Source organism: Protopterus annectens, chromosome 5.part1 (assembly GCF_019279795.1).
Source record: "Protopterus annectens isolate FY-2018-M chromosome 5.part1, PAN1.0, whole genome shotgun sequence".
Lineage (NCBI taxonomy): Eukaryota > Metazoa > Chordata > Ceratodontiformes > Protopteridae > Protopterus > Protopterus annectens.
Window position 1 is genome coordinate 263,302,694 of NC_056736.1, and position 144,179 is coordinate 263,446,872.

Consider the following 144,179-nt stretch of genomic DNA (forward strand, 5'->3'; position numbering starts at 1 on the left):
GCTATAACAAGGTCTCAAAGTTTGCCACCAATCTCCCACACAAGACCCATCATTGTACTGCTCTTCAACAACTCAAATGGCTAGAACTCCCCAACCTATTAACACTCAACCAACTTACCCTCACCCACAATATCATCCACAACCCCAAAAACTGCCCAGCCATATCAACACTAGTCTAACTACTGGTTAACAGCAGGTCCCTTAGGTCTTCAGATAAGCCACTGCTCAAAACAACTACCATGGTGACTTCCTTCTTTTTCTTTCGGCTTTTCCCGGTTAGGGGTCACCTATACTCTAATAAAATAGCTAAGTTCTGGAATGCTCTCTCTCTAAACATTCAAATCCCTCCCTGCCATTCTTCCTTAAAAAAAAAAAAAGGCTAAAGGAATACCTCATAGATAATTGGCTCTGCACGTGCTGGTTAAACCCAGCTCTTCTATTACCTCCTCTTCCCATGCTCTGTTCATGGTTTTACTGCTCAACTATTTTTTGTTGTCACAACAATGTCTTATTTTTCTCAATGGCAAATTTTTACACTGCAATTCAAGCCACATACTACATGTGCAATATGTGCCGATGATCTATGCTCTATATTCACGTTTCTAGAACCTATAGTCTAATGTTTCTAATTTTTGTTACTTTATTTCCTATGTATCAATATTGTCTCCTGTATTATTTGTAATAAGTGATTTCAATTATTGTATGCTTGCAAATATTGTATGATTTGTGATTATTTTTGTTCAATATTTTAGATCTTAATTATATGTATCTATGTATCTTAGTACTGGAGCTTTTCTACCCAGGTCTCCGCTGAAAACGGACTACTTGCCCAGTTGGATACTACCTGGTAATCAAATGTAATAAATAAATAAATAAAATAAATGTTTCTGAATCAACAATGGCAATATTTTAATATTATCTTGCAGCTACCTTCCCAGTACAAAACAACACCAGTCCTAATGTACCAGGCCCATCACCACCTGAGGCAGATATTTTGCAAAGATAAATATGAAGAACCATCCTTTGGATGCGATGTTAAAATGAGGATCCACCTTTCTGAGATAGTGATCACTCATGTGCATGTAAAAGATCACATAGCACTTACTGAAAAGAGAAGCATAAGTTCCCTGGTGCTCTAACCAAATTTTCACTCATCAGTATGAATACCATCTTTGGTCCCCCTAAAAAGATGCCATTGGCTTAGTGGGACTAACCCAGTCAGCAAAGTGTAAATAAAATAAAAATAAAGAGATCGTAGAATTATGGCTGAGGGGCCATGTGAGACAATAAGATGTTTTCCATTTGGGATCTTTCACCTCTTTCTAAATAGAAACTATCAGATCTCTCCCCCAGCCCATGAAGATGCTGGAGGGGAACCCTTCTTTATCCACTTTCATCATGTTTAGGAAGCAAAGCATGAGGACCTCAAGATTCTTGGCATACAACTTCAAAGGGAGTCTATTTGTCCCCATGATTTTCTCTTGAGCTGTGCTTTCTATAATTGCTTGGAGACCATTTCAGTAATTAGGGCCATTAGTGTTTAACTTTGTTCCTCATTAAGTGATGAGAGCCTTATACCTTCTAAAAATTAGATCTTTACACCATCTTCCAAGTTCCCTCATGTGATGCTTCATACAGAAGTATGCAATACATACGAAAGTCATCTAATATGCACTCCAGATTATTACTTCATTTGCATCTCCTTCCTGGGCTTCAGTCCTGATTTCTAATCACTGTGTGTGTGTGATTTACATGATCTCCTGTAGTCCTTGTGGGTACCTTTTGGACAATCTGATTTCCACTAAAAGACTGATTGACTGGTGCACTGTACTGAGAAAGAACACATGATGATGTCATCATGTCTACACGAAAAGTGCATTTTATTATCTGAACACCGTATTCTGGCCAGACACGGTTGTACTGCAGCCTCTCTGACTTTTATGGATACTCTGTACTGCCATTATAATGAATAACAAAGCACAATGTGCCATGTTACCCATCCTTCCCACTTCAAAGACGTACTTGCACTTTATTAGTGTAAAATATCATTTCTGAATCACTTGATCCGTGATGGGTAAATATCTATTGAATGATTCCAGAGTCTATAAACTTAAAACTCCACTTCAAAAAGTTCAGTGACTGTGGTAGTTTTCTGATCTGTGAATGCTTTAAATCTGGCAAAGACTTAAGTGTCTTTGAATCTTAAGATTAATGCATTAACACTATGGAATCTAATGAAGTGCTTAGTTCACTTTCATTATTACGTAAAGGTTCAGAATCACAGTTCATGCTTTCTATACATAAGCTTATTTCTTCAGGACAGTGAGTATCTCCAGTCACTCTGATTTTTAGTTGATCACTATGTCTTCTGTAAGTATCTTTTCCTTCAGAAAAAATTAGAAGCAATCTCTGTGTTGGGTAATTATACATAGAATCCCCTTGGGGCCTCACCAGTCATGTCTCGAATGTACATTGAATCTAATTCATGAAATGACCATTCCTTTGCATGCTTACGATGCTGTGCATTTTGTTCGTTTGCTTTATTTATCACAGCAAGGCCTACATCTGTTTTTTGTCAGGTTAGTCCTTATTTTGACATGCCAGTTAAGGAAACACTGCAGAGTACTGAGATGCAGTACAGACAAATGTATCTTTGTATTGCAATAGAAATAAGTGTTAGCTTCACCATACAAAATTGTATTTGATTTTTTTTAATATCATCCTTAAATATCAAGCATACCTTTTTGCTAAACCTTTGGTTTCAAGATGCCATGGTGCATGGACTGAATGGATTATTTGATTTTGTTTAATCAAATAACAGCATTCTTGCAATGTGAATTGAGTACCATTATGCATACTGGTGCGCTCTGGTAATCCATCAGCAGACAGTGAACATCTAGGTCTACTTATTATAGCTTTCAGCATTGCCTTGTTCGCACAACACACTTCTAACAATTTTTATTACGCATCTAATGCAGTCATGAAAACTTTGTTCATAAATGGAACTTACAAATTAGTATGCATTATTTCCAACATCCTCATGGAGATTTCCAGAGATGTAGTGGTGCTTAGCTATACATTATATCTTTTATTTGATGTGGTACATATTCTTTACACATAATCTTATCACCTGAATTTGACTGTCATGTGAACTTTCATGAAGGAGTCTTCATTTTCATGACACCAGAATGCTCAGCATTCAACTTTCAGTCCTGCTTTTCTCCATTGCCATAAAAAAAGTCTTGCTCCTTAGAGAATATAACCTTTCTCTAATGATAATTTAAATATTCTCTTAAAATATACCTTTAAGTTTTCATCCGCACTCTGAGGCCAACATTCCACCAGATAGTTTAATATTCTCAACAGTTCTTTGTCTTTTGCACTTCCTCTAATTGTCATATTAGACTTCACTGGAATGTCTTGGAAATTATGTTTTATAAGAACCATGCTTCTCTTACATTATCAGTACTTTTTAGTAATGGAAGTTTTTAGAGACCATCAGCATTGTCATCTGTAATCAGTAAGATTATCTTTGGATACATGCTGCTGTTATGACAGCCAGACTATTATGCTGTCCAAACAGTATTAACAATGGCATGCGGCCTGTAACCAATGTGAGAGTTCTACCCCACAGGTATATGGAATTTCTTTACTGCAAACTAAGATAAAAAATTGAAGCCTCTTTTCCAGTTTATGAAGGTTCTAGAAGCATATACAATTAAGCAATAACCCACGTCTGGGTGTGGGTAATGCTAGATTTACCCACGGTTGATGTGGTTTGGTCACGAGGGCGAAGCCCGAGTGGCCAAACAAAGATAACCGTGGGTAAATCTAGTATTACCCACACTCAGACGTGGGTTATTGCTATTATACAATGACATTATTTAAGAAAAAATACTTACTTTTCTTAAATAATGCCTTTGTATAATACCTGCATGGTGCCCTACTGCGGTTTTCTGCTATCCTTGGACTTTTTCTGATGTATTGCATATGCGTATACTTACGCAGTACATCAGAACTGTGTTGAGGAAGAAACGGAGAAAGGAAGATCACCGTTGCTTTTTTAAAGCTGTCTCTCTATGTTAAATGGGTATAACATAGTGAGATATCTTTAAAAAAAAAGCAACGGAGAAAGGAAGATCTCAGTTCCCTTTTTTAAAGCTATCTCGCTATGTTAAATGAGTTTAACATAGCGAGTTATCTTTAAAAAAATCAATGGAGAAAGGAAGATCTCCATTGCTTTTTTTTAAGATATCTCACTATGTTAAACGTATAACATAGCGAGATTACAGCAACGGAGATCTTCCGTTCTCCGTTGCTACCTAACAGCAACAAAAAAAAAATCAAGACTTATACTAATGGAAAATGTCCGGGCGACCAGACCTTTTTCCATTAGTATAAGTCGGATTTACATTGGGCACGCTGGTTGGGCTGGCCAATCAGCGTGCACATTTTGGAATACTAATTGGCAGTCATTGTATAATAGGGCTTTCCTCACTTTATGGCATATGTTGAATCATGGTTCCAATACCATATGCAAAAGCATCATAGGGCAGTCTAAGGGACTTCCATCACACATTCATAATTTGTTAAATTAATAATTTGTCACATTAATAATTTGTTACATTTCTTAAATATGTTCCCTGAAAAAAAAAACAGTGCAAAGGTATCAGTATTACACACTGATTACAAAAAACTTCCCTTACTAGTTTATCAACCCAAGGAATCACTGCAAGTTGAAACTGTTTCACATTAGCAGTGTGTGTTCTGTGTGTTTGTTTTCACTATTCAGTTGATGGAAGAGTCCTATATTAAACTAATATGCAGGTTCTTATTAAGTTTATGGCTAAGGAGACCACTGAGAGAAGTAGCCACATCACCCAGTACTGGTGGGAAAAAAATGTCCCCCTTTAAGTATATTTTCCCAGCGTATCTCATCTGAAAATTTGCAGTCACCCATCCAGTCATCAAGACTGGTTTTAAAGGATGGTAGGTGAAGTACTTTGCTTACCTGTTCTGCATTTGGGGATACACCCAGTTAGGTATTGTTATACTATCTGGCATTGTTAATGTGGTAGTATATATTTAGGTCTCTAGAGCAGGTGTTTAATCTACCACTGGTTCTCTTTGGATGAATGAGTTCAAAGAGTGTGAGGTCCTTCGTAGCATGGAAGGCTAGGTAGATGTGACTCCTTGAGCTTATATGACAGAGTAAAAGAGAGTAGAGAGATAAGGCTTTTAATCTGTCAGTTTAACTATAGGTACTAAGACCTTTGATCTTTTTGGTGAAGAACTGTGAAGTCTCATGAGTTGCTATTTAATGAGGTACATGCCAAATGGGGCATTATGTTCAATGATGATCCAAACTGGGGAGGAATAAATTGTGGGCCGGATTCACAAAGGCTTGCATGGAGTCTAAGAGTAGAGTAAGACTCCATGCAGCCAACATGTCTGCCAAGCAATCCAGGAACAGCCGGTAGGGGCGTGCAACAGAGCTCTCAAAACTAGTCCTACACGGACAGGGCTTGGACATGCAAATTACCTCAATTGCAGGTGAAAGCTATGCAAATGAGGTAAATTTGCGATCCAGGAAACCTGAACCTGTCTGAGTAGGAGTAGTGTTATTTGCACAAATGTACTCAGTTGACAACTGAGTACGGTTCTGCAAATAGCAAAACGGAGCTGTGACAGCTCCAAAAAAAGGATGCATTTACAGGAGGAAGCATGCCAATGACCAAAAATATGGCCATTGGCAATGTTAAGTGATAAAAAATAAAAATAAAATAACTTTTTTTTTGTCATCCCGATCTCTGGGGTTTAAGCATAGCGCAGCGCCTAAAAAGCAGAAAATCAATATTTGCAGAAATGTACTCAGTTGACAACTGAGTACGGGTCTGCAAATAGCAAAACGGAGCTGTGACAGCTCCACAAAAGGATGCATTTACAGGAGGAAGCATGCCAATGGCCAAAAATACGGCCATTGGCAATGTTAAGTGATACAAAATAAAAATAAAATAACTTTTTTTTGTCATCCCGATCTCTGGGGTTTAAGCGTAGCGCAGCGCCGCCAAATGCGCTGCACCCTAAAAAGCAGAAAATCAATAATTAAGATCCGCAAATGTGGATTTTATTGCTAATATGAATTTACAATGCAAGTGAATGGCAGGCTGAAGACAACATGGCCACCGAGTAGAGGTTGCTAAGGGGGGAAGCTCAGTCTAAGAGATGTAACCAAGCATTAGTAGGCAATCCTATGCAAATGAGGGTTAGGATAGTGAATTGCAAGTTTACATAGCAAATGAGCACAGTCAGTGGAGTGTAGGAGTAGGATAACGGGAGTAACAGAGTAGAAGATAGGTGACATCACGAGGGGAGTATGTATGAAAGAAGTGAAGCTCATTGGAGCAGAGTGGCATGTGTCAGCTGTCATTTACATATCATTGAAAGAGGTGTGTCAACAGGTAGGCTAGGTAAAGTCAAGAAATTGAAGATGTATGCCATGGATAACACCAAAGTTTCTTGCTGAGCTTGTATGCGCGCGTGTGCGTGCCAGTAAACCCAAGTAAGACTGTGTGCGCGCGTGTAAACGTGTGTGCATGCGTGTAAGCCGGAGTAAGCATATATATGGCTGTGTAAAGAGTTGTAAGCGCGTTTGCGCTGGTGTGTGCGCATTTTAACAAGAATAAGCAAGTTTTAGTCTATGTAAGCATGTGTGCGCGTGTGTGAGCTGCTGTGCACGTGTTTGCGCTTGTGTGCGCGGCGCAGCCCCCTGAGGAAACAGAAAGGAAAAAGGAAGCACAACAAATAGTAGGAAGTTACCAGGGACTACTAGCAGAGCTAGCAGGTGAAAACAATCAAAATCAGGCAATTACACAGGCAGTACACTAGCCCAGCACTTAAAACTCAGCAAACAACAGTCCATTATGTTTCTCTCAAGAGACACTGCAACACTGCAGTAAGCTAATAGAAGTGAAAACTGAAAAAGCTTTACTGAGACAAAAAATGTTAGGGGCTGCCATTGCTGTTATAAGGCTACATATGCAACATGCTGAGGGTGGTGATAATGCAAATGCTGCTGGACAACCCACAGTGAGGAGACGGAGAAGAGTGTATAGGCCTAGGGTAACCTACCAGGGGCTACATGAGCTAGAGATAGTGGAACGCTATAGAATGGTCAGAGACCTCTTGCAGCAAATTGTTGAGCTGTGCAGGCCATGCCTCACACACAGAACCAACAGAGGGGAACCCATCCCAGTGGAAACAAGGTATGTGCTGGCCTAAGAATATTAGCAACAGGTACCTTCCAGAGACCAACTGGTGATATGATGGGGATATCACAGGCATCAGCATCCAGGGTACTGCACCAGTTCCTGGATGCCATGTCAGCACATGTTGGTGATCATGTATATTTCCCCAATTCCCGTGAGGTATTGGCCAGCAATATGCATCTCTTCCAGCAAATAGCGGAGTACCCTGAGGTAGTGGGTGCAATAGACTGCACGAACATATGCATCAAAGCACCAGCTGGTGAGCAGGGTAGGGTCTACTTCAACTGCAATGGCTTCCCCTCCATCAACTGCCAGGTCGTGTGTGATGCCCAGGGCATAATACTGATTGTGTGTTCTGGCTGCCCTGGAAGCTACCATGATTTCCATATCTGGCATCTGACGCAGCTGTACCAGACATTTGCCAATGGGGACATCCCACATGGTCACCTAGTGGGGATGCTGGCTATGCACTGGAGCTGTGGCTGATGACACCCATCAGAACACACACACACCTGAACAGGAACGCCATAATGAGGCACACGCACAAACACGAAATGTAATCGAGCGTGTGTTTGAGCTGCTCAAGTCATGGTTCCTGTGCCTGGACACATCTGGTGGAGCCTTGCAGTACTCATCAACTACATGTACCCAAATTGTCATGGTATGTGCTATGCTACATAATATGATCCTGCGAAAACAGCTGCAGCAGGACCAGCATAGGCCTGGGCCAAACAGCCCCCCACCATTGCCAAGGCCATCACAGGCAGAGCGTGACTCGGAGGAGGAACAACCTGAGCCTGCCCCAGTAGGCAGTAGGAGGTGTGCCCAGTATGCTTTGGCTTTGGCAAAGAGGCAACGCATAGCACATACATTGGCTAAGTAGGAACTCTGAAAATGATACCTCTCTCTGACTCGCACATATAGTAAAAGGGATGCCTAAGTTGACACTACCTGCTTTCAAACATGTATAGGGAGTGTAGTATGTGCATCCGACATAGACAGCCCTGCAGCACCACCTGAAGCATGATTGCCATGTGTTAAGCAATATAAAACAGTGCTAAACAGCATTTACCACCATGTAGTATATGTAAATAAAATTGTACAACTGTGGTCAATGTTGAGCAATATTGGCCAATGTCCAGCAATGTTGGTTAATATTGAGCAATGTTGGACAAGCTGGGTCTAAGTAGGGCATAGCTGAACTAAAGCCAACATGCTCAAATTTGCTCTACTGGCTCTTAAAATATAAAGCAGTGATGGGCCTCAAACCCAGGATACTGTGCACTATAGTCATAGTACTGAAACACTAAACCATGACAGTATTGCAGTGGTCAGCCTGTATGAAGAAATGTTGATAAGTCTATGCAAAGTATCTCATGGAAACCCTGCAGGCACAGCATAATCCCTGTCGAGTTATGACACAAAGGTGAGTCCTGCAGTAAGAATAGAACCTGACTTTCAACACACACAGTATAAATGTTAATACTGGACATGTACACACACATCAACAAATGTAGTGGACTTCAGACAGCAACATACTGAAAGGTCACACTGGGCATGCTCACACACGAATAAATGAGACAAATGTCAGGCAACAAAACACTGATAGTCTGAACTGGGCATGCTCACACATGTCGGAGTACAGCAGTGGGCCACACATATCTGGCAGTTGCATGTGTTAACCCAGGAACCTCTCACTATCCAGTAATCTGCCCTGTGCACACAGTTATATGACAACAGACACATATATAATATAGTGGAACCCTGTCATAATCAAATATGTTCTGCAGATACCTAAGTTATTCATAGAAAGTGGGAAAGCAAAGATGATAAAAACCTGCAAACAGTATCATCAATAAACATTGTGCATCCTGAACATTATCATAGGTTCAGAGGTTGATACTAGGCTATCTGCCCTAGGGCATGTACAAGCCTAGCCAGAGTGTGTTTGGCTTTCGCAACCCTGTCAGATTACTACACTGTGCCTGTGAATAGTAGGTCACACAAGATAGCCCATTTACATTTAGTCTATTGTGCCTCTGTCTAGCAGGGACCCAGAAGATATCCCAGGGGTAAACATACGATCACCCATCCACTTGTCAAGATGTCTCCTGTAGGTGGTCAGTGGGTGGCTCTGCCTATGCGAAACCGGGATTACAATCCGGAGTGAGTGGAGCCTCTGGGATAAGAATCTGTCCCTCCAGCATGTCCTATTAACATCTGTGCTGAGGTCTATGTCCCTGGAGTGTGTAGCTCCAAGGGAGTCGGATATCCAGAGGTGGAGCATGTCCATTAATTCTGGGTTGGATATTTCCTTAAACAACAGGCACACATCACATCCGAGTAGGTGGTAAGTGACTGAGTAGAGCTGGAATTACTGTATCTGAACTGTGCAGGGTATCTGTGTGAGTCCCTACATCTGCTTGTTGAGGAACATTTGTGGCCATTACAGTTGCTGCAGGTGTCGGGTAAGGTACATCCCAAATGTGGCATTGTAACCAAGCATGGTTGTGATGAGTATAGGGGCACAATGACCTCACTTGATCTACATGTGAAACCATATGGGATAAGGTGGGCTATATAGAAGGTCTGTCTAACCACTTTGGCAATGTGATTGTCAAAGGCGAGAGTACAAACAAGTCGTGTCCCCAAACCCCTAACAACTACTACCGTATGCAATGGATTACTACCTATGTGGTAATGTGTGGGCATGCTTTTATTCCCAAAGGGGATGACTATGCAACTAATGGCATTTAGCTTTAGGCCATGGCTCAGGCACCAGTCATCCATCTCTGTGAGACCCTGTTTGAGTATGCATGTGCCAGCTGGAGAGTTGATTATGGCACCCAGTTTGCAGTCATTTGCGAACATGGTCAGCCATATTCCTCCTGTGTTAGCCTGTACGTCACACAAATATATACTGAACAAGAGAGGTCCCAGGACTGTGCCTTGTGGGATGCCATGTGTAACTGGTGTATAGTCAGACATGGCACCTGCAATACTGACCATGTGGGTGCTATCCCTGATTCAGGTAGCAATCCATCGTGTGAGATATGTGTCGATATTGATGCCGGTGAGTCTATGCATAATGGCCGAGTGGGGTATTGTGTTGAAGGGTTGTGCAAGGTCCAGGTAGGCTGTGTGGACAACCGTCCCTATGGACCTGGTAACTGTTTAAAGAATACGAACAGGTCCAAGAGGCAAGATCTGCCCACATATAGGACCCAGTGTCTGTAGGTTCCCAATGTCTATGTGTATGAGTCCCATTACAATATGCTCCATAGCTTTGCAGAACAGGATAGTTAGCCTTATAGGCCGATATTGTCTGTGGTCCGTCGTGGCACCAACTCTGTGGAGTGGGACCACTGTCACTGTATGCCATTCCTTGGGTACATATCCTGCAGTAACTCTGATATTGAACAGTGACTTAATGTGAGGGTTACGTCTGTCATGAAGTCCGTGTAAGACACAGGCCGGGACACCGTCTGGTCCCATTGATACTGTGTTGTCCACTGTGGGGAGGGCAGCACTCACCTGTTTATTTGTGATGTCAGGGAGGTTACACTTTGTTGGGATGGACATTTGCTCCTTATGGGGGATGGGGGGGAGACATCTGCACTGAACCTGTTTGCCAGGATGTTGGCAATGTCTGTGGGATCAGGGTATGTTTAGTCAGTATGCAGTAACTCACAGCATATCAGTGAGTGTCCACCCAGGTACCTGAATTAACTGAAGAAGGTCTTGTGATTGTCCTACGTGTCTGGTGCAATTGTCCATTAGAAGCGGGCCTTAGATAAATACATGAGTGATTGCAGCTGTCTGCTAGTACAGACCACAGATGCCTTCCCTGTCTGGGATTGTACTCTATCATGTAATAGCTTCCTCCTTTTGTTGTATAGCTTATTAATGGCCGGGGTCTACCAGACAGGTCCCCTGCCATTAGAGGAGTGAGTCCAGTTGTTATTTGGGATAGCACGATCCATGCAGTCCACTAGGTGTCCATAGAATGTGTATGTAAAGGATTCAGCAGTCTGAGCCATATTTACCACTGTCCCAGGGTCTCTGAAGGATACCACCTTGGTTTGGAGAAGTGTGACGTTTGCTTTTGAGAAGCTCACCAAGATTACCCAGGATGGGTGTGGGGACGAGATATGTATGTCCAGTGAGATAAATGTATGTTCTGATCTTACCAATGAGGGGTATTTCTCAGGTGTGGAACATAGAGTCCCCATGTTGGTGATGATCAGGTCCAATATGTTGTCCCCTCTTGTGGGTGTGGTGACCGGTTGTGCCATAGCGTATGAGTTTACAAATAGTAGCAACTGTTGTGCGAGGGTATTGGGGCCTGAGTAGTATCCCCAGTCAATGTGTGGGTATTTGAAATCACTCAATATAATGGTGTTTGGAGAGACCTTCATATTGTCTAGTGTTCCCAGGAAAGCCAAGTGTGGTCCCTGAGTTTGTGAGGGTGGTCTGTAACAGGCAACAAACTGAAAGGCAGATTTGCACAGTGTTAGTTGCATATGTATGGTCTGTGATGCTTTGTGCAGTGCTACTAACCCAGAGGTATGTGTATGGATACTCCCCCTATTTGTGTTGGCCATTCCGAGTTTTGTGGTCAGAAAGCATGTTATGAAATATAACCTGGTAGTGCTGGTGTGCATTTGGAAGCCTGAACCAGGTGTCTGTTAGTGCACAGATATCGCTATTCTCCATACCGAGGAGAGTCCTGAGTGGGTGCAATTTGAGGGTAACACATCTGGTGTTGAGCAGCATTACCCTTAGTTTCATGTACTCTGTAATGTCGATGGAGGTGGGTTTGTCTTTTGGGACCCACTTAAAAAAGGCACTATGGTGGTATCAAGTGCCTTAGCCAGTATTCGAAAGTCCAAGGGTGACAGGTGCAAGCTGTCCATAGGGAAGCTACGTGGCATGTCACCCCAGGCTGACAGACACTGGATCCCCTTTGAATGACACCAATATGTTAGCCAACTGTTAAACGTGATCAGTTTGTTGGTATACTGCGACATCATACTTGGTGAGTGTAAGATGCTAGACAAGGTCAGGGTCATACTGGCCTGGGCTACATCATCAGAGAGTTCCTCTATGTATCATGTCATGTGGTCCAGGGAGGAACGTCTGAGGTTATATGCACCAGCATGGACAATGATGGAGCCAGTCCTGTACATGCTTTGGAGTGACCTGAGTGCATGTGTTGTGTGGCAGATCCTGGCACCCGACAGACAGCCCAAAGTGACTATTCCCTTGTTTGGCCTGGTGAGTGGGACGTCAGTGTGTCTGACAATAAGTGTCACCTACTACAAGTGTATTAGGTGTGCTGTTTAGCCCGAAGGGCAGTGACTGTGTGGCACACTGACATTGTGAACTATGTGATATGTGGGTATTGTAGTGGGGTAGCAGTTGGTTGTGTGTCTGCTTTGGAGGTCTCTGCTGCTTAGGCAGAGTTTATTTAGAGCCTCCGAGTATGTTTATGTGTGATAATGTGGTTTGATTGCTGTCGCTATAGGTTTATGTGAGACTGATATGTGGTGTGTGTGGTTACCTTCACCACATGATAGACTGTGCCAGTCATGGGTTGAGAGAGCTCAGCCTCCTGTATGTCTATATAGTTGCATCTCTCACATATATCTGAGTTTGTTGGGAGGAGGAGAGGGTTGTCTGTGTACATGAGGCAGATGTGAATTGTGTCAAAATCACAATATTCACCAGCTGGACTGGAGAGTACACACAAAACCGACCCCTGGACATGCCAGGATATCACAAAGGATCAGTAGGGTGTTAAGTGTGTAAAAGAGTATAACAGGGATTAGTGCTCAGGTTTGTTGGTGTTTTGTAAAGAGTAGCTGAGAAGGAGTCCAGATTGAATCATGACACCTCCTTCAGCTATGTCATAAATAGCAATGTACACTCATATATGTCCTGAGTCAGGGCCAACTGTACCTGACTGACAATGCTGACATCCTGTCAGACAGGCCTATATGTATATATACCCACCTCCCACTGACGATAGTCCCTAACGTCATACCAGGAGATATCACATGTAGAATGGCTGAACAGCTCCCCCAAAAGCCAAAAGCATGGCAGCAACTGGATTACATTGTTTCCCAATATGTGTCATGCATGAACTACAGAACAAACAGACCCTGCACCTGAACAGTCTGTTGAGCCTCACCCTCTCAACAGGATCTGGAACCATTGAATGTGTAACAGCAACATATGGCACTCCCCACAAGTGTTGGTGCACAACACGCCATGGGAAGTATAGTCCAGTAAGCCTATGAAGTCTGATCTGCAAGGCCATGGAGTCTATCATGGTTGAAGTCATAAACAGAGCTATTGGAAGCTGACAAACACACAACCCTACCATCTGTGGTATGTTCATGTGCAGATCATGGTTCCCAAACATGCTAGACTGTTTGCAAGGCAGCCACCCAGGACATACATCACTGAACAGAGCTACACATGTCCCACATAGACTTTGAATAGCCCTTTATCAACATCCCAGACACATGTCGTATCCACAAAACCAACAATCTGTGCATAAGTATGTGTTGACATATGAAGGAATGTCAATGTGTCTGCAGATAGATTACACAAGGTAAGAATTAAGGGGTCCTGTTCAAGCTGTTGACACCTGCCGACCCACATGGCTCATTCCTGGAATTGCATAAAACAAAGTGTACACACATTACCATGTCCAGTCTGATGATGTCAGCATCCCACAAATATAGCAGGAGAAAAGAAACCACCCAGTAAAGCATATAGTGCGCCGTGTTAATGCGTATCTCTCTAGTATCATAACATATTTAGGTAGGGGTTTGAATCCTGCAAACACTGACAGTGTGTGTGTGTGTGTGTGTGTGTGGGGGGGTGTATATGTGTGTGATTTCCTTTGAGAGGAGTTCCCTTTTTGGAGACTGGGAAAACACATTAAAAGAGGTACATTCCTCTTTGGAAAGTCTGATGATGTCAGCATCCTACAAATATAGCAGGAGAAGAGAAACCACCCAGTAAAGCATATAGCACGCCATGTTAATGCGCATCTCTCTAGTACAGGAGTGTCCAACCCGCGGCCCGCGGGCCGCATGCGGCCCGCGACCCTTAAATTTAAATTTAATTTTAATTTAACTTTTTTTCCGTGTGTTTACACGCTCACACTTTTGCTGTTCTCTGATGCGCCAGTTGCTTTTTCATACCAGCGTCATTCCGCTGGTATGCGATGCGAAACCCCGTTCGGTCGTTTTTTAATAGTTCTGGTAAAGCTGAAGGAAGGAGCGAGATCGTGGAGAGAGGATTTATTTTATTTCGGAGTACACTGACTACAGTTACACTACAAAAGGTAAGGTAAGTAATTTTGTGAGTTTAAAGTGGACAGATTATTTTTTTTTTTAACTACTAGTTATATACTGTCATTCCTGTGATTTCCTTTCTGCAACATGTTGAAATAAGCATGCCTTGCACATATGCATTCTATTATTACTTGGATGTTCCAAATTAAATCTGGATTTTCTTCAGAAACTTTTTTAACAAAAAATATTTATAGAGAGCGAATAATGGCAGTAGATCTGCCCATTTAATTTATGTTACAGTGAAGGATCCTTCAAGTTTCTCTTGCATCCAAAATTAAATTAAAATAGGCTTACAAGCAAACTAGGCAGCCGTGTGAAAGAAGAAGTGAAACAAAAAATAAGGGAGTGAAGAAACACTGTGAGGGAAGTGTGTGTGTGTGTGTGTGTGTGTGTGTGTGTGTGTGTGTGTGTGTGTGTGTGTGTGTGTGTGTGTGTGTGTGTGTGTGTGTGTGTGTGTGTGAGTCTGTTTGTTTGCATATGTGTAAGTATCTCAGTGTGATACAGTGAGAGTAAGAGAAAAAATGTCTACTTTCCTTGGTTATTTAAAAATTAGTGACAACGCATGGCATTTGCTTGTATTCAAAGTCTACTACTCTATATTAATATAAACATAAGGAATTCTTTTAGTCATTGAAAAAACTATATAATTGTTCTTAGTGAAGCAGAAGTGCTATTCACTTGTTTACCAATTATGTTGGGAGAGGAAACCTAACAACATATGTTCTGTATTATTTTAAGTTATTCACAGTATCATCATAATTATTTCAACTATTTCACTGGCTTGAAGGTCAAACTTTGCTAACTGCTGTATTTGTAAAAACATTTTATGGTGGCAATTCCAGCATACTCTGCCTTTGGTTTCACAGTACCAAACATCTTGAATATTCTACTTAATATTCTAATTATGAGACTGGGTGGGGTCATGATAATTAATATTATGTGCAGGAGTTTTATCACTCATTTTGTACTTAAGCATAAAATAGTTCACTGATGTTTTCAAACTTAATAGAATAATAATTCTTTGGCACAATAATCAAAACTCTTATATGCATCATTTTAGGAAATTTCATTTTAACATGCAATGCTCTGTTGGTATTTATGGTGAGGAGCTATATCACGTAATTAAAGGTGTTTCTCAGGGAAAGAAATGTGCACACACACACACACACACACACACACACACACACACACACACACACACACACACACACTCTGCATCTCACTACAATATATTTACTACCTCCCTCCACAATCCCAAAACTAAATAACCTTCAGTATGTAATGAGCCAATACAACATGAAGAAAAAAACTATTTTAATTTGATGCATTGTAAGTGTACACCAGTCAGTAAAATAAAGATAGCACCACTGCGAGGGGCAGAACAAACCTGATGTCAGTATCATGCAATTTTCTATGTAACTGTTACATCTTGGATTATGTTGATACACTAGTAAGCCATTTTATCAGACCAACACTGCAAAAGAATCTGAGATCTTTTCTATTTAGCCAAATGCAATAAGCTTACTTTTTACTATGTATATGACAAAAGCATAAGGATGGAACAGCAGCTGAAAGGAGGGTGGAGCTGCATGAATTTTCTCTTTTCTAAACAAACTGCATTCATTTATTTATTCATTTATGCACAGTTTTCCTTACCATCGGAAAAGCAACCAAGGTTGATAGCAGGACTTACTGCAAACGGTCCCCCATACCATGCTACATATCACACACCACACACCACACACTCAGATATATACATATCACCCTTATAGCATTATCTTTGGGGTGAGTTTAAGCATTCATTCATTCATTCATTTAATTTGTTAGCCAGGATAATTCAACTATGTGCCTAGAAATGGTGTGTTTTGTGTTGTTGCCTCCGTGACTCAAATTTTAATTCCAGAATTTCAGGTTATTAGTTAAGTTACATATTTCAATCCGCACTCCTCAGTATTTCAAAAATGAAGGCTAAATTAGTTTTTGCATCTGAGCAAAGTTTTGCATGAAGGTATTTGAGAATATACCTCCGATGACTCATAATTCACAATATAATAAAGCTCAAGCATAACTAGTTTTTGATATTATGTATCCTTAGCAATGGTCAAGGTTTTTGTCCTTTATTATGATTCTGGTTGATGGTGTTTTGGAATGCTACTAGGGCAGATTCAGTGCAATGGGTTGGTGTAAAGCTGTGTTGTATTAAGAATAACATATTCTTTTCTGTTAAAAAGTGATGATCTGTTTACATATGCATCTTTCTGCAACCTTTGCAAGTAATGATAATGTAGCAATGGGGAAATTTGATAATTTGAGTCATGTTCCTTCTTGTGAATGGGGATAACATGAATGTTTATATATCGTTTATGGATGTATGAGTCAGTTATAAAGTGATTCATAAGAATCTCATAAGATTTGCTATATAAACAGCTTTTTAATAGAGAACTCGCACTAAGAAATTATCTGGAGCTAGTGAGCTTAATTTTAATGTTGGAATAGTTTCTTAACTGTTGATGGAGATACTGGCTGAAGTGAGAAAAGTTCTGCATTTTTTTTGTTTGTAAGAGGACTTCAGAAAATGCATCCTAACTCAAACCCTGTTATTGCAACTTTCTAAGTTTATAAGAGCAGTTTTAAAATTTGTCCTTTTGTGGCTTTTTCCACTAACCTGGACTGGGATTTTATTCCAGAGTGAAGGGAGCCTCTGGGTTATGAATTTGTCCCTCCAGCATGTCCTATTTATTTCAGTGCTGAGGTTCAAGTCTCTCGAAAAGGTGGCTCGATGGGATTTGGATTTTCTGAGGTGCAGCATGTCCATTAATTCCGGGTTGGACATGGCTTTATACGTCAGGCACAGATTGCCTCTGAACAGGCGGTATGCCACTGAGTAGAGCTGGAGTTTCTTTAACCGGGCAGCATATGGCATCTGTTTGAGCCCTTTGATCCTCTTGGTGAGGTACTTTTGGGGTCTTTCCAATTGCTGCAGGTGTCTGGTAAGGTCCATCCCAAAAGGGGCATTGTACTCAATTATGGGCCTGGTGAGGGTAAGATGCTACTCAAGGGCAGGGTCATACGCCTGGTCTACATGCTCAGAGAGCTCCTTTATGTCTCTTTTCATGTAGTCCAGGGAGGTACGTCTCAGGTCATTCACACCAGCATGGACAATGACTGAGTCATATTTGTACTTGCCTTGCAGTGACCTGAGTGCTTGTGTTATGTGGCGGATCCTAGCGCCCGACAGGCTGCTCACCGTGACCCTCTCCTTGTTCAGCCTGGTGAGCGGGACGTCAGTGTGCCTGACGATAATCACCTATTACAAGTGTATCAGGTGTGTTGTTTAGTCTTAAGGGCTGTGACTGCTCGGTACACTGGCTTTGTGAGATATGTGTTGCACGTGTTTTGTTTTGGGGTAGCGGTTGCTTGGGTGTCTGCTTTGGAGGTGTCTGCTGCTTAGGAAGATAAAATCTCAGGACATTTGCCATTTTTTTAATTTTTTGTCAGGACACAACTGCCCAAAGAGGGACTGTCCCTCGCAAAGTGGGACAGGTGGTAACCCTAATTGAACTATGCTGACTCATTTGTAAAATTACTTGGTAATTATACAGTCTGAATAATTCATTACAATGTTTCAGTTTGTTATACTGTTCCATTGGTTATTCCTCAGTGCTGTCTATACTAGGCAAAATGACTCAAAAGAAAGGGGTGTTAAAATCTGTAGTCTAGTGAACGTCCATCAAACTAATATGAAACGGAGGTCAATATGTATATAATATATATTGATTGTGGCCTTTTCCAGTAGGTATCTGTCTGAATGTCTGTCTGTAAACTGACTATGTAAGCTAGTCTGTGAACATGTCAATGCATTCGTGCTTGAAGTGTTTGAAACTTCACTAAGATGTTAGACTTAACTGTTTTTTTAATAATTAGAATGAGATATTGAATTTTAGGGCAAATATTATGCATTTATTAATTTATTTATATTTATTAATTTATTGTTCAGATTAACCAAAAATACAGCTCCGCATAAACCTGTGGTGTTTTTTTTTTTTTTTTTTTTTTTTTTGCTCTTCAGTCAATGTGAGACCTTTTTTTTTTTTTTTTTTTTGGTCCTCACTTGCCGTTTGCCCCCAGACCATTTCTGTTGACTCAATGCGGCCCTTGCAACTGAAAAGGTTGGACACCCCTGCTCTAGTATCATAACATAGTTAGGTAGGGGTTTGAATACTGCAAATGCTGACAGTGTGTGTTTGGGTGTGTGTGTGTGGGGGGTGTGTATGTGTGTGATTTCCTTTGAGAGGAGTGCCCTTTTTGGAGACTGGGAAAACACATTAAAAGAGGTACATTCTTCTTTGGAAAGTCTGATGATGTCAGCATCCTACAAATATAGCAGGAGAAGAGAAACCACCCAGTAAAGCATATAGTGTGCCGTGTTAATGCTTATCTCTCTAGTATCATAACATAGTTAGGTAGGGGTTTGAATCCTGCAAACGCTGACAGTGTGTGTTTGTGTGTGTGTGTGTGTGTGTGTGTGTGTGTGTGTGTGTGTGTGTGTGTGTGTGTGTGTGTGTGTGTGTGTGTGATTTCCTTTGAGAGGAGTGCCCTTTTTGGAGACTGGGAAAACACATTAAAAGGGGTGCATTCCTCTTTGGAAAGTCTGATGATGACTAATAAACAAATTCCTGAAGTTCATCACCAAGTATAGACTCAACCTAATACTTGGTGGTGATATTCACCCCAACCCTGGCCCACTCACTTCAGATACACATACCCCCTCTACTTGCAATCTAAGCTACAGACCTACAATTAATAGGCCAACTAACTCTCTCCTAGATACCCCCTCTACTTGCAATCTAAGCTACAGACCTACAATTAATAGGCCAACTAACTCTCTCCTAGTCTGTCATCTCAATATTAGAAGCATTAATAACAAGGTACATGAATTGCATGCACTTCTGGATGTCCACTCCCCTGAGATTCTCTGTTTATCTGAAACCTGGTTAAAACCTAACACTAAAGACAATGAAGTGTTACCACCTGGGTACAACATACACAGGCTGAATCGTGCTTCGAGGAAGGGGAGGTGGGGTAGCTGTACTCTATAAATCTGAGTTGAATGTCACCATAGATGTAATACAACCTCCTCAGATTAATAACTCAGAGATTCTTGCCACCAAATTGCAACTCAATAAAAATAAATTCATTAATATCATCTGTATGTACATTCCCCCAGGGAACAATATATCTACATTTGAAGATATCCTGCACTGGCTATTATGTCACTACCCCCAAGAAACCCTACTACTTGGAGACTTTAACATAGACTGGGGCACCTGTTCCTCAAAATCCCCAACCACCCATATTAACCTGCATGCATTTACACAAATCGTATCCACCCCTACCAGGATAGGTAAACCCAACCAAAAAGAAAGTATACTTGACTGGGTACTCATAAACAGTCACCCCCAACTGTACACCTCTGGCAAAAACTGCACCATGGCTTTCTATAGAGTCTAAACTGAAAATTACCCTTAGAAACAAAGCATGGGCTTTATGGCGTACTTCTAAAGACCCTCAAGATCACATTAAATACAGGCAATCCAGGAATGAAACCAAAAAATCAATTTTACAAGACAAAAAACAATACTACTGTAATTTACAGACAGTAAATCAAAATAACCCTCAGAAGTTTTGGGGAGGTTTAAATAATGTACTACATCCTGGACAAACTTCAACCCCAATCCCTGCTGCTACTATTGATAAAACCCCTGAAGATGTTTCTGATAGTTTTAACCAATTCTTTACTGAGACAATTCAAGCCCTAGCTAGCCATCTACCTCCTAGCTCCCCTGGTCCTGAAAGTAGCACCCCTAGAAACCTACTTGCGTTCAGCTTCCAACCAGTTGCCACTTCACTTATCCGTACCTTGATCAAAAAATTAAAACCCACTACACTTTCTGCTGATCAACTCCCTGCCGAGTACCTACAAAAATCAGCTGATGCTATTGCTTACCCCGTCTCCATACTAATCAATTGAACCATAGTAGAAGCTAAAATTCCCACCATCTGGAAAATATCCTATGTAATCCCACTTCACAAAGGAGGCAGCTCTACTGAATTCTCCAGTTATAGGCCAATAGCTGTACTCTCAACACTTGCAAAGATTATGGAAAAATGTATTCATAGACAAATCATGCACCACCTAATCCAAAATCGCCTTATGGAAGACACTCAGCATGGCTTCCATCCTCATCACAGCACTACTTCAGCCCTCCTAGCCTTTACTAACACCATAAACCATAATCGCAACAATAATTATATATCCTCAGCCCTCTTTTTGGATCTTTCCAAGGCATTCGATATGGTTGATCACCAACTTTTAATCCACACCCTGCAAATATTCTGACTAGATACTGGAGCCCTCCAGTGGTTTCAATCCTACCTGAATGGTCGACAGCAGGCTGTCCTCTGGCAGAACAAACTCTCTAACCTTCTACCTAACACCCTTGGAGTACCACAAGACTCTATACTAGGGCCCTTGCTGTTCTCCTTCTTCATTAACAACCTTTATACTGTCATCCCAAAAGTCAGTTGTATGCAATATGCTGATGACTCTACTCTGATTTGCTCAGCCACATCTCCAGTAAAGTTATGGTCAGCTACCAAGACCACCTTTAATACAATAGAAAACTGGCTTTCTGAACATCATCTGATCCTAAATCCCCAAAAAACTAAAATGCTGTTATTTTCACCAACACTTAGGTCTACCGCTTTCACCTTTACCATAAAATCAAATGATGGCACAATAATCTCCCCTGACCCATCTACAAAACTATTAGGTGTCATCATAGACAATAATCTAAAATTTGGCCTACATGTTAACCAAACTATCAAAACCATCAATAAAAAACTAGGGTCACTTTACAGAATAAAAGCCTTCCTAACCCCTCCAGCTAAAATTGCCATAGCTTGCTCTCACCTTCTTTCAACCCTTCTGTATGCATCCCCTCTACTCTCGAATTTAAACAAGACTGTCCTTAACAAACGCTTAATTTGCTGCAACCACATTGCCAGGTTTGCCACTGGGCTGCCTTTTAGGACACATCATTGCATCAATCTAAATCAGCTTGGGTGGCTTGAACTACCCAGCCTAATCCAGTATAACCAACTGATTATGGCCAATAAAATCCTCTATAATCCGGACAATACTCCTGCACTTAAAAATATTATCACCCCCTATAACAATCCTAGACCGCTTTGATCCTCTAACAAACTAATAATTCAGACTAGCAAAATTAATAACACAGCCAGTGATTCTCTCTCTGCAAACTCTGTAAGTAGATCCTGGAACTCTCTTCCAGCTGATATTACCTTACTTTCCACCTTAGGTCAATTTAAAACTAGACTCAAACAACATTTGTCACTTAACTGGCTATGTCAATGTATCAAGCCTGGCTAACTCTCTCTAGAATGTGTAAAAATCTGTTAACCAGTTTACTGTGTAATTTAATTTAATCCTGACTTGTGCTCAGGATTAACTGTAACCTGTGGAACTTTGTTTAACTTGCTTACTTATGTAATCTCTGTAAATAGTCTGTTTGTAATATGTAATGCTGGTATTATGTAATGCTGTATCTGCTTCCCTTGGAGCTTTTTTCCCCGGGCCTCCGCTGAAAATGGACATGCATTCAGTCGGACTATCCCGGTCAACAAATGTAAAATAAAAATAAAAAAAAATTAAAATGTCAGCATCCTACAAATATAGCAGGAGAAGAGAAACCACCCAGTAAAGCATATAGTGCGCCGTGTTAATGCGTATCTCACTAGTATCATAACATAGTTAGATAGGGGTTTGAATCCTGCAATTGCTGAGTGTGTGTGTGTGTGTGTGTGTGTGTGTGTGTGTGTGTGTGTGTGTGTGTGTGTGTGTGTGACAGTTGGTCAATGCGGTGTGGATTTTGCTTTTACTATGGTATGACATATCATGATTAAAACAGTATGTGCATTGCACACATCAGGTATCTGCATGGCAAATAAATATGTGTACATGTGACCTCAATCAGTACATAGGTGTGAAACCTGCATACTACATGAATACATTTGTTTCCTTTGACAGATTGTGCCGCTGCTTCTCAGATCGTAGGTCACATATGTATGTATGTGACAAGGCCGGCCACTGTAGTGATCTGTGGCCAAGGTCATCTGTGCCACCCACACCCATGACAGTTACTATAGAGTAGTGTGAGTGAGGGTGCATGCCTGGGGTATATGTCAGACATGTTCATACACAACAACGACTGGCAATAATGGACAGTCATTATAGGTGTACAACAGCCTTGTGGATATGCATTCAGGCCCCTAATGTCTTATGTGATACACTGAGGGACTCCACAATGCCTATGGATATGTGGATACCAAGGGACAGATGACATAACACATGGATGTATGTTCACATTGGTACCCAACATACATGTTGAGGGTTACCACCTATGTGGTACTGTCAGGATAGTATGTATAGTAAATGTGGATGACTATGCCATAGTCAGCTTACTGCTATACAGCATATATCGGACAACAGGTATCTGTCTGTATGATACCCTTGTGTAGGATATGCGTCCCATCCAGGGAATGCATTGTAGGCCAATGCATGCATTTCCAGATGTGGATGGACATATCCCTAGTGTGTTTGCATGTACCTAAGAGGGATATATGCCAAACAGGTGTGGTCCCAGGAATGGGTGGCGGTCAATACCACTGGTTACTGTTATAGTATAGTACCGGAAGGATCCAACTGTTACTGAGTTCCCTACAACTGTGTGTCATTTGTCAGGACATCTTCTAATGATTGGTTATAGTCATGCTGTTGAGGTTGTATATACTACCAGACTGCAAATCATTGACAGATATCAACAGTATCACCCACAGCATAGTGTCAACCCATGTCATACACACATGTGTACCCATGTTAGTACATATCTATAGTAGAATGCATACTGGCCATCGAAAGATACTATGAGATGTTAACAATGTGTACAACAGGGTATGTCACACATCCCATGTGTCCACTATGCAAATACATGTAGACAGTGCACACCCACCATGTTCACAGATGTACACCTGCTAATCTGTACTGCACACATCACACACGTACTGTCCACTCACTAACACATACTGGCAACACTTTACACTTCAGCCAAATGGCACATGGGTGGACAATACATACTCAGACCTAACACTGGTGTAAACAATGCTACATTGACAATCAGAGCTTTGATGCCTAATGCCTGCTCAGATATATCTACAAGGATATCATTACACTTTCCTGTTGACAACTTGCTAATATTGCTACACTGCTATAATGTCACCCTGTGCATCAGCACCATGTTAGCCTGTTCCTGCATCAATGTTACAGATGACAGGAGGTGGCACAGGTGTCATCATATGCACAGGGTGTGTTATTGGTTTGCCAGAGCCCGACACTGACCCATCCAATCGACATGTCTGTGTGTGTGTGTGTGTGTGTGTGTGTGTGTGTGTGTGTGTGTGTGTGTGTGTGTGTGTGTGTGTGTGTGTGAGGGACAACAGTACAGCATGGGCCAATGTTGATGTAATGTGTGTGTGTGTATGTGTGAGTCCTAGTTGTTTGGTTAATGTGTGTGTGTCTGCATGCACACAGCTTCACCATGTGGCTGCCATATATGGGAGGTTGTGGGACAGCCACAGACTGTACCTGCTAGGCTGTACAGATCACTGTCTCTGGCCATGGACATGGTACCTGGGGTACTATCATCAGAGGCAGAGGTATGATGACTGGACCCATGTCCCTGCTGGGACTGGCCAGAGCCATGTGCACGTGGTCTACTAGGACGGTCAATGGACTGGCCAGCCCCAGAATTGCGGGGGCTGATACTGCCACTACAGGAGCGGCTGTGATCTGTGGGCCATGTGTGACTGCCAGCTGTTGCTGGCATGTGTCCATGTCCACGTCTCAACCATCCCGCACGGTCCTGACTCATGGAAAACACATTGTGGAGGGCATCTAATGTCTTCCCCCAATATCTATCAATGACCTCAGTGTAATTCCGGATGGCACCGGCAAGGTCACGGATGCTGTCATTGATAGCGGTGTAACGGGCCCTCTGTGCCCTTAGTCCCTGTCTGGTGTACCGTTCCATACGTGTCTGTGCCTGCATTACAGCCCGGAACATACTGAAGGTTTTAAGACCTGTGAGGGCACGTCTGCCAGGGGCAATACAACCAGCGGTGCTCCCCCGAGAACCCCTGGACATCCGCCTATGTGGTACCATTCCAGGAATCTGGCTATGGCTGCTGTGAGGGGATGCAAGTGCCATGGTTACCACACTCTCCTGCTCAATGCCAACTGTATGCTGTCCCTCGGCTAAGGCCATTGGTGATGAGGGATGTATTGGCAGTATGAGTGTGCACATAGATGGGGTTGAATGCTGTGCACTGTCGATTGGCGGACCAACGACAGACCCTGTCAAACCTTCCTGTGCCAGAATACGTCTCATCATCTCCACTATTTGTGGCAGTGACTTCAGGTTCCCTGCTGCTTTCAGCCACCCCAAACTCAGCATCTGTGAGAGGAAGACAGGAAACACACTTTACAATCTGTACATGATGTTAGCACACATGCACACATGCACGCATGAAAACATGAACACATGCACACATGCACACATGAACACATGCACACATGCACACAAATACACTCCTCACTACAGCACATACACACACACCAGCAATTCAACACATACTCAATAGTGGGTGAAGGTGGGTGGCAGCATCACAAGGCAGTCACCTCACATGTGTCAGCATGCAGAATATGTGTTGCTCAAGACCATGCAGTGCAAGTGTAGGCGGCCCTATTTGACAGTATACATGGCTTTGATGCATGTGTGTAGTTGTTCAGTGATTGGCTACACCCTGGAACACAATGTGTACATGGACACAATATTGCTGTGCAAGTATTATCAGCTCTGCAATGTCCTGTGCACCATCACTCACAGGTATACATACCATAGCTGCATGTGTTATCTGTGTGACACATAGATTTCCATGTCTGATTACAGTGTCTTTGTCCATAGCAGATAATAGTGGGCACAGGTGTAGCACATGCATGCTATGTACACACACGGGATGAGTGGTGCATGTAGATGTGAAGGAATCCCAATGCTCGACATGGCCATTGTACAGTGGATATGGTGAGTGTGGGACATATTGCAGATATGTCAGTGCCAGCCATGACATGGCATGCTACACGACTGCAACATTAAACACCACACATACCCAATGTGTGTCATGTGACCTATACACCCAATAGCATTCCAGGACATATATGTGACACTTTGTACAGATGGCGACTGCTGTGCATATTGTGTATACTGGCATATGTAAGCACACACACAACATGCTATGCATATTGTGTATAGGTACATATGTTTGCACACACACAACAGTGAGGTGCAAAGCAATGACTGCTATGTGTAGTACTGTGGTCACTGTAACTGGATGGAGTGTAGTACCATGTGCCATCATCATCATGCATCTTGTGGTCACTCATGGCTACTAATATGTGACAGACCACCATCTAGCATGCTGTACCTGAACTGCAGTGCCGTGGCTACGTTCACAATTACACAGCCACTTTGTACATGGGTGTGTGAGGTGCCCAATAAGGAGCATTGCCTAACATGACTGTGTTATGTGTTGAAGAGTGTTGTACAGCCCCATGATAGGCCTCTACCCCTGAGGTACATCATGTGTGTATGTGGATGACATGTGGGATACTGAAGTGTGACTTTACAGCGGGTGTGTGGTAATGCCATATGTAGCATGTTTTTGTGTACTGCGTATGATAAACGTGTTATGTTGTGTACAGCTGTAGCAACTATGCCTATCCAATGTGCAGTACAGTGTTGCCACAACTGTGTCTGATGCTCTGTGTATTGCATGTCATTGAGGCAGCTACTGACATTACTGAGCTGTGCAATGTCTTACAGCAAACATGCATGGCATGCATTATGCGTAGGTGTGTTACATGTACATGGCCTACACCTCACCTATGACATGCACATTTCATTACCAACATTGCAGTTATACCACACTCACCAGCATGGATCGTCTGCCCTGCTGTCACACCAGAGGGACCTACGAGAATATGAGAGAGTTCGTCAGTGACCACAACTGTGGCATTGCTACTGTGGGTATGCCAAACTACAGTAGAATAACAGTCAACAGTCACAGGTGTACAGATAATATTCCAAATATCAGTATTGCACAACACTAGGCAGCACAACTGCTAAACACACAGTACACATCTCATGTAGACATAATCTAACATAACAGTTAATTGTAGTCTACAGATAGGGCATGTTACCTGCTCGCTCCATGTGAACATGCTGGGTGGCTCCGGCCTCCATGACAACACATGTCAGTGGGAGTTGCTGCTGTTGTCCAGGAGCCACCACGCTTAGGAGCAGATCCTCCACTCTGGTGAGGGGGGATGAATGGCCACCCCACCAACTGTGGCAAGCTGTTGTCTTTGGATATCAGACGCACACTGCCGGACATGTCTAATTAAATCACTTCAGTGATGGCGTACCTGCTCATACGTCCGGTTATGCATGCCTATGTCATTTACCCAATGAACAAGATCCTGCCACAGTGCAGTCCACTCCTGCTGGTGCTGGCTGCTTCTGGAAAACAGCATTGTGTAGTGCTGCACCAGGCTTTGCTGAATCTCCTCTTCTGCTATGTAAGACGGGTTACGTTGGTGGGCCATCTGGCTGAAAGAGATATGAACTATATGTGTGAGCGAGTCCTGTGGCACACTTTATACCTTTAACCACAAATATCACTTTACTGACATATATACCATGCATTTGTCTGTCAGAGGATACACACGTTCAATACCACTTATTGGTTCTCAGGCCACAACTGACTAACAGTGCCTGGCACACTCTATATATCAAACCACTATACAACAGTACCCGGGACAATGTTTGTGACACAATGCACAACCTCGCCACAGGGGTATATATCACGCCAATGCATGAACAGAGATGTCATCCATTGCAATGAATGTAAAGTACAGTTACAGTTGTACCAGACAACCACCCTAGTCATTGATGCCATAGCCCTGCCTAACATATGTGCACAGTTGTTACTATAGGTGGCATACTGCTGTAACAGAGTATATATGTTGCTAGATACACACGTATACCCTGTAACACACATATGATTGTGGCCATGGTACAGGCATAATTACACACACATCAGACAAACATACAACACACCACTGTATGCCAACACAGATGAGCTTTACCTGTGTACCATACAGTACTGTGTGCTACTACTTACAAACCCTTATGCCTGAGTTATGTCCTCTGTGCAGACTACAGGAAACACACAAGACAGTGTTTCCAAGCAATGTGAACACACACCATACTGTGCTGTTTAGGCCTACAGCTTCAGGTAGTACTACAGTTCATATGGGAGTTGGATTCACCAGCAGTACCACTCAGTAAGCGTACATGTATTGCTTTAGCCTACAATGAGACACCATGGTCGTCAACAAGGAACTATGTCACATCGTATGCCATACTACTATGTCTGCCTAACAGTACAATACACATCTTTTGCTGGCCTCACAACTAGGATAGACACTACCATGTCAGATACAAATTCACACTAACCTATCACACCTTTACAGACCTTGCACACATTCAGCATTACACTTATTCAACCTCACATAGCAGGTATTGCATTGAGTACATGTGTGAGTGCATAATGTCATAGGTAGGTAATATGCTATTGGCCCTAGGACCTACAGCAGCCTAGCCATATGCTACCCTGGCCTTTGACACACATGTACTTTGATTTCACTTGCCCCTGTCAACTGGAACCACAGAGGGGATTCCTGGGGTGTATTACCAATCTCCCAAACAATCATGGTTATTTATGACAACTGCTAATGAGGAGCCTTGTTTGCTATTGCTAGGTGGTCTATTCCAGTGTATGGCATATCTCTGAGATAGGAAACCTATCCCTCCAGCATGTGCTGTTTAGTGAGCTGATGAGGTATAGGGTCCTAGAGCGTGTATCCCGGAGGGACTGTGATATGTTGCCATGGTGGTTGTCACCCAGCTATGGGTCTGACATACCTCTGTATGTCCGGCAGAGGTCACCTCTGTGTTGTCGGTATGCAATACAGTCTAGATGTGGTTTTGTGAGTCAGTCTGCATAGGGCATCTGTTTGCGGCCAGTATTACCCTTTGTGAGGTATGTCTGTGGCCTTTCCACCTGCTGTAGTTGTCATGTGAGGTACATACCACACAGGGCATTGTGATGAGTAGAGGGGAACACTGACCTATATTTCCCTAGATGACACACCTGTTGTCATGACACATACCACACAGACAGATTACAGGTCTAGTGTGGCACTGCCTTTATCAAAGAGGAGGCTACTGTCCACCTGTGTTCCATGTTCCCTTATCACACCTTCAGTGTTAGGTAGATCTCTACCTATGTGGTAGTTAATGGGTACAGTGTTTTGGAAAGGTGGAATGGCACTGCAGTATCGACACTTATCAACAGTCCATGCCTTGGTCACCACACACCTGTTGCAGTACATATGACCCCATATGTCTCTCTCTCTATACATATGTATATATATATATATATATATATATATATATATATATCTTTCTCTCTCTATATATATACATATCTATACACATACATGTACACATCCATTGCTGTACACATAGAATGTACATATAGGCACATGTACAGTCCACCTTTCATGGTGGGGATATCACTTATGCAACAGTTGTGGGATGTACAGTTATGCGATTATATTGCACAGTGTTGTGCAGAATGCATTTTGGTGTCCTCAGCCCATGTAGCTTTAGCAGGCCTCACTGGCTGTAACACAGCAGATCTGACAAATCAGTCCCACAGAGTTTAACCACCACATGACATATATCAGCACGTAACCTTCAACGACAGATATCTGTCCACCCTTCACTAACAGTTGCAGTATGTCCCTTGCCCTATGCACATGTGCAGATACAGATAGATATGTACTGCTGCCACACATGGATGATTTGCAGTGTGTAGAGTACTCTTCAGGAACATCTACTACATGCAAGCACATACATATGAGTTACATACCTTACCTTTGTATTTCCCTGCTCCATCTGTTGTTACAGTTTTGTTGTTTTTTTTTTGTTTTTTTTTTAGTTGTTTGTTTTGGGATTTCCCCCTCTGTTTCTGTGTCTCTGTCTTGCTTTCACTCTCTATCTCCCTGTACCTGCAATGATATTATTGCATGTGTGGACATCAGGTACAGGCTGCTTTTCTAGGTATCTGCACATGTGCATGTGCCAGCCTTTGCACCAATTGCTGCCCACCATTCAGTAATTGCATGCAGCCTGCTGTGTGGTGATTGCAGTACTCACTGTGATTGCAGCCCACTGCTATAAAATGCTAGGTTAAGTAGGCATAGCCCTTTCAGCTTTCCAAGGTGGGGCCCATGCTTGTTTGCCCTGGACACCGTTGTGTCAGTAAGAAGGTTGGTATATGTCTCTTATCTGAAGCTAGGGTTGTAGCCAGTGATATGCATGCTGTACTCAAACCTGAATGTTGCTGCTTCCAGTACAGTCTTCTCAGTGTAGACATGTACTCACCCCTCCAAATGCTAACAAAGGATACATGGGAGTATGTACTTTCTTTCTGAATTAGACAATTAACTGCCATACAAATGTGGTTATTGCATTGTATTCCTGTGGCACATGCAGTGTTTGAGAACTGCTGTACTGTAATTATTACGTTATTCACTTCTGAACGGTTTGTGGGTTGTTTGTGTTGACATTAGCACAGGCTTCTCAACACAACTGGACATATTTCAGTACTGAGTATGCCTACCTACACACTTGTTTTTGCCTGAATACACAGGTGTGTTGTACCTTTGGGTAGGGGTGCAGAACTGCAAAGAGCATTTTTTATTATCATGTGAGGTTTATCTTGCTGAACATACAGGGTTGCTGTGTACCTGTTAGTCTGTCAAGGCAAGTAGTCTGTCTGCATAGCTCCCAACTGTGGACATATCCAGATGGTAGCTAGAGGTTATACTTTGTCTGTGCACCACACCAGTCTTTTCAGCACTGGCACATTGGCATTGTCACAGTTGGTTGCTAGCAGTACATGGCTACATCCTGTGATATTTCTGTGTTGTACTCCTACATAAGGGCATGCTTGTGGAACTCCTTCCAAAGCTATTTGCAGAGTGTGTAACAACAGTAATGCTGATATGCCTGTGTGTTTCTGCCTCTGCCAGGCCTCAGATACTCTCAGGTATATATTTGAACGGCCTCAGTGAAAGGTACATATAAGTGAGATACACCTGCAATATATTACAGACATATTGCAGTTGAGACTTTCTTGGGAATCAGAGCATATGTATAATTACACCTTTTCTGACATGCAAGCAGTGTCTACTCTCACCTATTGACATTATTCATTACATGTGATTCCACACTTCTCTGCCTAAAGTTAGTACTTTTCAGAGTGATTCAGTGGGGCACAGCTAACATTTGTTTACAAATCAGGGACATCCCTGTAGAGCAGTCACAGTTGGGGAGTCTGGTCTCTGCCCTATTCAGCTTTGCCAGTGGTTATCCTGGTCTGATACTGTGTGGTGTTTGTAAGGTGCTACTGTAACATTATTCCCTGCTAGGATGGCTGGTTCTCTTTTCACAGTCATGTCATGCAATTCCACAAATACTGCTGGTAAAGACCCACAGAACAGGATTTGTGTTATGCCATTCCTAATTTCCATTTCCATTCCCTCATTGTAATGCATGATATATTTATTTCAGCACCAAGTTATTTGTATATCTGCTATGGCTTAGTGGTAATTCATGCAGTCTATTGCATCAATCGTCTGGGGTTCGAGACTGGCAGAGGTTTTTTCTTTTGCTGCTGAGCAGAACAAGGGCCCTGACATAGAGTGACTAAGGCACTTTTAAGCAGTTGTAAGCGGGTTTGTGTGGGTTTGCACGATGCTTAGTGATGCTTAGCTAAGCGCACACATGCTCACACTCGCTAAAACACACTTACTACCGCTTAAAAGTGCTTACGCCTGCTAACCCCCACGCTAATTTCTTTTAAAGAAAAGAAAATGGGGAGATAGGAAAGTGGTGAAAAAGGGGACACTAAGAGGAACCGACAGTAGGTAAACAAGCTTGGGATGTGCAGGACAGGTGTAGGGAAGGTCCATAGCTGTCCATTTCTTTACCAGCAACAGCTGTGCATATGCAATAAATTTGGAGTGAAATTTGAAACCTTCCACCCCTGGGAGAGGGGTGAGGACAACAAAGAATGTTGTACTGCCAATTATAATTATCAGTTTACATGTCCAATGGACATGTGTGCGAAATGAGCAGCTATGTATGGGGCGTAATTTTTTTGTGGGCACAGATTGCCCTTTTTTTTTTTTTTTCAGGTGAGAGTGGAAAGTGAGGTAGAGGAAGTAGGTATGTTTGGGGAGATAGGTTGGGGAGGTAAACAGACAAGACAGACAAGATGCATACAGGGGTGATGTATGACACATGGGGTGGGTGAACACAATTGACGGGGATGGATGTTTGGAAACCGCAAGCCCATGAGCCCAGAGATGGTAACAGTGGAACTGAGATCCCCACCCATGGGCAGTCACCACTGCACCCTCACAGCCCCGAGGGTGGCTGTGCTGGGGGCTGCATAGGACGGGCAGGGCCACCCGTGAGATGCGCCACTCTTGCCTCGAGCTGGCGTAGGGGATCAGCGACTGAACGCTGGATCTCCCTACGCACCACTGCCTGGACCCTTCGAAGGGTGACAGGTGGCCCTTCTCTGCCCACGCTTGCACGGGAGGGTCGAGCCCCATCCCCTGCAGCACTTCCACCTGAAGGTGGCACAGGACCAATGGAGGAGGGGAGCCTGGACTGGGGACCGGACCTGCTGGTGCCAGGTGCACTTGCCAGCTGAAGAGGGACAGGTGGGTCTGCTGGGACCGGCCTTCCCATACGTTCTGTGATTAGGTGTGTTTAATTACAACATAAACAACAGCATTCCAGATTAGTTGTAACAGCATGCAGTAATATTCCCATTAAGCCAACACACCAAGGTTCCAGCAGTTGAACAGCAAGCATAACACATGCATATATTGAACGACAGTGGATATTCCAACAGCATGCAGGGATGTTTGGTAGCAACAGGCCTCCATGATTGTGGTGTTTGAACAGGGCACATGCATCAACGTGAATGTAAATATTTATAGAACAATAGGACATATGTCCCAACAAATATTTAAGATTACACATACCCACTGAGGTGTGGAATTGCATGGTTTGTGCACTTACAGTAGGGTGTAGAAAAAAACCTCAATTAACATCTTATAATTACTTTTAGTCTACACTACATTCCTAGTGACTGCAGGTGTATATCCCCTACATGTATTTTTACACTTGCCACCATGCATTAGGATGTGTAATGGGTTTGGCTAGTTCAATATATACCTGACCTATATCTGACATACTAACTGTCCAAAATGCAAATGTTACTGCTACATATTTCTTGATTGCATTTATATTTCTTTATCTACATATCTGGATGTTTTCACATGACATTTACACTTCAGTTTGTACAGAACCCTGCATTTCTTGAAGCACACTCACATTTCTGGGGAACAAATTAACATGCTACTCGTGTGCAAGGGAGCCCGCAGGATTTTTTGCAGGGGGGTGCAAACCCAGAGCCCCACCCACATAGCTCTCCCCGCCCCCTACCAACATAGCCACGCCCAAGTCCACCCACCCCAAGCCCCGCCCACACAGCCATTCCAGTGTCCCATTACTTGGCTATTTCTCCCCATTTGCTGTAGACACTGTTCAAATCTGTGTGCATACTGTTTTATGCTTTAATTCTACAATGATTACAGGCAGTTGGATTTAATTTACAACTTTTATTTCAAACATTATAGCCCAAACACAGACATTTAATAAACCTAAACAAAGCAATAGTCTTACAATGAAAACAGACTTGGCATTAAAGCTTCTCTACTTTTGAAACTCACATTCAATGAAACAGCATTGAAACCCACATTCAAAGAAAATGCATCTGGCCAGTGGCAGGTTATTTACCTTTGAACTGTTTTCAAGCAATAGTCTCCTTGCACACTGTTAGGGCCATGCAAAAGTTATTTGATTTACCTGATTGAATTATATCCCTTGTATTATACAGCAACACTTGTCTGAGTGTCTCTGCCAAAGTAAAAGTAATCTGAATAATTCCACATTAAAGATATCTGAAACTAATGAAGATGTTGTTGCTAGAAAACAACTGTATATTTCAGTGTTTCATCTACAAATTCAGTGCCTGCTGCTGTCAAAAAATAAATTGCCTATGTTAAATTAAAAAAATGGTAAGCTGGTATATTGCAATAGAAAATGGATGGCAAGCTGAAAAACAGGTTCATAGTTATTAGGCATCTCATCCAAAGAAGGACATCTTCAGGACTGCAGCATACAAATGTACATGCTGTAGGAATCTAACCTCAAGCCTCTACATTAAGATGCAAATATTCTACTTGTGGTGCTACTAACATAGCTTTAAAACTTTATACCACAATAGAGATACCATTTGCTAAACAAAACAGTTGCACATTGTAAATAGACTTGGCATGAGCAGCAGTAAACTTCACTTCCTTAAAACTCACAGTTCCTTGAAAATGCACTTGAAAATAAATTCCACCTGCTAACTTAACTTGGGCATTTCACTTTCTCTCTCACAAACATACCACACCCTCAAGGCCTCAACCTTAGTGCAAGAAATCTGGACAAAGCCTAAAATAAATAGGGACGGATTATAAATATGGCTCTCATAAACTTAGAAAATTACAAGAGTAACAGGATTTGTGTTAGTATGCATTTTCCGAAATGATATGACGTCTAAAACTGAAATGTCTCATTATTTAGCAACTTCAATCCTTTTTAGAAGGAATATGGGGCAAAAATCTGGACATTCTGCAACAACCTGGACAGCTGAGGGTATGCTACCACACACACACACCAACTTCTTAGTGCAAGAAATACATAAAACAGATTTTTTTCAAAGTTACAACTGTAAACTCTGTGTGACCATGGTGTTGGTTTTTGACAGAAAGGTATAAAGGAACTCATGGCTATGTATATAGTTGAATCTCTCTGTACTGAACTACTCCCTACCGTAATGCTGCTTTAATAAATAGTGTTTGCATTCAGAAACTTTTACAGTTTTATACTGAATTTTATAGCTACATGAATTAGAAAATAACCAGTTTCCTTTTCAGAGGCTAACCTAAAAGTCCACTCTTTACAAGCACTGCTTCCCTGGAAAACATCAGAGACCTGGTTCAAGACCGATGACAGCACCCTTTAATGCAGGATTTCAATACCTGCTCATCACAGAGACCTGGTTCAAGACCGATGACAGCACTCCTTTAATGCAGGATTTCAATACCTGCCACAAGTTCAGGTCTACCAGCTTAGATGAAAGGGTGATGGTATCTGCATATTCTTAAAGAACAATTCATCTCCAGACTTGCTAGGTGAGATAATGACGTGGAATTCCTCTACATCCAACTTAGCATTAACAAAACTCCTTACTGTGTCATACCTAACTATAGGTCCCCTCTATGTACCCCATCAGTCCATATCTCCTACCTAACTAATATGGTGTCCCTATGCATTAAGCCAATACCATTATTCTAGGAGACTTCAATCATGTTTTCTTCCAAAATTGCCATTTTGAGGAGGGATTATTAGGGGAGAGCAACATTTTGAGCCAAAATTGGGGGCAATGGAGAGGTTTTACTATTCCTACATCTACAAAGCGATTTGCACATACCTCTCAACCTCTTAATGCAGGAAATCTGGACAGGGTCAAATATTGGGGAACACAAACACTACTAAAAATTGCTCTTGTATAAACTTAAGACAAGTGATAGAACAGGTTTTGCATTAGCATACATTTTTCTGAAGGTTATGACATCTGAAACTCAATGTCTCTCATTTAGTGACTTCATTCCTAAATTACTTGCTAGAAAATCACACATTGTATGAGGAACAAACCAAAAATAAGAAGCAAATATCAATTCATTCTGCAAAAATATGGACAACTGAGAGGTATAGTTCAACCGGGGCTGTCTAAGTTTGCTACCCTGGCGCACCTCACAAAATCATGGTCGAATGGAGCCTCCCCCCCTGCAGCCATTCCAATATCCCATTCCTTGGTTATTTTGCCCCACTTACCATAAACACTGTAATGTGCATACTGCTTTACTTCTGCAAGGATTTAGATTTCATTTGAAAGTTTTATTTTGCATTTTACAGCACAAACCCTAATATCTGTTAAGCAAAGCAATGCAGTCTCACAATGAAAATAGACTTAGCATTAAAACTTCTCTGCCCTTGAAACTCACATGCATTGAAACAGCATTGAATTGAAACCCACATTCAAAGAAAATACATTTTGCCAGTGGCAGATAAAGATTAAGTTTGGGCTATTTTCAAAATCATAGGCACCTTGAACGTGAAACATACACATGCTCTTTGATACACCTTCCTGACTGCATTACATTATATTCCTTGTACAATATAGTACACTTGTTAGAGGGCATTTTAAATGTATTGTTTTGAGCATTTTTCCAGTAAACAATGAAACAAAATGCATACACCAAATGACAAAACTGCCCAATTCGAACATTTACATCATAAATAAGTCTACTCAACCTTCTATAGTCCACCAGTATATATGCACAATCTCTGAAGTAGTAAAATCCACATTAAAGAAATCTGTAACTAATAAAGAGATTGCTGCTAACAAACAAGTTTATATGTCATGACTTGCCCTTGAAGAATAAATTGCCTATGTTGCATGTATTAAAAAATGATAAGCTAGTAATACCACAATAGGGAATGGATAGCAAACTGATAACAGGTTCATAGTTACTAGGTATCTTTGCCAAAAGGACTGCAGCATCCACCCCTTGTATAACACAGTACAGCATCAGCAATGCATCTAACTACTGTGGAGTAGAACCCACAACCTTGAGCATCAAAAGCAACCTGTTGTGCTATTAACAATGCAAGCAGACTAAGCATAAACAGCATTAAACTTTTGTTCCCCTGCAGCTCTCATCTCCTTGTAAAATCTACTTGACACTCAGCTGTATCTCTGAACTTTGCAGCACAAGAAATCTAGAAAAGCCAAAATTTATTGGGGTGGACAAAAGGCCAAAACCAGGGACACATTTTAAACATTGCTTGTATAATGTTGGAAAGTTGCTAGAATAAAATGCTGCGTTACCACCATACATTTCACTGCCACATCTTGAACCCAGGGACCTTGTGCAAAACAGAGCAACATACCACTATGCCAAATAAGCTGTTTTGTGAAAGAGGAAGATGGAAACTTAAATGGCTACCATCTAGTGAATCCAGTTCTCACCATAGCACAGCTGTCAACCTCTTAGCACAAAACACCTGAACAAAGCCAATAATGGGTGAATACAGCCCCAAACATTCAGTGAATTCAGTTCTCAACATACCTCTTATCAACCTCTTAGCAAAAAAACAACCGGACAAAGCTAGTAATGGGGAATATAGCCCCCAAACATATTCAGTTCTTACCATAGCTCTCAACCTTAGCACAAAACCTGGATGAAGACAATAATGGGGGAATACAGTCCCAAAAATGGGGACAAATTTCAAATAACCATCTTATACACTTAGAAAATTGCTATAATAAAAGCTTTTGTGTTACCATACACTTTCTGAAGAATATGAAGTCTGATATTCAAATGTAACATGGTAGGAAACAGGAGCACCCAGAGGAAACTCGCACAAATGCAGGGAGGACATGCAGACTGTGCACAAGAAGGCACCACAGCCAAGAATCAAGCTGTAGAACCTCTTGCTATCAGGCAATGATGCAAAACATTGCACTGCTATGCCGTTCAATATCAAAACAGAATATTAACCTTAGCAAACATACTAGATTCTGGGAATTGGAGCTAAATTCGCTAGAAAGTATCCAAAAATTTTTACTTCAGATATGGAAGAAAACATAATAATGACAGGAAACTTTAATGGTATACTTAAAGAAAATGATACCAGTGCAGTTATCAAACCTAGAATGTCTGCAATAGTGAAGAATTTAGTAAACTTTAATGACTTTCTTAATCTTAGAAACAGCATGTGTAGTGCAGTTATCAAACCTAGAATGTCTGCAATAGTGAAGAAATTAGTAAACTTTAATGACTTTCTATCTTAGAAACAGCATGTGTACCAGGGTACACATGCTGTTTCTAAGATTAAGAAAGACATTAAAGTTTACTAAATTCTTCACTATTGCAGACATTCTAGGTTTGATAACTGCACTGGGGCCCTGGTAGTAACAGGAAATGTACAGATGAGGAAGAAAAAAAACACTATTAGAAAATTAAAGAGCAGAACAGTTGCTTAGAAATGAAAAAGTAATTGATGCCTTTTAAACAAGGAAACAGAAAAAAGTAAATAACATTTGTTAATAGAAATAAAGGCACAAAATAAAAGGTTGAAGGAAAATGAAGCTCCAAGTAATGACAGCATCACTTTTTTTTAATTATATAAAATATTACCTCACAGTGTTTTACCTCTCTTACAGAAAACATTTACAGAGACTAAACTGCATTTAACATAAATCCATCATGGAAACATACACAATTTATCCTTTACTAAAACAGGATAAAGATCCATCTTTGGGTTCTTCTTCTAGATGTATGACACACACACACCTTACTCACACTGACAAGCGCCCCTGTTATCTCGTGAAGTCCTCAGCTAAAGTAAACCCACAGCTCTGTTTCACTGCTCGCTGATCTGACTCCATCTTCAGTCCTCCTCCAGTCGCAGCTAAGGTAAACCCATCGCAAAACTGAAACCGTCTGTTTCAGTTCCGGCTCACAAACCTGAAACTGTCCGTTTCATTCCCGCTCGCAAAACCGAAAGTATGCGCACTGAGTGATGATGTCAGCACGCATCTGTGCCTGGACTTGAAGGGCGTTCTTAAAGAAGAACTCCCTAAAAATAAAAAATATATTTTTTTTAAATTTTAAACTAAGAGAAGATTAACTAATCAGCCGATTCCAGGGGGGTGCAAGTGCACCCCCTTGCACCTGCCTGCGGGCGCCCTTGCTCGTGTGCCAGATTTACTTATGCATGCCAACCAGTAACTGACTGTTGAAGACTGTATATATGCTTCAAAGCTACTAGCACTTCCATCACCCACTTTAGATGGGACTGCACAACTCTGGGTTGCCAGCACTTTTTAAAACAGTACTATTTGTATAATGCAAGGGTACAACAACATTTCAAACTAAGTGACACAGACACACTCCGGGTTTTAGACCTTTATTAATGACATTACACACTTTTCCACAGGCTCACTCCTTTATTTGTTATAACAGTGCATATGGAAGACATATTCAAGACATATTATACTTTTATTAATAGGTTAGAACACTCTTTTTCAGGCTCACTCACTTATTTTATATGACAGTACCTGCAGAGTTATTATTCCGGACATATTTTACCTTTCTTAATGGGTTACTACACACTTTTTCTGGCTCTCTGACTTTTTTATCTGACAGTACATGCAGAGGACTTATTCAGGCCATTTTATGGCTGTATTATTGGACTACAACACTTTATTTCATGCTCTCTCCCCTATTTTATATAGCAATACATGCAGAATAATCACTAACCTGCCTGGTGGTGCAGCTTATCTGCATCGGCTTGCTGATTCACAGCACGGTCACCTGCAGCTGTAAAGTAAATGAAGGGACATTGAGACATACCTATCCGTTATACAGAATCAGTTATCAATTCTTACATACTGCATTCCATGGCTACCTACTCAGTTGTGAGGCATCTTGCATCCCACGGGCCTCCTGTATCCATTGGTTCAGGCGGTCCTGCTTCCGTCTCTTCAGGTCTGCATGGTGGTGACGGACCTGCTCACCAATCTGAGGAACGCCTGTAACACTGGTGAGGTCATGAGCTAACCGGTTCCAAGCCTCTGCCTTGTACTCTGTCCCTTGGAACTGGCCCTGCAGGAGTCTTGACTCATGACGGTGGACAAGGAGCCAAACTATGTATTTCGACTCCTCGATGCCCCAACGTTGCGCTGAGAGGCATGTACCCTGTCCAGCACCAGCCATTCTAACTGCAGATGTGAGCTACAATCAGTTATGGCAAGTATTCCCACCTATGGGGCTTAAATATGCCGCATTTCCCGCACTTTTTGTGATTGGCCATTTTTGAAAATTCTCGGCTGACTGCAGACCTGCTTAGTAATGGTTAATCTACCATTTCTAAGTATATGTATGTTAACAGTGGCTGTTTCTCCTGAGCTGTCATGGCTTAGTGGTTCTGTACTTTGATTATGATGCACAGAGTACTGGGTTTGAACCCTTGTCATTCATTTTATTTTAATACTGTCCAGACAGGCTAGGGGGTGTGGCTGCATTTAAGCAACTTTGCTCTACGGTGCCCTACGGTGCCCTGGTTGGTGCAGCGCGCACGTCCGCGCAAACACATTGCGCTGGTTAAAGCACTATTTCGCTATGGGCACCTCTATTGTGCTGGGTAAAGCACTCTTAAACTTTGGGCAACTCTATTGCGCTGGGTAAAGTGCTATTAAACTATGGGCAACTCTATTGTGCTGGGTAAAGCGCTGCTTAACTGCAGGCAATTATATATCAGGATCCTTTAAAAATATATATTTTGTTTACTGATACATTGGCCATTTCACTGCTTTTTACTAATATTTTAATCATATATGTCAGGTATTATTTCATATACTGATTTAAAACATAAATAAGAAGGGGAGTGGTGGGACTGGAACCGTGAATGCCTCCTCTTTGTGCGAATGCTCTACCATTACGCTATTGCTATTTGGTGTGATTTGCATAAACATTCTTTCTTATGCTCTTCCATGTCGGAATTGCTAACTACAGCTAAGCAATGGGCACTCCCGTGCACACACGCGCAAATATGAACAGCTATTTCGGGAATTAAAAAAAATAAAATTAATGTTTTACTTTTTATAACTGTGATGGGGGTTTACAATGTCAGGGAGTGTGGTATTGGGTGCAAGGACATTTGAGCGGACTCTCTCTTGTGTGTTTTCATTTTACTTTTCCAACCCTTGCAGGGGCGTGGACATTTAGACTGCTTGGCAGTCGGACAAGCCCCCTGCTTTCCTACACGGTCCGTGTAAGACTTACGGTTGAGTCAGCATGCCCTCATGAATATTCATGGCACGCTGATGTCATACCGTTCAACTGCAGCCTCTGAGTAAGAGTTATTAAGTCTTACACAGAGGATTCGTGAATCCGGGTGTGTGTATAATTTCTCTGGATCCTGAGGAGATACCTCAGAGGATAATTTGTGCAAGATGAAATTAATTTCTAAACACAGCAGTGAATTGGCAGTAAAAGGAAAGCTTATTAACCATATGTACGTACCAAATTCCCTGAAAACTGGGTCAGATTTAAGGGAGTGTTATTTTTATGGTGTGCTAGGGTAATGCTAAATTTTCCAGTGCAAAGTATGCTGCATTTGTTGACACTGGGCATAAGCACATGATTAACATAACAATCATTTGTTTAATCTAGACATTGCTGGAGATGATTATCAGAATAGAATTTGATGACTAACCCCAGGTTGTGAACATCAGCAAGCCTGGTTAGCCATAGTCTCTTCATTTTAGCTTTCTTGTTAGAGAAATGTATGCCAAAGAGGAGACTGGAGCCATGTGTGACACTGATGCTTAATTTATTTGTCTAGAGCGATGATCTTAATTTTATGAATTCTCAGATAGACAGTTCACTATCTGGTGAGCTATGTATGGGTTAGTAATGAGTTAGAAGAGTTTGTCAGTAATCCTAGCATGATTGATAGTGCTGAAGGCCTTGGCAAGTCCATGTAAGCACTGAAGACTATATCTTCTTTATCCTCTAGCCTTGGTTGAGTAGGCATGATATACCTTTTATGAAGTCAAACCTCTAGTCACTATGTGACTTGCCAATCTCATATATATTTTAACTTGTTTCACATTTCATCTCTCATTTCATCCTGTTGCAATTTCTGCAGTGCTTTATGTTACTGTTATTCCCAGTGATAATAAATCATGTAGATAAAACACTACATTCAAACCTTTCAGCATATTTTTCCTTTATTCTTTGGGAAATGCAAGGTGCACAACTAATACCAATGACAATCTGCTATACTTCAATAAGTTGCTGTGTATATTAATAGTTAACTGTTTTTGAATTGTCAAATAAAACTAATTTAAAAGGGGGGGCTCCTAATATTTTGAGAAAAAAATTCAGCCACTCAGCTTGGTCATTTGGGATCACAAAAACATTGGCTTTTGTATTGCTCATTTTCCTAATTCCTCTCAACACTCTAACACATGCATTTGCAGCACTTCTTCATTAATGTTAAACTAATTCAGCACTGATGACTCAGACTTCATCTATTTCAGTTTAATGCAGACGTATATATAAGCCTTTCCTCCCATACAAAGCTGGATCATCTCCTTATTTTTTTTCCAAGATCTGTTTGTTTTGCTTGTTTGAATTGTCTTTGTATTTTAATTGTATAGCTGGGAGGATTGATAATGACAACATCTCACATCCTACAGATTTTCTCTGCTCTCCAGTCAGGTTTTACTTCTTATTCGATAATTGCACTTTATTTAGAGCTTTATATTAAAATCTGACTATGTGCTGTGTAATATGCTGCATTTTATGCATACGTTTCCTTTGGAATGTTAATACTTTGTTGTGATATTTCTGAACCACATTCTTTCCAATTGGCTGTTGACCATCTTCACTCTCATACCTCACAGGACCCATTCTTTCCTTGTGAGTGAGTGGCAACAGCAGGAGCCATTATACAGGCAGGTCTTTTATGGATAAGCTCCTACCCTTCCCCCACCCCTGGGCAGAGGGATGTGTGGTTTGTGTCATTGCAGGGGCTACAATGCCTTCCCTTTTGAATATATGCTCTTCTGTACCCACTATAAAGACTACCACCATAAATTAGATTTGTGAGACAAACCCATATCCCAGGGCCATATTTGAAACTGCCACGTCTCCTCTAAGAGTATTGTGGCACTTTATAGCCTGTTGTGTCTTCTTCCCAGCATAGGCACATCCAGCCCCCCCCCCCCCCCCATGACAGCTCCAGCAGTTGCCCAGACCACTAATCGAACCTTGGTTACCTAGGTTGTACTCAGGGCTTTTATCCTATATGTCAGTGGAGCATGCCATATTCCATTGTGACTTCGAGATATTGACATTTTCTGATATTCTTAACTTTGTGAATTTATATTTTGTTTTGTTTTACTTTATTTTTTTATTTCTGTACTTAAATTAGTGACTTTTCATCACTATGTTACAGTGTATTTTATTTAGTATATCTTTAGCTATTTTTCCCCAACTTTTGTTTTACGTTTCCTTTTTTTCAATTATATTTGTTTTGTAAAGTACTTTCTGATAAAACACTGTAATGAAAATTGATCTGAGATGACTTCACCACAACTAATGGCAATCATTTATTTTGCTTATCATAGCACATTGCAGCAACACTCTGCCCCAGTACAGACAATCATACTCCAGTATTCACTTTTGTACTGACCTAGTTAAATTAATGAAGACTTAACAATGACTACAGTAAACTCTCAGTTAACCGGAACTCAAGCAACCATTTACCAGAACTCTCAAGCAACCAGAAAATAAAAATTGAAGAAATACAGTACAATTTGTATGTGTTGCACTTTCTGTCCCCCCCGAAACATACCCTACATTTTTAGTTTTAGAGTTTTAAAAAGGAAGATAGGAATACATTCCCTCTCTCCCCAACCTAAGAACAAATCAAACCAAAGAAGATAGGAATAAATTCCCTCTCTCCCCAACCTAAGAACAAATCAAACCAAACAAATAGTATAGGGTACATTATTAGTCAGGCCTATTTTTAATAGTAACTCTCAAGCAACAGAAACTACAGTTATCCAGCATCTACCAATCCCCATTGGTGCCGGTTAACTGAGAGTTTTCTGTATAACCTACTTTCTCTCCTTAAACTTACTCCTCTCAGCCATCCCTCCTTAATAATATGCTATTCATTGTACCCTAAGCCTTCGCACTCTCATATCATGCCTTAACCAACTTCTTCACTTTCGGATCATAGGATCACAGGATATTACTAGGCTATTGACCCAGAGGTCATTTTAAGTCTAACCATTTCAACCCAATGTAATACTGTAGAGGTACTAGTCAATACCCAAGATTGCATTTAGTGTCTAATGCTTCCTTCAAAGCATTGTGTAGAAATGCTAAATGTATGTTAAACTTTATCAATAAAATTTTATCTTATTGCATAAATGTCCTCACAATATGTCCATTAGTGTAAAAGTTGTCTGCACATATTCTGATTTGTTTTTACTTGAATAATTCTGTAAAAAAGTACCTCTCTTGTATTTCTTGGATATTTTCTTCCCAAGACTCTGTTGAAAAGGGACAGTTCTAGCTCAGGCAGACATTTCTTAAAAAACAAACAAACAAATGAATGAATAAATGAAATAAAGTAAAATAAACAATTATTGTGTCTTGCAGTGATTGCTTTGCTAACATTGACTGAAACATCATCTCATATAGAATTGAAAGTACTGCCTCATCACAAAAATAGACATAAATGACTTTTTCTTTATAATTTAACAGTGGGACCTGGCAGTTGTAGTTTCTTTTTACCAAAATACTTCATACTATTTTCATGAAAATGTTTACTTTCACTTTTTACATGGGCTTGCATTTTATGACATGCTTGTTTATGTCTCCTAATTTCCTACTGTTAATGGCATTTTATTTCTTTAACAATGATATGGACTGTTATGTGTCAATACCTACAACAGCAAATATTTTATTTTCTGGTTATTTGACTGGGTTTGACTATGTATTGTATGAACACTTGTATCATACTTCTCCAACTGTGTGCATGTCTCTTTAATGTTTCCATGCTCGTAGCTAATTTGAATGTTCTCCCAGGGCAGGCATAGCATATGCCAAGACTTGGGGGACACCAAGTAAACTAATCCTGAATAGGACAGACACGCACACACACACACACACACACTCACACAAAGATGTGTATACACACACACACACACACACACACACACACACTCACAAATGCAAAGACTTGTATACACACGCACACACACGCACGCACACACAAAGATGTGTGCACACACACACACACACACACACATGCACTCACTCACAAATGCAAAGACTTGTATACACACACACACTCACAAATTTAAAGACTTGTACACACACACACACACTCACACACGTCTAAAGGTAACTTCGAAGAATCACCAGTTCACTTACAAAACATCTCTGATATGTGGGAGGAAACTGGATTACCTAGCAAAAACCCATACAGGTACAGAGCTGACATGCAGACTCCGCACAGGTGATACCCTTGTTGAGAACCAAACTGCTATATTAACTTTTTCACCACTGTGCCACTTCTAATGCATACCTCTCAGATGCAGAATGCCCCAGTTTTTGCCTCATATTTTTGGTCTGCTCCTCATAAAATGTTTTGTTTCCTGACAAATTATTGAGCATTTAAACCACTAAATAATGAAAAACAGTTGAATTTCAAACTTCATATCCTTCAGAAAAATGCATGCTAGTGCAACATCAATGATCTTTGCAACTTTCTAAGTTTATCAGAGGAATATTTAAAATCTGTTCCTGATTTTAGGCCTTTGTCCTCTCATTATTTTTGGCTTTATCCAGAATTACTGTACTGAGAGATTGAGGTATGCCTGACACAAGAATAGGGTCCAATACTTCCAAAAAGCCAACATGGAGAATTAAACCAGAGAGACAGTGAGAAAAATCTAAGAAATTAAACTCAGTTAGGGAAGATCTACCTGACAAACCATAGTCTCAGGCATGCATTTAGTGCAGAGGATTTAGGCAATTAGCTGTTAGTGAGATTCTTCCTGTACTCTAGGCTATGAATTCGTCAGCCAATATTTGCCTACTGTGTGACTTTGAGCAAGTCACTTAACTATGGTGACAACTATTAAATTGGAACCAGTGGAATAACCGTATAAACAGTACCAAATAAATTCCAACAGAAACGGTCCAGGCGACACAATAAGATGGTAATAAAACGGTCTTTTTTATTCAAAATTCACCACAAGCGCTTTCACCTTGACTCAATTGCAGGGCTTTTTCAAGTACAAAGGAAACACAAAATACTTCTCCTTTTTAATTTCCCCCTAGATAAAAAGTGGGCCAAAATTTTTAAAGTCGTATTACACTAATTACATTTACATCATAACATGTTCACAAAATGCATAGTAAAATCCCTTCCTAACAATCAACGTAAATACACATAAAAAACGTATAAAAAACAGTTTTATACAAATTAAAATATACACATATTACTAAACATTGTCCCCCAATATCAAGATCAAAAGACATGCTGGGAAAAACCCACTAGTTGGAAATACATCAAAAATTCTCAGACCTCCTAACCAGATATGGTTTAATGGAAATATGGTAATTTAATCCTGGAGGTTGGGTTGTGTTTAATTTTAATTGCCAGTACGTCTCCCTACAACAAAGCCAATTCTCCCAATCCCCACCCCTTGGGTCTATTTGAACTTGTTCCAAGATGTCAAAATGAAACCCAGGGTGAGTTGGTTCCGTATGTAAGTGTCTCTACAATGCACTATTTAAATTCTTTTTCCTAATGTTATAAGTATGCTCATAAATACGTTTGTTAAGTGCCCTTTCTAATTTTCCTACATAAAAACTGGGGCAACCCTTACACAAAGCCAGGTAAACTATGCCTTTAGTAGTACAGTTACACTTTCTAAACCACACACTATTCTTCGCTACATTACCTAAGGTGACCTTTGCTTTTTCACAAATATGTTTGCAATACCCGCATCTTCCACATTTTCTTGTACCTTGATTCTCAAAAGAACTAGTCATGCTGTTATTCTTTTCAAAAATCCTTTTTAAGTTGGTCCCTGTTTTAAAAACAAACGTAGGGCTCACCCCTATCCTTGCTTACAATATCTTTGTTAAATTTCAACATTTTCCAAGCCCTGCAATTGAGTCAGGGTGAAAGCGCTTGTGATGAATTTTGAATAAAAAAGACCATTTTATTACCATCTTCCTGTGTTGCCTGGACCGTTTCTGTTGGAATTTATATGGTGACAACTATGGCTAGGGTACTGGAATGTGTGGAGGTTTACCTTGTGGGCTTTTGAATTGAATCAGTATGTCTCTTAGATGTAAGTTTCATGGTGAGTACTGCCTTTGTTGAGTGTTTGTGAGGCTTCTGAGTGTACTTGTTTGTTACGTTACATTTAGGATATCTTTCTGCTTTAGGTGGGTTACTTTTAGGAGCCTTGGAATATGTAGGTCTTTGTGTTTGGTCTGAGCTGCTTGTGAATTGTTTATTGTGGTGGTGTGTGGTACTGACAACCTGCATGCTTTTTGTTGTGAGAGCTTTGACTCACTGTTTCAGTCTGTTTAAGCAGTAGGTAGTTGTCAGTAAACATGAGATAATTGCTTCATTGTCTCAGAATGCCTATTTTAAACAAGCCAGCTAAAGAGATGGTTGAAAAGTGCAAATCCATGGATCTTGGTGTTTACTAATGTGGGAAGAAGTGGGGAGTAATGCGTATGAGTTTTGGAGTTGATTAGTGCCTATGAGGTTTGGAGTTGTAGTGGAATTGCTGTCTGTCTGTCTGTCTGTAGTGGAGATAGTGCTGATCTCAATACAGCCAGGAAACAATCATCCTTTGCTTCATCTGTCACCAGAAAAAACAAAAGTAGCACTAATCTCTAGCTGCATCCCGAGAAGCAGTATTATTAACCCAGATGTGGCTGAGTTCAGTACACTTGTTATAGTCTTCTCTAGGCAGATACTTTGGATAGAACCTACAGCAACTGGGCACAACAGAAAGCCAAGATGCAGAAAAGCCTTGAAAAGGTTCGCACTAAAGCTGTAACTGGATCATTTAGTGAAGTTCAATATGCACTGCCCAATCAGAGACCATCAGGAATCAATGACCCTCTGCTCCTTCTCTCATCTGGAGCAAAGTAGAAGCATTCATCCCAAGATGACATCTAAGAAGCAATTTTCAGGCTGTCCAGTGATTAGTAAAGGATAGGAAAGCAAGGAAATAATGTCCCTCTGCTCCTTCTCGCACCAGGAAGACATTAGAAGCACTAATCCTAAACTAATCCCTGTGAAACATTTCCTAAACTCTCCAGTGACCGGTAGTCTAGTCCCAGATGTTACAGATTTTAAATGTAAGATGGAAACACAAAAGGGATTAAGACTCTGAATATTACAGTGGGATGATATGACACAAGGGCTAACTTTAAGAGTTTAAGGAGAGGGCCTTCCCAGTTTGATCTTTCAGTGCCCAGTAGAGTGAACAGATGAGATAAGACTGGGTGGAGCTTCCAAAGTCAGATTTGCTGTAGAGAAGGGCAGTTCAAATCCACCAGTGCAGTTGTCTTATAGCACTTGCAGTTAAATAGCCCACATAAGAAACCCTGCTTTTAAGATTGTCCCACTAATTAGCTAGATTTAATTACTTTTCAGTCAGTGAATAGAAAAGTTAGATTTTTTTCTAACTGATCCTAGACAACAGTGAAAAACTTCTCTAAAGCAAATTTCACACTCCTCAAAACCGAGGTGGAATCCTTCAAAGCCCCCGGGCCTGTGGAAAATACGGCCCAGACCGCAGAATCCTTTATAAATGCATTCTATGAACACCTTCAGGAATGCATGGATCATGCAATCCCAAATAAAACCAAGACCCAATCCTCCAAAGGCAGGCATCCTGTCTGGTGGACCCCAGCCATAAACAAACTATACAATAGAAGGAGGAAGCTACTACATGATAGAGCAAAATCCCAAAAAGGGAAGGCATCTCTGATCAGTGTTAGCAAAAAACTATGGGCACTCATAAAATCATCTAAGGCCAGCTTCGAGAGAAAAATTGCACAGGACACTAAGGATAATCACAAGGCTTTCTTTAGTTATGTTAGTAACCTGGGTGGGAATTCCCAGATATGCTCAGAATTAGTCCAAAATGACAAAAAAATACACCGAACCCACAGACATTGCCAACATCCTAGCTGACATGTTCAGCACAAACTCCCCCCACCACCAAAAGGGCAAATATCTATCCCAGCAGAGTGCTGCCCCCCTGACATCTCAGATGTTCAGTTAAGAGCCGCCCTCTCCAAAGCAAAAAACACAGCATCAATGGGACCAGACGGTGTCCCGGGCTGCGTCCTACATGAACTCCAAGAAGAGCTAAACCCAAACATAAAACTACTTTTCAATCTCAGCCTTACCAGAGGATATGTACCCAAAGAGTGGCGTACAGCAACAGTGGTCCCTCTCCACAAAGGTGGTACCTCAACGGATCCTGGAAACTATCGCCCCATAAGCCTGACTAGCTTGGTCTGCAAAGCTATGGAAAGGATCATCATGGACCTCATAAAAAAAGATATTGGGGACCTACAGACACTGGATCCTACTCAGTTCGGCTTTGTTAAGTGCAGATCCTGCCTCTTAAACCTGGTCGATTTCTTTGAAACAGTCACCAAGGCCATTGACGAGGGGAAGGTGGTCCACACAGCCTACCTGGACCTCGCAAAAGCCTTCGATACAATACCCCACTCGGGCATTATAGATAAGCTCACCAGCTTAAATATAAACCCCTATGTCACTAGATGGGTTGCAAACTGGCTCAAGGACAGAACCCACATGGTTAGAATTGCTGGAGCCACGTCAGACTCCAAACCAGTTACAAGTGGCATCCCACAAGGCTCAGTCCTGGGACCTCTCCTGTTCAGTATATATTTCTCGAAGGTACAGGCCAATACGGAAGGACTGTGGCTGACCAAGTTCGCAGATGACTGCAAACTGGGCGCTATAATCGACTCTCCAGCCGACACAAGCATCCTCCAAAAGGGCCTCATAGAAACAGACAACTTGCGCCAGAGCCTTGGCCTCAAGCTAAATGCCAAAAAGTGTATAGTCATCCCCTTTGGCAAAAACAAAGCACCCACAAATTGCTACATAGGTGGTAATCCATTAAGTACAGAAGAAGTAATTAGGGACCTAAGTTGATAGCAATCTCTCATTTGACAACCACGTGGCCAAAGTGGTTAGAAAAACATTTTATATAGCCCACCTAATCATGAAGGGATTCACATCTAGATCAGCGGAGGTCATCGTGCCTCTTTACTCATCCCTCATCAGGCCCATAATTGAGTACAATGCCCCTTTTGGGATGTACCTTACCAGACACCTGCAGCAACTGGAAAGACCCCAAAAGTACCTCACCAAGAGGATCAAACGGCTCAAACAGATGCCATATGCTGCCCGGTTAAAGAAACTCCAGCTCTACTCAGTGGCATACTGCCTGCTCAGAGGCAATCTGTGCCTGACGTATAAAGCCATGTCCAACCCGGAATTAATGGACATGCTGCACCTCAGAAAATCCAAATCCCATCGAGCTACACGCTCGAGAGACTTGAACCTCAGCACTGAAATAAATAGGACATGCTGGAGGGACAGATTCATAACCCATAGGCTCCCTTCACTCTGGAATAAAATCCCAGTCCAGGTTAGGCAGAGTCCCTCATTGACTCTCTTCAAGAGGAATCGTGATGAGTCGATGGGGGATCATAGGTTTACCCCGGGTATCACTTCTGTGTCACTGTTAGACAGAGGCACAGTAGACTAACCTCGAAAAAGGGCATAGCAAAATTAATTTAAAATGGGTGGCGAAAGCCAAACACACTCTGGCTAGGCTTATAAATGCCCTAGGGCAGATAGCCTAGTATGAACCTATAACTTAAAAACTCCAGTAAAAAAGAACTATAAGGTAAAACAAAAATTTAAATAAAACTGACTGTGTTATAATAAGAGCAAAAAGCAAAAAATAATGGAAGTATCCAAACGTTAAATGAAAAACAATCCAAAATCCATTGCAGTCATATACTGCAGTAGTCTGACAGCACTTGCATTTTTAGCATATTTTAGTACACCTGAACATTATTTTTTATTAGCCCTGTTGTCCCTACATTGAAACTATCCGGGTGTCTTTATTTCATATCACTCTAATTTGTGCTTACATATCCCGGTATTTTATAACTATGTCTATCAGTATGCAGGACACTATAATCGCTAGGTGTGTAGCTATTCTATTTCCTTTACCCATTTTTTCTTTGACTACTGCATCTGGGTTTCTTGATTCTACTTTCTTAACTGTTGGTATTGGATAATCCCATGTGATCAGAATATTTTCATTTTCAGTAATTCTTTACGATTCATCTTTCCAATGCTTCTTTGCTACCTGTATGTTGTAGTGTTTGCAAATTCCACAATACAGTCATCATGTCACACTGTTTTGTCTTTCAGTATACAGTCCTTCAACCACAGCCATATATCAGAACCAGAAACAAGATATGCAACTGTTTCTGTTCTGTACTATAGAACTTACATTTGTTTGTATCTCCCACTATTTGTATTGAGTTTGTAAACCAATGGGTTTGTAGTATGCTGTCTTGAGCTTTCATTATTAATCTGTCATCTTTTGGTTTAAGTTCACTTCTTTGTCATTTATGGATCACATTTTGTTTAGCATGTGATTAGTTCAATGTTCTCTGTAGTTTCCATTATTATTGTGTAATTTCTAGTTTTCCTTCCTTTAATTCTGGTCATGTTCTTATGTTCTTACTTTTGTTTTTTGTTTTTTTTTTTGTTTTTTCGACTTACTCTTGGCACCTGATTGTTTTGTTTGCCTTTGGTTTGATTTACATTTGTTCTCCTTTCCAAAATGCTTCTTTCAATTTGAGCAGAACTATCTTCTCTGACTTGGTTTAGAACTTTCACTATATTTGGATCTGATGATGTTAACAAAAACATGACTACAGACCTGTACAAATAATTTGTAAGAGGGCCAATACCACCTTCAGACTGAGGTATATATAGGCTTGCCATGCACTGCTTTTTATATATCATCTGATAAGCATGCAGCAGTATTGTTGTTTTCTTGTCCAGCTGGTCCAGTGCTTTTTGGGGTCAGCCACTCACATCATAGCTGTAAATTAGAACAGGAAGAGCAGGCTGCTTTATAGCTTATTTATAGATATTAAAGCAGTTTTCAATATTAGCTTTAATGTTCATAAATATTCCTTACTAAGCTTTGTTCTCATTCGCTCTTGTTTAATTTCTGACCTCTCATCTATTCCAAGTATTTACACTTCCTCTTATTCAGTTTATTTTATATCACATTCTTCTTCCAGGTTGATCGTTCTTGATGCTTCAGTTTTCCTGCTATAAATGTTTCTTTTGCATGTTTTTCAGTTCCAAGTGTCATTGTCAGAGAATGTTTTGACTATGTGCATTTGGGATTTTAGGTGCTTGCCTAATGAACTATTCAGATTTTAACCATTCAGAAAAGTGGATTAAATGTCATTGGGTAAGGTTGTTTTCTGGAAATTAAGCTGCAACTATAGACTTGTCTATTAAGCAAACAGCTTAATATGTTAAGTGCAAGGCAAAACAGCAAAGGTGACAGAGAATTGCCTTTGAAACACCCCCTTTAGATTTTTATCCTTAGGATAATAATTTACCCTTTAGCATGACTCAGATATAAAGTGGTTCACCACTGTTTCATAGGGGCTGCTACGTAATTTATCAGTGTATGGTGTATTTTAAGTTTACCTATGAGCTATCAAAGCATTGTCATTTGACTCACCTGTTTCCAAAAAAATTAATATTGAAACCAGTGAATCAAAAACACCAAAAATACAAAAAAATATTTTGCAGGGAGGAAAGCCCCCCCCCCCCGCACTCCCTAAACTATATATAGCAACTCTATAGTCACAGTGCAGTGTTGAAAAAGGGAAAATTCTTGAAAAGTGCTCTGCTGGCTTGCACAATACAATACTTTGTGGTGATAGAGCAGTATTACATTTTTGAACTAAAGCCACTTGTACACCAAGTGCTTCAAAACCCTAGAACTATGCCATATTTTATACATCTCTTAGCATTCCATAATCCATGAGTATGGAATGCTATCACTATAGCCATGCCATAACTAGGTTCTGCCCTTTTGTACAGCTTTCCATTCCTTTATTCCATGCCATTTTCTCTTACTACCTTTCTGTACTACTGGTATGAGCGAATGTTTACTAGTTGACTAGAAACTGTTTGCACCATTTATGGTGTACAGTTTATAAACTGTCAGAAGGCAAGTTATTACTCTAAATTTCTAAGGGTGTCTTGCAAGTGCACTTTTAAGGAGGAGTATATTTTTTCATTTTGTTAACCAGGTTGGCAAGTGTCTGGGATGTGCTACAAATTGTTTTTAGTAAGTGTTAACTCATTGTGTATAGATATTAAAACCTTATACCAGAAGTTGAGTACTGCATTTGGACCTAAGGATCTCCTTTTATGAGCCTTTCTTAATTTTGCATCAATTTCTGTAACTATTTCATTCCATTTCATATCTTCTGTATTAGCACTTCTTACTGTTTCTTTTAACTTTTCTATCAACTCAGCATCTTTTCTATAACAAATAGGCTCTTCATAAATACTTTTCCATAATGCCTTTACAAGCCTAGCCAAGAGTTCATCCCAAAAAGAAACCTGTCAGCACCTGTCACCCCTGTTAATGAGGGACACAGGTGGAACCCCTGGGACAAATTTGTGGTTTTCTATCCAATCATCAAGGTTGTGCTTGAAGAGAGTCAGCAAGGCACTCTGTTTGACATATATGGGAAGTCTATTTCAGAGATGGGGCAGCCTCTGGGAGACAAACCTTTCTCTCCAGCAGATTTTGTTGATGTCGCATATTAGATTCAGGCCTTTCAAGTGGGTAATGCACCAGGAGTTAGACGTACGGATGTGGAGCACCTCAGAACCTCTAGTAGGGCAGGGTCCGAGATTGCCTTGTAGGCGAGACACAATCTGTACAATACTGAGTAGAGTGATAGTGATTTGAGCCTATCCATATAGAACAGGTTTGGAGGCCATGGATTCTCTTTGTGAGGTAATTCTGTGGCCTTTTCAATTGGTGCAGATGTTTGGAGAGATACAGACCAAATGGGGCATTATACTCAATTATTGGTCTAATGAGGGAGGAGTATAGAGAGGTAATAACCTCCTTTTTCTGGATGAACTCCCTTTACTTATCAGATGAACCAAGTAAAAATATTTTCTGACCACTGCCACTACATGATGGTCGAATGTGAGATTATCAACCTGAGTACGCAGGTCTCTCACCACAGGTTGTGTGTTTAGGGGGTTGCCGTTGATGTGGTAATCGGTAGGGGATGTGTTTTTTCCGAATGGTACGATGATACATTTTTTTTGCCTTTAGTCTGAGGCCATGACTTTGGCACCAGTCATTAGTTGCTTTGAAACTCTCTTACAGTATGTTAACATCATTTGGGGAGTCAGTGACAGCACCCAACTTACAGTCATCTGCAAACGTGGTCAGGCACAGGCCCTTTGTCTTTGCCTGGACTGCTGAGAAGTAGATGCCAAACAGTAGAGGCCCCAGGATAGATTCCTTTGGAACTCCACTAGTGACAGGTCTGCTATCGGAGGTGGAGATGCCTATTTTGACCTTGAGGGTCCGATAGCATACCTGTTATTAGTGGAGTTCTCCAGAGATCTGTCCTGGGACCTCTTGAGATCTTGTACTGTTGAGTTTGATTCCAGCAGTCTTAATTTGCCTAGGCTAACTCTAAGATAATTAACAAGACAGTGCTTTCAGGTTGCCACTGAAAAGAAACATTTGGGCCTAGGTTTGCCCAGTTAAAAATGAGACATAAAAAAACTTTAATTGGGTCACGTGGCTGTCTTTGGTCACATTCTGTAGTCTTCTCTTCCTGAACAACTTTGTGTTTTTCTAAGATTAAATGTATGCAGCTTTACATACATGCTAAAATTTTTATTTCATTGTTGAGAGGAAGGACAAAAACATTATTGTGCTGTAACTTATGGCATACTTTGACTAACCCTTATGATGCTGTTGTGTGTTTAATTATTCTGTTGTTTGTATTCCATTGACTTTGTGTGTGTGTGTGTGTGTGTGTGTGTGTGTGTGTGTGTATGTATATGTCTGTAGTCATATGTAATGATGTAGCACAGCTAGTAACCATGTGATAACTTTAGTAAACAACTGAAGAAGATGGGAAAAGGCTGATTTGTGGGTATTCAAAACCCTGAAAATATTTAAGCTTCATTTTGTTTTCTGTTTTAGGAAATCTACTTGACCTGGTGTTTTTGTTCTATGTGGTAGGTAGATGACTGAATTATCTAGTCTGTACATTTCACATGCTTTTTTCATTTTTTCATTGGTTGATTTGTTTCTTGTGTTACATAAACAGAGAACTTCTGTGGCTTTGTCTTTTCTGATGAGACTAAAGGCCTGCAAAAACTACAAGCACTATTGGTGACTCCCTGCTGGGTGAGGAAAGAAAATCTATAATTTTTTTGTCTCTGAGTTGCTTAAACTGATAGAGCTGCTTTCTGTTTTGCCTGTTCCATTTTTTTCTTTTTTAAGAAATCTGCTTGGTCTGGTATTTTTTTTCTGTGTGGCAGATAGACACTTAAATTACCTAGGCTCCACATTTCACATTTTTTTATTGGTTAAATTGTTTCTTGAGTGATACTTAAATACAAAGAAAATTTCTGTGTCATTGTCTTTTCTGATAAGACTCAATGCCTGCAAAAACTACAAGCACTGTTGGCAACTTCCTGCTGGTTATTTTTAATTTCTTGATCTACTTTTTAAGGTTGGTAATTTTAAGCTGTACACCCTTACTGTAAATTGAGCCTCATCTGGTTACAAACACCCTTTACTTCTAAACTTTCGAGTACACATTGAGACCTGCAAACATGGATGGACACTTTCCTGCTATCCCTGCATCCAGCTTGGTGGACATGGGCATCCTGAGGCAATGTAACAATTGCATTATGTACACCAACACCACTTAATTCTCAGACAAACAAGTACATTATGTGATAGATGTAGTTACATATTGAAACTGCAGGCTAGACTCTCACATGCAGACATAAAAAGCAGCAAACAAGATGTCAGTGACTCACACACATCACTCAGTGCACCCTCAAAGGACCACATACATAGACCCACATATGTAAAGCTGATTACATGTAACTTACCCCAACCTGAAAGGCCTCTCAGGCTCAGTCCTCAGAAACTCTGCGTGCACTCAAACAAGACAATTCCCATCACAACACATAAAGGCACATCTCATTGTGTCTCAGCTACCAAGCCCATAAGGTGAAACACTTCACAACTCAATATTCTGGTCATAAGAGACTCCATTGTGAGACACACTGATGTTCCTCTTACCAGGCTGGATAAGGGGTAGGTTACAGTTAGTTGCCCATCATGGGTCAAGATTAACCAGATCACACAAGCATCATGCCATGTACCCCTAAGTAACAGCATGACTGAGTCATAGTCCACATAGGTGTGAATAACCTGAGATGTACCTCCTTGGATTATATGAAGATAGACATGACTGAGCTCTCAGAATATGTGTTACAGGCAGGTATAAGCCTAGCCTTAAGCAGCATTCTACCTTCTCTAAGGATGATGCCACGATACAAACAAAAAATTATTGACTTTAACTATTAGTTTAGCTACTGGTGTCATTCCAAAAGAGTCCAATACTTGTCAGTCTGAGAGGGCATGGTTGACAGACTATGCTACTTTGCCAGGGATAGTATTCAACTGTCACCTCTAGGCTTTTGGGTATTGGCCAAAACATTATTCGCCCCTATAGTACCTTTTTAGACACTGTCAAACAGCCAAACCTTTCAACATTCCAAAAACTGCTCAGGACAAGCTAAAGCTGCTCAATGCTAGTTACCTCAACAAAAAACTGCATTCCCTGCAAGCTCTCCTCACCTTGTTGAATGCTGATGTCTGTGCAGTTGCTGAAACATGGTTCAAAGCCATGGAAAGCACTCCAACACTGCATGGTTATGACACCTTTCATAAATTCTGACCACCCACTGAGCAGGGAATAGCAAAATGCAGAGGTGTATCTATCTACATAAGGAATCATAGGATCATAGCAGGTTACTAGGCTATTGGCCATGAGGCCCTTATAAGCCTAGACAAGGATAAGCACATCTCAAGGCTGGTCAAACAATATGACATCCTTGAGCTACTCCATGTCTAACTAACCACATAAAAAATCCATTACCATATTCTTGCTAGCCATAGGTCACCCACCATGAACCAGGAAACTTATATATCATACCTGAAGTTACTAGAATTACACTCCATCCAACCCAATACCATACTCATGGGTGATTTTAACTACTACTAATTGGGAGGCATACACGGCCACTAACATGCAGGCCCAAAGATTTCTTGAGTTTGTAAATTCAAATGCCCTGGAGCAGCTAGTCTGCACTCCCACTAGGGGAACAGATATCCTAGATCTGGTACTCTCAAGTATGGGATAGTGCTGCATCCCCCTTCCCCGGTGTGATTCCCTGACTTGTAAGATCAGATCACAAAGTGGTCTCCCTTGAAATAAAGGTAAAACTAGTCCCATCTAACCCCAAAACCTTTAAGAACTTCTCTAAGGTAAATTGACCCCTATTAAGGAATGGCATAGCTAGTTTCCAAGCTCCCACAAATCCAAACCCTGTATGACCATATAAACAACTGCATAGAAACTTCAGTACCAGACCAAAATAAACCCAGGTTAAACCTGCAAAAACAAACCACCCTGGTGGACCTCTGGTATTAATAGGTTGTACAACAAAAGAAAGAAAATCCTGTTGAGAAGTAAGCAGTAATGTGTACAACAGAGCAAAAGGTCCCTCAGTGGTCTAAAAAAGTGCATTAGGGAACTAATCAAGTCTCTGAAGCAGACGTTGAGGTAAAAATAGCATCCAAAGCTAAGGGTAACCGTAAGGCATTTTTCATTTATGTCTGCGGTCTTAAGGGCAACATCCAACAATATGCAGAATTAGTAGTAGATGGCATCACCTATACTCACCTGGAAGATACACTGAAGTATTATAAATAAAGTTCCAAAACTGGGCATAAATTTCTATGTCACCAGATGTTGCTGGCTGACAAATTCAGCTCAGATTTCACCTCTCCATCACCCACAGTTCCACCCTTCACCACTCCACTGCCAATTATCATCAAAGATGAGGTTACCACTGTGCTCTCTAAAGCTAAAAACATGGCTTCAGTGGGGTCTGACAATATACCAGGTTGCCTGTTAAACAGCTTAAATCACAACTTATCAGGCCCATTAGGATCTCTATTTAACCACAGCCTCTGGACCGGCTTTGTCCTGATAGAGTGGATGACAGCACCAGTCATCCCTCTACATAAAGGGGGACCATCTACTGACCCAGGAAATTACAGACTCATAAGTATGACTAGTCGTATATGTAAGGTCATGGAAAGAATAATAATGGACCAGAGAAGCTGTTGAAGATGGGGGGGGGGGGGCAGAGAGTGAGAGGGGCACTTAGCGATCTAAAAAGGGCAATTTTTAAAAACTATTTACTACCATAACATAGGTTCACTTGGAGGACATTTTAAGCTTAGCTAATTTCCCTTTTGGTGCTTGAATTAACATTTCATGATTGGCCTTACCTATCCCATGGCTGATAATTGTTTATCAGCCCTAGTGAGAATAAATGTGTTCATACTATATATAATTTGAGGGGACCCATGTAAGGGATGCAGCATTTAGGAATGGCATCTATCCCATAGTGGGATGAGGGGCAATCCTGGAGTACATTTTCTATTACCCATCCTTAGATTCAAGTTGCATTTGAATGTGGACAGGGATGATCTTTGTTTTACTTGAATGGATAGTCTGCTCAGGAACAGTGGTAGCCTCTCTGATATATATCCATCTTTCCACAACATTTGGTTAGATACTTGGACTGAGTATTTCTGATGCCATTTGACTTGCTTATGTTCAGTAGGTCCATCTGTATTAAGACAGAGGATGCCTTGTATGCCAGACATGTCACCTCTAAGCACTCTGTAGGATACTGAGTATAGTGATAAATCTTTGAGGTGGTCCATCAAGACCTATTGTTTAGGACTTGTATCCTTTTAGTAGGGTATCTCTGTGGGTATTCCAATTGTTGCATGGGTCTGGACAGATATATGCAAAAGTGGGCATTGTACAAAATGATTGACCTAATGAGGGCTTTGTAAAGGGGGAAAATAGCATCTCTAGATCACATCAAAATCAATTAGTTTTTATAAGCTGTGCAATATAGAAAGACTTTCTTATGACTGCGGGCACATGTTGGTCAGAAGTTAGGTCACCGCACACACAAGTTTCCAAATGCCAAATAACTAGGTCAGTTCTCAGGGAGCATTGTCAGTTTGGCAGTTCCCTGGAGTAGATGACTTCCCAAAGGATACGATAATGTATTTCTTGGAGTTTCGTTTCAGTTCATGATTTTGGCACCAGTTATTGTTTGGGACAAACTTTCCTGCATGATGGCTAAGTCATTTGGGGATTCAATAACTGCCCCTGGCTTGCAGTCATCTCAAACTTAGTTGGCCAAAGCCCTTTGGTATTTCCTTCTACTATTGAGATGTATATGCCAAACAGAAAACTTCTCAGCACTGAACCCTGGGAGACTCCATTGGTGACTGGTTTCTTCCCCTATTTTGATCTCCTGCATCCTGTGAGCAAGCATACATGTATGCATTCTTTGATTCACCAACTTCATTGTATTAAATTATATTCCTTGCATAATACAGCACCACTTGTTAGAATGTGTTTTAAATTTGTAGCTTGGAACAGTCTTCCAGAAAGCAATGAAACAAAATGTATGAATCAATAATGACAAAACTACCAATTTCAGAAAATTTCAACCATAAAAGCTCACTCAAACTTCTGTCATTACCATCTACCAATATCAGTAAATATGCAAAATCTCTGCAGAAGTCAATCATCTAAATAATTCCACATTAAAAGGATCTGTAACTAATGAAGATGTTGCTGCTAGCAAACAACTTTATATTTCATTGTTTCATCTACAAATAAAGTGCTTGTTGCCCTTGAAGAATAAATTGCCAATGCTACATTAAAAAAATGATAAGCTAGTAATTTTGCAATGGGAAATGGATGGCAAAATGATAACAGAAACACAGTTACTAGGTAACTCCTCCAAAGGAGGACATTCATAGGACTGCAGCATCTACTCCCTTTAAAGTACAACACAGTACAGTATCAGTGATCCATCTGCATACTGTTGGAGTAGAACCCACAGCCTTCTACATAAAACGGCACGCATGCTACCTGTTGTGCTACTAACAATACAAGCAGCTTAGTGTAAGTAGCACTAAACTTCTGTTTCCCAGAAGCTCTCAGTTCCTTGTACAATACACTTGACACTCAACTAAATGTCTCAACTTCGCAGCACAATAAATCTGGAAAAAGCCAACATTTATTTGGGGTGGGGGCAAAGGCCCAAAAACAGGGACACATTTTAAATATTGCTTGTATAATCTTAGATAGTTGCTAAAATAAAGTGTTTTGTGTTACCATGTGTTTCATGAAAGACAGGAAGACTGAAACTTAAAGGGCTATCATTATTTAGTGAATTCAGATCTCAAAGATTTGCCAGAAATCCACAAATTTTAAGAGGAACAGACCAAAAGTATGAGCCAAATATTCTGTGAAAATCCGGACAGTTGAGAGCTATGGACTCAACTCCCTGAATCACAAGTGGCTGTATGGGTAGAAAATTCAGGCTCTTGTTTCAGCCTGAGTAACACTAACCACCAGGTATACCTAACTGGAGTATTCTACACACACACACACACAGACACACACACAGACACACACACACACACACACACACACACACACACACACACACACAGACACGCACACAGACACACACACACACACACACACACACACACACACACACACACACACACACACACACACACACACACAAACGCACACACACACACACACACACACACACCTGCAAATAAAAGAACAAAACACCTCTTATCGGCATAACTCTGGCTCTGGCAGCACCAACAGAACAGCGGCAGCATAAGTCCTGTAACACAGAGCAATAAGAGAACAAGAACAGCTAGTTTAGTTAGTTTAACTTCCGTGAGTGTATCCACATTAGCATGAAAACCCCACTTCATTAATGTTTTCAGACAGGTCTTGCAGATGTAAAAGTGGGGGGGCTCCCCCTCCCCCTGTATGTGGCTGTATGGTTCCGGCACCCAATTCAGCTTTGTCAGGGGGGAAGGTCATGCTTAGTGAATCTGGTGGATTTCTTTGAGAAAGTCACTAAGGCCATGGATGAGGGTAAAACAGTAAATACCGCCTACCTCGACCTGGGAAACATTTGACACAATTCCACACTCAGGTATTATAAATAAATTCCCAAAACTGGGCATAAATTCCTATGTCACCAGATGGATAGCTAATTGTTTCATGGACCAGACACACGTTTTTAAAATGGGTAAATCCAGAACCAACAAAAGGCCAGTTACTAGTGGTATGCCACAGGGCTCAGTGGTGGGACCATTCCTGTTCGGAATATACTTTTCTGAAGTCAAGGCTAATGTTGAAGGCCTCTGGATGACAAAGTTTGGTAATGACTGCAAGCTGGGAGCAATCACTGAATCCCCCAGTGATGTAGATATCCTTCAGGGGAGTCTAAATCAGACAAATGATTGGTGCTAGAACCATAGCCTAAAACTAAATGTGAAAAAATGTACTACTTTGGGAAGTCAAATACCGTTACAAATTACAACATCACTAGCACACCCCGAAGAGTAAACTCAGAGGTGAGAGATCTAGTTACACAGATAGATTGTAGTCTGAACTTTTAACGCCATGTGTCCACAATGGTGAGGAAGTCCTTCTATGTGGCATAACTTGTAAGTAAAGGTATGGCATCCAGATCCAAGTAAATGATAGACCCGCTATACTCAGACCTATTAGACCAATATTTGAGTATAATGCTCCATTTGGCATGCACTTGACTAGGCACTTACAGCAGCTGTAACAACATCAGAGGTTCCTTACAAAGAATATACAGGGTGTAAACAATAGGTTCTATGTGGATAGACTAAAAGCTCTATGCCTTTGTTTTGTCTCCTGCCGACTATTAAGGGATGACTTATGCTAACCTACAAGTCACTCACAAATCCAGCCCTGATGGGGCTGCTACACATCTGCAAGTCATGGCATGAGGGGCACACAATCTATGGATCTAAACTTAGTCAGTGACTCAAACAAAACATGCTGGGGAGACAGATGTGTGTCTCAAGAGATTGCCCCTTCTTTGAAACAGGCTTCTTATTCACATTAAGCAGAGCCTTTCCCTGGCCCTCTTTAAATGCAGTTTGGATCAATGGATGGGGAATCACAAATTCATACCTGGGGTAGTGCCTATATCCCCTATAGACAGGGGCAATCTGTAAGATACTCAATACATAGGCACAAATCCATTACATCTTCTTGCCCCTAGGGGCCATACATTGGGTGAAATTGGGTTATATTGGCTAGGCTTGTAAGGGCTCTTAAGCCATTAGCCTAGTAATCTTCTGTGAACCAATGAACCTACACACTTCAGTAACCACCTTTTTAAAATTACTTGTCATCCGTTTACCTGCTAAGAGACAGATGTGGCTACCTATAAAATATCTGTTCAGCTACCAGAATTCCAAAGTGATTACTCAGCCTCTGTTATTGCTTCAAAGAGATTTACTTACACTTCTGGCAAGAATGCTTTATACTTATGAAGGTAGAAAAAAAATCTAACTTTGTCATGGTACTTTGACTAACGTGGTACATACCAACCAGCTCATTATGCTGATGTGTATGCCATTTTCCACGCTGCAACCATTGTTAATTACACAGGCCCCATGCACTGAAAAGGCTAATTTATATCTGTTGCCATTTTCAGACATTTCACTTTTATCTTCATTAGCAGCAGTGTGTTTAATGTTACTTATAACTAAATGATAACATCGCTGAGCTCAGTTTCATGTCTAGTCGAATAATGTGATCATTGCAGTCAGAGCAATTAAAAATGTTGGCTGTAGTTTTACAAACTATATGATTATTTAGAATCACAATCCAGTTTGCTAGACAGGTCAGATAATTCCTATTAGCTGCAGGCTCTATAAATATATTGTTGTTGATGCAGTTTCATCAGTATAGCAGACAAAAAGTAATGATTTGTTTTCCTTTAACAGTTAACATTCTCTAGTCTTGTCTGAATAGCTAAAACAGAAAAGCTGAAGTTCTGAACAGATCTGATGATCTTAATAACATATATGGGTAGTGCTGAAGTTGATTATTAGAAGGATTTATGTGTGTGTGTGTGTTTGTGTGTGTGTGTGTCTGTGTGTGTGTGTGCACATACACATGTATTATCAGCCTTAGATGGGACAGAGTAAGTTGCAGCTTCCCACCATAGATGACCTGAAACGGTACAGCTAGACTCAAATGAAGACAGGCATATTTTGAGAGTGCACAAGCCAAGGCTACTGATTAAAAGTGACATTTCATACTTTCAATTTCAGCTGGGAGTGCAGTAGACAAAGCTATCCTCAACGGTACAGACAGCAATTACCAATCTTATCATTTTCAAGCCTTTCAGAAAATGCATAAAAAGTGTCAATTCTCCTTGTTTTAATGGTGAAGCAACATACTGTATAGTTAGATTTTATGCCTGCAGCTTTCTTTTTCATTAGCAGCTTTGGAAACTCCCTTGTTTTATTTAATCAGAATGGAACCTTATAAAACCTTTGTTTCAGTGCTGTCACAGTAGTTGGAATTCTTTGTAATGACTGTGAGTTATATCTGCTGCTTAAATGTGCTATATTCATTAACTTAAGTAAGACTAAAACAAAATGTTAAGACAGCAGCATATGGTATAGGAGATTGCATCTAACTGTCATGCAGTGATAGAGGTGGAATCACAGAGAGGGCTATTTTTGCGTATGATGGTGGCAGAAGTGGCAAGTTTGGTTTCCTTCTGTATACTTTGTAACCATACAGCTTGTTTTTTTTGTACCTGTCACAGCTGAAGCTCTCTCCTTACTTTGCAGTGTTTTTCATTAATTATCATACAAGAGATGCTTGTCTGTGAATTTTTATCTATCTATCTGTCTATCTATCTATCTATCTATCTATCTATCTATCTATCTATCTATCTATCTATCCTGTATGTCTGTGTGTGTGTGTGTGTGTGTGTGTGTGTGTGTATATGTATGTATGTATGCATGTAAATGTGGGTTTGACGGAGGCCGATTGATCAAATCTTTGCCTTCTAGAGACAGCATTGAAGTTTGTGGAGACAGTCAGGGCAGTGGATAATTAGATGATGACAAATTAAATGTATTCCTTCCTTTTGGCCAAATGACTCTGGTGGTAGCAGATAAGCTCTTTAGCAGGGAGCGGAAAATGATTTGTAGAATAAAAGCAGTATCCTTAACTTTGAATGAATGTGCCCTTTTGTTGCAGGAAGACTTCTATTACTAAAAGAGATCCTTTGTCTTCCTTGAGATACATCTGCCCCTGTGCAAAGAGCTCTTTCCTGTAGTAGATTTACTGATAACAGTACAACATTACTTGGCCTGTCTACAAGTGCTTGTACACACGTACTCTGCCCTTTACTCACCCATGATGCGGCTGCCAATTAATCTAACTTGTATCAAACATACTTCTCTTCTTCACTATAGCTTTATATATGTACCATGCCAGCTTGAATACTTCTACAGCTGGAAAAAAAATAACAACTTTAGGAAGTTGTTTTATGTATCTACAACTCCCTCTTTGGAGAAAAAAAATCATGTATGTATATGCTAAATGTGCTAATGTTTCCTCAGAAGGTTTTTACTGTATATTGTGTACTATGTTTCCTCTTCTTTGAACATCTCACTCTTAACCATAATCCTGCAGTGAGAAAGGACCAGCGGAGAGCAGCTGGCATCCAGTGGAATGTTGAAGGGTGCAATGCTGGGAAGTGTACTGTTTATTATGTTTGTTTCAGATATCATCTTGAGGTTTGATGGCTACATAATCTTGTTCAATGATTACACTATGAACGCTGTGGTGGCCATGGATGGTGGTGTTCGTCTGCAGTGAAGTTCACTTGGCTTGCTGGCCAGGTAGATAAGCTGCGGCTGACATTTAGTGCGAAAATATGATGAAATGCACTTTAGGTAGAAAAACGTACTTGCTTAGAATACTGATTGCATGGAGGACAAGGAAAGAAATGAATCTGTAGGTTATAATCCTCCCTAGTGAGTCAATCAAGTGAATGTGAAAAGTTAGTGGGGAAGACTAACAAGACAGGGAAGTGAGTTGTTAAGGTAGTGGCTTTAAAAGATGAAGAAATCATCCCCATTTTATAAAACATTGCTTGGGCTACAGCTGGTGAACTTTTCCCACTTCTGGTGGTTTACAGAAAAAAGTACATAAAGCTGGTAGAAAAATTTGTGTCAGTGTTGCCAGAAGTAAGACTAGGAGGTCAGTGAAGGGAGTATAGTATGAGGAAGGACTTACATTGACTCATATACAATTGAAGCCAAATGCAAAAGCTGAAATATTATTTGGATACTCTTTCTCTGGGGCTTGTTGGAGGTGTGAGGTAGAAGAGGAAGATCCGAGGATTGGAGAAGAATACGTCATGAGTGGGTGCTGAAGACATGGAAGGTAGCTGGAAAGGACAAGATCCAGCACTGACCTAAGGAAATAGTATTTTTTGGAGCAGATGGTGGGACTTTGAACACACTACTATAGGCAGTGAAAGTGTATGTTAATAAAGGGGTTTAAGAATATTTAAAAAAAGTAATAGCTGTATGATGGGGAGTAGGAATAGAAAGGGCTTCTTTTCAAAAAAGAGGTGCAGGACTAGGTGGGCTTGATAGGTAGCAGATATTCTTTATCCTTTAGTGTTCTCATATGTTCTTAAAATATAGCTAGTGCAATAAGCACTTCCCTAACCTTTTTTCACATACAGAGAACATCTTTCCAGTAGCATTTCCTACTAATGTTATGGTTTGCAAGATTCTAAAGAAGCTGTTTCCATCACTGAGCAAATGACTTGTTTTACTATAGCATGAGTCATAAAAACATAGGTTTTTCATTACAAATGACTGCAATGTAGCCCACATAGGCTTTTTGTTTTTACTTAGTAAGCTGGAAATCCTACTTATCTAGTAGTTTATATACCCATCCAATTTCAGTCCTTGTAACAAAAAAAAAAAACTTACACTGTCCCATGCATTTTTGTTTTCAGTACTGCTACTAGTTTCAAAAGCTGATGCAAGTATCCATGTGTAAAAAAAAATGGCTTCCCTGTATGTCCCTTAACATGTCCACATGTATCCTCAAATGATGTCTTCTTCTTGTAATAATATGTGCAACACTGGCATGGGGGGTTAGCATTACAGCCTCACAGTGCTTGGTTAAGCATTGTGATTCTGTGCAGAAGTAAGCATGTTTCCATAAGCCTAAGCAGATTTTTGAAGGATGCTTCATCTTCCTTCTAAAGATATGCTCTGGGTTAACAGTCCTTCAGACTGCCCATAGGTGTGCATTGACTTCTGTGTGTGTTTTGTTTGTGTGTGAGCACATGTCCTGCTTCAGACTGGTGTCCTAATCAGGATTAGTTTATCTTTCTTATACTGAGTATTATGATGGGCTCTGGCTTCCCAGCAACCTTGAACTGCATACAATGGCTGTCAGAGAATGTGACTGTTTTAATACAGTTTTTTTTTTACTTTTTGGAAAAATGGTACCCATTTCAACTCTGTGGAGTCCCTTGAGGTGTAAGAAAGTTTCTGTTATATCTTCCCTATGACTTTCTTCTTCAGAACTTTACTTCTTAAACAGTTTTAGTTACACTTTAGATGTCTTGAAGTATAGACCTTACACTGTTTTTGTTACCCTTCTCTGAAATGTTTCCCACTGTTTTATGTTTTTACACTGATGAGATTTACTTTTATTTTATTTTTTTATCTTTGTTGACTGGGTGGGTAGACTGGTCCATGGACCCTTGTCATCTGCAGTCAGAGTGCAAAAACACAAGAGTTGAAACAGAAATTGCATAGCACTATAACAACTCTGCACACAAGTCTATGTGGTGTTTAACTAGTTGTCTATAAAGAGGGATGCTATGTGTTTATTTATTATTTATTAACCTGGTAGATAAGTTGGCCATCTGACTCCCTTTTAACTACAACCCATGCCAGAGGCAAACTGGCTAACGGAATAGCATAAGTAGATACAAAAACATATGAAACTGAAATTACTTTGTACAGTAACAATGCAGCATACGGTAATATTTTCATGGACATACACATATGTACCTAATGTAATATATATGTAACTTGTTACAGTAGTATATAAACAGACATATGAAATCAAAAACTGAACATGTAGTCATAGAGAAGAGTGAATACAATAACGTATTATAGCAAAACACTGCAGCAATTTATTCAGCCCGAAGGCACATCATCTAATGGACAAGAAAAAAAAATAATTGAAATGTCTCTTATAAGAGAGAAATGGAGGGGTGGTGATGCTGTATCCCAGAATATCAGCAGGAATTCCTTGCCATTTTCTCACACCGATTGTTTACATTTAGATCATCTGATATAATCAGCTAACATTTTTTTTTCCGGTTTTGCTGATGCTACTGCATTCTCCTCAGTTATATACTCCTTTCTTAGGATTTTGCTTTTAGTATGCATTACTTTTGCATTTTAGCTTTTTCAACTCAGTATGCTTTATTAGAATTTACAATAAACACAAATAAAATTCAAGCAAAGAAGAACCAGACACAAAATTGTCACTATAGAACTATGACTTAATAATAAAATGGTGGAAAATAATATGAATGACAAATATTCTTAACAATCGGGATAAAGGCAGAGTTAAGTGACAAGGCAGTACAAGTTATAATGTTCTTTGCCCCATATATGTGTAGGACTGGGACAGAGAAAAGCCACACCTCCTTCCATCCATACTCTCAACATCTTAGTGCAATATTTGTGTGACTATAAATTCAAAGTCTGAAGCTTCACTATTTAGCGAAATTTGGTGAGCTGACTGCATCATGCTCTGCTTCAAATTTATGAAAGATGTGGGAACAGGGATATCTCCAAATCTCCAGGATGGAGTAGTGTGATACACATAAATATCGTATAGCTCTTTTGTAGTGAAACTTCCCTATAAAAATAAAACAAACTAATGTAGTATAATTTTAAATGCTTTGCACATTCATGAGTGTTTATATTAGTGTTATCACAATATAGTGAACAATTTAAGATAATGTCTCTAATTATGTAATGCGAGTACAACAGATGAAAATGGATATATTAAAAAAATTGCAGCTCACCACATAGATGAGGGATATTTATATGAGTTAGTGACAACTAAGGCCCTAGTTCTGCAATGGATTTATGAAGCCCGTATTGTCAGGTAGAGGAGGAAAGCTGAATGGCAAGAACGTAACTGTCTTACTGAAAAAAGGGAGGGCAAGGGGAACCCACAGTAAAGACATCACTTATCAGGGGCCGACAGCACAAACTATCCAATAGACAAAATGCTACTCTCGAATGATGCAGATGTAAAAAGTGCATGTGTCTATGGAATACAGTGATATAGTAGAAGTGTGCAGATATCTAAGAGTCATAGTGTTACACCACCAGGGTACATGGGTAGGAATATGTATTTCTCTAAGAAAAACAGCGATACCCTAAGAGGTCTATACACAGGAATGTGGATGTACCTGAGGGGCAGTGATAAAAGAGAACTCATACAGGAATGTGCATGTTTATAAGGGGAATGATGGTGCACTTTTTTGACCCAGTGCTCTTGTTGACCATGACATACTGTATATCCCTTACCAGTTTGTTCCTTGCAGCAAAACCCCTGTTGCCTATTTATTACTACAGGTGACCAGGGAACATTATCTGCATGTACTACATGGTTGGGGTTTTAGTTAAAGCCTACTGTCACCTACACACACACACTTGAAGCATCCAAGGGATTAGGTGTATAATAGATCTATGTGATGCATGTTCACAGCTCTGCATGACCTAATCAAGGGCCCTGCCCTTTTCTTGCAGACAGCACCCTCCCTCTGTGTCTGTAGTGGGAATTCAACCACACAGAGCATGCCTGAACATGTACCTTCCACTCCTTCTCTAAACAGAGGGAGATACAGGCTAAGACTCTTTATTCCCCCTTACTTCTGTTTGTCTTTCGGCTTTTCCCGGTTAGGGGTCGACACAGCAGAACTCCGGTCCACTAATGATTGGCAGTAGATTGTCATGAACGCTGAGGTGCCAGCTCAACGTTCAGCCTTCAACGATGGCACACCCATTTATGCATGTCTTTCGAATGCCCACCCAACTGCGGGGAGGACATGCAGACTCCACACAGAAGGCACTCCCTGCACTCCAGCCGAGAATCGAACGGGAGAACCTCTTGCTGTGAGGTAACAACGCTACCGCTGCACCTTCCAACTCTAAGTAGCAATTGAACTGGTGACATAATGGTGCACTTGAAGTATGCATGCATTTAAGAGAAACAGTAGGACACTAAACAGGATGCATGTGAGGACTGTATATTGTTATGCTGCTAGAATAGTTATGTTAGAAGGCTACATGTGCATGAATATGGAATTATCTAAGAGATACATTGTTACACAAGAAAGGTACATGTACAGAAGTGTGCATTTATTTAAGAGACACAGCTGTACATGTACATAAATGCACAATTATCTAAGGGACATGTTGATACACCAGAATGGTGCACATGAGGAATGTCCATACATTAGAATGTTGTCACTGCAAACACCATTGAATATGGATTGTGATGAAACTGATAAGCAGGGTCCACATGGTGGTATACTATTTATGAGTATATTTTGACAAGATCCTTTGCCACTCATCATGAACTGAGTTCTGTAAACCTACAGAGCAATATATTTCATGCATCACCCAAACCAGACTTCCATGCATCTTATTTATCCACTTTCTGTTTTTTTACGTTGGAATAGTGTTCCCATTGATTTCAATGGGTTGTATTAATTTACTACACTTCTACTAAATAAGAGATGTTGTGTTGTCCTATCTTGTCTTCATTCTATGCTGGTTGGGTTTGGAACTGAGCATCAGTTCCGACTCAGCCTAATTCAAAAGCTCGAGAGCTTCCACTGGCTCAAGGATATATCCTATCCCATGATGCATGAATATGAAGATTACCCAGATCTCGTTTGCTGCTCAAGCAGATCGGATGAATTCTGACTGGCTCTTTGCTAAGTTTTCATCTTTTTGTATTTTTTGTGGTTAACATGGAATTTTTTCATAGTTAAACTTTGTTTAGGCATTAGCTAGTATCTTAGGGACTTTGGTCTGCATTTTTTCTCTATCCTTTTGTGCTGTTGGCCATCGTTGGCTTTTCTCATCAGGCCTTCTGTTTATATTGTTGTAGTTCCCTGTCCCTCACCACAAGTTCATTTCAGTTAGAGAGCTTTCCCTCCCCTTAAGGAGCTCATTTAAGTTAGAGGGCTCCTAGCAGCCTATTTAATTTAGAGGGCCATTTCCCTACATTCCCCTTTTGTTCGCTTTCTTGTCACGAGGAGGATCCATTTGTTTGTCAGTATTCCCTCTTGCATGTTGGTTTTGTGTTGTTTGAGTTAAAAAAAAAAATTTCCATAGTCTAGTTAGTGCAGTGCGTTTTTTTTGACTTTGCATAAGTTTAAGTCAGCAGCTTCTTGGCTGAAGCTGTAGTTTATATATATATATATATATATATATATATATATATATATATATATATATATATTCTTTGTTGGATTGCTTGTTTCAGTTATATTTTGTGAGGTAACAAAGTTCAAAAGCATTTTTGGATTGGTTCTGTTTTTTTCTTGTGGCTACAGACATGTCTAAGGATCAGAAAGAACCCAAACAGTAACAAATGCAGCCAAAAAATGTCTCTCATGGATGGGCACAGCAGTTGTATTTATTACCTTGGTGCCCTCCATTTCCAAGAATCTTGCGCCTTTTGCCATGCTTTTAGCAGTAGAGTACTTCTTGAATGCAAGAACAAACTGATTGTGACAGGATTGCTGAAGGTTCCCTTTTCAGAGGCTTTGGAATGGTCTCAGAGATCCAAACCATCTTCAGTATTCCCTTCTTCTTCTTCGAAATCGAAGAAGTCAGGAAAAAGAGCTCTAGCCTCAGGTCCATCTTTGGAACCCTCTAAAAAGATTGCAGCAAAATAACCAATCTCGGAACCAAGGGCGCTTGTCTCCGAAAAGACTACCTATTCAGCTCCATCTATAGTTACGGAACCGATAGAGTTTCAAGTCAGGAGTCGGTCCCCAGTTTTGGAACCGATTACTCCAACTCTGAGATCTTGGCTCCGAGAAAGAGTGAAATCACATTTGTTGTCCTCCCGTTCCTCCATGAGCCTGTCCGATGAGGATGTGGAGCAGGTGGTGAGGTGACTGCTTCATACATCATCGCTGGCAAAAATCTTGTCGACTCCAACCCATAAGGAACCGGAGCTGACTAAGGCACCATCCCTTTCTTTGACTCCTCCTCCAACATGGTCAGTGGCTTTGGAGCCAGAGGGCTCAGGCCCGATAGTAGTGTAAACATTGGAACTGAGACCTCCAACAAGATCGTTAGTTCCGACATCTGCTCTGACTACCTCGGTTCCCTCAGGATCTGAGGAGTCTAGGAGCTGCTGGTTTCCCTTCAGGTCCAGTGAGGAGAGTCGGATCAGGCAGCTGTCTCAGCCTGTCTCCCTCTTGGGGCTTTTGCGCAATTGAGCTCTGCTCCTACATCGGCTTCAGAGCAGCCACTCTGATTCAGGGGCGGTCTTTAAGCTTTTTAGAGCCAGGCACCTCCTCGGAGTGAGGTGAGGGGGCTTTTGGGCTGATGGATAGAGTGCTGTCACCTCCAATGGCTCCACTCTCTGGTTCAAGTACATTTCCCCCAAAAGCTCCTCTGTCGGTCTCTGCACCATCACCCCCCCCCCCCAAGCACAGAGACCCTGAGCCTCAGGAAGCCACTGCAGGTGAGACTATCTCTTCTGAAGCTTCTCTAGAGTACCCCTCTGAGGAAGTCCCTCAGAAGAGATTGTGTAGGAGGAAGCACATAGGCTCTCTGGATGAGTCTATCACCTCAGACACTGACCTGGATGATTTGGAAGGGTCCCCACAGTCCCCCTCTGAAGATGTCTCCTTTGCAGACATCCTGGAGATTCTGAAACAAAGGGGTCACTGGAAGCCCACCAATCCTTCTCAGGATGTGTCAGTACACCTGGAAGCTTGGTCTCACCCTACCACCTCTTGGGTGTCTCCACCTTTTGACCAGTTAATGAATGTGATTGCTTATAAGGCATGGGGCTCTCCAGATACAGTGGAGCCTGTTCCAAGGAGGCCTAACAAATTCATAACAGCACCCTCAGACAAAGAATTTTTAACCAAAGATGTTCCAGTAGATGTTATGTTGGTGGTGGCAGCCACCAAGAAGGAATTATCAGAAACTTCCTCGTCAGTTCATCCACCGAACAAAGACCATTGGACAATGGACAGATATGGAAAACATACCTTTTCTTCAGCGGCATTTACACTTCAATCACTGAATTACTTGACCCATTTTACGAGACTTCAAAGGGATCTCCTGAAGGAGCTAGGAGATACACTTCAGGGTACTGTAGCTGCTGGGGTTTCGGATAAAGTTTCCTCTCAGCTCTCCACCCTAAACTCAGTGGTTAACTCCTCTGTGTGGCTGATTTCATATGCAGCCAATGGAGTGAGTAGGGTGGCAGCTACAGGAATTTACTTAAGGAGGCATTCCTGGATGCGTCTATGTAACTTTGCTGAGCCCTTCAAGTCTTCCTTCACTAATGCCCCCTTTGATGGCTCATCGTTGTTCGGGCCCAAAGTTAGAGACCTTGACCAGGTGTGAACACAAGGAAAAAACTCTGTCTGCTGTAAGGGTCCATTTTTTCTGCCCCACTAGACTTTAGCCGAAAGGTCAGAGAGGAGGAAAAATGTGGTTCCACAAATCCCAAAGAGTATTTCCCGATGCATGTGGTGACTCTTCCCCCAGAGGTGGGGGGGGGGTAACAATGGAAGATGCCGACCTCACGGCAGAGGGGATCCACAGAACCAGGGTGACAGGGATTCTTTCCCTAGAAAGCCCTTTCAGTGCTCCTGAGTTGAGGCCCATCTGTCTGTCTCTGGAGGCAGTCAGGGGACACTTATTGTTGTACCCAAATGCCTGGCTAGATATCACAAAAGACAATTAAGACAATTGGGTACAAATGATCATATCCAGAGGTTAGTACATACCATTTTCCACTCCCCCTTGGAGAAACAATCCATTCCAGATATTACACCCAGTCAAAGGGACCAAGCAACATTAGAGGTACAGAAGTTGCTAGAAAAAAGAGTCATTCAAAATGTCCCCACTGACCAAGTAGGATCTGGAACATACTCAATTTTTTTTAGTTCCAAAAAAGACAGGGGACTGGAGACCCATTTTTGGAGCTCTCTCTTAAACAAGCCCATCAAGAAATCAAATTTCCAGATGGTGACACTACAGTCAATCCCCCCCTTTCTGGAGAAAGATGATTGGCTAGATCTCCAGGATGTGTACTACCACATAAAAATGGACAGGTGATCCAGGAGACACACTTTTGGCTGGGACCCAGTTATTACCAGTTTTGAGCTCTACTCTTTGGTCTCACTACAGTCCCCAGAGTGTTCACCAAACGCATGGCAGTAGTCAAGGCTCACTTGAGGCACCTGGGATTCTGTGTGTTTCCATACCTAGATGACTGGCTCCTGGCCACCACCACCAAGCATCTACTCGTGAAAGCAAGGGACAAAACCATCCATCTCTGTACCAAGCTAGGCATTACAATAAATTTAAAAAAATCTGCCTTGTTGCCTTCAAAGCATCTTATATTTTTAGGCGCAGAATTAGACTCAAAGGAAATGTTAGCAAAACTTAGCCCCAAAAGGATTCAGTCCCTACACCATCAAGTCAAGAGCTTAATATCCAAAAGAAAAGTTCAAGCGAAGACTATCTTGTAGGTTATGGGCACCATGGCAGCTATTATCATTTTAGTACCTCTAGTGTGTTTACACATGAGAGTCCTTCAATGGCTACTTTTCTCCCAATGGTCCATGCAAGATCTACCATTGTCACACAAGATTATTATCACAGAGTCATGCAAAAAGGACCTATGGTGGTGGCTTCAAATGACTCAGTTGGCCACGGGACGTCCATTTATTTTTCCACAACCAACAGCCACACTAACCACGTATGCTTCTCAGATAGGGTGGGGGGCATTATCTGGGAAAGACTGCCCAAGGCATCTGGCAGGAGCACGAGAACCACTTGCATATCAATGTCCTAGAGATGAGAGCAGTGCTCTATGCATTGCAAGCATTCTAGGACTCTCTGCCGATAGAAACTATTGCAATTCAGACAGACAACATGTCAGTGGTGTGGTACATAAATGAACAAGGAGGAACCAAATCTTACTCCGTATGCCAGGAAGCACAATGGGTATGGCAATAGGCTGTCTTTTCCCAATGTTTTCTGACTGCAACACACATCCTGGGGAAATCCAGAGTGATAGCAGACAAACTCAGTGGAGCTATTCTGATGCCTCATGAGTGGTCCCTGAAACAAGAGGTTGCGGAGGACATTTTCTGCAAATGGGGTCAGCCCTGCTGCGACCTTTTTGTCACATCCATGAATGCCAAGTGCAGCAGCTACTTTGTCCTGTCCCCCCCTCAGGGATCCGCTCATACATGATTGGCCCCCAGGACTACTTTACGCCTTCTCTTCCTTTTCCCTGATACCAAAGGTCCTTCAGAAAGCCAACACTTTGAGAAGCACCTTAATTCTCATTGCACCATACTGGCCTCAACAGATTTGGTTCCCCTTTCTCAGGTCCCATCTACTGGAAGAACCGTGGATTCTGGACCCAGTTTCAGACCTTCTGATCAATTCATCGGGGAAGTTCCATCCATCAATCCAGACCCTAAACTTGACAGCATGGCTGCTCCAGTTCCACAGATATCCAGGCTCCATGACATCTCCCCAGCAGTTATACATACATTGATTTCTTCTCATAACCCATCTACCAGGAAACTCTACTCTAACTAATGGAAATGATTTTCACACTGGGCCTGCAAAAACAATATAGGTCCCTTTGAGGCCACCATTACAGCAGTGCTAGAATTTCTCGCTAAATATTTAATGAGGGTGTGGCAGCAGCTACAATTAGAGTCCAGCTAGCTGCTATTTCTAACTTTCACACTGGGGAAATGGCCCTAAAAATCATGTCCCACAAACTCTGTAAGGCCTTTCTAAAAGGGAATTTCTTGCTGAGACCTCCAGTCAGAGGACCTTCAGCACAATGGGATCTAAACTTTGTGCTAGCCTCCTTAATTTTGTCCCCTTTTGAACCTGCATCATCATGTGACATAAAATTTTTGTCATGGAAGACAATTTGTCTTGGTGGCCATTACCTCGCTAGACAGGTGTCTGAACTCCAAGCTCTGTCTGTATGTCCTCCTTACATAATCCTTCACAAAGACGGAGTCTCCTTACGTACTAATCCTTCCTTTCTTCCAAAAGTGTGTTCAGAGACCAATCTAAACCAATCTATTGAACTGCCAGTGTTCTTCTCAAACTATGGCAACAAGGCAGAATATAGATTACACCAGCTGGATGTACATAGGCAGTTGCGCTTCTACATGCACAGAACTAAAGATTTCAGAAAATCGGGCTAATTATTTCTGTCCTTTTCAGAAAAAAGAAAGGCTTGCCAGTCTCTAAAGCAACACTCTCAAAATGGCTCACAGATTGTATTTTGTTCACATACATCTCCCAAAATAAGCAATTACCAGCCAAAGTGAAGGGCCATTCCACAAAAGCTATTTCTACTTCCTCTGCCTTCCAGGCCAGACTCCCTTTGGAATCAATTTGTGCAGCAGCCACATGAGTAAGGCTTCATACCTTTATCACTCATTACAAAGTGGACATGGCCTCCCGGAACAGGGCTTCCTTTGGGTCCACTGTTCTGAAGAGTTTATTCCTTTGAGCCACCCAAGAAAGAAGGTGCTAGGGACGCTCTGCCAACCAGCATAGAATGAAGGCAAGATAGGACAACACAACATTAAGAAGTTATGTACTCACCATAACGTTCCATGTTTGTTGTCCATCTCGCCTTCATTCTTGCGTGCGTCCCACCCTCCTTCCCCCTCCTCTGCTCCTGTATGATCGGACGAATTATTATATCTATAATTGGATTATGGAGTCTCTGTTTCCCTTCTGGGTCTTATTTAGGCAGTTTGTTATTGTGATATAGGTTCATAGGTACTAGGCTATTGGCCCTAGGGCCTATACAAGCCCAGCCATAACAATTTCCTGGCTATTTCTTCCCACAGTATTTACTTCCCTGGACCCTTCTAGCAGGTTGTCTGATGTGATCCCTGGGGTGAATTTTCTATCTCCCATCCAATCATCAAGGTTCCTTTTGAAGAGGGCCAAAGAGGCGCTCTGCTTGATATGTATGGGCGGTCTATTCCAGAGTCTGGGGGGGTCCCTGGGATTGAGATTTCTTTAAGTGTAGTATGTCCAACAGCTTTGGGTTTGACATGGCCTTTTATGTTAAGCAGAGGTCGCCTCTGAGTAGACTATATGTGGCTGAGTATAGGTGGAGTTTTTTTAGATGGTCAGCATAGGGCATCTGCTTTAGGCCTGTGATTCTTTTAGTGAGGCATTTCTGTGGCCTTTCCAGTTGTTACAGATGTCTTGAGACATACATACTCTCTTGCAAACAAGATCTGCGTAATCTTCCTGGAGCATCATGGGATAGGGCATAGCCTCGAGCCAGTGGAAGCTCTCGAGCTTTTGAATTATGCCGAGTTGGAACCAATGCTCAGTTCCAAACCTAACCAGCACAGAATGAAATTGAGATGGACAACAAACATGGAACATTATGGTGAGTACATAACTTCTTATTTAGGTAGTTCCTATAGCTTTGTTTATGAACTGAGTATCTTGTAATTGGCTTTGTGGTGTATTTCTGAGTTAATTTTTTAATTTTTATAATGTTAGTTCAATATTTGATGCAGTTCAGTAATTTAATAGTGAGTTATGGGTAGTATTCATAAGCAATTATATGCAGGTATGTAGGGCTGGAACATGATATAATTGTACGTCAGAACTCTACAGTTCATATACGTGACAGTACAGCATGGCATATGTGCATATATAAGCTCATTCCTATAACACTCCAGGTATGCAGAGTTTATGGAAATGAAGTTCCACACCATATTCCATGATTCACAGACATGTGAAGTAAGGTGTGTAATGGATGCCAGTAAGTATGGAAATTGAAGGGTTCCTATTACATGAACAAACTTTTCAAAGTTCGAATGTCATATGTTCGACACCATATGATCGAACTTTGAAAAGTTTGAAGGTTAAATATAATGGCGCCGTACTGTGCAGAATGGGAGAATTTCCCTTTTCTGCACTGAAGTGCGATCTCGGAGTTGGTGTATTTAAGTAGGGGGGTGTGGGGGGTGCAGGAGGGCTTGCCCCCCTCCCTGCTTGGAGTGTTAAGGTAAGTTTTATTTATTTTTTTTTATGTTTTATTATAGATTTGAAGTTTCAAACTTTGATCATATGTTGTTGAACATAAGGGATTCGAAGTTTTGAAAGTTCAAATATATAATATAGACCCAAATTGAATTGTGACAATGATACTGTTGTGCCCGACATCCCTGCAAAACTGATGCTGTGCCAGGCTGAACGCTGTGGCACAACATCATCATATAAATAGTGACAACTGTGTGGAGCTTGTATAGATAGACATAGATTTATATATGTTTCTATCAATATATATATATATATATATATATATATATATATATATATATATATATATATATATATATTGTTTACTATCATTTTGTGGAATAACAGAAGATCATTTGAAAATTAAACCAATCCTGAATTCCACATTTCTAAATACCAAATGCTACAAATGCTGAAATGAGCGTAATATGATGGTCAACATTAGTTTTTTTTTTTTCATTATTTTTCCAAATGTTTGAACAGAATAAAACCACCAAGTATATAATCATTAATTCACTGCCACAAGTACAAAGCGTATTGTAAATGCCTTCAGTGAAGCAAAGCCATGACATATGCTTTAGGTAACAGAAACATGCAGATATTGATTTCTGATACCCATATATTGACACTTAAAATGCAGAGTGTTGAGCAATGTCAAAACATAGACTGCTGATGCTTGAATGGCTTATTACTTTTGATTAGCAACTATTCAGGATAATGAGGTATGGCATTAAACGATTTCTTGTGGATGCATACGTGCAAATATTTTTCAATGTAATGCCATTCTGCAACATGATTGTAAACCTATATATATATATATATATATATATATATATATATATATATGTGTGTGTGTGTGTGTGTATAGTATAGATATTATATATATATATATATATATATATATATATATTATATATATATATATATATATATATATAGAAGCTTGTGACACCCATGATTACTATTGCCCACAGTAACTGATCCAATGAAGTTCCAGACAATGGGAGAAATAGTTTAGTTTCACTGGATCATGAGATTTCATTAAAATGCAAGTGATCCCTGCTCTGCAGGCATGGCTAAGGAGGCCTGATATTTTATTAGTCATTTCATGCCTTTACTTTAGAGCAGATGATGACAAAAGCATGTTAACATCACCTGTGGAATGCCACCTATATGTACCAGGCATAGCACTTTGAAAATAAATACTGCTATTTTCATTACTGGCAGTTGGTAGGGACACATTATGCTGCTGTTTTGTATATAACTGCTGCACGGTTGATGGCATAGTGAGATTGTACCCAGCCTTATCCCCTGGGATCCATCTGTATGTATGGCAGCAGTTCAGAAAAATACCAGTACAAAACAGCTATGGACACTTATACACTGTAAACATACATATTGTATTGCCCTTGTTGTGCTTATGTTTTGCAGAATGTTTGGAAATGCTCAATATAATCAGCTCAAATAATGTAATGAAAATGTCTTCTTCAGGCCTGTGTTACTTAAAATGACTCTTTTGTGCCATACTTTTTGCCTCCCACAACTGACCTTCATTTGCCCTCAGATCTTCTCTTTATTCTTCATATCTACTGGTCCTACTTTAGCCTCTCCTGAGCTAACCCCAATTCATGTCTGGAGCTGGTGAGGAGATTGAGAATCCCTTGTGCAGGGTCATACCACTGATGGGGGGTGTTTTTAATTGTTTAGGTCCCTTGCTTCTCCTTCTCTTCAAGGACATCCAATGGAGCATGCTGTTATATGGTCCTGCCACTGTGATGACTCAGCTGATGCCCCTGCCTCCTTTGCAATACACCTCTCTGTGGATCCCCATCCTTTGCTGGAGATCTAATGCAAGGTGCCCATGAACTAATAACCTTTCCCACCAGGATGGACATGCCCATCCTCTTATGCTAGTACCTTAGATGCCTGAGCTGCTAAACAAACCAAGGTTACCTGGGCCATAATCAGAGCTTTATCCCTGTATGCCATGGTATGAGTTACATTGCTTTAAGAGGATTATATGTCTATGCAGTCATTTAGTCACCTTTCATAGGTTAGTACCCATTAAGCCCTGTACTTTGAGTGTATGAGGTAAACACCTTAACCGTTATGTCAAATCCTCAACCCTAACTCTTTCAGCAGAGATTCATCACAAGGACATTGGAAGGGAAAAAAATGACTTGAGGATAACTGACAAAATAATATGTTCTGGATGTTCATAGGTTCATAGGTAGGTACTAGACTATTGGCCCATACAAGCCTAGCCAAAAAATGTACCCTGGCTTTCGCCACCCAAGAAAATTATTTTCCTGTGCCCCTGTCGAGCAGAGCCACAGAAGTGATCCCCAGGGTGAATTTCCAATTTCCCATCCAATCATCAAGATTTTTCTTGAAGAGTGCTAATGAGGAGCTCTGTTTGACATAGATAGGTAGTCTGTTCCAGAGTATGGGAAGTCTCTGGGACAGGAATTTATCCCTCCAGCATATTCTGTTTATTGTGGTGACAAGGTTAAGGTCCCTAGAGCGTGTAGCTCGGAGGGATTGGGATTTCTTTAAGTGGAGCATGTCCAACAGCTCTGGGTTTGTAGGTGATATGCGTTGGAGTAAAGCTGTAGTTTTTTGAGATGGTCTGCATAGGGCATATGTTTGAGGCCAGTAATCCTCTTTGTGAGGTATTTCTGTGGTCTTTCCAGTTGTTGTAGATGTCTTGTGAGGTACATACCAAAAGGGGCGTTGTACTCTATAATGGGTCAAATGAGTGATGAGTAGAGGGGAACAATGACCTCTTTTTTTCTGGATGAGAAACCTTTTGTGATGAGATGAGCCACGTAGAAGGATTTCCTGTCCACTGTGGCGATGTGATTATCAAAGGAGAGACTACTGTCCACATGTGTCCCAAGGTCTCATCACATTTTCGGCATTAAGTAGACTACCAGCTATGTGGTAGTTCATGGGTACAGAGGTTTTACCAAAGGGGATGACAATACACTTTTTGGCATTGAGCTTCAGGCCATGGCTTTGACACCAGGTATCTGTCTCATTGAGGCCCTTTTGTAGTTTGTCCACATCATTAGGAGTTTCGATTATGGCTCCTAGTTTGCAGTCATCTGCAAACTTTGTTAGCCAAAGACCTTCTGTGTTGGCCTGCACTTCAAAGAAGTAGATACCAAACAGGAGAGGACCCAGGACTGAACCCTGTGGTACTCCACTTGTCACTGGTCTGATGTCGGATTTGGAATCCGCTACTTTCACAGTGTGGGTTCTGTCCATGAGCCAGTTGGCAACCCATCTTGTGACATAGGGATTTATACCTAGTTTAGTGAGCTTATCTATAATTCCAGAGTGGGGGATGGTGTTGAAAGCCTTAGCAAGATCTAGATAAGCTGTGTGAACCATTTTACCCTCATCTATGGCTTTGGTGACTGCTTCAAAGAAGTCAATCAGGTTTAAGAGACATGATCTGACTTTTACAAATCCAAACTGAGTAGGGTCCAGAGTTTGGAGATTACCAATGTCTTTGTTTATGAGTTCCATGATGATACGTTCCATGGCCTTGCAGACCAGCCTCATCAGGCTAATGGGGCAGTAGTTCCCGGGGTCCGTCGTGGCTCCCCCTTTGTGGAGTGGGATAACTGTCGCGGTGCACCATTCAGTGGGTACAAAGCCTGAGGTGAAGCTATGATTGAACATGGTACTTAGGTAGGGTGCCAGTTCATTCTGTAGTTCGTGTAGAACGCAGCCTGGGATATTGTCAGGTCCCATGGATGCTGTGTTCTTGGCTTTGGAGAGTGTGTTTTTTACCTGTGCAGCCGTGATTATAGGAACTCTGCATTCTTTAGGTATAGAGATGGGCCCTCTAGGGGGTGAGAGGGGGGTAAAGTTAGCACTGAACCTATCTGCTAGGATGTTGGCAATATCAGTTGGTTCTGTATATTTAGTGCCATTATGCTGTAACTCAGAGCAGATCTGAGTGTTCCCATTTAGATTCTTGACATAGCTATAGAATGCTTTGTGGTTGTCTTTAGAGTCAGTGGCAATTTTGTTTTCGTAACTAGCTTTGGAGGATCTTATGAGGGATCTCAGCTTCTTACTGAGGTTGACCAGGGAGTTCCTCCAGTCATGGGATTTTACTCTTTTTTGCAACAGTTTCTTTCTCCTGTTGTAGAGTTTGTTTATGGCAGAGGTCCACCAGATTGGCTTCCTTTTTTTGGAGGATAACATCTTGGTTCTATTAGGGATAGCATGATCCATACACTCGTGTAAGTACTTATAAAGTGCATTTGTGTAGGATTCGGCAGTCATACCTCTATTGTCCGTCTGCATGGGTGTCATGAAGTTTGCCACTTCTGTCTTAAGAAGTGTGAAGTTGGCTTTTGAGAAGTTTTTTACGATGGTTTCCCTAATTGGGGCTGGGGGTGGGATGTGGATGTCTAGGCTGATTAGCTTGTGGTCGGATCTGACCAACGAGGAATTGACCTCTGGTGTGGAACACCGGTTTCCCATGTTGGTAATGACCATGTCTAGGATATTGCTGCCCCTGGTGGGGGTGTGAATAAGTTGATCCTCTGCATTGGAATTTATGAAATCTAGAAAACGTTGAGCAAAAGAGTTGGTACATGAGTAGTTTTCCCAGTTAATGGTGGGGTAGTTGAAATCGCCCATTATTAGGGTGTTGGGTTGTACCCTAATACTTTCCAGTGTATCAAGAAATGAGGAGTGTGAATCCTGGGGCATGGTGGGGGGTTTGTAGCAAGCTACAAATTGAATTGCGGTCTTGCCCAGAGTTAGTTGCACTTGGATAATCTCTGATGCATTATGCTGTGCAACTAGCCTGGAGGTGTGGATATTCTTAATGAATATGGACACTCCTCCGCCTTTAGTGCTTCTTTCTGGGTTAGGTGGCCGAAAGGTGTGGTATGAATTGAAGCCTGGTAATGCAGGGGTGCTCTCTGGAGCTTTGAACCAGGTCTCTGTCACTGCACAGATGTCAATGTTCTCCATTTTAAGGAGTGCCTCGAGTGAGTGCATTTTGAGGTTTAGACTTCTAGCATTGAGTAGCATTACCCTCAGATTTTGCTTGCGTGTACCTGTTACAGTGGTGAATTTGTCATTTGAACCTTGCCTAAAAAAGGCACTATAGGGGTTGCAAGAGTCTTAGCCAGTATCCGGAATCCTAAGGGCGACAGGTGCAGGCCATCTCTGGCAAAGTATCGTGGACTGTCAATCATGTCGTCCCAGGCAGACAAATACTGGATCCCCTTAGAATGACACCAGAAGCTTAGCCAGTTGTTGAAGTCAATCATTTTGTCCTTGTACTGTGATATCATTCTGGGTGATGGCAGGATGCTACTCAGGGTTAGGGTCATACCTGCCTGGAATACAAGATCGGAGAGCTCCTCCATGTCTCTTTTCATGTAGTCCAGGGAGGTATGTCTCAGGTCATTCACACCAACATGGACAATGACAGTGTCATATTTGTACTTATTGTGGAGTGACCTGAGTGCATACGTTATGTGGCGGATCCTGGCACCTGACAGGCAGCTGACAGTAACTTTCTCCTTGTTTAGTCTAGTGAGTGGAACATCAGTGTGCCTGACTATAGAGTCACCTATGACTAGAGTGTTGGGTACATTGTTATGCCTTATGGGCTGTGGTTGAGTGGCACACTGAGTTTGTGGGCTATGTGTCATTTGGGTTGTGTTGGGGGGTGGAGTTTGCTTGCGTTTATGCTTTGGATGTCCCTGATGCTTGGGCAGGTTTTTATTGAGAGCCTCTGCGAATGTAGGTGTGTGTTTTATGTTTCTATGTGTGTGTTTTGGTGGTGTAGGTTAGAATCATTCTCTTTTCCACTCAGTGTAGAAACACATTGTTATAAAAGTCTTGCTTATATTGCAAACTACTTAGCGGGTACATGTAAAAAGCAGTGTGTGGTCCTTTCTAGCAGGTGCTTGTAAAAGGCAGTGCATGGTCCTTGCTCACTGCATATCTTGTTAGTATCTGTATGAACATGGTCTTAGTGAAGAGCAATTTATATTTATGAATCATGCTTCTTTCAAACTGTGTAGATGACCCTCTGTGCAAATCCCATTGGCAGGATGGTATATTTATATTTTTAGGTATGGTGGCCCTGGCCCATTTTGTTATTTTTTAGGTAAGCTATCGTGTTTAGTTTACTTTTAATTAGTTTAGATAGTAAGACTCAGGTCCATTTTTTCAGTGATGCAATTTTTCCAAATATTTTTGTGCCTGGCATTTTACTCTATATTTTATCCTATTATTTTAAACTTTTTTCTTTTTGAATACAACAAATTTCATTTCAAGGTGTAGATTTAGGTGTTAGCATAATTTCTGGGGTGAGAGTTGCATGTGGGTTTTCATGTGCAATGTATAGAACTTCATTTTTTTACATAAAATAAATAGGAAATATGATCACCGTTTTAGTTTATTTTATTCTCTAAAGTTTTTCTTTACTTTTAATTTAAGTTTAGATTGGGTTTGAGACGGTTGTTTTAGGTGGAATAGGGTGTTTTGAAGATGTATATGTCTTTGTTTTGCATGTACAGTATGTGAACATTTACTTGGTCTTTTAGCAAGTTGTTTAAATGTAGCAAGTTTTGATATCTGTCTATATCTATCTATCTATCTATCTATATATATATATATATATATATGTGTGTGTGTGTGTAACCATAACCTTCTATCAAATGACAATGTGTCGATTTTACAATGATCGCCACCTAATTGTCAAATACCAAAACATTACAATGATCGCCACCTAATTGTTGAATACCAAAACATCGATCCACAAAGTATCGAAAAAAAACTCTCACAATGTTTTTTGTGTGTGTGGGGGGAGGGGGAGGTCCTCTGTCACCCCCCACACCTCCTGCTAATTATATATATAGAAATCAGCTCTGAGCTCTTACTACAGTGGTTTGCGATCTTTCGGTCAGCTGACATTCGACCTGCTGAACTGGCTCGCCGAGATGTCGACAACTTCCTTTTTTGACAGAAAGTAATGCTTTCATCAATACATATATATATATATATATATATATATATATATTAGTGTTGTTACCTCACAGCAAGAGGTTCTCCTGTTCGATTCTCGGCTGGAGTGCCTTCTGTGTGGAGTCTGCATGTCCTCCCAGTGGTCGAATGGCCTCCGAAAGACATGTGTGAATGGGTGTGCCTTCACTGTAGGTTGGGTGTCAGGCTGGCAACTCAACACCATAAAAAAAAAAGATGACTGCCAATTATTAGCAGACCGGAGTTCTGCTGTGGTGACCCCTAACCGGGAAAAGCCGAAAAGACAAACAACAACATATATATATATATATATATAATGGGGTATGATATGACAAAATACTTGCCTGGTACACTCTTGTTAATTCTTAAAAATGTTTGTAGGTTAAAGACGTTACCAAAATCCATATCTAAGTATCACTAAAATTCTCTGAAACACAATATCTGGTAAAAATTAAAGTAAAAATGTACATACTGCGCACACAAATTAAACATACCAAGATTCTCAAGAAAAACAGCCTACCTCACCTATAACAGCAAATCTTTGTCTAGTCTCGACTAGTCTTTGAAAAAGTATGGGGTACCAGGTGTTACAGAATAATTCACAGGAAATCATTGCTCCAATAAGCAGATTTCATTAAAAAAGATAAGCCATAACCTTTCCATAGCTTTTGGTCATGTTGCTTTTTGTATTAGAAGACAGTAGAGCAGAAATGTTACCACAAGACTAAAAAACTATGGTGTGAACACATATCTTACAAATATTAATGTAGCAGTTTGCTACAAAATCTTGTTCTTCTCAGATATAAACATATTCACTGTTCCTATACTGTCATTAACTTTCTGAATCCAGTTAAGTATCACTGCCCCTGACCATTCACGAAAAGTGTTCTAACTTGTAATGTTGTGAGTGAACCATGCAAACTATTTTCCTTCATCATTAGAATCTACCATTGCAATAAGTTTAACTGTATTGAACAGGATAATTTACCTGTGTATAAATAGAAATAACCCCTTACGCTCCCACCTCTCCTATCGATGAACCATTTCTCTGCCAGCCTATTATTACTTCTTCATTCCTCTCACAATCTACTTTTCCACACAGTCCACTATTTTATGCTCAACTTCTGAGAGACTTGGTTGGCTATAATCACCTGCATTAGAAGCTAAGGTTAAGTACAAAGTTGCAGTTTCAGTTTTAAAAGTATTATGTTTCATGTTTTTTGTTACCTAATTGTGTGTTTCACTGAACAATGTGTGCTGTGTGTCTCTCTGCTATAAGAGGTTGTGGTGGTCTTCTCACTTCTTTGTTGCCTGATATTTAAGTGTTTGCCTAGAGGGCTTCCTCTGTACTGTAAGTCCTAGCCACAAAGTTTGAGAATTAATTTTATGCTCACCTTCTAAGAGTCTTGCTTGGCTATAATCACCTGCATTAGAAGCTGAAGTTTAATACAAATTTGCAGTTTTAAAAGTACTGTATTTCATTTTTTCTGTTACCTAATTGTGTGTTTCACTGAATAGTGTGTGCTGTGTGTTTCTCTGCAGTTAGTTCCCCACCCTCCCTGTTCTTGTTTTGGTGTTAGTGTTGGTGGCTCTGGAATTGCACGTCCCTCCTGTAAGTCTGTATTTGAACACTCCTCCTGAGTTCATCTCATTTTCTCACTTAACTGAGTACAGTGAGATCATATTCTGAGTCTAGTGTTCACTCTACTTAATACAGAGAGAAGATTTGAGAAGGCCAGCCCACTTAGGTTCTTCCATTCTCTCTCCTTGCACTTTACTAACAAAACAAAATTGCACTTTATTCATCTGCTTTTACTGTATTTGTGTTTCCTCCTACTTTATTTTGCTTTTGCCTCTTCTTAAAAGTACTCAGTTTTATTTATTCTGCTGCATTTATTGCTGCTTGGTAGTAGCCTGATTAAATTGTAACTGTTATTCTAAGTCTTTTGGTTTAAGCACTTGGGCTTCATACCGATTGTTTTACATTAAGAAGGTTTGTGGTCTGCACTGTTGTGGCAGGACAAGTAGCTTACATCCTTCTAAGCTGGGAATTGCTGATTGAAGGCTCAGTGTCTGCTATTCTAAAAGTGTATTAGTTCTGGTTTAAGCACTTGGGCTTCAGGCCAGTTATTCTAAATTAAGAAGGTTTGTGGTCTGCACACTTGTGGGAGGAAAGGCTGGATTTTGCCCTTCTGAGCTGGGAATTTCTGGTCACAGGCTTTTTGTGCCTGCTTATTTGAACTGTTTCTTTCTGAAATTGGTGCGCCTTGTTGCTGTAGCATAGACCAGATTCAGGCCTGCTGAATCTAGCTTTGTTTATATAACTTGAGCACTGATCCAGGCCATCTTTTTTTGGAGAAGGTTCCCCTGCACCCTAGTAGTGGGAGAGTGCAGTTAGAACTTGTCTGATTGAAGACTGCTGGAACAGGGCTCAGTTTTGAGCTTTTTTTCTGGTTAATTGGGTAACTTGTTTAAATCAGTTTGTTCGTTTTCTGTTGTTTTATATATATATATATATATATATATATATGTATATATATATATATATATATATGTATATATATATATATATATATATATATATATATATATATATATATATATAAAATTGCACTTTATCCATCTGCTTTTACTGTATTTGTCTTTCTTCCTACTTTATTACTAGGGGCATTGACTACAACTCTGTTCCGAGATATATAACAATAAGTATCCTTTTCTGTGCATTTAAAGTGTTTTTTGATTGTATCTGCTTTATTTTCTGAAAAAACAAACAAAAAAAAAAAAAAAAACTTGTTACCCACCTTTCTAAGCTAGTATAGTCCAGTTTTCTGGTTAGTGCTGAATTCAGAGCTGTGTTGCAGATCTCTGTGTTTGCCCATACCTTACTTGGATAGAAGGAAGTTTCTCTGTTCACCTGTGAGAGAGGGGAGCCTTGAGCAGCCTATCTGTCCCTGGAGGAGTGGTTTCAGCCCATAAATTAGTAGTTTATTGGCCATTTTGGGCTAATTTCTATCTCTTTCATTTCCCTGCTATAAAAAATGCATTTGCCCGGTTTTGCACGCCGGGCAACACCAATTAGCTAGGGTATAACTATTCCCGGCTCCACAAAGTCTCCTCTTTAATTTTTCCCTTGGAACTAGACAAACTTTCAACTTAAGCCCTCAAGCCATTCATTTCTCAGCCTGGCACTTGCTCAAAACTCATAGCAAGCACTTATAAACCTTAGCACTAGACCCCCTATACTGTATAGAAGTATAAGACTCTCTATTCGACCTTACCAGCCATTCAGTAAAACAGTTCACTGTACCTATCCAGGCATGTCCAAAGAGCAGTTTCAGGTGTACTCTCCAGTTCAGCTGGTGAATCTGGGCATTCTGAGGCAATGTTACAACAGCCTCATGTACACAGACAACCCTCTCCTCCTACCACCAAACACTAATACATGAGAGAGGTGCAGTTATACAGCCAAACTGGAGGCTAAGCTCTCTCAACCCAAGACTGGATCAGACAGTCAAGAGGAGAAGGGAAATACTTGCATCACACCACCAGTCTCACATAGACCCATTAAACCAGCACCGGCAAAAAACACACATAAATACACAAAAACATACTCGAAGGCTCTAAATAAAAATCTGCAAAAGCAACAGAGACCTCCAAAGCAGACATCCAAGCAACCTCCACCCCCCCAACGAAAACCATGAAACACACACTTCACAAAACCAGTGCGCCATGCAATCACAGCCCTAAAGGCAAAATAACATACCCAACATACTAGTAATAGATGACTCTATAGTCAGGCAAACTGATTTCCCACTCACTAGGCTGAATAAGGAGAAGGTTAGTGTTAGCTGCCTTTGGGTGCTAGGATCCACCACATAACACAAGCACTCAGGTCACTCCAGGACAAGTACAAATATGACTCTGTCATTGTCCATGTTGGTGTGAATGACCTGAGCCATACCTCCCTGGACTACATGAAAAGAGACATGGAAGAGCTCTCTCATCACATAGCCCAGGCCGGTATAACCCTGACCCTGAGCAGCATCCTGCCCTCACCAAGAATGATACCACGGTGTAAAGAAAAAAATATCAATTTCAACAATTGGCTAAGTTTCTGGTGTCATTCAAAGGGGATCCAGTGTCTGTCCACCTGGGATGACATGCTCAACAAGCCATGCTGCTTCGCTAGAGACGGCTTGCACCTGTCACCCTTAGGCTTTCAAATACTGGCCAAGGCTCTTGCCACCCCCATATTGCCTTTTTTAAGCAAGGCTCAAAAGACAAATCCACCACCGTAAATAGCACAAGTAACAAAAAACTGAGGGTAATGCTCCTCAGTGCCAGATGTCTAAGCCTCAAAATGCATGCACTTGAGGTACTCCTCAGTATGGAGAAAATTGATATATTTGCAGTAATAGAAACCTGGTTTAAGGTTCCAGAGAGCACCCCAGCACTACCAGGCTACAACTCATACCATACATTTCGGCCACAGAACCCAGACTGAAATACAAAAGGCAGGGGTGTATCCATATTCATCAAGGATACCCACAACTCCAGGTTAGTGATACAACACGATGCTTCAGAGATCATCCACGTGCAACTAACAATGGGCAAAACTGCAATTCAAATTGTAGCTTGCTACAGATCATCCACCATGTCCCAAGACCCCCATTCTGCGTTTCTGGAATACAGTCCTACCAAACACCCTAATATTGGGTGATTTCACTTAACCAAACATTAACTGGGAGAACTACTCAAGTACTAACTCCCTTGCCCAACATTTCCTAGAATTTATAAACTCAAATGCCCCGGATCAACTGGTCAACACTCCTACCAGAAGTGACAACATATTGGACCTGGTCATCACCAACATGGGCGACTGGTGTTCCACGCCAAAGGTCAACTCCTTGCTGGTTAGATCAGACCATAAACAAATCACTTTGGATATCCACATTCTGCCCCCACCCCCAGACAAGGTAAACCACCGTGAAAAACTTTTCAAAAGCAAGCTTCACGTTACTTAAGATCGAGGTGGAAATTTTAAAGCCCCCATGCTAAAGGATAACACTGTCCAAGCTGCAAAATCCTTTACTAATGCATTCTACTGGCACCTACAAGAATGCATGGATCGTGCTATCCCAAGCAAAACCAAGACTCACTTCTCCAAGAAAAGGAAACCAATCTGGTGGACCCCTGCCATAAACAAGCTATACAATAGGAGGAGGAAACTAGTACAGAAAAGAGTAAAATCCCAAGAAGGGAAGACATCCCTGATCAATATCAGCAAGAAACTATAATCCCTCATAAAATCATCCAAGGCGAGCTTCGAAAGAAAAATTGCCAAGGATTCCAAAGATAACCACAAGGCATTCTTTAGCTATATCAAGAATCTAAGTGGCAATGCTCATATCTGCTTGGAGTTAGTGCAGAATGGCAGAAAATACACTGAACTGACTGATATTGCCAGCATCCTGGCAGACAGGTTCAGTGCAAACTTCACCCCCCTCTCACCCCCAAATGGGCCCATAACCATACCAGAAGAATGTAGAGCCCCTGAAATCACAGACACTCAGGTTAAAACAGCCCTCTCCAAAGCCAAAAACACAGCATCAATGGGACCGGACGGTGTCCCAGGCTGCATTCTACATGAGCTCAAAGACGAACTAACCCCTCACCTAAACACATTGTTCAAACTCAGCATCTCCACAGGCTACGTACCCATAGAGTGGCACATAGCAACTGTCATTCCACTCCACAAAGGTGGAGCCACGACAGACCCTGGGAACTATTGCCCTATAAGCCTGACTAGCTTGGTCTGCAAGGCTATGGAGCGCATCATCATGGAACTCATTAACAGAGACATTGGGAACCTCCAAACACTGGACCCTACCCAGTTCAGCTTTGTTAAGAGCAGATCATGCATCCTAAACCTGGTGGACTTCTTTGAGACAGTTACCAAGGCTATAGACAAGGGAAAGGTGGTACACACAGCCTACCTAGACCTCGCAAAGGCCTTCAACACCATTCCCCATTCTGGTTTTATAGACAAGCTCACCAGCCTGAACATAAACCCCTATTTCACAAGATGGGTTGTCAACTGGCTCATGGACAGAACCCACATGGTGAGAGTTGCAGGAGCTAGGTCTGATTCTAAACCGGTTACAAGTGGCATTCCCCAGGGCTCAGTCCTAGGACCCCTCCTGTTTGGCATATACTTCTCAGAGGTAAAGGCAAGCACAGGAGGACTATGGCTGACCAAGTTCATAGACGACTGCAAACTAGGGGCTATAATTGACTCTCTGGTTGACACAGACATCCTCTAAAAGGGTCTCACTGAGACGGATACCTGTTGTCAAAATCATGGCCTCAAGCTAAATGCCAAAAAGTGCATAGTCATCCCCTTTGGAAAAAACAAAGTACCCACAAACTACCACATAGGTGGTAGTCTCCTAAATACAGAAAACGTAATAAGGGATCTGGGGACCCAAGTAGATAGTAATCTCTCCTTTGATAATCACATTGTCAAAGTGGTTAGAAAATCCTTCTATGTGGCCCACCTAATCACAAAAGGGTTTGCATCCAGATCAAAAGAGGTCATTGTGCCCCTCTACTCATCACTCATCAGACCCATCATAGAGTACAACACCTCATTTGGGATGTACCTTACAAGACACCTGCAACAGCTGGAAAGACCACATAAATACCTCACCAAGAGGATCACTGGCCTCAAACAGATGACCTTTGCAGCTCGACTGAAGAAACTCCAGATGTATGCGGTAGCATATTGCCTACTCAGAGGTGATCTCTGCCTGACATACAAGGCCATGTCCAACCCAGAATTGATGGACATGCTCCACCTAAAGAAAACCTTATCCCCTCGAGATCTAGGGATCTAAACCTCATCACAACAATAAATAGGATGTGCTGGAAGGATAGATTCCTGTCCCAGAGATTTCCCATGCTTTGGAACAAGATTCCAGTCTACATTAGGCAGAGCTCCTCGCTAACACTCTTCAAGACAACCCTTGATGAGTGGATGGGAAACAGAAAGTTTACCCCGGGGATCACTTCAGTGGTTCTGCTGGACAGAGGCATAGGGAACTAATTTAAGGGGGTGGCGAAAGCCAACACATTCTGGCTAGGCTTATAAATGCCTTCAGACAGATAACCTAGTACCTACCTATGAACATATGAACCTATAAAATTGTCTCTAAGGTAAATGTAAACATATCTTATCAAATTATTTATTAAGCCCTAAGACGTACTTAATTTTAACTTCAAAATAAAAAGTGCTTTGGTTCTAAACAACAAAAGCTTTTCCATCTCGCCTTCTGTTATTTGTACATACTCATAGTGAATTATCTAAAAGTAGTGTGATAAAACAACAAAGAAGGTCAGTGGAACAGTAGGATGCAGAGAGTGTTAGTGTAGATCTGGACAACTCATTTTTTTAATTTTTTGGTTTCCTCCTTTGGTCAGAATGACCATCTACAAGTGGATGGTGCCTGTCCTTCCCCCATCTCCCCCTCTGTACTGACTTCCTTACCTCCTAGATCAGTGCCAACAACCTATAGCACAATTGGCAGAGAATTTTGCCATATTTGGGAGGGGGGTTGGAAAGGAAATTGAGGGATCCTGAGCCTGCATCATCCACTCGTAACAACAGACATTTTTATATGACCTATAATTCACTGAGAAGAGAGTCATGCAATGATGTATACATTCACGACTTCCTTACGATAACATGATATCCACCCTCCCCTGTGTGTGACACAAGTGCTACTCTACAGCTTCTCTTAGAGAGAAGTATTGTTCTGCAAATACCCCCACCTTCCCCATAAAGAAGGCAAACCAGACATCAGCTGCTTAAACCCACTCCCCCTGCCAATGCTGCAGCTTTCCAGGTTGCTAGCTGATCTGGAATCATCAGTGTCACAGATGGATGTCTTTACCTGTGTCAACTGGTCTCCAAATAACTCATGTTTGCAAATATATGCATATGATATAAGCAGTTCAGCAATGGACATCAAAACTGGCACATAGTTTTGCCAAGAAGTCATACAAAGAGAGAGAGAGAGACAGAGAGAGATTAGAGGAGTTTATTATGTACAGTTCTGAAAATAAAAACAGAGGGATAATATGCTATATATGTATATTTAATTACGACAAACAAATCCAGAATAGCTGCGTAAATAGTGTAATTTCAAAAATGTGTAGAAAACAATTTGCAAGCTTGACAGATTAGGACAGCTACAGTAAATGTATTATTTCATGTAAAGAGTGGTACATAACTAGCTTTCCTGAAGAGGTTGTAGGGGTTTAACAGCTGTGGAGGAACTTGAGGATAAGTGGGATAGACACTTGTGAGGAGTTGGGAAAATAAGCCGTTCCCAAGTAAGATCTGCAGCTTATCCCAAAGGTAGAGAAATGGACAAATTATGTAAGAAAAACTGCCTCTATATCTGCTTCTAAAATGTATGTTTTTTTGTTTTCATTGTCATTCATTTAACCTCCAAAGACGCTCTATTAGCAATCCTGAAATCTTTTGAAGCTAGATTACATTGACAGTGCCTGTTTTAAGGCCTGTGTTCCAGAATGTCTTCATTTTCTTTCACCTGAGACTTGTCTTGATTTTTGTTAATAATATATACATTACAGTTGTAGATATTCTTTATATTTTATTAGATGATATTAGCATTTTACAGATGTGTATATTCATTATACTCTTGCTTTTACAGATGTGTATATTCTATTATTATACTCTTGCTTTTTCTCACTAATTATAATTTGGATTGTCTTTGTATTCCTGGGCTGAGATTGAAACTGGTCACTTGTGATACTCCAGTAAACACATTTTAAACAAATACATAAGTATCACTGAATATTTTTTGTAATATATTTTTTCACTCTTTTAATGAAATGTATAGGTGCTAAATCAGCATCAGCAATCAGCATTGCATCCTGCACTATTTATGCAGTCCCAAATCATCAAAGGCCCTACTGTGTGCAGCTGACAAAGAGGGTTTAGGCTGTGAGCTATAGTTCATGATATACAGAGTTTGATGCCCTTGTTTGCCTACTGTGTGACCTTAAGCAAGTTACTTAATCAGACTTTATTCCTAGGCCATCCCTGAAAACAGGCAGTGCGCTTATCTGGTTAACAAATGTCTTGGTATTGCTTGTATTGGATTAATATGACACTTTATTATGGTATTAAAGAACTGAGGGAACAAAATTATACAATTTAATTGAGCTGTGGTTGTATTTTTTATGTTATGGGATAATTAAAATAAGACAAAGCACACACATTTATTTCATTTAACTCTGTTAAGAGTTCAGAAAGAAATACATAGCCATAACATTAAATATGAAGTAGGTCAGCTACAGTGTCTGAGCACTGTATTGCTGCATGTTGTTATAGACCATTAACACAAAGTTCAAATACCACATAAAGCTTTGATAAGTAGGGTATGCTATGAACCATGTTCACATAACACAGCCTTAAGTGACATATATATTTATATACAGTATGTGTAGGTATTCAACTTGCTAAAGTAGTTTCCTATTGCAATTTAAATTTGTTAAGGCAAAATTATCTTTTCAATCTTTGGAATGAGGACTTATGTTTAATTTAGTCTGCATATTATTACCTGCAACAAGTCAAATAGTAACAAAGCTAATTTAATGTGCTGAAAATATTCACAGGGAAACACATTCAGTTAATGATTTACAAAGCTGAAATTATTCTTGTGGCTTGTTACCAGATAGTGATGTATTACCACTGGAATGAAAACTGTTCTGAGCAGTCTAGGAATTCCTCTGCTAATATAATTTATGTTTAAGTCATATTAGCAGCTTTCAGGAGACTGAAAGCCTAATAGTATAGAGAAAATAAATGTTTGAAACTATACAGAAATGTAAATTATTTCATTTTTATCTGTTTTGTTGACTTGGTTGTCCTACTGGGTCTATGTTCATTTTTAACTGAAACCTGCAAAGAAAATCTGTATTCTGTAGGCATGTTTCAATAAATATAATGCAATGCGAGCGTAAGAATTTTTCATCCTCAGTACATTGCAGCTACAAGCGCACATATCACTGTTGAAACCAGTAATGTGGTATCTGATGATCTTCTCCAATGTGCTAAGTTCAGGGTAATATTTATTTTCTGGTGACATTCATCACATTCTAATGAAAAGTGATCAGTTAAGAAGTGCAGCTAAATGCACTTATCCACAAATTCCTAGGGCAGCAGTGGGATTCAAATTGTCATTGGTACATCTTTGCATTAATCAATTAAATATTTTTCTTCTTGATGCATTGACCAACTCAGTAGCAAATCAAAGTCTGAACCTGACTCTGAATCATTGTTTTGTGCCATAAATGTTTTTTCATCTCAGAGTTCAGACTGACTAATGTAGAAATGCTGTGTAATGTCTGTCTCTTAGGCTGTGGTCCACTTCAAACTGTTTTAACATTATCTTTTATCAGTAATAAAAGTCCAGGATCACCCGTAGAGACAATAATTCAAGTAGTTCCAATGATGAGCGTATAAAATCAGTCTTTATTCTCAAAGCAGCTTCTTGTACAAAGGTAAAAAACAAAATCAGGACAGGCGCTTGTCCTGATTTTGTTTTTTACCTTTGTACAAGAAGCTGCTTTGAGAATAAAGACTGGTTTTATATGCTCATCATTGGAACTACTTGAATTATTGTCTCTACGGGTGATCCTGGACTTTTATTACTGGTTGCTCTTCTGTTTTACGTGGTTCATTATCTTTTATCAGTCCTTACAGAGAAGGTGATGGGAACTGTAATTTGCAACAAACCTCCAGTATTACTTGTTGTCCCTAGAAAATACTGCACATGAGGTCTGTGTCTGTTAGGCAATCATTTATAATGTGATTTCAGCTCAGAATATCCAACATCATGAGTTACCTACTATCTCAAGCAGGGACACACAGGATAGGCCCAGAGAGAGAATTGGTAAGTGTCCACCCAGTTGTTTAGATTTTAATATGCAGAGGCAGTTTATTTCATAGATGGGGATTACCCTGGGATAAGATGTCAACCAATGTTTCTTATTAATTTGTTGATAGATATTAAGGGCCTTTGTATATGTGTTTGAAGTACCATTGGTTCTACAAAAAGCAAAATAGGTCTAGAATGAGAAACTATTGGTTCTACAAAAACACAGTAGGTCTAGAGAGTAGGGTCTTTCATGGATGAAAGGTCAATTATAGATCAGTGTGGCACAGTCTGTAGTAAAAAAGAAAACAAAGGTGGGCAATTGCTATGTATAACTAAGGGACTTAAGGCATATGCCTTTTTAGTTATAAGCTTCTGAAGTCTCTTGGCCAAAGTGATATGCTTCATCAGGTATGTACCAATGGGGGCTATTATATTAATAGTGAGGAGAATAAGAGATGAGTATAGTGAAAATAAGACTTCTTTGGTTTTGTTTGAGGTGCCCTTGGATGTTAACAGGGCCAGACAGAAAGATTTCCTAACTAAAGTAGAGACCTGATGATGAAAAGATAGAAAGCCATCCACAAGGTTGCATATATCGCTAATGGTAGTGCCATTTTTAAGGGGTGTCTCACCTATGTGGTACAATAGGGAATTATTTATTTTAGCAGGTGCTGCGGTAGCATTGTTGCCTCACAGTTAGATGTTGCCTGTTCGATTTTCAGTTAGAGCATCTTCTGTGTAGCGACATGCGTGAATGGGCGTTCCTTCATTGAAGGTTGTGCATTAGGCCCGGCAAGCCAGTACGTAAAACTCTACTGCCAATCATTAGCGGACCGGAGTTCCGCTGTGGCGACCCCTAACCAGGAAAAGCCAAAAGACACAAACAAACCAGATTAGACTATACTGCATTTTCTGATAATTAATTTAAGGCTACCATCTTTAAACCGGTTGTGTGTATACTTCAACCCATTCAAATAACAACCCATAATTTGAACTCATCAGTAATTTTTAACTAGACATCTGGAATACTGGCTTGTAGATCAGATAAATAAATGCCCAATAGTAGAGGACCTCATACTGACCTTTGAGGAACTCCATGCGTGACATTTTTACTTTCCAAGGTGCGCCTGCAACAATAGCAATAATTTTGCTATTCATTTCATTATATTATATATCTTTTCATGTAGAGCACAGTAATAGACTACTATGCTTTACGCACAAACACCGACTTCTTATAGCTGAACCAAACAATGCAGCAAGAGATTCCTTTACTCAAACTACATCTCAAATCTTTGGGATTCTCTCTTCCTTCTGCATCTAAAACAAATCAAATACATAAAATCTTTCAAAACAAAGTTAAAACAACACCTTTTGTACCCTTGTTTTGTTCCTTCCGTGGTTAATTCCTGCTCCTTATCTTCTTGAGAATCCTCCTTCTAGACTACCTACCAAACTCCTACTAACACTCCCTTAGCAAACTTAACTTCTTCAACATAAGATATAAGTGTTACAACAACTAGTAATCTCTCTACCAGCTAAAGCTTATTATGTTTTTATAAACTTCTTTCGCATCTCCTTCATACTTCCTGTCTTTACTATTGCTTAGTTTATTATGCACTACATAAAAACAAGTAGCTTATTAACTAGTTTATTATAAGTACTGCAAGCTGTAAGAGACTGCACCGTTAAATGGTAAGATATCGTCTGGATTCATGAACACCTGCACTTAGTGTTACTATTTTTATGCGAATTCCACACACAATATCACACAATTTAGTATTCATTAACCAGCTCTGCACTTTGTGCCTGCCCTCAAAACAAGGGTAAGTAGCAAAATTTACTAATGAAGGCATAAGTAGCTGAATTACATGCTAAGGAACTAATCCACATGGCACAGCTATTCAGGAATGTATAATGTGCTCGCGTACACTCAGTGTTCCCTTTTGCCTTCACTTCTAATACTGTTTGGAATACAGCCAATAAGACACTGGGAAAAATGTTAGGTGTTGCTGCTGCCATCTTTAACCTGTCTCTGTAACAGGTGCTGCTGCCATCTTTAACTTGTCTGTATAACAGGTGCTGCTGCCATCTTTAACCTGTCCATGTAACAGATGCTGCTACCATCTTTAACCTGTCTGTGTAACAGGTGCTGCTGCCATCTTTAACCTGTCCATGTAACAGGTGCTGCTGCCATCTTTAACCTGTCTGTGTAACAGGTGCTGCTGCCACCTTTAACCTGTCTGTGTAACAGGTGCTGCTGCCACCTTTAACCTGTCTGTGTAACAGGTGCTGATGCCATCTTTAACCTGTATGTGTAACAGGTGCTGCTGCCATCTTTAACATGTCTAACAGGTGCTGCTGCCATCTTTACCCTGTCTGTGTAACAGGTGCTGCTGCCACCTTTAACCTGTCTGTGTAACAGGTGCTGATGCCATCTTTAACCTGTATGTGTAACAGGTGCTGCTGCCATCTTTAACATGTCTAACAGGTGCTGCTGCCATCTTTAAACTGTATGTGTAACAGGTGCTACTGCCATCTTTAACCTGTCTGTGTAACAGGTGCTGCTGCTATCTTTAACCTGTGTAACAGGTTGCTGCTGCCATCTTTAACGTGTCTGTGTAACAGGTGCTGCTGCCATCTTTAACCTGTCTGTGTAACAGGTGCTACTGCCACTGCCAGACCTTGGCATAGAAGGCGAAGAGTGTCCAGACTCCTTTTGACTGCATGATACATAAATTATAGAGTGTTACAGAGTGGACAGGGGATACCCTAGAGGAAGTCTGCAACCTCTGCTTCCCTCACCTGAGGCCCAGCTGAAATGTTAAAGAACCCCTCCCTGTGGAAGCCAAGGCTTGTGTAGCATTACATATACTAGCTACAGGTACTTTTCAAAGACCCACAGAGGATCTATTATGTGTGTCACAGACCTTAGCCTCTAGAATATTACATCAATTTCTAAATGCAATGCTACAACATTCAAGGGATAATTTATGTTTTCCACGTACCCCAGAGGAGAGCAGTAACCATGCAGCAATTATATACCATAGTACACTTCACTGAGGTTCTGGGGCCATAGATTGCACACACATAGAAATAAAAGCCCCACCCAGTGAATAGGGAAGGCGGTACAACAGGAAAGCTACCACTCCAGCAGATACAGATGGTAAGTTTAAGGAAGAGCCACCAGCTGCAGATGGTCTTGGAATAAGTAGGCATGCACAATATGCCATGGCTTTGGCTAAGACGCAAAGAATAGCACATACAATTACTACATAAGTTAAAACCTAAGATTCTAAGTACATCATTGTGTCAGTTTGCTCTTGTGAATTGTGGAAACCTCGCTATTTTGGATTTCATTTCGCTTTATCTTCACCTTTACCAGACTGGGTTCGTGACTAACACTTAAAGGTTTGTGTTAAAAGCCTGACTACATTAACGGCTTGGGCGGACCTGGACTTAAAGTCTGCCTACACCAACAGCTTTGGGCAGACAGTTGGTCGTATTGCACTTCAGTGACTTTAAGCCGTACTCTGCCACGGCAATTTTTCATCACCTGCATTCTACCTTTGTACGGAAGCTACAACTCTGTTATAGTGCGCCTACACCAACAGTTTTGGGTAGACTATTGAACACACTTGCAGAATATTTACACCAAGCCACATTTGGTCATGATGGTTGATTACTAATAGCGTTTTACTACGTTCTTTACACAAAAAAGCTACAATATCGCCACCAGGGCTGGCCATCCTGAAAAGGTTTTTACTGAAGTGAACTAACGAAAAAACGGAAATTTTCCTATCATTTTTTCAACTGACTGGAACCCAGGTCTGGTTTTATTTTCTATTACTTTACGAACTTTACATTGCCTATGAGAATTAATAAGACAATATTTTTAAACACGGACAGTACGTGGATTGTATCCCATTTGGGCTTTTACATTCTTTGGCAACCTTATACACTTAATAAATCTTGTGTGTTGACACAAAGGAGTTCCATCTTTAAAAGTTTTACAGTCAATATTTGTGCTTTTTCATCAGTTTTATAAGTGTGCAGTTTTCTTGCAATATAGTTAAATCAACAGTGAACAGGTCAATGTTAGCATCATTTACACAAGTTTAGAAGCAAGTAAATAATTACTATCTAGTAGGACTGCCTCAGTAAAAATAATCCAACAAATGCAGTTAAGGTCAGGAAGTGCATAATCAATCATTTACAACTGAGCAGGAAAAAGAAATATAAATAAACATTGTCTGCAATACATTCGAATAAAGCAAGAACCTGAGTAAGTGAGCATTAGCCATCCTGTCTGTGCATCAGACATAGGCAGCCTAAGTTAAAAAGAAATGTACAAAGGGCAGGGCATGGTCCTCATCACATACACAGGGTGGGGGTGGGAGATTACAGAAAGGCAAGCCTGACACCAAAGAAGTTAGTGTGTTCATATCAGAAACAAGCTTTTCAGCAAGTATACAGTTGTCAGGGTCAGTAGCAATGTTTGTATAAGGTGTGTGTGTGTGTGAGTGTGTGTGTGTGTGTGTGTGTGTGTGTGTGTGTGTGTGTGTGTGTGTGTGTCTGTGTGTGTGTCTGTGTGTCTGTGTGTGTCTGTGTCTGTGTGTGTCTGTGTGTGTGTGTGTGTGTGACCAAGATGGGATTTAATGTGTGTTGTTCTGCATGAGCACAATCAAAGTGCTACTATATCTGCTAGGAGTTGCACTGCTAGTTGCTTTGGCTAGAAGTTGGGGTGCTACCTGAATGTGACCAATATCTGCTAAATGAGCTGTCATCAAGACTACATCTGTGACCACAACCACATGGCCTAGCTCAATCACTAACAGAGCAGTAGAAGCAGTGCCCTTATAGGAGCAGGGTCTGGCATGGCCAAGTTGAATAACATCTGTTGATGCAGTGGCTCTCCAGCCACATAGATGCTAACCCTCCTCTGGCAGATGTTCTATTACAGACACTGTCTAATCCATTGTGCCATTCATTCTGTCTAAGGAGTCCACCACACATTCCAGGCAGTCTCACGTGTCAGAATTCACACTGTTTAGTACTCATACTATCTCTTTTGAGGCCCTGGTGGAACATGCCTGTGCCTTCATGATGGCCTTACACATACATTGTGTGGTACCTGCTGACACACCAACATCAGGAGGAGGGTGGATGGCAGGTCTCCTCCGAGCACCTCTATCAACACCTGTGTGGTACTTCACCATCATAATGGCTAGGGGTACACTCAGTAAGCTTTGCAACTGGAGTAGCCGCACTAGTCTGATTAACTGAGTGACTCTCTACCTGTCTTGTGTCTAATGAATATGGACAGTGATATGAGAACCACAACATTAGTGGCAGGCTGACCCTCTGCATTCCCAGACTGTGCCTTTTCATCACCACTATCATCATCAGGGACTACAGATACTCTGACATCAAGCAGTAAGAGTTCCACAATGCCATGAGCAGGCTCAAGTATGACAATAAGTAAACAAAACAAAGAGAGAAATACAACAAAAACTGATCAAACTTATGTTATATTAAACTTAAAAGTTAAGCAATAATAGATGTGATTGCAATTAAAAAGGACTTTAATTTATACATAAATCAACTTTATGTACAGTAATAGCAAAGAAACATTTTTGCCTACCATTTGAAGGTGGTTGTGGAATATCTGTACCTAGACAGACAAATTGGAGATGAAAGAGGGATGATAAGCATTACAATGTCAGTGACACAGCAGTAACAAATCCACTTTACATCTGCATATTAAGAAACATATTATACAAACATCTTCTTTCCACTTTCCTTTTCCCTCCCTCCTTTCCTCTATCTCACTTTCTCTTCTCTCTCTCTCTCTCTCTCTCTATATATATATATATATACGTAAAAGATAATTATTAAAATGGCATACCTGAATCTTCACCAGTAGATACCCTTTGACCATCCTCCACCTCAGCATGTATGTCAATCACACTTCTGGAACCCCCTGATGACTTGTCTTGATCTCAGTCAATGGTGGTTGGGTAGCAGGATCACCACTAGTAACCCTCCACTCCCCATGCTGTAGCAGTAGCTCTTTTCTTTTGTGATCATATCAGAGGCACAATGTCTGAGTTTCCCATAAGCATGGTCATGGCCTCCCACAGCATTCACCATTCACATGATTGACCACCTTCTCCCAGATATGATCACTCTGTAATAGGTATAATCAGTGGTGCTTGAGGGCTTGCACTATCACTTCATTCTCCATGTCTGTGAATGGTGGTTTATGTGGGCCAGATGCCTTTAGTGCCATATCTCTGTATGCAATGAAAAATAAGAGAAACACATATATGTGCCAGAAAGTTAAGCAAAATGACAGTCCAGAGAAGAAATATGAATATATGCAGGCATTATGAACAGAAATTAAATGTATGCCTCTCTAGGACTGTACACAGGTAATACACAAATATAACCCCCCTCCACAAAAAAAAAACAAAAAAAAAAAAAAAAAAATTAAAAGCAATGCCAAAATGCTTTAAAGATTACAAGACTGTGTACATCCATAATAGATAGCCGCATTTACAAAATATATTATTTGAAATGTAGGATGTCAAACATGTTTATCATTTGGGTTAACCTTCATATGATGTCAGGTATAAATCACAGGCTTAAAACATATCTTAAACTACAATATAACCTTGCCATTGCTACTACCTTTAATTATATTTTTATAACATGTGGCCATATTCTCAGTGATGTGTTTCCATAAAGCCAGATAACATCACCTGAATTTACTAAAAAAAAAATAATTTTATAACAACAATGGACAAACTGCAGACATCAGCCATTGCTATGTGAATGGTAAATTATCACTAATATTTTAAAAAATTCACTTTTAAATGAACATCACATTCCTTCACAGAAATCTGTATAAAGGTACCCAAACATTTGCAATGACAGCAGTGAAACAGAAGTGTCAAAGTCTCTAAATTCAAACAATCCCCACTACTATGATACAAATGCCCTACCATCATTTCTGAATCACACAATCTGCACTAAGTACTGGGCAGGTAAACATGGTGTGAGGACCTACATAATGCTGTGCACATGCTTTAGCAGTGCAAGAATGAGCATTGAGAAGTCTTGATAAGGGATTGCAAGTGTAAATGATTAGTTTTAATGCTAGGATAATTAGTGTTTAACATTCCTGCTAGTTTGATGTAGACTTACTGACGGTGTGTCAGGGAGAATAGAGTTGCCAAAAAGTCTGCTTTACATTGATTGACTTAGGAGATAACATGCATAACAGTTTTGTTACTAAATCCTTATGACCCAACTCCGCCTCTGAGTAAAAGTTTGTCTGTAATTGATATAAAGTACATAATTAAAAATATAAGCACATATCAAAATAAATCCAAATGACAATTGTATTCATGTTAGAAAAGCATAAAAAAGAATGATACAAAAGAAAGAGAAGAAAACAACTGTAATTGTAGTATTGGAAAAAATTACTATTGTGATATGAAGCATTTAGCTTAACTGTTGCAAATATACCACTCATCTAAACATCAACTGGGAAATTACAAAAGACAACTCTGAGAAGAATGCTCATAATATAAAGTGATACAATATCACATCTGAGTAGATATAATCTATCTTCTTCATAATATGTCTGTGTGTATTGCAAATAGTGAAAATAATCTCTAATATGTCATGTTAATGCCATGGTGTCAAGGTTCAGATCTATGCAGGGTGCTGTTTGTGTAAAAGTAGCAATGTTTAATTTGCATATTTTGATGTTATAAGATAACAAAGCTGAGAAAACATCACAAAAGAGTTTAAAGTAATATTTTCATTTTTTTGGCTTTATCTTTGCCACTGCTTGGAATTGTGGAATACCATTAGTAGAACTCATGTGCCTAGCACAGGTGCATGGCCATCAGTACTGAGTGAAGAAAATGCATGACAGCTAACAATCTCTGTGGCACAAGGTGTATGTACAGTGAGCTTGAAAACATAGAACAGGTAATGTAGAGTTCAAATTCAGATAATTTTACTGAGTATTTTAGAATAAAGATTGAGAAACATTTTTGTATATGAATTAAGCATCCTAAGTCTATATGATAAATGTTAACTCTGTTAGCTATAGTCATTGTGTTTGTTTGAAATGCAGCTATCCATGTTATTAACAACATTTGATAAGCATGGTCTAAATTCTGCCAGTTTTAAAGTGTGATACCAGAAAATCAGTAACATAAGGAATACTATATAACAAATGACTTCTCCATATCTCCAAAGTAGTAATCCTGGCAGTAATATAGTCTCTTTCAAAGTATTTCATTATTACTTATCAAAATGAGCTAATATCTTGTGTTTTATGTTCCCTTTCTCAGTAATTGCCATTACAATAAGGCTGATGATGTGTAACAGAAATGCAAGTTCTGATGAATGTTTTGGGTGAATGCCATAAGTGCTCTGTTCTTTGCTAAATATACCAAATAATATGCTTATTTTTATATATACACACACACACACACACACACACATGTGTATGTATACATATTTTTTGTTTTTGCATTTGTATGCTATTTAGGAATGCGCAATGACTGTTCATATCTAAAGGCAAAAATGAAAATTTTAATTTGGGCCTCCTTCAGTAGCACAAATGCGCCTGGCACTGGTGTGCAGCCATCAGCACTCCAGATACTACTAAGTGATGAAAATGCACCTGTCTGCTAACTATCTCTCTATTACACAGTGTAATTGCAGGAAGCATGTTGAAAGAAAACAGGTAATGCAGGGTTTGAATCCAGTTTATAGATAATTTTACTGAGGTTATAGAAGAAGTTTTGTCTCTTAATTTTTCTTTAATGCAACATTAAATACAAATGACAATTACAAATGTGAATTGTGCAACGCAACTATCATTACAGATTGCTACATAACTCATATATTATGTGTGTACATTATGTTAAGCATAGCAATAATGACAGTTAATATAAAATGCACTTATCACATATAATAATTCTGTGTGTAGGGCAATATGTTACATAAAGTATGTATGGAGCCTATCCTAGCATGTATTACTCATGTCTTGCAACTACAGGCATATGAAATGTTTTTACAACCCCAATTAGTGATTTTTATATAGATGCATTAGTAAAGAGTACATCAGCTTAGCTGTGTGTGTGAGTCCAAGCTGCAGCAGAAGAAATTAGCTTTTATTACAGGATAGTTGTATAAATAATTTACTATGATATTAAATGGCATTAAAAAGGGAATTATTTCTAACACTTTCAGTAACTTTTAAAGCATATGTCCAATATGTCATATTCAAATAAGTGTTTCAATTTCATTTAAAATAGGACTGACATTAATTAACTTTATGAGACATTAATGCCTTCACATCCTATCTGAATGTGTCAAAGTTGAACACAATTATGTTTCATATTTGTTTATGTATTGAAAGAAAATGTGACATTGCATGATCTTAGTATCTCTGTTTTGTCTCCCCCAACTCTATCTCTCTTTTTTTGGATACATTGCTTCTGCAAACCAAATGACCATCAGCACAGGGAGCTAGAATGACCAATAGGGTTCACCCTGCCATACTTCTCCAGGTGGTGGTGTTAACACTAAAACAGGCAGCACAGACACCCAGCACATCTGGGTTGCAACGTATCAACCTTGCCTTTTCCAACTGCGCCAGGTGGCTCTGTCCTACCTGCTGGTGCTATGGTACCCATCAGTATTAGTAGTACTGGAGGTAGCACTTTATCACCCATCAGGAGATTCCAGGGCTGATGGAGGATATCACGAAGAGGGGCCTTGTTGCTCGAATCAGCAGAGTTGAAAAGGTCCTTTGTCAGATTGCAAAACTCATTCTATGTCCAGCACTGATCCAGGAAACTGAGACAGGAGACAGTGATGAGAGTTATAAGGATGATGACTAGATTCTCACTTGCATAAACTGGATGCATATGCTCTTCTGATGTCCTCTACCTGTCCAAAATCATTGTGTCCTTCACCATCTCTATCTGTCTTGTATGTCCTGTATGTCTGTACCTGCTACCTGACTACTTAAGCTACCTGACCCTGTTATTCCTAAGCACCTTCCCCAGTAGTCCTATCTCTATGGAAGAAAGGGAAAAAAAATGTGCACTTGTCCCCCCCCCCCCCCAAAGAAAAATACGTCCCAAACCCAGAGTCATAACTTTACTTTCTTATTGTGGAAAAATAATGGAAAAGGTTATATTGGATAAATTATTGTCAGAGTTGGAAAGGTTAGGATTTGAAACCATGTATGACCAAGAATATTTTGAAAATAGATCTATTATCACCTGTAACATGATGCTCAATAACAATATAATAACAGCTATGAATGAAAAGCTGTGCTGTGATCTAATTTATGTAGATTTAACTTCAGCACTTGAAAGGGTCATACACAAAATACTGATCAATAAATTAGAACAAGTAGGTATTGATGTACTCCTGAGCAGATGGATAGCTGCATGGCTTACAAATAGGAAATTTTGGTTATAGTCAGGGTATCCTACAGGGCTCTGTCCTAGGCCCATGCTTGTTTAGATTGTCCCAGGGATTCAATAAACTCCTTGTAGTCTTAGCACAAAGCCTACACAGAGTTTGTGTGTTTGCACGTTGAGCAACAGTGCTAATCACATATGCATGCCATGCATTTCGCTTGCATGGATACAAGAGAGGTTTCATGGCCAGCAACAGTGCTGCCAGCCAGGAAACCATGTAAGCAGCACAAAGGCATATAACACAAGCAGACAAGTTTACCTATGGGCAAATTTTCTCTGTGGAATTGTGCAGACAGCCACAATGATTACCAGGGACAAAATTAATGTAATGAATGCAGTAATAACACATTATAGAAAAGTGTACTCATTGCAGTGTACACTACAATATGTTTTTGGCATACTGAAATAAGGGTTTTGTGGTAATCATCAAGGGTACATAGAATGCAGTATGAATACACTAGTCTGGGGAAGCGTGCGTAATGAAAAGTGCCACAAACATGAATGTTAGGAATGAAGAAAGAGGAAGAGGACACATGAAACATGGTAATGTAAACTAGATAAGGACATGTCAGTGTACGTACACCCCAAAGACAAGTCAGTAGCATGAAAAATGATCACATATGTACATATTACTGTTTGTACTGCTGTTTACACCTCCTGTGCGGGTATATTCATATCATCACACAGTTATAGTATATTATGTGACTGTTACACAAGGCCACATATCAATGGAGACCATTGGTTGTGATTTAAACACCCTGACATGATCATTGGAGAGGACATTTAGCAAGGGCAATATATACAATTGGGGTATGTGCATATTGTGAAGGTGTGCAAAATGACTCACTTGAATATGACTGAAATGTCAGCAGCATAGCTCTAAGCCAATCAGGGGCACACAGCAACAGGCTCACAGACAACAGTAATTAAAACAGGCACAATCATGGACAAAATATCAGATTAATACCATCATTAATCTGTGACATTGACATAAAATATGCAATTGTGAGTTATTATGTATATTCTTCAGGAACACAGTTGTACAACTGTAATGATTTGTCAGTAATCTATAAGTGGAGTTAAACACACCTTCCTCAAAAATTACCAGTTTTTAGAGGTGTTAAGAGGGGGTCTATTCTTAGCTATCGAATGGAAAAATGTCTGAATGGCATTACATCATAAATGCCGTTCACCAAAATCTCCTCACCCTCCCTCCCAATTTTATATACCAACTCTGAGATTGCACTACATTGGAGAAAGAGCATATTTCTTTATCCCTACTGTAAAGCGATCTTACTAGAACGGCTCGATAAGCAGCACATTCAACGACATATGCTATTTGATGATATTTCCTTTTAATGGGCAGTCATATACCTGTTAAGAGGGACATTGTTACACCTGTAGTTTAAATTAGGAGTAATCCTGGCTAGTTGAGAGGTTTGCATTAAATATATGCCACAATCCACACTTGCAAGGAGGTAACCCATGCCATTAGTGTTGCCAGTGAACCATGTATTTACTGGGTACATCACAGGAAGACGTATCACACATGCATCTTGTAGAACACTTTGAAGGGAAGCCTGCACTGTCAACTATTAATGGTTATTTATCACATAAGAATACTTATGAATGAACAAAAAGATGGCGAAATCTCACTGTGACAAAACTGATACACTTGAGTAAATCATCCCTGGAAGACATAGGTATTGGCCATATGGATAGCAACACTTAAAAACAACACACTATTATCAGTAGATTCCATACACACAGCTGTGTATTTCATTCATCTGCCACAAGTAATAGCAATGGATGCTGTCTGCAGCATCTGCAATTGATGTGTGAATTAAGAAGTGATCCATTTTAACGAATGGTACAGCAATATGTGAGACCGATGGCAATGCATTACTATGCCCATGTGCACAGAAACTACAGCAATGCAATGTGTAGCATCAGTGAGCGAGGATGCTGTCACTGTGATACTGCTCACTTACCAGATGATACATGGAGCACACTTTATATCCTATCATGTCCACCCCAAGACATGTGCCATATGATCAATGCCACCCTGACATTGCCACAGAAACTTTTATACTAGCATGAAATCCTGACATGCATGCATAACTGTTCATGCAAACTATAGTGTGTTAATACTGATGTAATGTACTGGTAGGTCTGGGATGCTGTACAGTCACACAATAACTGTACCTAGGTGGATAGGAGAGTACTAGGCTGAAGTCCCAAGATTCCATAAAAGCCTAACTCTGTGTAACATGTTTCATAATTTTAAATAGCATCGTGAATGATGTTGAAACAAGTATGAGCCTATGTTATTATTTATTTATTTTGTTTTTATTATTTATTTTACATTTGTTTACCAGGATAGTCCGACTGGATATATGTCCATTTTCAGAGGAGGCCTGGGAGAAAAGCTCCAGGTTATAAGATAAATAATAACAGAAACAGATTGAAAACAACAGTTTACAGTATTTTAGAAATCTCAAAATCAGGTTACATGCCTTTAAGAACATGATACACAATTAGCTTACGTAACCAGCAGATTAACACATATAGAGATTTTACCAGTTATAACTCTTGATAAGTAACAGTTTCACACAGATTCACAATCAACAAAGTAAGATCTTGCACAATTAGACTGGGTGACAGATTAGGCAAGGTATACGTATCAGTGGGTAGGGTTAGTCAGGTTTTGAACATGGACATTGCCAGTGTCTTTGACGGTATAGTTTGAGACTTTTTTAAACTGGGTTAGAGAGAGTTTGAGGGTGAGTTCAGCAGGAAGAGAATTCCAAATCTTGCCTACAGAGTTAGCAAATAGAGTCCCCAGCCACATTTTTGCTTTTGGAGGTTTGGACCAGCAGTTTTTTTGGCAGAGCAGAGAGACCTTAGGTCACTATAGGGGTTCATTTTATTTATTTATTTATTTATTTTACATTTGTTGACCGGGATAGCCCGACTGGATACATGTCCATTTTCAGCAGAGGCCCGGGGAGAAAAGCTCCAAACACAACATACAGAAAAAATGATGCAGGAAAAATCATAATATCACTGTTGGACGGATCATGTTGCAAACAGTTTACAGACTCTGTTCAGTCAAGTAAGTTATACATTCGATTATTATTAAACTTATATAAGTATCTAAACTAGCAATTATGTTACAGCTTGCATGTAGTATAAAGTACTGTTTGGTACACAATTATAGAAAGGAGCTAGTCAGGATTAGAACAAAGACATAACCAGTGTGTCTTAAAATGTTGTCTGAGACTTTTTTTAATTGAGTTAGTGAGGATATTAGAGTAAGATCGGCAGGAAGGGAGTTCAAAGTTTTGCCGACAGAGTTGGCAAACAGGGAGTGCCCAGCTTAGTTATTGGTTTTGAATGTTTGAACCAGCAGTCTGTTAGATGAGCGAAGTGGCCTGAGGTTGCTGTAGGGGCTAATGATTCTTTTAAGTGCAGGCGTATTTTCAGGTTGGTTGAGTACTTTATATGCCAATATAAGCTGGTTGTATTGAAATAGGTTAGGTAATTCAAGCCACCCTAGAAGATTTAGGTTATGACAGTGGTGTGTCCTAAATGCTGTGCCTGTGACAAATTTAGCAATGTGGTTATAACAGCTAGAGAGCTTGCTAAGGTTGGATTTGTTCAGATTGGTGAATAAAGGGGAGGCATAGAGAAGGGTAGAGAGTAGATGGGAACAGGCAATAGCAGTTCTAGCAAGTGGAGTAAGAAAAGGTTTAAGCTTATAAAGGGAGCCAAGTTTTTTATTAATGGTTTTGATAGTTTGGTTGACATGCATATCAAATTTACTATAACACCTAAGAGTTTAGTTTGGGCTTCTGGGAGATAATGTTGCCATTATTAGCTTTACTGGTAAAGAATAGTGATGAGGACCTACAAGTGGAGGAAAAAAGTAGCAGCTTTGTTTTGTTAGGGTTTAGGATCAGATGATGATTAGAGAGCCAATTTTCAACAGTGTTAAATGTATTTTGGGACAATGTCATTAGTTTTGTCTGGGAGGTGGTTGAGCAGATTAAAGTGGATTTGTCTGCATATTGAATGCAGGTTGCATCTGGGAGGACAGAGTGGAGGTAATTAATAAAGATAGAGAAAAGAAGGGGTCCAAGTATAGAGCCCTGGGGGACTCCTAGTGTGATTAATAATTTTATTTAGTGCAGGTGTCTTATCAGGGTGATTAAGAACTTTGTAGGCGATAATCAGTTGGTTGTATTGCAGTAGACTAGTCCATTCTAGCCACCCTCGTTGAGTTAAGTTAAGGCAGTGCTGGGTCCTATACGCCGCACCAGTAGCAAATCTTGCAATGTGGTTATAACAGCTAGTGAGTTTGCTAAGAGTGGTTTTATTCAAGTTGGTGAATAGGGGGGAGGCATAGAGAAGGGTAGACAGTAAGTGGGAGCAAACTACAGAAATTCTGGCGAGTGGAGTTAAGAAAGGTTTGATCCTGTAGAGGGAGCCTAGTTTTTTTATTGTTAACAGTTTTGATAGTTTGATTGACATGGGTATCATATTTTATGGTATTATCAATTGTGACTCCTAGGAGTTTGGTGTGCACATCTGGGGATATCAGTGTACCGTTGTTGGATTGTATAGTAAAGAATGGAGAGGAGGTCTTGCAAGTGGGGGGAAAATAGATTAGTTTTGTTAGGATTTAAAATCAGCTGATGGTTTGCAAAACACTTTTCAGCAATTTTAAAAGTGTTTTGAGTTAGTGTCATAAGATCGGCTGTGGAAGAAGCTGCACAGATTAGAGTAAAGTCTTTTGCGTATTGAATGCAGGTAGCCTTGGGAGTGACTGTGGGTAGATTATTGATAAAAACAAAGAAAAGAAGGGGTTCTAGTATGGAACCTTGGGGAACACCTAGTGTAATGGGAAGACGAGCAGATAGTGTGTTCTGCCATAGTACAGCTTGATGTCTGCCGGATAGGTAAGATTGGAACCATTTAATTGCACAATTGTTTAGTGAGAACTTTCTTAGGGGACGGATAAGTGATTGATGGTGGACCATGTCAAATGCCTTAGAGAGATCTAAAAAGAGGGCTGAAGTTAGCTTGTTAGCATTACAGTTGTGTTTAATGAAGTTAGAGAAGGATAGGAGGGCTGAGGTGGTGCTGTGATTTGGCCTAAAGCCGTGCTGAGAGTTAGCTAATAGTTTATTCTGAGTGAGACAGAGCATAAATTGCTTATGAACACATTTTTCCATTATTTTCGCCAGTGGTGACAGTATGGCTATTGGTCTATAGTTTGATAGTTCTAGAGAGTTACTTCCTTTGTGGAGAGGAATAACATGGGAAATCTTCCAGATCGAGGAGATGGTGGTCTCTGCCAAGGTACGGTTTATAATAATGGAAACAGAGTATGCAATGGTGTCTGCCACTTTTTGTAGATATTCTGGTGGAAGGAGGTCTGCTGCTAGGGTAGTGGGTTTTAATTTTTTAATTAGAGACCTGATGATTGATGTAGAAACAGGCTGGAACTTAAAGGAGAGTGGGGTGATGTCTGGGGAAGAATCATGATTAGAGCAATCGGGAGCCAGTTTGCTAGCTAGTGATTGGATTGTTTCTGTAAATAAACTGTTAAAGACATTTGCAGTTTTCTCAGGGGATTTTAGGCTGCAAGCTGATGCAGTAGGAGTGGAAGATTGACCAGGGTGGAGCAGGTTGTTAATTCCTGCCCAAATCTTTGAGGTTTGTTTTGATGCTTTTGCTGAAGGTGATGGTAGAAGTTCTTTTTATCTAGCAGTGTAGAAGTTTTGGTATCATTTCTTAACTGTCGGAATTTGATTTGGTCAAGTGGGTCTTTAGATGTACGCCATCTGCCCATGCTTTATTTCTTGCTATGATTTTGGTTTTGGTTTCTTTAGAGAGCCAGGAGGCAGGTTTAGTTTTAGTTCTAAGGGTGCGAAAGGGAGCATGAGAGTCTAGAATGGTAGGAAATCTGGAATTAAAGTAGGCTACAGCATCATCCAATGGAAAAAGCTTTAGGATAGACCAATTGCATGCTTTGAGTTCATTCTGGAAAAGGGTGGCATTGAAGTTCTTATTGTTTCTGATTGATTTATAGGTGGTTTGGTGGAGGTTGTCTGCTTTATGTTTGATGATGTAGGTGAGTAAGTGGTCACTCACATCATCTGGGAGGGTGCCAGAGTTGTACAGGTCTGGGTGGTTATTGATAAGGATCCAGTCCAGGATGCTATCTTTGTTATTGGTTTTGTTTGTTCTACTGGGTGTGGTAATGAGTTGTGTGTAACCATGAAGGTTTACATGAGTTGTGGGGGATTCAGAAAACAGTTATTCCATTCAATATTAAAGTCACTTAACACCATTGTTTCATGGGGGTATGCACTGGATAATTATTGTAGGAGGTCTTCTACAATGTTTGAGTTATTACCTGGGGGATGTACATGCATACTATGAATATACTTTTATATTTGTTAAGTTGTAATTTGGTAATGATAATTTTGGCATTATTGAACAGGGGAGGTTGTTGTGCGGCTAGAGTGATGTCTAGTATATTTTTATAGAGGACTGCTACTCCCCCACCTTTCCTAGACTTGCGGTCAAGTCTAAGTGTGTTGTACCCTGGTGGGACAACTTCATTGTCTTTAGTTCCTGGTTTTAGCCAGGTCTCAGTAAGACATAACACATCAGGTGCGTAGAGTGCTAAGAGGGCATGGAGATAATGAAGCTTGTTGTTTAAGCTCCTAATTTTTAAGTGACAAGTTAGGAGAGAGTTAAGGGGCCTTGTTGTCAGTACAATGTTGGAGGCGATGATGGTCTGGGGGCTAGTATTTGTGGGTGTGGTAGGACCAGGGTTTGGGTGGATGTCTCCATCCCTTATCAGGTTGTATTGAACGGTAGTTATGAGTTTCAGGGCTTTATTAATTATTTTATGATAATATCTGGTTTTGGGGGAGATAGACCATGGTCTGTTTAGTTGATAGTATTTAAGAGAGAGAGAAATTGAGTTCATAGGGAGTTATGAGATGGTTGGTTTTATTTGAAATTGAAATAGTGATGGTTTGGGATATGGGATGGTGAAAACCTAGGTAGGGCTGGTTTTTGTAGGTGGCTCAAAGATAAGAAACAAGCAAAAGTGGTAAAAGTGACAGTATTAGTCTCATTTTGGAGGACAATGTAGTACTTGTCTGGGGTTTGTTGTTTAGGGCAAGATTTGGAGGTGGAGAGTATAAGTATCACAGTGAGGCTATGGGGCAGGAAGTGGTGGTGATTGGTAGTTGTAGCTGTCTATGATAGATTGTGGTGGAGTAGGTGTGGTTCCTTGGGCTTTAAATTTAGTACCACTGGAGGTGGGTGGGAATTGGGGGCAGGGAGGGGCATGGAGTGAGCCTGAGTGCAGCGGGGCTAATCCAGACCACGAGGTACCTTATGTGTATGCCTGCAAGGTAAGGAGTTACAATCTGCTATCTGTTTGTTTTTAAGTTAACTGCAGTCAGTGTTTTTACATTTTACAACTTATGCTGCAGATGTATAAGCAAGTTTTGGTTCAGTTATGAGAAAATTGTAGGTTTCAACTAGCGACTGGTAGCTCCAGTCAGGACTTAGCAAAAGATTTATTTTTAAAGGGTATTGTTTGTATTTAACTAGCGACTGGAGAATTCAGTTCGAAGTCAAAGGTACAGATTACAGAGAGTCCTGGGGGGCTGCTTCCTAGTGCTGTGGACCCAGAAAGGTTCAATGTCTGCTACGGGAGTACTGTTACATCTTAGATATTAACCTTGTGGGTATATTCGCTTTCCGTGGGTTCGCAGACAAGTTTGTTGACTTTAACATTTCAGAGCCAAGCAGTAGGGGGATGAACCTGGCAGAGGGACAGCGAGAGAGAATTTGTTCAGGGTGTTAGGACTGCTTAATTAGCTTTAAACCACAGTTTAAGTCTCACTGGTGTGTATAGTAATTCAATACCCCTAGTGCTTCTGGACCTAGAAACTGGTCACTGCCTACCGCGGTTCATCCCTCTACTGCTCAGCTCTGAAATTTTAAAGTCAACAAACTTGTCTGTGAACCCATGGGAAGCTAATCTACCCACAAGGTTCATTCCCCTACTGCTTGGCTCTGAAATTTTAAAGTCAACAAACTTGTCTGCGAACCCACGGGTTATGTTATCTAATACCAACTGCCTCTATCCATGAGGGACATGGCTGCAACAACAGGAGTACAATCATGATTAGCCATCCATTGATCTAGGTTGCACTTGAAGAGGGTTAGGCAAGGTCTTTGGTTTACGTGACTGGGAAGCTTGTTCCAGAGAATGGGTAGTGTCTGACAGCTTTATCTAACTGTATAACATGATTTATTATGTCAGACTGTCAGTTAACATACTTGGAACAATTGACTCTTGTGCAGTTTGCATTAACAAAGTGTATATTTCTATTGTGGCCAGACACAGATAGACCCTTAGTAGTCTGAAGGAGATATAATACAGTGATGGGGCTTTCAATTTCTCCACGTGGACTTGTTGTTTATACCATGTGTCTTCTTTGTGTGATAACTCTGGGGTTGCTCCAGCTGTTGCAGATGTGTGGCAAGGTACATATAAAATGGTGCATTGTAGTCAATTATTGGTGTGATGAGGGTTGAGGACAATGGAATTATAATGTCCTTTGATGTGCATGGTCTGCCCATACTTAGGAATTGTGCTATATACAAGGGATTTGTCACCACCATGGTACATGCTGATGGAGGTTCCAATCACTGTCTACCTGAATACCCAGATCACATACCACTAGGTCTTCTAATATGAGTGTGCTGTGTATATTGTACGTAGCTTGAGCATTTGCTTTCATAAAGGAAATTATTATGCTTTTTGGTTAATTTAATGTGTCTTCATGGCTCTGGCAACAATCATTTTTTGTGTGTTAATACTTTCTGCAGTACATCAATAGCATTATTGGATTCAATCTTCTTCTTCTTTCAGCTTTTCCCAGTTAGGGGTTGCCACAGTGGATCACCTGTCTGCTCATGATTGGCAGTGGAGTTTTACGGTGTCAAGTTGCCAGCCCAGCACCCAACCTTCCAGAGAAGGCACACACATGCACGCACTCACACCTAGGGCCAATTTAGAGTATCCAATCCACCTACAGCATGTCTTTGGGATGTGGGAGGAAACTGGAGCACCTGAAGGAAACCCACGCGACCACAGGGAGGACATGCAGACTCTGCACAGAAGGCACCCCAGCCAAGGATTGAACCGGACAACCTCAAGCTGTGAGGCAGCAATGCTAATGACTGCACCACAGCGGCCACCCTCATTACTGGATTCAATGGTTTCCACAATTTGCAGTGATCCAAAAAGTTGATCAGACAAACGCTGCCCAGGTTTGTCCTGACTTTTAAGAGTTAAATACTGAACAGGAATGGGCCTATTACAGAAACCTGAAGTACAGCCGTGGTCACTGGCCCCTTGCTAGAGGTAAATTCACACACCTTGACAGTATATGTCCTGTTTGTGATCCATTTGTCTACTCACTTGGTGACATAGATGATTATGCCCACTTGAGACAGTTTCTGTCTAATACCTGATTGTGGATGTGCCAGGTCAAGCTAGGAATGATGCACAGTCTTTTCCTCACCCATGCCCTTTGTGACCTTCCTAAAGAACTCAACCAAATTTAACAAACATGTAGCTGTAACAACAAATGTGTTGGCTACACAGTCTGGAGATTACTTGTGCCCTGTTTGATAAGGTCAGTGATGTTTCTTTGGTCTACCTCACAAATGAGGCAAGTCAGGCTTATGGGTCTATAATTCCCTGGCTCAGGTGATGTTCCCCCCTTGTCCAGACAGATGACTGTTGATGTACACCCTTCTACCAGAACATAAGCTGTCTGAAGGCAGTATTTAAGTGGGGAATCCAACTGTGTTTGGTAGGTCAGGGTTTAAGATCTTGGGAAAGCAACATGGGATGTTGTCAGGACCTACTGATGACATGTTATTAGTCATAGGATCATATGAGGTTACTAGGCTAATGGTCCTAGGTCCCTTACAAGCCTAGCCAAGTTCAACCCTTGTTCCCAAGAGTGTCCATTTAAAGCAGACACTAAAATCAACAGTTATTGCCCCTGTCCAAGATGGACACAGGTGGAACCCCAGGAGTGAATTTTCAATTATCCATCCGATCATCCAAAGTGTCTTAAATAAGGTCAATGAGGGGCTCTGTTTAACATGAATTTGAAGCTTATTCCAAAGGTGAGGCAACCTCTGAGAGACAAATCTGTCCCTCCAACAAGTTCTGTTGATGTTGTATACCACGTTAAAGTCCTTAGAGTGGGTGACCTGTGTGCCATGTGACTTGTGAATGTGCAGAATTCTCACTAAAGCAGGTTCAGAGATTGCCTTATATGAAAGGCACAGGTCACCTCAGAGTAGTCTGTATGACACAGAGTAAAGTGACAGTGGTTTCAGTCTGTCCACATATGACAGATGCTGGATACCCTAAATTTTCTATGTAAGGTTCATAGGTTCATAGGTTTATAGGTAGGTACTAGGCTATCTGCCCAAAGGCATTTATAAGCCTAGCCAGAATGTGTTGGCTTTCACCGCCCCTAGATTAGTTCCCTGTACCTCTGTCCAGCAGAGCCACTGAAGTGATCCCTGGGGTAAACTTTCTGCTTCCCATTCACTTGGCAAGGTTTCTTTTGAAGAGTGTTAGCAAGGAGCTCTGCCTAATATAGATTGGACTCTTGTTCCAAAGCACAAGAAGTCTCTGGGACAGGAATTTATCCCTCCAGCACATGCTATTTATTGTTGTGGTGAGGTTTAGATCCCTAGAGCGTGTGGCTTGAGAGGATAAGGTTTTCTTTTGGTGGAGCATGTCCATCAATTCTGGGTTGGGCATGGCCTTGTATGTCAGGCAGAGATCACCTCTGAGTAGGCAGTATGCAACCAAGTACAGCTGGAGTTTCTTCAGTCTAGTTGCATAGGGCATCTGTTTGAGGCCAGTGATCTTCTTGATGAGGTACTTCTGTGGTCTTTCCAGCTGTTGCAGATGTCTTGCAAGATACATCCCAAATAGGGTGTTGTACTCTATTGTGGGTCTGATGAGTGATGAGTAGAGGGGCACAATGACCTCTTTTGATCTGGATGCAAACCCTTTTGTGATTAGGTGGGCCACATAGAAGGATTTTCTAACCACTTTGGCAATGTGATTATCAAAGGAGAGATTACTATCTACTTGAGTCCCCAGATCCCTTATTATGTTTTCTGTATTTAGGGGACTACCACCTATGTGGTAGTTTGTGGGTACTTTGTTTTTCCCAAAGGGGATGACTATGCACTTTTTGGCATTTAGCTTGAGGCCATGATTTTGACACCAGGTATCCGTCTCAATGAGACCCATTTGGAGGATGTCTGTGTCAACAGGAGAGTCAATTATAGCCCCTAGTTTGAGTCGTCTGTGAACTTGGTCAGCCATAGTCCTCCTGTGCATGCCTGTACCTCTGAGAAGTATATGCCGAACAGGAGGGGTCCTAGGACTGAGTCCTGGGGAACACCACTTGTAACCAGTTTAGAGCCAGACCTAGCTCACGCAACTCTCACCATGTGGGTTCTGTTCGTGAGCCAATTGGCAACCCATCTTGTGACATAGGGGTTTATGTTCAGGCTGGTGAGCTTGTCTATAATACCAGAATGGGGAATGGAGTCAAAGGCCTTTGCAAGTTCTATATAGGCTGTGTGTACCACCTTTCCCTCATCTATAGCCTTGGTAACTGTCTCAAAGAAGTCCACCAGGTTTAGGAGGCATGATCTGCCCTTAACAAAGCCAAACTGGGTAGGTTCCAGTGTTTGGAGGTTCCCAATGTCTCTGTTAATGAGTTCCATGATGATGTGCTCCATAGCCTTGCAGACCAAGCTAGTCAGGCTTATAGGGTGATAGTTCCCTAGGTCTGTTGTGGCTCCACCTTTGTGAAGAGGAATAACCGTTGCTGTGTGCCACTCTATGGGTATGTAGCCTGTGGAGAGGCTGAGTTTAAACAGTGTGTTTAGGTGAGGGGTTAGTTCGTCTTTGAGCTTGTGTAGGATGCAGCCTGGGACACCGTCCGGTCCCATTGATGCTGTGTTTTTGGCTTTGGAGAGGGCTGTTTTAACCTTAGTGTCTGTGATTTCAGGGGCTGTACATAGTTCATAGATAGATTAGTTCATAGATTAGTACTAAGCTAACTGCCCTTGTGAGCCATTTTAAGCCTAGCCAATTATCCCTTGTGAGACTCAAATCCTGCACCTTGTGTTTGTAAGGCAAACACCTTAACCATTAGGCCACCCTCCCAACCCTACTACAGAACATACTTCTGGTATGGTTATGGGCCCTTTTGGGGGTGAAGTTTGCACTGAACCTGTCTGCCAGGATGTTGGCAATATCGGTTGGTTCAGTGTATTTTGTGCCATTCTGCACTAACTCCGAGCAGATTTGATCATTGCCACTTAGATTTTTGACATAGCTAAAGAATGCCTTGTGGTTATCTTTGGAGTCATTGGCAATTTTTCTTTCGAAGCTCGCCTTGGACGATTTTATGAGGGATCGTAGTTTCTTGCTGATACTGATCAGGGATGTCTTCCCTTCTTGGGATTTTACTCTTTTCTGTACTAGTTTCCTCCTTCTATTGTATAGATTGTTTATGGCAGGGGTCCACCAGACTGGTTTCCTTTTCTTGGAGGAGTGAGTCTTGGTTTTGCTTGGGATGGCATGATCCATGCATTCTTGTAGGTGCCCATAGAATGCATTATTTATTTATTGACATTTGTTAACCGGATTTGTCCATCTGGGCTTGTGGCCCATTTTCAGTGGAGACCCGACGAGAAAAGCTCCAGTAGTACAATTTTAAACAATATTGATATAATAGCAGTTATAGCAAAAGATTCACACATGTTGAGTTACATACATAAAGTTAAAGTTGCACTAAAAAGAAGCTTAGTAAAATAATTTTACATTGATATAGTTCAATAGACCAACAATAAAAATTTTTTTGTATAAAATTATGCAAATGCATAGTAGACACATTGGAGAGAGAGGTGTAATGAAGTACTAAGTATGGACCTTTTGAGGGTACATAAAGGGAAGGAAGACTAGGTGGGGTCATGGCAAGGGCAGGTCCTGGAATTGAGAAAATAAGCTTTTAGTTCATTTTTAAAGTGTGAGGTGTGGGAGATTGAACATAAGTCAGTAAAGGATTTTGCCTTTTAGTAAGGAACCTTTGTAGTCTCTAATTGCTGCAGCTGCTTGGAAAGGTACATTCCAAAGGGAGCATTGTACTCTATTATTGGCCTTATGAGGGAAGTGTACAGGAAGGTTATAACCTCTTTTATTCTAGAGGCAATGCCCTTACATGTAAGATGAGCAATATAAAATTCCCTTCATACCACTGTGGAGACATGGTGATCAAAGGTAACGTTGCTATCAATCTGTGTGCCCAGGTCTCTCACAAATGAATGAGTGCTTAGGTTATTGCTATTGATGTAGTAGTTTGCAGGAATGTTGCCCTTGCTGAAGGGGATGATAATGCATTTTTCTGCATTTAGTTTAAGACCATGATTTTGGCACCAGTCATTAGTCTGCATAAGTTCGTCTTGCAGGATGTTAACATCATTAGGGAACTCAATGGCCTCTCCCAGTTTGCAGTCATCAGCAAACTTTGCCAGCCACAGACTTTTAGTTTTTGCCTGGACTTTGGAGAAGTAGAGTCTGAACAGTATGGGTCCCAGCACTGATCACTGTGGAACACCGTAGGTTATGGGTTTTTTGGAGGAGGTGGAATCCCCTATTTTGACTGTATGAGTTCTATCAGTGAGCCAGTTTGCAACCCACCTGACAATGTATGGGTTGATACTCAAATGGGTGAGTTTATCAATGATGCCTGAGTGGGGGATTGTGTCAAAGGCCTTGGCTAAATCAAGGTAGGGCATGTGCTCAGATCTACCCTTGTCAAGGCTCTGGTGACTGTCTGGAGGAAGTACACAAAGTTTAACAGGCATAATCTCCCCTTGACAAAGCCAAACTGGGTGGTATCAAGTGTTTGGAGATTTTCTATATATTTGATGATAAGGTCCATGATGATTTGCTCTAGGGCCTTACAGATAAGGCTGGTCACACTAATGGGTCTATAGTTCCCGGAGTCTGTGGATGCACTCCTTTTGTACAAAGGGATGATGGTAGCTGTTTTCCATTTCTCTGGGATGAAGCCAGTGCTTAAGCTGTGATTTAAAAGAGTACCAAGTGGTGCTGCTAATTCCTGTTTTAACCCATATAGAACACAGCCTGGGATGCTATCTGGTCCCATACAGCCTGTATTTTTGGCCTTGGAGAGAGCATTTAAGACCTGTTCCTTAGAGATACTAGGTGTTGGACAGCAGGTTTGCTATAGCCACGGTTCTGTGTATATAGTAGCATTAAGTATAAGTTCAGCACAAATCTGGGATTTTCCTCTGAGGTTACGGATGTAGCTAAAGAATGCCTTATGGTTGTCTTTAGTTGTGGAAGTTAATTTGGATTCATAGTTAGCTTTAGAGGACTTCACAAGGAGTCTTATTTGCCTGTTTAAGTTGAGGAGGGAGTGTTTCCAGTTTTGAGTCCATTCCTTCCTACACTTAGACAGCAATTTCTTTCTCTTATTGTATAGCCTGTTAATGGCAGATGTCCACCAGGCAGGTTTGTTCTCTCTTAAAGATCTTACTTTGGTCTTACCAGGTACGGCAGAGTCAGTACAATTGTACAGATGTCATTATAAAACATTGGTGTATAACTCAACTTAGGTGTCTGTTCCATCAGTGGGGGGAGGGGCTATGAATCTATTTATGCCATCTCATAAGAGGTTGTAATTGGCCTTGGAGAAGTGTTTTAGTCTAGTTGCTGCTAAGGGGTGGGGTGGAGTTGGGGGTCTGGTGTTATAGATACTTCTAATGAGATTGATTTGTGGTTAGATCTCATCAGGAAAGGCAGTACACTGTGAGTGGTGCAATGGTCCCCCATGTTGGTAAGCACCAGCTCTAGGATATTTGAGCCCCTTGTGGGGATATCAAAAAGCTGATCCAGTGCATTGCAGTTAACAAAATCCAGGAACCTTTGGGCAAGTGAGTTAGAACATGTATAATTTACCCAGTCAATGGATGGGTAATTAAAGTTGTCCAAAACCAGGGTGTTTGGTTGTATCTTGATTGACTTAAGTAGATCCAAGTAGGCTGAGTGAATGTCCTGTTTCATGGAGGGGGTCCTATAGCTGGCAAAGACTTGAAGAGAGGTCTTACCAATAGTCAATTTCACCTGAAGTAATTCCAGGGAATTGTACTGTGTAAGCAATCTAGAGGTGCATTTATCTTTAGTGAATAATGATACACCACCTCCAGAGACATAAGCTGAGTAATGTTTATATGTATACTTTGGCTGATGGCCAGTGGGGATGAGGAGGGGTGAAGTTTCATCCAAACTGTCAGCTAGCAGATTGTCTCTTTTCTCCAGTTGAGTATGGCTAGTGGCATCCACAAACAGCTCTGCACTTAGTTGTGTAGTCCCCTTAATATTTTGTACTTATTTTAAAACGATGATTTGTGACAGCAGCTCCAAATACAAACTTGAGTTTGCATCCCATTCCACAGAGTGGTACTGTTTACACAGTCATTCAACTCAACCTATGTCATGTAATTACATCAGTTGAACATCATATGCCTATATGTTTTTTTTATTATAAAGCTGTGTGTGTGTGTGAGTGCCCTGATACCATATATGGACACATTATAAATGAGGTTTGTGTGGTTCATGTAGAACAGTTATTGACACAAATGCTGAAAGGCACAAAATGGTGCTGGGGACCACCTCGGTAATCCTTGGAAATAGCAACACAATTGCACATACAGTGAATTCACCAAGATTACAATTCCATCACAACTTGTGATATGTTTGAGTATATAACATTATTATATCATGTGCACAAAACAAGATGTATGTGTCCATGTAATCAGTATGACATTGTATCCATGTATGTGACAGAGCATTTAATGAAGGTATGTATACATGTGCACACCTGTGCCATAATGCAAGTGTCACTGTGATGATTGAATGAGAACTGAGTAAAATGTTGATATACTCCACTACAAAAGCACATGCATTATTAAGCCAACAATATACAGAGTATCATCCCATGTCAACAGTTCTCAGGAGTCATATTACTACAGCTGTACAGAGCAAGTAATCAAATGGCAACAGTGGCCAATACCCTCTTGTAGGCCTATTGTACATCTACACCTCAACATAGCACATGTGGATGACAGCAACATTGACATGTGCCATGTTTATAGAATCATTAAACATTACTAGGCTAATGGCCAACATCACATAAAATCATAGCTATTATTATACAATGTAAACCAAAACTAATATTTTTATATGAGGGAAGATAGTATGGGTATATGCATATGTATTTGATTGTATTATATGCTGCCTCTGTCCATATGTGACATGTGCACCACCCCATGAAAGAATTGATAAGCCCACATCCAGTGGTCTAGAGATGGCTTGCAAAGGTCACATGGAATGACTCTGATTCATAATGTGTGTATGCATCTTTGAATAATGACATCCTCCAGTCCTTTGCAGAAAAGGTGTTATGTGGACAGAAGGAAAAGAGGGGATGTTGGATTCATGGGGCTATGTTAAAGCTTCTCCTGATCGGTAGTTAAATGAAAAGAGATTCAAGAGATCATACAATGACTATAATGTACTGCCAATCACACACAAAGCAGTTGTCTGAGGTCAGAATTGAACATTAAACCTGTGTAGGTATAGAAGCTGGATTCCAAACTATGTAAGAGTAACACCTCTACATATGTCTGACTTTAACAGTGTCTAAGTGAACTTTACAGAGGATGATAGCATCACTGTATAAGAAAAAGATGTTGGGAGGAGTGTCTGACACAGATGTGAAGTCATAGCTCGGTGTAAAAGTGTCTCAAAAATGTTATTTTCATGAACTCACACTCAGGTTGCTAGCTGTGAGATTAAAACCCCTAACTATATAGGTACAGAGACTGGAGAACATAGTACTTAATGCAAGCATAACAGCACAAATCTGGCTTTCACACTGTCAGACAACACTTTATAGATGATGATATCAGCATTGTCTGGTGAGAAGAAGATGGTCTCACATGCTTTTCTAAGATGGTCTCCAGGATGTGAACTAACTGAACACAGCCACAACCACAAACACCAGTGGAATAAAGTGAGTCTAGAACCCTTGCCTATCTATAAAACAAAGTACTTAACTCAAGCACCACAACATGAGTCTGGCTTTCATAGTGTCAGACAACACTTTATAGATGATGACATCAGGAGTGAGAAGATAGTAGTAGGAGTGTCTTACATGCTGTTCTAAAATGGTGTCCAGAATTTGAATTAACACACACACATCCACACCAGTTGACCACAGTGAGACTAGAACCCCTGCCTACCTATCTACAGAATGCAGTACTTAATGCAAGCGGCACAGCACAAGTCTATCTTTCATAGTGTCAGTCAGCACTTTATAGATGGTGATATCAGCAGTGTATTGTAACAAAAGGAGATACTGCCAGCCCAGCTAGCTGGAATTTTGTAAACAATTATATGTCATTTGTGAATATTAACATGATTTATATAAGATACTTGTGTTACAAATGTATTAGAACTGTATGTCGTGTATATCAAACTGCTGATATAGAAGTGTGTGTTAAAAAGGTATTTTATAAAGTGCTTGTGCTTAAAATGTAATCACAGTGTGCCCAGCTGGAATAGAATAGAAATGTACATGCATTATTGTAACTGTTTAAATGTATATGTTTTAACAGTGGAAACTGGAATACATGAGGTTAACTCCAGAAAAATGGATGAAATGAAATTACTTTATGGTTACACAATAAAATATAGTATATTTCAGTTTTCAGTGCAACAAGAGACACAGAGTCTGTGCTGAGAAGCTTTCTGTATTGTCTTAGGATTAAGCTAATTACTACCTCTGAAAGTATGAAGGAATGCAATTGTTTTATGACTTCCAGCATCTGCCAAAGGTCTGAGGTCTATGTATTTTCACAGGTGGATGCTAAATACTGAGAAGCTTCCAGCAGTGGGGGTTTCACCCGAGATAGAGTCAGATGTCAAGAAATTATGTCATTCTGCAAACTATCCCAGCTGTAATATTTGAGATATTAATTTGAGGACTCTCTTAGTGAGACAGAGCATTTTGTATTTGACCTTTGACCTGACAAGAACCATTCACCACATCTGCCTTGCTTTGATGAAGTAAGTTTCTAGGGAACATTATAATTCTCTTAGATATAGTTAGGAATATAGCAAAACTTAGTTTAGATATTTTTCTTTATTTATTTGAGAGTGAGACTGTCCTGCAATGTTGTTTTAAATATTTCCTGTGATTTTGAACTCTGATGTCAGTGTGAATATTTACTGGTATTTTCTTGTTCTTTTATTTATTCTTAAATATATTTAAACCTTTCATTGTAGATGATCTGTCTAGGGATATTAAAGTTGTCAGTGTACTTGCATATTTATTTGGTGACACTGGGTGGGCCAGTCCCAATAGTCTTGCTCTTGGTCAAACTACCATTTGTATTAATATTAATATTACATGATAAGATTGGATACCCAGGGCCTTAAAGTAGCTGATAAAGTGTTAGCTGGTGGCAGTGATGACCACCTTATAGTCTGGGCAAAAGGGGACATAGCTAGTAAACCTGTGCCAGCCTTTCCCAGGTATGTGTGTGTGTGTGTAAATCAAACCACAAAGATTGTGTGTGTCAGCTACTTGTGCAGGGACACAAAGCACTGGTTGGACAGAGGTGGTGCTGGAGGTCTTGGCTTGGCCACTCAGCTGAAATCTGAACTCTGTAGATGTGCCATTGGGAATCTTATTGGGGATCTGGAGAAGGAGTGACAAACCAGCCCCAGACTGACTGTGGTCTCTGTGTGCTCTTAAGGGAAATTGCACTTGATGCAGGGAGCTGCATCTTGAAATACTGTGTGTGTACCTGTTATCCTCCCAGTGTACATCCCCCCCTGTTGTCAGTGGTCAGGATTGAGGCTCCTTGATTACTGGTCTAGTGGTGGGTCATCACATGCATGTTTGGGAGAAGATGTTGGGAGTCCTGTAAAAAATGACTGTGTAGGCATGTACAACTGTAAAATGTATTGTTCTCAGTGAGACTCCATTGCTGACAGTAGGATACAGACTCATGCTCTTCTGACTACACACACCCACACTAGTTAACCACAGTGTGATTAAAACCCCTAGCTAAGCAGTTCACAAGCTACAGAACACAGTATTTAATATGAGAGAAAAAGAGAAGAGCAAGAGGATGCTAGAACCAAGAGACCCAAAATTAATAAAATTATAAAACAATAGCAAAAAGTTTGCATAATAAACATCAGATAATTCAGAAAGAGTTAAGAGTCTTTCTGAAAAGTTTCAGTGAGAAAAGAAACCTTTTGTAAAGGCTGCCAGCCTAGCCAGATATGATTTTATACATAATTCTATAATTTGTAAATATGAATGTTGAACTACAGACTTGTTTTCTTAAATTAAAGAATTTGCTATGCAAACTTAAAACAATGTAACAACATTGCCCTCTGCTGTAAAGAAAGCTGACAAGCATTTCTTGTTTGTCCTTTGAAGTTCAAATTATTTAATGACTGTCTTTGATGTTTACAATTCAGCTCCGGTTGGGCTAGATGAAGGCATCCTGCCTATTGTTTTAACTTAAGGAATAATTACTAGAGTTTACATGTGGAATGTCTTTTATGGCTGTAGTTTCCTGCAGCTGCAAGATAACAAAATAATGTAGTATCTGTCAGCCAGGGAACACCAGGACAGTGAAAGAATGATGTAATGTTTATCAGAACTGCAATTCCAATTTAAACAGAGAGAATCAGAAGGCATTAAGCATTTTTTGTCTTGACCATCCAACTTGCAGCACTGCCTGTTGTCTTATGTAAGTTATCTTAGATTTGTGTTTTCTTTTAGAAATAGCAAGGAACTAGAAATATTAGATTGTGTTTTTCTGTGATGTCAGAACTATATTACTGATTTATTTTAAGTATTTCTGTACTCTTGATCTCTGAACTCTTGACTAGCTCTGTGTAGTAGAAAGTATTGTCTTGTAGTTTTAATTATTTATTATTAAATATTTTAAAACCTTTTAACTGTGGTTGGTTTGTGTAGAGATATTGTAAGCTCTAGAGTACATTGCATATTTATAGAGTTTACTGTCCAAGTTACTCCAAGTAAGCTTTGACTGTTTAGTCACACTTACCAATTGGATAATAATATTGCACAGTAATAATTGGACACCCTTTTAAGGGCCTTTGTGTAGCTGATAATTATTAGCTGGGTGGTGGCATGGTACTGCCGTATAGTCTGGAAAAGGGGGTACAGCTGGAGAACCTGTGCCAGCCTTCCCCAGGAGTGTCTGTGTGGTTGTAGAAACTCTTCTCAAAGTGTGTGTGTGCCAGCTACTTGGGCAGGGACATGAAGCACTAGTTGGACAGAGCTGGTGCTAGAGGTTTTAGCTTGCCCACTATGCTGAGATCTGGACCCTATAGCTGTGCCAGTGGGGAGTCTTATTGGGGAGCTGGAGAGCAAGGGAGCAACCAGCCCCAGACTGACTGTGATCTCTGTGTGCTCTTAAGGGAAATTGTACTTTACTGTGTGTATTTGTTATCCTTTCCTCATATATGAGATGCCCTCTCTGGTGTTAGTGGTGAAGATTGAGGATCCTTGATTGTTGGGCCAGGGCATGGGTATCACACCTTTATCCAAGGATTATTAACAACATTTCTTGGATTTATTCTCATTTATTTCATTTTGGTTTCTCTGGTAATCACTTCTTTAAGGAGGGTCAGAAAATATTCCATAGTTGGAGAGGTGGTGGACTTCCATTTTCTTATTATACACTTTCTAGCGATCACTAGGATTTTCCATAATAGGTATGAGTTGGCATTGCTCATTACAAAACTTTCATTTACATTAAAGAATATTATTGATTTAGTTAGAGAAAAATTATTTGTAAATAATACTTAAAAAAAGTCAATATTATCCCAAAACTGATTCAAACATGTACATTCATAAAAAATGTGGACCCAGTCTACTAATGTTGTCATTTTTATTAAATTTTGCAAACCTCTCAGGAGTTAAAAAGGCTCTACGCAGGAACTTCCATATAAAAATACTCCAATGCTGTCCCTAGGATGTTAATTTTATAGAAAATAATAATTTGGATTTCTCAAATGAAGTATAATTGAGAGAGAAACCCTTAGTTACTGAGTTTCAGTGTTTATTTGTTTGTGTAGTTTTATGTTCTATTAGTATACCATACAGTTTGGTTAGTATACCATACAGTTTGGAGATCATATTGTTAAATTTAAAATTATTGTACAACAATTCAAATATATAACAAATTAAATGTAGCTGGTCTTTATAGGAAGAATTACTAATAATTGTACATAAATCCTTTGAATAATTCACTGTACTTTGTAATAGTAACCAGTCTTGTGTCTGTAGATTGAATTCCTTAATAATGTGTTGCACAGTTAAAACTTCTAAGTCTCTTATGCATTGGTTCCAGCATACAAATTTATTGTTCTCCCATTCAATGAAAAGTTTAAAGTGTAACTTATCTGGAAAGCTTTTTTGTAATTTTGAAGGGGGCAAGTAAATCAAACCAAATATTAATGTCTGCATTGGAGTTTATTCCTTCTGAAGTTATTGAAGGTGTTATGATATTAGACTTTGTTCGTTTTTCTACATTGCATTGTATGGACTGGCAAATAAAATACAAAAAAATATTAGAAAATTCACTAATAAAAACTTCTGATAATAGTGTATTTTCATTTAAAAATGTAGGTAAGTATAAAGACCTCCGATTAGAACTATAATTTGGGTCTACCCAGCCTGTGACGTCTTTAAGCAGTGAGGCTCTTATGTAAGTTACTATATCTGAGAATGTTATGCCACCTTTATCCCAAGATCTAATGTGATGAATATAAGCTATTCTGTTCGTTTTAGGGAACCATAAAAAGTTTAATAAAATTCTTTTCAAATCTATGGTAAATGTATTTCCATGAGGTGTGCCAAGGGCTAATACTATGTAGAGAATCTTTGGCAAAAGGACCATTTTTATTAATTGCAACCTACCTTCAAAAGACAAGAATATGTTATTCCACTTACTTTTGTGGTTATTTACTAAAAATAACATGTTCTTATAATCGGTTTCTCTTGTCGCTTCATGTTATTTTTGGTTATACCTAAGTAATTTAATGAATGTACCTGTTCTCAAAAAAAGATTTGGTTACCAGGATGTGTTTTTGCTTTGTTATTCAACATAATATAATTAGATTTCTACTCATTAAAATGAAGTCCTGAAATTTCTTGGAAATGATGTACAACTAAGTCCAATTCTTGCAATTCAGACTCTGAGTTGAATAGGGTAAGTGAAACGTCATCTGCAAAAAGAGTTATTTTGGAGTTATAATTGTCATAAACATTAATACCCTTAATCTTTTGATTATTTCTTATTAAAGATGCAAAAGCTTCTATACCTAGAGCGAATAGGATGGGAGACAGTGGACAGCCTTGCTTAGTCCCTTTAGTTATTGGTATGGACTCAGACACAAAAGGGCCTAGTTTAACATAAGCAAGATTAATTTTGTAAATAGTTTTTACCATAGAAATAAATGATTGTGGAAATGCTAATGTGTTTAATATTCCAAAAGATAGTCCCAGATGATAGAGTTGAAAGCGGGTAGGGCTATTCTGATGCAGTTCTGTCCTAGCCACATAATGTTCTGACCAAGTAACTATGTCATGATGCAGGATAGTGGACAAGGTTGAAATGAGGTCCACTGGGATGATAATCAAAAATTGGTAGCTGATGGGACAGTGGGGAGGATCCTGTACTGTGCATGCAGCTATGCTCCTGAGGTGAAAGGAAGTGACTTATGTGGAGTATGCCGGAACTGTGGAATTGATATCGTAGTCTGGAGTTTCCTGTGTAGGTTTTTGGGTAGCATGGCTCAGATGAGTCCATTTTGAATCAGACCAATTACCAGGTCACTAGGTGACATCAATAAATAAATATACAGCTGTTGTTGTTGTGCCTTTCGGCTTTTCCCGGTTAGGGGTCACCACAGCGGAACTCCGGTCCGCTAATGATTGGCAGTAGATTTTTTTTTTATGTGCCGAGTTGCCAGCTCTGACACACAACCTTCAACGAAGGTACGCCCATTCACACGTCTCCATGCAGAAGATGCTCTAGCTGAGAATCGAACCGGACAGCATCTTATTATGAGGCGACAATGCTACGCAGCACCACCACTGCGAGATAATAAATAAATATACAGCTAAATACCCAGTATAAGTAATTGCTTATAGCATTCTGAATTTGGATTTTTCAGAATGCTGTCTTGCTGAGACATAATTTGGAGTAAATGCATACATATATACACATCAACATTAGCTTCAAATAAATGTACATTTTTGCACTCTTCTATGCCCAAAATGTGTCACATAGAATGAAATTGGAAGCAGGCTGACATAAGTTTCCAGTTTTTACACATTATTATGCTTTCGGTTTTAAACGTATTTCATTCATTCCATAGTGAACTTTGTACATTCAGATCATACACCCTTAAAAGTCCAGTGAAACCATTATAGTGGGTGTGATTTTCAATCCATTTTGGAGAGTTTTTTGTTTTTTAACTAAAAAAACTACTTTTTTGCACTCTGGATAATTATACAGGAATTTGCCAAATGACATCTACTAGACAAACAGCTTGACATTTTGGAGCTGAGATTACTGGTAATGCAGATTGAAAGTAGCACTGGGGTATGGAGTTAAAAAGTCTAGGTATTTTAGTAAAATGTTAGAGGGCTTTCTTTCTTTCTTTCTTTCTTTCTTTCTTTCTTTCTTTCAACTCAAGAGAAATAACAGGGAGACACTAGCTGTAGATCGTCTTTTTTTGCTTTGTGTTTGCATGTGTTACACAGTACTTTTCTAAGGGATACAGGGGAAGAAATGAGAGGTGACTATAGTTGGTATCAGAGGTGAGAAGACAGTTTGTGCTGTCCTAATGTTTAAGGGCAAAGTTTTCACATGTTCTCTAGCCTTTGTGCTTCATAGCTGAATCATTTGGTAAGTATTAGTTGTCATAGCATTAGCATAAAATAAAACCTTAGAATGTGATTGAATTGTTATTTAGCAAAATACTTAAACTGAGTAGACAGACTGTCATGTCCCCTGGCATTTGCCTTCAAACTACTGTTCTAGTCCATGTATGAGAATGCAGTAGTACAGATATTATTTATTAAATATATCGATAAAATTTTTAAAAAGTAATTCAAACATTTTTTTAAAGAAAAACACTAATTTTGTGGGGCCACATTTTAAACATTGCTACTGTGGTGTATGCCAGAAGAGTATGCAGTTAATTTTTCTTCTTTTTTTAAAAATATGTTTTTAATGTCTTTTAAATTCATAAATAATGACCAATGAAAAAATGGATGCGGTATGTAAAACTCTTTGTAGATATGTATACAAATAATCTGCAAGTTCTTACCAATATACTACATGAAAAGCTATACACTGAATTTCTTTAACAAATAACAGTCAACATTTCTTTATTCTTGCCATCCTAAACAGAAAGAAGACGCTATCTCTTGACATTGTCCTTTGTGTTGGAGGTTCTTTATTGGAATTCTGCTAGGGAAAAAAACAACATGAAATTATTTTAGGCTTCTCTTTCTTTTCCTTGCAAACATTATTCTCTCTCCTAGATAAGCTAATACAGAAACTGATTTATTTTTACCCACAGACAGCTCTGATAAGTTTTTCTGTTAAATATAGTGAAGTCCCTTTTCTGCTATAGAGGCTTGTACATGATAAACCATCACAGCTATTGACATCTGCAGGCCCACAGAACAGGTTAACACATGTTACTGAATCACAAGTTGTCAAAATGTGATGCAGCAAATTGTAGTTGTTGATCACATAGTACGTCGACATGTTATATCAAAGAAAATTTACAACAGTGTCATGTTTTATATTACTGCATGTATGAGTGAACCCCTCTTCCACACCCCTGCTACTTGAGTGTGCTGCCTTTGAGGTTACTTAAATCCAGAGAAGTGAAAATTGGGTTTAATTGAAACTGTATCAACTTCTAAAAATTTGTGTAACTTTTTCCTTTAGTTTTGAGGAGTAGAGGTATGGGGATTTTGGTGTGGAGGTTGTTTTCCTGAAAATATGCTTGCTCGGAATTTGAACACATGTTTTGGTTATTCATATTTTCACAGACATGCATTTCTTTCTGTGCTTTTGCTCCAATGTGCACTCAAGGTTTTACTTGTTTGGTTTCAAGATTGCAGATCAGTGATTCATAACTTCGTTGCTCTTCTTTAGAATATTTTGTGATCTGAGAAAGTCTGCTTCATTGCAATGGTGCAAATCCTGGGAAAACACCCAGAGCAGTTTCATTCTAGGATCCAACTGCTACATACATCTTAAAATGCCTCCATCTATCCTTAACCTGAGAACATTTGCATATTAAATGAAAATAATTCACTTTTTGTATACTGATGGTGCTGTCCTATTCAAACAAAGCTTCATGGATAACCGATGCCAATGAGCTAACCAATGCCAATGAGCATCAATGGAAGCTTTTCACTTACTGTATCACTCTTATGTAGTCATCCTATAATATCTACTTACCTTTCCATTTGCTGATTGTATGCCAATCCCTTCTTCCACCAACAAAGCATAAAGGTCATACTTTATAGATCTCTCTCACCCTCTCATCAGACTTGATTCCTTTCTTAATATATGCTTTGTCAACACGGTTGCAAGTGCAACCCCCTTTCCTAAAATTACACCAATTTACAATAATTCCTTTGCAGATAACCCCTATTTCCTTGTGAGATTTTTAAAAGAGTTACAAATCCTCATTTCAGTGGCCCAAATATCCTGCACATAATGCATGCCTCATCTGCCTCATCCTCTACTGGTAAGTGACCTTGTCTATCTGCATCTTCTCAAATCTCCATAACTGCTTTGCACCTTAATGTTCAACACATGTCACCATTAGCTTCCAATAACTGGAATTGTTAGTCTTATCAACCCTTATCCTGTTAAGAAAGTGGGATTACTGGAGTTTGTCACATTCTGTTTGAATGAAATGATTGTCATTGGGCTGTTTAGTTTATTCTATGCTTTCTGCTAGTATTACTGCAAAGGATGCTTTTTGAACATTGTACCTATACTGGTATATATTAAACTTAGGGGAAAGGGAATTATGTTAAACTATTTCCCTCCCCCCAAAGTCTGTATGATCTCACAGTTGGTATATATAAGCAAGGAGGTGGGGAGTGGGAAACAAAGCTTGTTCTGAAAGAGCAGGAGTCCTGTCTGACAAAAATACTTCTACAATATGTTTTGGGGTTCTCTTCTATTTAAACATAGTTATCATTATTTGTGATTAAATGTGCAACAGAGTGAGAAGTGATAAAGTAAGTTCTGATAAGTAAAAGAAGTGCCTAATAACTACCATATTTTCCAGCATCATAGTCTAGTTCAGCCCAATCAATTGTTGCTGCATGCCCTGAATTCAGATGATGAGCACATAAGAAAGCCAGCTGGTAGAGGGCAAAGCAAGGGCTACACATGATGGACATTCCGCTGGATGGGTTTAAGGCATATGATCAGCACTGAGGGGATTTTATTTTCCCAGACACATTTACATACCACACACCGAGGCTTCATCAAATAACTGGTGGAATAGAACCTGATATGCCTAAGTATGAGATGATTTATGCAAAGGGCAGGAACAAATCCCTTCTACCCATCAACTAAAATATTATCTTTTTCCAACAATACCTCAAGATTGTCTACATATGTTTGTTTCAGAAAATTTCCTAACAAAAAAAAAAAAAAAAAAAAAAAAAAACTCACCACTCTGGCAGATGCAGATACCATAGGCATAATTGTTGGGGTAAGGGAGGAGGTGATAATGAAGCATTAGTAAAGGGCAAACCCTCAGAGTTGTTTTCATTCAGATTCCATTACAGTCTTATTCTGAAGGGTTTTATCACATATTGCAAGATGAGAAGAGCAGTTGTCATTCCTGTTTTATAACCATAAAGTCACTGCATAAAACAGCATTTTGGAAACCATTGACTTAAAGTCAGGAGAATAATTTGCTCTCTTGCCATCATCATAGCAAATAAAACAAGAGCTCAAGCACCAATAAGAATGACAACAGTGGCAAAGATTAACCCTGTCTAGTTCTTTTTTTGAGTATTTGTGGTATATTTACTGAAGATTCCTTGTGACTGATTACGAAGCAGTACTTTATCCTGTCTCTGAAACATAGGAAACATGGGTTTGTACCACATGTGTCTTTCTTTCTTTATTTGCTTGGATTTTTTAACTGGTATAAAGCAATGATCACAGCAAGTCCTGCTCAGTCTCAATGCAGGGAGGCAGAATAACAGACAATATTAACACATTTTTTAAAACTGTACTAAGAATAAGTAAAGATATAATAAAGGAGGAAAACACAAGAAAAATGTTTGCAGCTGTAGTAAAAAAATACAATACAATAAATAATACAATAAAGGAGAAAAACTTTTTTATTGTCATTGCTATTTTGTCTTGCCCATAACCCATTAAACTGTCTACTTAACAGATTAGGTCATGGTTACACTTTGGCTCCCAGAATATAATGAGTGTAAAGACTTTCATCTTCTTTTTGTGGTTGATTTAAAACTGTATACTTCATCAGATGTTGAGCTGAAAGCTCAACTGCAAGTGGTTAAAACTTTCTCAGATGATATAAGAAGGTCATTTGGTCTTGATAAATGTACAAAAGCAACTTTCAAAGCAGGAAAGCTGCAGCACCAAGAAAACATCAGTTTGGGACAAGAATGTGATATAAAGGGACTTGAGCAGGAGAGAGTGTGTATAAATATTTGGGAATTTATGAATGACTGACAACTGACAATTACTCATGAACAAATGCAAACAAAACTCAGTAAGGAATATTTTAGAATACTAAAATTAATATTGAAAACAGTCTGGCATCTAGAAACAAAGTCCAAGCTACAAACCTATAGAATTTTCTACACAGGTTGTCTGATGATTCTCTAGTATTTTTTGATAACCCCAAGCATTCTCAGAGGTAGTTGTCTCTAAATGCCCTATATACTTGAATAAGATATCATCTTAGATATCTGTGAGAAACATTGTACAACTTCAGATATTGTAGTCTTTCATAATAACTTGAATTTTCACATCCATGGATGTGCTTGGTATATTTCCGCTGTACTCTTTCCAGTTTACTCATGCTTGATTTCTTATAGGGTTTCCATATTGTTATTCCATACTAAAGGTTGAGTCTAATGTAATTAACTAACAATGACTTCATCATTTTTGATTTCCTAGACATTATACAACCTATAGTTCTATAACCATCATTAACCAATTGCTTGATATGATTAGAAAAACTCATAACTGAATCTATCGATATACCCAGGTCCTTAAATGAGTCTACAGTTTCAGTCACTGTATGCTGTATTAAATATCCACCTTTCAATGTATGTCTCTCAAATCTCATATGGTTAGTTTTTGATGATTTATCATCATATTATTTTCCTGTAGCCAATGGTCAATTTAGTTAAGTTATTTTGCAGACACACCTTATCTGTAACAAATGTAATCAGTTTACTCAATTTCAGGTCATTTGCATATAGACAGCATAACACCTCAGATGAAAAAGTGAAGTCTGAAAGATCCAATATAAACAAGTAAGGGCCTAGGACAGAGCCCTGTGGGACACCCTGACTGTAACCAAAGATTTCACCTGTCCAGTTGCTGTATGATACTTGCCATGTCCTATTTGTAAGCCATGCAACTATCCATCTTATCAAGAGTGCAGCAGCACCTAGTTGTACTAATTTATTGATCAGGGTTTTGTGTATGACCCTGTCAAATGCTGAAGTTAAATCTATATAAATTACATCACAGCACAATGTTTCATTCATAGCTGTTATTATATTATTATAGAACACCATGCTACAGGTGGTAATAGATCTTTTTGACAAATGCATGCTGATATATGGTTTCAAGTCCCAACCTATCTAGTTCTGACAATAACTTATCCAATATTACCTTCTCCGTTATTTTTCCACAACATGAAAGTAGACTTATATGTCTATATGACCCTGGGTTTGTCCTACTCCGCTTTCCCTTGAAGACAGTTTTAATAAGCGCATGTCTCCAATCCTGAGGAATCTCCCCATATTTATATGACATACTGAAAAATAGATATAATGGTACCATGAGTTCTTGCTGAAGTGTTGTCAGGTCATTGTTACTAATTCTGTCTTCTCCCTGTGCTTTGTTTGGATCCAGTTTGCGCAGTTCTTTTTCAATATAATCTAATTTGTTTCCAGTATCTGGGGTTACCTGGAGGTCACTAGGACAACTTATTACCATTTTTGTGGAGCCAAACTGTTTTGCATAAGATTTTGTAAATATATCTACAATCTGTTGTGTCTGAGAATAAATTTTAGAATCTGCACACAGTTTATGAATTTGTGTATCTACAAAAAAGTTTCCTATTAAGCTCAATATCTTTATATAAATTTTCTTCAAATTTTTCTTGAGCTTGTCTCACACTATGCTTAATCTGTTTGTCCATCTTGTTTATTTCAGTTTTCAAAGTTGTAGTTCGACTGCTCTTCCATTTCTTATATTTTTTTGTCTCTCTCCTTAATTAGATATATTATTCTTATGGAACTATACCCCCCTGATGTTGTATGCCTAGATCCTGATGTTAAACATTTTTTTTTATTTTTTGCAGTCAAACAATTTCTCTTTCAAAACTTTCCACATTCCATCTGCAGTTTTTCCACTGAACACCTCACTTCAGTTAGTTTTACATGGTGACTGTTTTGCGTCCATATAATATGTAATTAACCTTCTGTGCATTGGTTTAGATTTCAATTTTAGAATTATCTAGCAACAAATTAACCTTTATAACCCCATGATCACTGCACATCAATGGTGGTAAAACTTGATTTGAAGTAACAGTAATTTCTTTTGGAACACAAACAATGTCTAGTATGTCTCATCCCCTGGTAGGCTTTTTTACAATCTGAAGCAATTGTTGTTCCTGAATATACATTGTGAATAATTTTCTTACTAATGTTGTTGAATCAATATTATTCCAGTCTATTTCTGGTAAATTTAAGTCCCCAGCTAATATTATTCTTCCCTCCTGTGTTTCATGCAAGAAATGTATGAATTCCACTAGGTCATCTGCACTTGACTTTGGTGGTCTATACACTCCAACAATTGTTATATGCTCCACGCTTGTCTTTATTGCCACAGTTATACAGTCTATAGTATTGGTGTTATCACTGAACATGTAATAATCACATGTCTCATAACTATCTTTAATCCCTATCATAACACATCCACCTGAACATTTGTTAGACTGTCCATTACAGTAAAAACATAACTGGTTTCCAGTCATTGTTCTTTAACCATGTTTTACAAACAATAACAGCATCAGTCTTGTGAGACTGTAGTAAATTTTCCAGTAAAAAAAAAAACTTTATTATTAACGCTTCTAGTATTAACAACCATCAGAGATGCATCAAGTGGTCAAAACTTTTTTTAGATGATATAAATATGTCATTTGGTCTCAATAAATGTATAAAAGCAACCTTTAAAGCAGGAAAGCTGCAGCACCAAGAAAACATCAGTCTAGGACAGGAATGTGAAATAAAAGAACTTGAGCAAGAGGGAATATATAAATATTTGGGAATTGATGAAGGATCAACAATAAAACATGAAAAAATGCAACTAGAACTTAGGAATATTTTAGAAAACTAATATTAATACTGAAAACAGTTCTGACATTTAGGAACAAAGTCCATGCTATAAACCAGTTTGCTCTTTCTGTCCTAACTTACAGTTTTGGAATAATTCACTGCCCACAAAAGGTATTGGATCAATTGGACAGAAAAACAAGAAAAATGATTCATGCTTGTCAAATGATTTATAAAAATCAACACATACCAAGATGATAATATATTCCCTGCTCTAAAGGAGATATAGGCCTCCTTGAAATTGATTACATGTATAGATCTGCAATCATAGGACTGCATACATAGGTTCATAGGTTGGTACTAGGCTATCGGCCCTAAGGCCTATACAAGCCTAGCCATAACAATTCCATGGATATTTCTCCCCACAATATTTACTTCCCTGGACCTCTGTCTAGCAGGGTGACTGACATGATTCCCCGGGGTGAATTTCCTATCTCCATCCAATCATCAAGGTTCCTTTTGAAGAGGGCCAAAGAAGCGCTCTGCTTGACATGTATGGGCAGTCTATTCCAGAGTATGGTGAGTCTCTGGGTCAGGAACCTATCCCTCCAGCATGTTTTGTTCATTGTGATGACAAGGTTTAGATCCCTGGAGCATGTGGCTCTGAGGGATTGAGATTTCTGTAAGTGGAGCATGTCCAACAGCTCTGGGTTTGACATGGCCTTGTATGTTAAGCAGAGATTGTCTCTGAGTAGACAATATGCCACAGAGTATAGCTCGTGTTTTTTAGATGGTCAGCATAGGGCACCTGCTTTAGGCCTGTGATTCTTTTAGTGAGGTATTTCTGGGGCCTTTCCAGCTGTTGCAGATGCCTTGTGAGGTACATACCAAATGGGGCATTGTACTCTATAATAGGTCTAATGAGGGATGAGTACAGTGGGACAATGACCTCCTTTTTTCTGGATGAAAAGCCCATAGTGATGAGGTGTGCCACATAGAAGGATTTCCTGACTGATGTGGTGATGTGGTTATCGAAGGTGAGACCACTGTCCACCTGTGTCCCTAAGTCTCTCATCACACTTTTGGTGTTTAGTACACTGCCAGCTATGTGGTAATTCATGGGTACATGGTGTTTTCCAAAGGGGATAACTATACATTTCTTGGCATTAAGCTTGAGCCCATGGCTCTGGCACCAAGCATCTGTTTCTGTAAGGCCCTTTTGTAAAATATCCACATCATTTGGGGATTCAATAATGGCTTCCAGTTTGCAGTCATCTGCGAACTTTGTTAGCCAGAGTCCCTAAGTGTTGGTCTGTACTTCAGAGAAGTAGATGCCAAACAAGAGTGGTCCCAGGACTGAACCCTGAGGTACTCCACTTGTCACTTGTCTGGAGCTGGATTTGAAGTCGGCTACTTTTAGAGTCTGGGTTCTGTCAGTAAGCCAGTTGGCAACCCATCGAGTGATGTAGGGATTTATGCCCAGCTTAGTAAGTTTATCTATGATTCCAGAGTTGGGGATTGTGTCAAAGGCCTTGGCAAGACCCAGATAGGCTGTGTGGACTGCCTTACCCTGATCCACAGCTCTGGAGACTGATTTGAAGAAGTCATTTAGGTTCAAGAGACAAGATTGACCCTTCATGAACCCAAACTGGGTGGGGTCCAGTGTTTGAAGGTTGCCAATACTGACCTCACAAGATCTAAACATAGTAAAAGTTTTAAAACAGGAGGAGAATAAATCTAAGATGACTTCCCTGCTTAGTTTAGCAGAAGCATATTGGTGTCAAGCAGGAATGGAAATTAAACCAGAAGTAGATAAATATTATGCAGCAACTGAATGTGCCAAAAAACAAAAGAAAGAATATATTTTGAAGAATCAGATGAGAAGGAAGAAATGTGGAAATGCATAAATATAGTTGCAAGTACAGAAAACTCTTGGAACAACCTCATGTCAATCAGGATGGAACACAAGAATGGTTAAGGAGAGGTGAATTTAAACCAAAAGATGAAAGGTCAGTATTGGTGGCCCAAGATAGTGGACTATGTACAAGTTGGTTTACAAAGTCCATTGAACATGTGGGAGAAACAGACAAATGAATTGGAAACAGTCACACATTTCGTTGCTGGTTGTTATATACTAATGGCAGAAGGACTGCATACTGAAAGGCATAATAATGTGGCAAGACTGTTACATTGGGAATTGTGCAAACACAATATTGAAGCAGCTGAAAAACATTAGAAACATGAGCCACAATGTATTACAGAAAATGAAGTTTATATCACATGGGATCACCCATTACCAGGAGTTCAAAGAATAGGTGCAAGAACACCAGATATAGTCCACGAAAAGAAGACAAAAATAGCATTAATCATTGAAATTGCTACACTCAGTGACTAACGTGTCTTACGTACAGAGAGAGACACAGTCATAAAATACCAAGATTTGCAGGCAGAAATGAGGGGAATGTCGAAGAATGATACCGAGACAGTTGCAATAATAGTTGGGGTAAGGGGTCTTATAAAAAGTATTTACAGACATACTTAGATATGTTACTGATACATTTAACTCCATATGAATTGCAGAAGGAGGGAGTTCTGGGCACATGATATGTGCTTTGGAGAGCACTTCTGGCTAACACGAAAGACTGAAGCAATACTAATTTCATGAACTTTAATCATACTTTGACTTAGGAATGGGGTTCACTCTTGTCGTGGTATTAGAAACCCAAAAGACTTGGAGAAATTAAAAAAAATGGGTCTATGGTTAATCGTTGAACAACATGTTCATTGAACAGCTCTTCATCAGATACTACTTGTTGAAACTTCCTTTAATCGAATGGCCATATTATCATACCGATTTTCATTGAACAGTGACAGTTGGCCAACTTAAAGACTGCGTACACAAATACTTATTTACCAGTAACTGAGCTATAAGGAAACCTGCCCTTTCCCCACTGTAGTGCAAACTCAGAGTTGGTATATATAATTAGCAGGTATGTGGGGGTTTGTGGGGGGCAAAGCCCCCACATTTAAAGTGCCCAGTGTTTATGAAGTGTTCCTCCTGTGCAGTCCCCCCACCTACCATAAATTATATGTACCAACTTCGAGACTGCACTACAGTGGGGAAAGGGCAGGTTTCCTGAAAGCTCTGTTACCGGTAAGTACGTATTCATTTACAGGAAAACAAAACCGGAACAACCCACCAGGCTAGGATCAAAAGCAGCACAGAGATGAATGAAAATATAAAGCAGCAACTCTGCAAATCAGTTCTATGCGGTGCAGGTATCTAACCTGTTCCCAAAGTAACACAAGTTTGAAGAAATCTTAAATAATAAGGCAGTCAATCTGCAAAGCAGTTGCAAAACAGTTGTAAATGGTGTAGGCACAAATACCATAAAAAGGTGTAGTCCCAACTTGGAAATGCAAGTTCCTTCCTCAATGAACGAAATAGATGCAAAGAATTCACCACAAAAAGCTTTAATCCACAGCTGTAAAACGCCAACAAATACAAGACACCAAGCGCTTTCGCCTGGACACTTCCAGGCTTTTTCAAGGTTAAAACACTACGCTTCATTTACGCTTCCTTTATGTTGGCCAACTATCATCGCTCGACGAAAATCGTTATGATGATATGACCATTCAATTAAAGGAAGTTTCAACAAGTAGTATTTGATGAACATCTGTTTGATGAATGTGCTGTTCGATGATTAACCATAGACCCAAAAAAAAGACCCCTCACAAGTAGTCACCAGATCTCTGCTGTAACATCGAACAATCTCTCACAAATAGTCACCACATCTGTGGTTTTACATGGAACAGATTTCTCTTCTTCTCTGCAATGGTATTCTTTCACTAATCATCCTTCATAATTACCACCACTAAGATACACAGACCCCGCATAGACCCTTCTTCTTCTTCTTCTTTTGGCTGCTCCCATTAGGGGTCGCCACAGCGGATCATCTGTTTCCATTTCTTCCTGTCCTCTGCATCTTGCTTTGTTACACCAACCACCTGCATGTCCTCTCTCACCATATCCATAAACCTTATCTTAGGCCTTCCTGTTTTCCTGTTACCTGGCATCTTCATCCTTAGCATCTTTTTCCCAATATACTCTGCATCCCTCCTCAGCACATGTCCAAACCAACGTAATCTTGCTTCTCTGGCTTTGTCTCCAAACCTTCCAATCTGGGCTGACTCTCTGATATACTTATTCCTAATCCTGTCCACCCTCGTCACACCCAGTGCAAATCTTAACATCTTTAACTCTGCCACGTCCAGCTCTGACTCCTGCCTTTTTGTCAGTGTCACTGTCTCCAACCCATATAACATAGCTGGTCTCACTACCCTCTTGTAGACCTTCCCTTTCACTCTTACTGGTACTCGTCTGTCACAAATCACTCCTGACACTCTTCTCCACCCACTCCATCCTGCCTGTACTCTCTTCTTCACCTCTCTTCCACACTCACCGTTACTCTGAACTATTGACCCCAAGTATTTAAACTCATCCACCTTCACCACCTCTACTCCTTGCATCCTCACCATTCCTCTATCCTCCCTCTCATTCACATACATATATTCTGTCTTAGTCCTGCTGACCTTCATTCCTCTTTTCTCTAGAGCATATCTCCATCTCTCCAGGGTATCCTCCACATGTTCCCTACTCTCCTGCAGATCACAATGTCATCTGCAAACATCGTAGTCCACGGGGACTCCTGCCTGATCTCATCTGTCAACTATAAAATGATCTTCATGTCCTATCATTATCCCACTCATTCTTTCCTTCTCCTTTTCCCTTTTTTTCTTTGATGCAAATAAATCATCTTCCTTCTGAAATTACATACTAAACCACTTCTAGATGCAGCTTTCATTGTCCTACTTCCCAGTGTTGTAACTATTATATCTCTCTTCTATCAAGGAAAAGAAAATAACATTTACAGCAGCTTTACTGCTTCTTACTCATAAGTACAAAATAATGGATGTTAGGTAAATTGCTCCTATGTATGAATAGATGTTTTTTTGCATTCTTTTTTTTTTACATCACTAGATGTGCTGTGCATTTTGCTGCATATGATGTAGAAGTAGAGTTCCAAACAGCAATGTTTGTTGAATATATGCTACGATGACCAAGCGGATGCACCACAAATGTCTGCAAAGGTCACATTATTGAAACAGGCACTAGAAACACCAACATCCTTTGTTGAGTGATCATTGACTGCATAGGTCAGTCAGCTGACAATTACCCACATGCACAAAAAAATGCAGTTGGCAATCCACTTCAGTGATATTTGTTTGGCCCCTGCCAGGCCCTCTTTCTTCTTCTTCTTCTTCTTTCGGCTGCTGCCATTAGGGGTCGCCACAGCAGATCATCTGTTTCCATTACTTCCTCTCCTCTGCATCCTGCTCTTTCACACCAACCACCTGCATGTCATCTCTCACCACATCCATAAACCTTATCTTAGGCCTTCCTCTTTTATGGTTATCTGGCAGCTTCATCCTTAGCATCTTTTTCCCAATATATTCTGCATCCCTCCTCAGCACATGTCCAAACCAACGTAATCTTGCCTCTCTGGCTTTGTCCCCAAACCTTCCAACCTGAGCTGACCCTCTAATATATTTATTCCTAATCCTGTCCACCCTCGTCATACCCAGTGCAAATCTTAACATCTTTAACTCTGCCACATCCAGCTCTGACTCCTGCCTTTTTGTCAATGCCACTGTCTCCAACCCATATAACATAGCTGGTCTCACTACCCTCTTGTAGACCTTCCCTTTCACTCTTACTGGAACCCGTCTGTCACAAATCACTCCTGACACTCTTCTCCACCTACTCTATCCTGCTTGTACTCTCTTCTTTACCTGTCTTCCACACTCACCATTACTCTGAACTGTTGATCCCAAGTATTTAAACTCATCCACCTTCGCCACCTCTACTCCTTGCATCCTCACCATTCCTCTGTCATCCCTCTCATTCACACACATATATTCTGTCTTAGTCCTGCTGACCTTCATTTCTCTTCTCTTATGAGCATATCTCCACCTCTCCAGGGTCTCCTCAACCTGTTCCCTACTCTCCTACAGATCACAATGTCATCTGCAAACATCATAGTCCATGGGGACTCCTGTCTGATCTCATCTGTCAGCCTATCCATCACCACTGCAAATAAGAAAAAGCTCAGAGCTGCCAGGCCCTCTTTACATGAAGCAAATGAAACAAGCAGTTTGTGTATCTCTCTCCTTTATGCATGTACCCTTCTTAAGTAAAGTCTGAGCTGATGATGCATATCCAGACAAGAAGAGCTTCTCACCCCTTGCTTCTACCCTTGGGATGAACTCACTGAGGGGATGGACTAATTTAGAGACACCCCTTAAACTACTTTTGGAGGAAATATGGAATAATCCTAAGGGACACCTGAAGTTTGTGAATGACTAGTTAGGTTTCTTTACAAATAAGGACCTAAAGTTTAAAGATCCTCCAAGTGGAAGGGATTACCACAAAAAAAAAAAAAGTATTCCAAGAGATAAATTCAAATCTGTTGATCCATCTGGTTTTAAAGGTGGTTGTGCCAACAAGCTGATCATAAATTTCAAGTCCCAAGGAGCACATGGGTTCTTAAAAAGAGTATGATGGTGAGGCATCATTTCCTTAACTTTTGGTTGACAAGCCTATGCTGAATCTCAATAATGCCATCTTCAATGCTATGATGTGCCAAAATGGCAGAACTGCACTCACTGATTGGTTCATAGGTTAGAACTAGGCTAACTGCCCTTGTGAGCCATTTCAAGCCTAGCCATTTACCCATTTGTGAGAATCAAACCCTGCACCTTGCATCTGTAAGATACACACTTTAACCATTATCTGGGTCCAAAAAAAAAAACAGCTGAGAAAGATAGATCAAACAAACCAGAAAGTTCACAGGATGTGGTGGAAGCTATCTGCCCATAATGAGGAACCATTCTCACTTAGCATAATATATATATCTAGTAGAAAGCTTCTTGGAAATCTTGAAAACCTCTAAAAATCTAGCTGAGAGGCCAAGGAAGTTACTTCGGCTTCAAAAAAAATGTTGCCTGCACTGCCAGGAGCATGAGCACCTAAAAGCTGACCATTTTATGCCACCACTGTATGAAGAATATATGTACTACCCTTTCCTGCCTGCTTTGC